General features: G+C 32.3%; 13 protein-coding genes across 21 annotated transcripts; 9 read left to right on the plus strand and 4 right to left on the minus strand.

The window, feature by feature from the left end:
* Positions 1 to 1,163: 1,163 nt before the first annotated feature.
* On the minus strand, positions 1,164 to 3,467 carry LOC129899003 (uncharacterized). Its single transcript, XM_055973737.1, has one exon. It carries the CDS (start codon positions 3,267 to 3,269, stop codon positions 1,329 to 1,331), a length of 1,941 nt encoding a protein of 646 aa, XP_055829712.1. The 5' UTR covers positions 3,270 to 3,467; the 3' UTR covers positions 1,164 to 1,328.
* A 3,764-nt stretch (positions 3,468 to 7,231) lies between these two features.
* On the plus strand, positions 7,232 to 20,256 carry LOC129899141 (uncharacterized protein At3g49140). The gene is made up of 12 exons (XM_055973963.1): positions 7,232 to 7,402; positions 8,890 to 9,013; positions 9,821 to 10,052; positions 10,188 to 10,290; positions 10,387 to 10,451; positions 12,107 to 12,226; positions 12,324 to 12,422; positions 14,835 to 14,991; positions 18,054 to 18,163; positions 18,657 to 18,806; positions 19,233 to 19,328; positions 19,868 to 20,256. Exons 1-12 carry the CDS (start codon positions 7,366 to 7,368, stop codon positions 19,976 to 19,978), a joined length of 1,404 nt encoding a protein of 467 aa, XP_055829938.1. The 5' UTR covers positions 7,232 to 7,365; the 3' UTR covers positions 19,979 to 20,256.
* A 477-nt stretch (positions 20,257 to 20,733) lies between these two features.
* On the plus strand, positions 20,734 to 24,716 carry LOC129898787 (origin of replication complex subunit 2). The gene is made up of 6 exons (XM_055973465.1): positions 20,734 to 21,169; positions 22,149 to 22,255; positions 22,389 to 22,521; positions 23,182 to 23,476; positions 23,807 to 24,034; positions 24,149 to 24,716. The coding sequence occupies exons 1-6, from the start codon at positions 21,038 to 21,040 to the stop codon at positions 24,343 to 24,345; spliced, it is 1,092 nt and encodes a 363-aa protein (XP_055829440.1). The 5' UTR covers positions 20,734 to 21,037; the 3' UTR covers positions 24,346 to 24,716.
* A 402-nt stretch (positions 24,717 to 25,118) lies between these two features.
* On the minus strand, positions 25,119 to 33,046 carry LOC129898786 (uncharacterized). The gene is made up of 11 exons (XM_055973464.1): positions 32,801 to 33,046; positions 30,846 to 30,940; positions 29,937 to 29,994; positions 29,142 to 29,336; positions 28,782 to 28,858; positions 28,194 to 28,276; positions 27,964 to 28,015; positions 27,008 to 27,076; positions 26,634 to 26,720; positions 26,456 to 26,517; positions 25,119 to 25,497 (listed from the first exon to the last, which is right to left on the minus strand). The coding sequence occupies exons 1-11, from the start codon at positions 32,916 to 32,918 to the stop codon at positions 25,278 to 25,280; spliced, it is 1,116 nt and encodes a 371-aa protein (XP_055829439.1). The 5' UTR covers positions 32,919 to 33,046; the 3' UTR covers positions 25,119 to 25,277.
* Positions 33,047 to 41,537: 8,491 nt separating this feature from the next.
* LOC129898597 (protein argonaute 4-like) lies at positions 41,538 to 50,391 on the plus strand. 6 transcript variants are annotated; one of them, XM_055973189.1, is made up of 23 exons: positions 41,538 to 41,681; positions 43,416 to 43,655; positions 43,753 to 43,958; positions 44,045 to 44,272; positions 44,373 to 44,509; positions 44,588 to 44,685; positions 44,763 to 44,860; positions 44,990 to 45,158; positions 45,242 to 45,358; positions 45,436 to 45,543; positions 45,629 to 45,691; positions 45,878 to 45,991; positions 46,072 to 46,237; positions 46,323 to 46,435; positions 46,541 to 46,678; positions 46,758 to 46,888; positions 47,471 to 47,536; positions 48,032 to 48,095; positions 48,195 to 48,306; positions 48,383 to 48,456; positions 49,531 to 49,625; positions 49,723 to 49,754; positions 49,884 to 50,391. In XM_055973189.1, the coding sequence occupies exons 2-23, from the start codon at positions 43,428 to 43,430 to the stop codon at positions 50,057 to 50,059; spliced, it is 2,733 nt and encodes a 910-aa protein (XP_055829164.1). In that variant the 5' UTR covers positions 41,538 to 41,681; positions 43,416 to 43,427; the 3' UTR covers positions 50,060 to 50,391. The 6 variants fall into 6 exon arrangements, with proteins under 6 accessions (XP_055829164.1, XP_055829165.1, XP_055829162.1 ...); XM_055973190.1 differs by having other exon boundaries at positions 43,419 to 43,655; XM_055973187.1 differs by lacking the exon at positions 41,538 to 41,681 and adding an exon at positions 41,717 to 41,773.
* Positions 50,392 to 52,837: 2,446 nt separating this feature from the next.
* LOC129901737 (la-related protein 1A) lies at positions 52,838 to 64,889 on the plus strand. The gene is made up of 14 exons (XM_055976995.1): positions 52,838 to 53,290; positions 54,032 to 54,572; positions 54,871 to 55,039; positions 55,422 to 55,512; positions 55,767 to 55,838; positions 56,376 to 56,809; positions 57,684 to 57,753; positions 60,815 to 60,919; positions 60,996 to 61,336; positions 61,520 to 61,663; positions 61,836 to 61,899; positions 62,688 to 62,833; positions 63,064 to 63,168; positions 64,426 to 64,889. The coding sequence occupies exons 1-14, from the start codon at positions 53,033 to 53,035 to the stop codon at positions 64,580 to 64,582; spliced, it is 2,697 nt and encodes an 898-aa protein (XP_055832970.1). The 5' UTR covers positions 52,838 to 53,032; the 3' UTR covers positions 64,583 to 64,889.
* Positions 64,890 to 65,591: 702 nt separating this feature from the next.
* Positions 65,592 to 70,674, minus strand: LOC129901607 (2-methylacyl-CoA dehydrogenase, mitochondrial). Of its 4 annotated transcripts, none has more exons than XM_055976851.1 (15): positions 70,475 to 70,674; positions 70,236 to 70,319; positions 70,074 to 70,131; positions 68,221 to 68,345; positions 68,016 to 68,060; positions 67,812 to 67,860; positions 67,467 to 67,567; positions 67,163 to 67,239; positions 66,910 to 66,960; positions 66,699 to 66,763; positions 66,428 to 66,582; positions 66,309 to 66,349; positions 66,173 to 66,227; positions 66,002 to 66,058; positions 65,592 to 65,911 (listed from the first exon to the last, which is right to left on the minus strand). In XM_055976851.1, the coding sequence occupies exons 1-15, from the start codon at positions 70,592 to 70,594 to the stop codon at positions 65,765 to 65,767; spliced, it is 1,230 nt and encodes a 409-aa protein (XP_055832826.1). In that variant the 5' UTR covers positions 70,595 to 70,674; the 3' UTR covers positions 65,592 to 65,764. The 4 variants fall into 4 exon arrangements, with proteins under 4 accessions (XP_055832826.1, XP_055832825.1, XP_055832824.1 ...); XM_055976850.1 differs by having other exon boundaries at positions 67,467 to 67,576; XM_055976849.1 differs by having other exon boundaries at positions 67,812 to 67,893.
* Positions 70,675 to 79,208: 8,534 nt separating this feature from the next.
* LOC129900491 (nicotine N-demethylase CYP82E4-like) lies at positions 79,209 to 82,569 on the minus strand. Its single transcript, XM_055975477.1, has 3 exons — positions 81,885 to 82,569; positions 80,773 to 81,117; positions 79,209 to 79,861 (listed from the first exon to the last, which is right to left on the minus strand). The coding sequence occupies exons 1-3, from the start codon at positions 82,554 to 82,556 to the stop codon at positions 79,238 to 79,240; spliced, it is 1,641 nt and encodes a 546-aa protein (XP_055831452.1). The 5' UTR covers positions 82,557 to 82,569; the 3' UTR covers positions 79,209 to 79,237.
* A 4,385-nt stretch (positions 82,570 to 86,954) lies between these two features.
* LOC129899366 (hyoscyamine 6-dioxygenase-like) lies at positions 86,955 to 89,483 on the plus strand. Its single transcript, XM_055974311.1, has 4 exons — positions 86,955 to 87,196; positions 87,840 to 88,135; positions 88,499 to 88,820; positions 89,038 to 89,483. The coding sequence occupies exons 1-4, from the start codon at positions 87,002 to 87,004 to the stop codon at positions 89,284 to 89,286; spliced, it is 1,062 nt and encodes a 353-aa protein (XP_055830286.1). The 5' UTR covers positions 86,955 to 87,001; the 3' UTR covers positions 89,287 to 89,483.
* A 2,516-nt stretch (positions 89,484 to 91,999) lies between these two features.
* Positions 92,000 to 93,534, plus strand: LOC129900722 (protein HIGH ARSENIC CONTENT 1, mitochondrial-like). Its single transcript, XM_055975743.1, has 6 exons — positions 92,000 to 92,065; positions 92,294 to 92,371; positions 92,517 to 92,590; positions 92,695 to 92,765; positions 93,056 to 93,109; positions 93,261 to 93,534. Exons 1-6 carry the CDS (start codon positions 92,049 to 92,051, stop codon positions 93,375 to 93,377), a joined length of 411 nt encoding a protein of 136 aa, XP_055831718.1. The 5' UTR covers positions 92,000 to 92,048; the 3' UTR covers positions 93,378 to 93,534.
* A 2,232-nt stretch (positions 93,535 to 95,766) lies between these two features.
* On the plus strand, positions 95,767 to 98,528 carry LOC129900439 (nodulin-26-like). The gene is made up of 6 exons (XM_055975411.1): positions 95,767 to 96,037; positions 96,328 to 96,552; positions 96,665 to 96,862; positions 96,972 to 97,033; positions 97,823 to 97,981; positions 98,238 to 98,528. Exons 1-6 carry the CDS (start codon positions 95,900 to 95,902, stop codon positions 98,488 to 98,490), a joined length of 1,035 nt encoding a protein of 344 aa, XP_055831386.1. The 5' UTR covers positions 95,767 to 95,899; the 3' UTR covers positions 98,491 to 98,528.
* Positions 98,529 to 103,243: 4,715 nt separating this feature from the next.
* On the plus strand, positions 103,244 to 104,497 carry LOC129898989 (multicystatin-like). Its single transcript, XM_055973723.1, has 3 exons — positions 103,244 to 103,406; positions 103,607 to 103,900; positions 104,099 to 104,497. Exons 1-3 carry the CDS (start codon positions 103,296 to 103,298, stop codon positions 104,285 to 104,287), a joined length of 594 nt encoding a protein of 197 aa, XP_055829698.1. The 5' UTR covers positions 103,244 to 103,295; the 3' UTR covers positions 104,288 to 104,497.
* A 14,433-nt stretch (positions 104,498 to 118,930) lies between these two features.
* On the plus strand, positions 118,931 to 133,769 carry LOC129898986 (multicystatin-like). The gene is made up of 6 exons (XM_055973720.1): positions 118,931 to 119,090; positions 119,291 to 119,575; positions 119,770 to 120,051; positions 132,398 to 132,682; positions 132,885 to 133,169; positions 133,372 to 133,769. The coding sequence occupies exons 1-6, from the start codon at positions 118,980 to 118,982 to the stop codon at positions 133,558 to 133,560; spliced, it is 1,437 nt and encodes a 478-aa protein (XP_055829695.1). The 5' UTR covers positions 118,931 to 118,979; the 3' UTR covers positions 133,561 to 133,769.
* The last annotated feature ends 9,581 nt before the right edge of the window (positions 133,770 to 143,350 follow it).

Genomic DNA, 143,350 nt, shown 5'->3' on the forward strand with positions numbered 1-143,350 from the left:
AAGTCTTAACCATTTAGAGAGTGATCGAGAGAAATTTTTAATTGGGAGCCATTCTTTTGCAGCTAGAACGAACCGCACTCTTTCGTATACGTCAGGAGTCCATTGATGAGAAGGGGCTGGGGAAAGCTTGAACCCAATTCCTACGGTAATGAATATGAGCGCAATTGAAATTCCTGGGGAGTTATACATTTGTGTATTGATAAGACCGTTTAACTGACCGAACTCGCCAAAAAAATCACAATAGAAAAAGTTCTTGCTGAGGGATTTTTTTTCTCAGTTTCTCTCAGGGATTTTGGTTTTTAGTGTCGGGGGATCACTTCCTCTTCCGGGCCCTTCCAACCCATCAAACTCCTTCTCGGAAGATTCGTTTGAGCTCCAGGTTCTCTTGGAACCTTTTTTTGAAAAAGAAGGAGAATCGCCAAGTTGTTTCATCCTACTACTTTGGTTCTTGTCTGAGTTCTCATTCAGCACCCTTCATAACTGAACAAGGACAGCAGGGATCTACCTCAGTTCACAAAGTTTTCCAAGAAACTTAGCACGCTAGCCTTGTGCAATTTTTTTGGATCCTAATACCCTTAACAGAGGCCTTACCTTGAAAAATTGGTCGTAATATTCCATAGAGATTTTAAAACCTTTTAAATGGATACAAAAGAATTACTTTGTAAAAAGATATTAAACTTGCTCAAGTATTAGTAATAGATACACAGCAAATGGAATTTAGAACAAGAAAAAAGGAACTAACAAGTAACATCAACTAATGATGTCAAATTTCAGAACTTATATTAGATACAAGTTGCTGCGAAAAAAATTATACTCCCTCCGTCTCAATTTATGTGGCACGTTTCGAATTTCAAGATTCAAAAAAGTCTATCTCTGACCGTAAATTTTTCACATATCATTTAAATATTTTGAATTGTCTATTATTGTAACTGATAGTATTTTTTACGTAGTTTACAAATACATAAATTTTATTTCAAAAAATTTGAAGATTACATGCACAAATTTACGGTCAAACTTAAATTGTTTGACTCTAGAAAAAAGAAAAGTGCCGCATAAATTGGAATAGAGGGAGTACAAATTTGTTAAAAATTAATCGCTTAGTAAAAGTTGTTAGGCTAGCTGTTGATAGAAATATGAAAGTACTATAATCAACACCTTGAAAATCATCCAAACTCCAATCACATCTTATTGGAATTTCTTGCCATAACATGTGGTACAGACAAAACCCAGGTATCATAAATTGCACAACCTCTTCACTAAAATCTATTTGAATGAAAGATCTAGAGCTCAATTATTAACTAATGTACTTAAGCAAGGAACTGAACACTTTATGAGATACTTATCTTCTTAAATCTGTACACAAGAGACTCTATTGACTTTTGTATCCTGGAGTTTTCTGTTTGTTTCACTGCCTTAGAAGCTTGATGCAAACTTTGGATTCCACGACCCAAACAGGCAATTGAAGGAGCTGCTGGAAGAGATTCAGCAGCACATTCTATTCCATCTCCATACACAAGCAAACTCGCACAAGTAGCTACACTGCACCCAAAGGTAGCCCATGGCAGAAAGCCAACGGGTCGTACTCGGTGCTTCCTCATAATTTCATAGAATGCCGTTCTCATGGCTGAGATGCTAGTTTTCTCTGCAGAGGCTATAACGCCGTGCGCCACGGCACGGATTTTCTCTGCAGAAGCAGTTGCCTTAAGGACAGATGATTTGACACCAGAACTCGCCATTGCAGGGCCTACTACGTTTGACTTTCCAAATGCAAGAGCAAGGGCCTTTTGGGTTTGAGTCATCATGATTTTTAGAGAAGCAGGGACTTTGAAGGTAACAACCTTCAATATTGTAGATGCAGGAACAACTTTAGAAAACGAAGAAGCTCCTAAAACTGCTGTTGCACCAGCCCCAACAGCTACCACTGGCTTAACAGCTAGTAACCCTTTTTTGTCACTTTGGCTCGAATTGTCCCCATCGTTTTCAGAGTCAGTGACCAGCTGCTCAACAATTTCCTTGACTTCCTCAGGTACATTAATACTCCAGTGCTTCCTTAGTCCAGCTAAACCACTGGCATCTACTACTGCAACTATTGATTTGAACTTCTCGGTCTGGCTTCGGAGGGCCTGTGCAAGAAGGGCATGGGACTTGTCCTCAATAGAAAGCTCAGAAAATTTAGTTGTATGACACCCCATTTTGCTAAGTGGGAGTCGACCAGCATTGTTCAAAGCTATTCTCAACCCTTCAACTGCAATCTTGAAGGCATAAACCTCAGAAAGGAGATTTGTATTTACAGCATCTCCATTACAAACATCATGAAACAACTTTTGAGCACAAGCTAGAGATCTTCCTATAGAGGGAATATCAACAAAAATATTACATAGATCCACGAGCAATGGATAAACTGTCTGTGCAAACTGTGGTACTTGATAATTCAACTGTTGCTGAATATCCTCGGATCCAATATTCTGTAAGGAACCTGAATTGACCAAATGCGATGACAGCAGCCTTACCATCTGAGACTGAACATCATTTGTAACACGAAATCCACGTGAATTTGCCGACACCATTAACCCCGTTCTTAGAGGAACCAAACTATTACTAGCCTCTAAGCCAAACACTCCAAACCTATTCTCATAACCCTCCTCCAAACCAAACACTCCAAAATTATTGTTGAACCCCTCATCCCCCACATCGGAACACTCACTAGATGTGCTGCATTTAACAAACGGTGACTCGAGCAACAAGAAAGCCGAACCAATCTCTTCAGCTGCTTTCTTGGCAGCAGGCAAATGCCCATCAAACCCAACCCCAAATATCTCTCTCAAAACAACTCGTCCCGCCACATTCTCATACTTCTCCTTATTAGTTTTATGCACAAAACACCTCTTCAACACCTCAATGGACGAAGTTGGTACCGACTCCTCCGACTCCTTGAAATCACCACTATCACTCAACCCAAATTCCTCTTTTTGATGACTATCTACTGAATTACCCACTTGGACAACTACAGCCTCAGGCTTAACTTCCCTAATTAGACACTGGGCATCTACAGCAGATCGCTCAGATAAATTCTGCACACACAATACGTATATAACAGCCTTCGATTTAGGTTCTTGAATTGCGTAAACGAACTGTTTGGTACTTTCGGGTATTGCTAATTTCCTCACAAACCCATCTGAAATTCTCAAATCATCGGGGTTTAATACAGAAAAAGGCCACAGATTTTGCAAATAGCTTAAACCCCACATGACCATTAATAGCTCATGCATCAAGAATCGATTAAACCCACTATTAACATCAAGAAATTAACAGGAAATTTAGCTTTAATGGACTTAATACTGGTTAATCATATACAGAAAAAATGGCTAAAAAGGGTGTAATTATGGAAGAACAGAGAGAGAACCAGAAGGGTTACCTGGCGTTGATGAAGAAAGTGGCAAATTTTTTTTGTGTGTTGAAAGGATGAAAGTATCTAATTATTAACTGAAGAAATAAAATACTCCAGAATTTTCTTTTGCTCTATTTTATTTTTTAATTTAATACAACTTTTTACTAATTAGGTCTAACTACAAAAAAAAATGGACAGAACTTGGTCATGGCCTTGTGATTAAAAAAAAAAATTGATCAAATAAATAATTAAATCATGTCAACTATAGATGTGAAATTTTAAGCTCTATCCGACGAACCAAATATAAGATTAAAAAAAAAAAGTATATACTACTTTGGACTACTCTAAATTTTAATCTCTTATGATTAACTTTGATCTCGATTTATGATTAACTTTGATCTCGATTTAAATTTTATTTAATATAAAAAATAACATGATCAATAATTCATTTTTGAATTTATTCATTTCTCGTGTTAAATATTGGAGAAAAGGAAAAAAATCTTTAAGAAATTAAATATAAAAGTAATATGAATACAATTTTAACATGTTTCAAGATAATTGATTTTATTTTTTTATTTTTATTTTATTTATTTTTTTGAGGAGGGGGGGGGGGGGGGGGGGGATTCTTTCATTCCCAAAAAACTCTATCCTCCTCTCCCATTATTCCCTTATGATCACCATGCTTTTTCTTGATATACAATAAAAAAAATTATCCTTTTTAAGGAAGACTTATAAGCTATATTTTAAATTGGAACAATTTATTTATTATAATTTGAACAATGTTAGTATGCATTGTGTAGTTTGCAAATTATTACATAAGAGCATGAATTTTACCTTATGCGCATTCAAAAAATAGCGGTTGCGAAAAAAATAAATAATGATTTATAATATTTTTGATTTCTTAATTATTTATATATAAATTATAACTTTAAACTTTCAAATATCTGATTAAGTATATTCATCTTTAATTAGTTGGAATGTGCAATTTTGATTAGTTTGCAATTGAATAGTAATAAGTTTACCATATATAGATATCAAACATTTCAAAACAATCTAAAATATAACGTTCCTACCTAAAAATAACTACAATACACATTTTAATTAATTGAATATTAAATACACTTCATAAGATATTACAATAATTAAAATATGAATTTAGTGATAGTCAAAGAATAAAAAGTGTAATTATCCTAATTCGTTGAGTTGTCAAATATCATCATAGTAACCAACACGAGTTGTCAAATATCATAATGGTAACCAATCCCTCCCCTCCCCCGCGCCCAAAACAAAAAAGTTCTAATGCTACAAAAGAAATAAGAGTCCGTTTGGATTTGCTTATAAGTTATTTTTAGTTTTTTGAGTGTTTGGTTGATCAATTTAAAGTAATTGGTGCTTAAAATAAGTCCCAAAAAATAATTGAGTTTGTTTGACTTAGCTTATCTAAAACAGCTTATAAGCTGCTTAAAAAAACTTATCCAAACAAGCTCTAAATCAGTGCATCCAGGACATGAGATTAGACTTTACCACACAAATTAAGCTTAATCAACGAGATTTAGATTCCGTTTGAATTGGCTTATAAGTGGTTGAAAACAGCTTTAACAACTTTTTTTAGTGTTTGACTGATCAACTTAAAGTCATTTTGTGCTAAAAATAAGCCCAAAAAATAATTAGATCCATTTGGCTTAACTTATATAAAACAGCTTATAAGCCAAAAAAAATTGGGCTACCCAACTTATTCTTTTTTGTCTTATAAGCTACTTTCAGCTTATAAACTATTTTAGATAAGTTAATCCAAACAGGCTTTTAGACTTTTCCACACAAATTGCATCAAAATTTGAGTCATCATTAATGTTGATGGCTGACGATAATAATAAAAATAAAATGTCTTTTACACTCTGTTTGGGTGATTGTTATATATTATTTCATAATGTATTATATTGTATTATACTATATTATTTTAATAAATATAATATTTGGATGGATTGTATCATTCTCTATCTTTAAATAATGTCAAACATCAAAAATTTGAATGATAAACCTGCAAGAAAAGTAGGGTATGAGGTAGAACAAGTATAAGAAGGTACACTAAACAATAAAATAAGATTATTAAAAATAAGTAAAGATAAAAGAAAAAATTACGCGACTAAGCAAATATATACTACTTAATTATTTACCATAGCTGTAGTTGTAAATAATTACTGCTCGCCACTAACCTTTCATTCGATTTACATGTGACCACTTTCGAATTTGTATACCCATCATATATTATCATATTTTCCATTTTCTCCATCTATATAAAGTAGTCTTTCTCTCGCTTGCTGATTCCTTTACTAATTTTTCTCCTTAGTTCACTCAAGCACAATTAGATTTTAAATTTTCAAAAGTTCAATGTCTCCCTTTTAGATCGTGCTCCCACAATTTCAGGCAACTTCTTGCGATTTTATTTATTTATTATTTCTCTTTTGATTGGTTTATTTTTTTGTTTTTTGATTTGTGTTTGTATATTACACTGATTTCTTTTAGTTTTTCAGTTATCTCTTTAAATTCATACAAAATCATATATGAACAAATTCATTTCAAGATAATTACTCAAGGTATACAAATGCATGCACAAAAATTGGAGGATTTCTCATCTTTTTCTTTGGATCTATCTCAAGAATTTTAAGATATTGTAGGATCTCTTGCTAAATATCGAGTTAATCAACAAGAAATTAGAATAAAGTATCGGAATAACCCTGCGAAGATGCAACAAATAAAAACAAAAAATGAGAGGAATAAAAAGAAGACAATTCAAACGAGAATTTGATTTAAAAAAACAAGTGTAAGGTAAAAGAAATTGCATGTACAAGTAATGAATCAAATCATCTGAAGAAAAAAATGTCCAATCCGAGTCAATGGACTAACAAGATAGAGAAAATCGTGAAGTATTTGTATATGTTTATGTTTGATTTGTATATGTATCACTAAATTTGATGATTTTTTTGTATATAAACATATAATTTGTATTCCGCCTGATTTGTATATATTACATAATTTTTAATCCATCTACGAATTTTATGATTATGATTTAGATATACTAGCAATTATACAATATAGCTATTATACTCATACAATTTCATTATTTGTATATGTTTATCCTTGATTGTATATCTCAAACAAGTGTAGACACATACAAATAGCATTATAGCAACTCATATTTTGTATAACTCGTTTTTGTAGTTCACATTTGTATATTATCAAGACGCATACATTATCGCTTCTAGTTGTATAATTTCAACATTTTGCGAATGTTTTTGTATACACTCTATATGTGAATGATTTTGTATACATTTGATTTGTATATCTATCTATTTTTTAATCCATACGTGAAAGTGGTAGTTCCTCTATGCATATTTTCAGCAAGTATACATTTAGCTCTTATTTGTATAATTTTAGGATTTGCATAAATCAATCTGATTTCTACATAATTTTAAATAAAGACAAAAAATTAATTGGTATAAATATTTGGCTATGTTTGCATTATTATATTTCAAATCTTTACTATTTTTGATAAAAAATGCCTTCTCTTGATTAAGATTATATGCGATATAAATTTAAATTAATTAAGTTTCAATACGAAAAATAAAATCATATGGGACAACAACTGGATCGAGTCCAACTTTGTCTCACAAAAAGCAACTAGTAAAACTAAAACCTAAACCTACTTTTTTTTATGAATTAAATGATGTTTTGCTAAACAAGTTACGAGGAAACAAGTAAGCCGCCAGCCAACAGCCACACTGAAGTCACGTGCCTATTTTGCCTCACACGTGTCTCCCTATAGAAAATGACACCTCTGTTCTCCTGAGTTTCACTGTTGAGTTTTCTGGGGGCAACAGCGACATAAAGATCTTTGATACAATTAGCATTTTCCGCAGTTTGATTTCATTAATACTACTACTTTACTCTTATTCTTCGACTGGGTCTCCTGTTTCTTGATGTTCATCTACGCGCCTTCTTCATCAATCTCCATCGGTAATACTTTTTGATCCAAAAGACAGAGGACCCAAAAAGTTCTCTTTTTTCTTTTCTTTTCCAAGAACCCTTTTTTTTGTGCCTTATTAATTTTATTCAGTTCAATTTTTTGTGGGGTTGACTTTTATTTGAATGATTAGCAGCCATTAGCAATAAGTTTGATTCTTTTGGGTGGGGATCGTGTTATTTTCTCTCTTGTGTTGTCATGGAGGTATTATCTTTTGATGTATGTGGAAAAGGAGGTATCCTGTCACTTTAGCTCATTTCACGCCCATTAAGAAAAATATTAGGTATAGTTTACTAAGAATTGAGCACTATTAACGAGAAGCAGTTCTTTAATACAAGGGTATAGTTTCATAAACATACTATTTTTTGTCTTGAATTCATAAGGTGACAATTTTTTTTGTTGCCAAAGTGACACTTATTTTGGGATAGAGGGAATAAATTTTATTGTAATGGTGGTTGTTTGTCTTAACTATATTGACTTAGAGGTACTTATTACAGTGTAAAAGTATGGATTTTAGTTATATACTATTTTCCTATGGTCATTCATCATTAACTTCAAGGAAATTCACCATTAGTCAATTTGAACCCTGTAATGGATCCTCCAAAAATGCACTACTTTTGGAGGATCGTACATACACTTGTCAGTGTATTTGAAGAATCTGAGCAACATATGTTTTAACAACCTACTGATTAGCTATTTAAGAAGTATTTTTTTTTCCCTGAGCTTTAACTGCACTCTGGTTGCTACCCTGGAGGATTTTCTGGTTATAAGCCTGTGCATAGAGTTTTAGTTGTTAGAATGTCAGTTCCACCAAATGATAAGTTTTGCTTTCTAAATCTAGAGGGCTAAGAAGAATTTGTGAGAACAAAAAATTCTGTGTTTCTTCCTTCTACATATATCTACAAATGAATAATTTTGTATATCATTTGTTTTTTTTCATTGCTTGAAACCCAGAAAAGAGAAGGACGCTCTTTGTTATTAGTTGTTTCAAGTGTCAAGGTTAACTGAATACCAAATACCTTGCAAGCGCACTACTGCATATGGTGTAGCTACTAATGTACCATATTTTTGATCTCTTTATTTGGTGTTTAATGATGCGTACAGAGAGTATTAACATTCTTGATTGGCAAGGGTAGGTTTGGTAGGTGGTACCGTTGTGTCTCTTCTGGACCTTCTGAAAGAAAAAAACAGAAGAGCTTGGAAGAAAAGACATTTATTGAGTTGCGGAGTTAGGTTCACGTGATGAGTGCTCTGTTCAAATTGTTTGGAGTCATTCAGCCTAAGTTACTGTTCCTGATTTTACATTTAGACATATTTGATCTGATTACCTAAGTAAAATTTAGATGAAAGAAGCTTACTTGTTCACATGATCTTAACGAGGAGATGTGTCTTCATTAGATGTTATCATTTCTTTTACTTTTTGGGTTTTATGTGGTCCTTAGTTTGTCTTTTTCTCTAAAGATATTGGCAACTGTTCTAGGTCCTTCGCAATGTTTCATATGTCATGCTGATAGAGGTAGTTGCTCAGCATCATTTGGAGCTACAAGCAATTGGATCAAACCATCAACTGAGGTTCAGAGATTCTCTGACCATTCAGGTATAAGGTACATAACTTGAGAATCTATTTCCCATAAGGATTTAGGGTACTCGACTTGACTAATATTTCTGAGCCCCTGTGTTTCTGCTGCTTCTTGATCTACTTACCTTCCATAGTTATTGGTGTTTGTCGTGTCAAATTCTTTTTTTTTTCCGGAACTCCCAAGCCAAGACATCTCGTTGGAACAAATATGACTTTGCTCTTGGAGACTGGTAAGAAGTAAGAACAAGATCAGATGATCTTAATCTTCTTGCCCTAGTTAGGAGCAATCTTGATTTATCCCGTTCCAATCCTCAATGTTTTTTTGTTTGCTAAATTATGAGTCAATCTTGGTATTACAAAATCCTAGTTCAGCAAGTCTACCCATATTCCATACTTCTGTGGCTATAGAATATTTGACATTTTTCTTGGCAAATGGATATATAGAAGGCTGTACAGATGAAAGTGATTCAAATGACTAGTTAGACAGAGTAGCTCCTTGATCTCCGTGGAGTTGGTATTTCCAATCCAAGTCATCAACCTACCACCATTTTCGACCCGCAGGCTATCACCAACCATTACCCCTATTATTTACCATAGTTTTCAAAAAAAGAAAAAAGAAACCTCTGAACTTTTCACCTTGTTTACTGAAGGAAAAACGGGGACATTGGAATTTGGGTTTGGGGTGGGGGGTCCTTGCTGGGGAGCTTGCAGAGGTTGTCTTTGAGGGGCTCATTGGACTTCCCATGCAATTATTTTACTTTTGCAATTCTGGTTCTACCATAGTTTGACTTTTTTCAGATTGTGTTCTTATATATGTGCTCCTCCTGTATAGTTTCAGGACTGAGAACCCTTTCTTCGGAGCTGCACAATCACACTGGCTTCCTGTAGGACATGAGATTAGCCTTTCAAGACTTTCAGTTGCAGCAGATTACCCAGATTCTGTTCCTGATTCCCCTAACTATGTCGGCAACAGTGGCTATCACCCTCTTGAAGGAATGCGGAACCAGAGAAGAGTTCGGGATACTGAACTCTCAGCTGCTGAAACAGCAAGGACAACTGTTGAGGTTTGCGCTAATATATGCTATATAAATTAGATCTTATTCATTCAACATGCAAGTGGAGAAAAGTTTGAACGGTAGAAGTATGATTATATATCTTTTGGATGGTTCAGATGGGGTGTTTTTTATTTCTAATTGCAGGCTAATAGCAATGCTTTGTTGATATTCCCTGGCACGGTTCACTGTGAACCTCACGAACAAGTGTCATGGGCAGAATTTCAGTATGTGATTGATGAATATGGAGGTTTGGCTGCTTCTGTTGTAGTGTGCCTCACAATGTTGTAATTTGATCCTTTCCCTTATTATGTTCATAGTTGATGGTTTGCCTTCATGTGTTCAGACATATTCTTTGAAATTTATGATGACAAGAATATCTTGCGAGATCGTGATGCAAGTAATCCCGTGGTACAGATTTCTACTTTTATGGATATTTTGTCTTTCGTGGTTAATATCAAGATCATGGTTGAGCTTTCTGTGTTCTCGTTAGACATTGTGATTAGTATTTTCATGTACCTATTAAAAAATTGTGATAAGTATCTTCATAAGCATGTCCTCTGAATTCACCTAGTTCTTAGTTATGCAGTGCAGTTATAATCTCTTGGCGTCTTATTTGGCTTTGTGTCATATCTCTATTAGTTATTGTCTTAAGGATCATACATGAACCGATGAGATCGCTAACAACCAACACTTTTATACCTTGGGTTGCTTAAATTAATTGTCAATTCATCATTTCTAAGGTTACTCTTAACAATTAGTGATCAATTCTTTCTGGAAAATTCTCTATTAACTGTAGATATTCATCACCTAAATTTTACTGTTGATGAATGCCAAGCTATATTCTTGATTCTAACCAGTCTCGTTAATCCATGGTTAAAAAGAATTCAATTTCCCAAGTTCTGAGTTAAAAATTACCACTGAAGTAGTCCGAACTCAAAAACCTCGAATAGCCCTTTGGGTCACCTTCTAGAGTGATGTGAATGGAGAAATAATTCTCTTCCAAATTCCCAAACCCCACTTCCTTAGAACCAAAACTTGAGTTTCTATGCGATTTTGGGGGTGGAGTGAGTCCTAGAACCCTCCTATGGATGTTTCCAAGCAGTAAGAATGAAATAAGAAATAACCCATGGGCGCCGTGTCTTTCCCTTTAGAAAGATTTCAGCAACTGACTTAAGCATGACTGCATTTGATCTCAGGTCATATGATACATCTTTTGTGTATCCCTCATTCCTCTCTTATCTCTTGTGTTGCGATTACACCTCACGTGAATCAGATTTCCATTTCCGTTGCACCAGAGATATTCAAGTGTTCTCTTTTTCTACTCACGACCTAGTCCGACCAACTTGAAACAAATCCGAATCATGTTTAACAGGTTCCAAACATTTTAACATCCAGTAACATACACAAATATTGTTACAACAACAACAACAACAATAACATACCCAGTGTAGTCCTACAAGTGGGGCATACACAAATATTGTTACAACACATAACTTTACTTTATGCACACAATAACATGTGACACATACAATGTGCACCAAACCAGTTGGGTATCATGACTTTTAACGCCTTTAATCATTATAATGTTGAACCTGAAAATTGATGCATTTGGAAGTCCGTGTAAGAAATGACTAAACTATGTCGATGATATCTCACTTTTCCTCTTTGTACTTTTTCTTTCCGAAGGGATGTGATTGGATCAAATAGCTTTACGCTAGTTGTCAACCTACCGCAACTCCTGTATATCCAGACTAGGGATCGACTTAAGAATACGAAGCTCACACAGTCGGACTTAATGGCTTCAATATGTTTTTCTTCCCTTTAAATATTATTTCCTCCTATCAATATATTAATGAAAGTTCTTCCTCAGGCTTTATATGAGCTGGCTAGTGTCTTGTTTTGACATTGAAAAATTGAATTAAACTTGTCTTGAGGTTGATAAACAGCTGTTAAAGAATGTAGCTATGTGGAATTTGAGTCGTAAGTGTAGATCAGTAGTGAAATATGAGTCTGTAGGTCAGTGCTGAAATCTCTACTGTCCCTATTTTACTGGATTATTTCAGAATGCATTGATTGGAATGGATTTCTCCCAATACGAGAAGAGGAGGGCAGAATCACCTGACGACATCAATTTAGCTGGTGATTCTATTGATGATACTAATTTCTTTGACAATTACTTCGAGGTGAGTAAACAACCACTGCAGTTTCACTATATAATTCGGCCGATTAGTCTTAGCTTATTCTTATGCTTACTTGTTTCCTTGTATTTGTTTTTTGCAGGTCGATAGTTCTGAGATGTACGACTATCAAGTTGATTGGGGAATGCCAGATAGTTCTAGCGTGCTTCACCCAATTTATTTTGCTAAGTGCTTGACTAAGGTGGTTTTCAATTCTTTTAGCAACTCTCCTCCTTTTGTTAATAAACTATTACTTGTTCCAAGCTCTATTCTAGTTCTATTCTGTAAATGACATTTATAAGCCTATGTTTTAATTTCTCAAATCTTGTTCTTTGCACAATTATGAAAGAAAATAATCAAAGGAGCATATACATAAGAAAAATCCAGATGACATCACTACAACATCTTATTTCTTTTAATGAGTACATCTCAATCCAAACTAGTTGGGGTTGGTTTATTCAAAATATAATAAACACACTTTTTTATGCTCTAAAGCAGAATATGTAAAGTCTCGATTTTTGATCCCCAACCTTCTTCTGTATTAATGAGTTTGGGTTTCATGTATTTTTCTGGGAAAATATTGAAGAAATCAACACAAATTTTAAAACAGGAGGCGTAGCTGTTTTTAAATATTATATAAGAAAAACATTCATGCATAAAATTGGAGGAACTTTTTGTATGAGCAACTAAATCACATTTTTACCGAATTAACAACGTTTTTAGAGGAGTACGCCATGCTAATGTGCCTTGGATGATCCACATCTCAGGGGTGGGATCCTTCATTCACATTTTTTTCCACCAAGAACATCATGAGCTGCCCCTTAATAAAACCAGTTGTTGCTGATACCTTCTTCTCGGTTCCTTCTTCCATAAACAGAGCTCAGAGAAGGAAGAGCTAAGAGGGCCCTATGGAGAGTGGGCACGATAACTGGTACACCAGAGGTGCGTCCTTCCTCCTTCCTGGTCCTCTCGTACTCCGTCGAGATTACTGCCTTAGCCCTGTCCTATCATCTGTGTAATGGAGTTCGTAAGGTGCTGCTTTTCGCAAATCCCAGCATACCCCAGAACCTCTTAACATTACACCATTGAATCCCCAATCCTTTGCTTGCTGTGCAGTGACAGTACCAATCTCGATCGAGAAGACAAAACACCAGATACTTTTTTTTTTACATATGCATTTTTAGAAATCTTCTCAAAGTAATTATCCAATTGATGAGATCACTAGTTTTGCTTATTTTAGTTGACCGTATAATGGAAGTTTGGAAGTTGGAACACAGAAGAATATATTTCTTTTTCCTTTTTTTTCTTCTTTTTTTTAAGGTGGAAGTTGGAATATGAAGTACGTACCTAGGAGGGGACAGACAATGCTTGTTTTAAGGATGTAGCTCAAAGTGAAGCTCTCAATAACACTGTGTGATGAATATAAATATTAAGATAGCCTTCACAAGAGGAAGACTAAATTACCTTGTTGCAAAGAGATTGGTGGTTTCTTGGGGCCACAATCTAACCTGAACAAGATCGGTCCTATAGGCTCATAACAGTGTAACCTTGATTTCTAAGGAGACAGGAACCAAGTCTGGTGGAGGAAATATGGCCATTAGACTAGAGAATGATTAAACCATAATCTCCAAGTCATGGAGCTGCAGAGATTCACTCTCAACCCCAATCTTGGTGTGCTGGAGTGGTCTAATTTTTTTTTGATAAACCCGGTGTCCGGGCCAGCTTGCGTATACCTCAACTAATTCCACGGGATACCTGCCACTTCGCACCAACAAGAGGTACCAGATAACTCTGTCCACCAAGGCTATAACATATTGAAAGAAATCACCTAGTGTTTTTGTCTCTAATAGGATTTGAACCCGAGACCTTATGGTACACAGAGTTACCTGGTATCTGTTGCTGGTGGGAGGTGGGAGGTGGGAGGTGGTAGATATTTCGTGGAATTAGTCGAGGTGCACGAAAGCTGGCCCGGACACCACAGTTATAAAAAAGAAAGACATTGAGGTGCAAAGGTTCCAATCAAGTAAAATGCAACATGCAATAGAAAGTACAATAAAAATCTTCTAGCGAACTACACTAAAGTTCTTGGTACGTCTTTTTGTATATTATATTATTCCTTCTCTCTTTGGATAATGATCTTTCCCATTAGGAGCTAGTTTTTGGGACCCATCTTAATTCTTGGTTTACCTGATATTGGGCTTTCATATTATGTTGTCCAAACTCTAGTTAATAGGCCTAGGCGTGCAACGGGGGAGTGTTTAGTTTGTCTCTCATTGGTTGTGGGATGGGATTTGGTCTCCTTGTATGGTTTTGGGTAATCCCCTCACCTCATGAGCTAACTTTTCATGTTGAGTCAAGTTCAGGCTAGATTTTGATCCCCCATACGTGAGATACTGTGTGAAGTATGGCTTTACAGAAATAATGTTTGCCCAACTTTTGGATCATACATTGGTACATTAAACTTAAGCTTCTTTAATGAATTTTGCATTATATGGAATATGCTCAAACGTTACGCTACATTTTCATTGTATTCCGTTCTAAAGTTGATTTTTCTGAATAGACATTGTCCAATTTGGTTCCTGTTAAGCCACAACCTATTTTGTGTATTTCATAGGCTGTTCACATGAAACATGCTAAGATGATGGATCATCCATCAAATGGCATTTCAATTTGGGGATGCCTCAAGCCTGCCTTCTTGGAAGAAGAATATTACGTGCGAAGGCTCTTCAGTGGCGATGAAGTAAGTGATGGATCCACCTCGGATTGGAAAGGTAAAGTTAAAAATTAAATCGCTTCACACCCAGAGGGATGCAGGGAATTTTCAAAATTCAAGGCTAGAAAATGTTATCTACGTTGTTTGGGTATCATAGTTTGTTATCTTGGGTATTTAAGTGGAGAAGGGTAGAAGGGATGACGCTCAAACCGTGAGTGGCGCATGGGGAATTCTCGTTTATTAAAAAAAATTGTTTTACTAAGAAGTGGAAAAAGTTTCTTCTGTCAATACCTTCATCTCAGGGATGATTGCTCGTAAGCATTATGCATGTCTATACCTTTAAATTGATATATGGCTTTAAGATGCAGAAGCTTTTAATTGCAATACAAAAATGATGATTTTGCAGTAGGGATTGAAGTAGAGACGCTATAATGGAGTCACTTAAAATGTACTTATAGAATAGGCTAACTTCGATGAAGCTGAAAGGGGATGTTCTGGTAACAAATTATGAAATTTAGTAAGTTCTCGAGGGCTGTTTAGACTACGGATTTTGGTATTTTTTCAGGTTTAGTTTCAGGTTTTTGGAGAGCATAACCAAAAGGGATCAGAGTAGAAAAAGAGCAGGAATGATCTGAAAGAAAAGAGAGGAGATAGAGGAGGAAGGATCAAAAGATATTTCTCAAATATTTCTTTGTGCAAGCTGTCCTGGCTCCTGAAACTTGGAACTCGGAAGTATGCAAGGTACTTCTTTAGGAGATATTGGTGGAAAATAACAGAGCTACATGTGAGTCTTGAACTTGAGTTCAAGCAAAGACATGAATTTGAAGCATCATATCTTGACTTTCTTTGACCCCCTTCCTCCTATTAGGTCTTTTAAGTTAAAATTCCCTTCACTTAAACCCACCTTTGGGAGAGTTTCTCTACAATTCCTTTAACAAAAATGCGCCTTATCCATTTAGCTACTTTGAGAAGAATATTACTAATCCTTAAAGTTAGAACTTTATAGAAAAAGTTACAAAGCTTTACTTTAAATATCCCATAAACGAAGGTATATTTTTTTTTATGACAAATAAATAAAGGTATATTTGAATTTATATTTAGGCTTAACAGCACCTTTAGCAAAGATATCAATTGCCCTGAGGCCCTTGACTAAGTCATTTTAAAACAATGGTGTACCTCCACGAGGTAGGGGTATGGCCTGGGTACACCCTATCCTTCCATGACCCCACCTGTGGGATTACATTGGGTATGTTGTTGTTGTTGTTACTCCAACAGTGATAATATATAAGATGTGTGAATCAGAACATTGAAGGTTATGGGAGTCACTGCCCCAAATCAAGAGTGGTTATGTGCAGTATGTACCCTTATTTTTCTACATGCCATGGTGTCCCGGGGCTGCCTTGGAAAGAATATCGATCCAAACCTTCGCATCTTCCCTCTCATACAGTTTTCGACATCTTCTAGGTTGATGTAGTCAAAAGTTTTTGTTTTTGTTTTTAATCTCACAAGTTTTGAGTTTCTGATGCTGAACCTTGTCGTTCAAGCTTTGTGTGATAGGCTTCTAGCTTATTTTAAGATTGTTTTAGTACTACTACATTAAAAAAGACTAGTAGAGCTTGGGTACGGAGCCTACAGAAGAAACTAGCGAAAGTAACCAAGATACTGCAGAAACAATGGAGCAAGGCAATGGATAGAGTTATAAACAACCTAATCGAAACGAGTTAAGTGTGCCTTTTAAATAACAGTTTGAACATGAGAATTCTTATTCGCCTTGTATCTTCCATACATCTCAAATTAACTAGACGTAATACATTAGACCTTTCTGATACTGTCAATATTGTGCTGAAGAAGAGAGTAGGTATATAGGAAGTTATCATATGGTGAGGGTGCTGGAGGCTCCATACTTGCAATCTGTGATGACAATAGATGGAGCCTTTTTTTGTGTGTGTGTGAAGGGGGGGGGGGATGTGGTCAAGTTTTATTGATGAAGTACCAAGATAGTACAGGATTCAACACCATTCCATACATCAGACTATAAATGCAGCTTATGGAAAGCGATTGCATGGTGTAGCTTTATTTTTGGCATTCTTGCTATTCAAATAGGAAAAGTCTCTCTTCTTTTGGCAATGTATGTTGTGGGATTCCCACGGCTTTCTAGCATTGCGAATTATAAAGGTGCTCTGCTTATAATCTGCAGTTTCTAGGGGTTCAGTTTGGGAAATCGAAACTACTTTGGAATTTATTGAACTCCTTTACATTTTTGAGCTAGGGGGCTTGGTGTTGATCTCATTAATGGATAAGCTGTAAGTCATAACTTAATTAGTGATACAATCAATATATCCCATAGATATTTCTCAAAGTTATGATGGATGTCGTCGCACACAATGTGTTCAAATAAGCCCCCTCCCCCACCCTTCCAATATAAGAGTGTTTTTTTTTCCTACTTTGTTTTCATTCAAGTGTGCTGCCTGAGATGCTGTCCTTACCGGCGATAACCTCAAAATTGATGTTTTGGCTAAAGATGTTCATATTTTGACAGTAAACATGAAAGTGATTGGGTGAAGATGTGAACCAGATTCTGCAACAATTTGGGCTTTCTTAGTTCTCTGTGTGGCTATTCTGAGTGATCTCTTCTAGTAAAATAAAGTTTCTATTGGACGTTTAGATATTAGGAGGTCATTCTACATGTCTAGATGCTGGAATTGGCATTTCCCTTTGGCCGATTGTGAATGAAAAACAACAGTTTCCTGTTCTGTTTTATTTTTATTTTGTTTTATCTTTGGTTTACAGCAATATATCCTCTCCTGCCGAGGAAGTTGGAGTAGTTTCTTCATTTATAGTCTGTAACAACTGTAACTGCACGGTGCTTTTGCTTTTCATCATTTAATTCGCCTGCAAAAACTGTATCAGTCTGCGCTGTTAGCTATATGTCTGTTGATCATACTGCTTGCTATATGTCTGTTGATCATAGTTTAGAATGATCTCTTACTCTAGATCTCAGATCAATGTGTGACAGTGGCAGAGCTCTTGCCACAAAGAATCATGTACCTTTTCGAATTAAAGGTTTTTATTATGTTATCTGATTATCTATCTATTGATTCACTCCTTTTCTTTTCACAGATGGAGAAACTTTGAGCTTTAGTTCAAGATATGACAAGAGCTGCAGTTTGTCTTCTATCTACAGATTGGAAATCTTCAGAATCGAGCTATTTTCTGTATATGGTTCTCAGGTATGTATACTTTAAACTCATTTTGTGTTTGTAACAGGTCTCCAGCCAACGAAAATCAGATTCAGGTGAAGTTTGTTGATGCAACTTCTTTTTGTTCTTTCTTTTTTTAGATTATGACACGTATATTTGGTGTTTTATGCACAATCCATTTTAAGTGGCCATACACAGAAGATGGGGGTAGTAAGCTCGTCTATGGAAAGATGGAAGTGTGTAATAAGTCACTAAGTAATTTAGGTGTGTAAGGGGGAAATCTTGACGATTGAGGGAGTAAAGTATGTATTAAGGCTTTCTCTTTTGTCACATCTGACTCTTGCTATAATAGAGTAGTGCATATATAGGTTATCTAGTTTTAGGATTTCCTATCTGAAAGAACAGAAATATGGTAGAAGCATACAATGAGCGCATAAATGAGAAGATTATGTTCTTTGAAGTATTCTAGGACTGTGATAGGTAATAATGTCCCGCTCAACGTTCATCCTTCTTTTTGGTGCAGTTAGCAGTAAATTTGCATGACTTCCAGGATGCTGAGCCTGACAGTCTTGTACACTCAGTTCCAGCAATTGTAGAGTGGTTTAGGCAGCAAGGAATAAGGTGCAAATATGCGCTTAAAGCTCTTTGCAGAAAGAAAGGACTCCATGTTGAGGTACTGGTCAATTGATGCTGATGCTCAACTTTGATATGCATAGAAGTTCCAAAGAATTAGGTTGATCTAGTGTTGTTTCTATTGTTCTGAATGATGGTTCTTTTGTAACACTAGTTTGGACCATCAAATTTACTCTTATTCGCAAAACTCCATTTAGAAATTGAAATCTAGTATTTATGATGTAAATGTTGGCAGTTATCTCCATGTCCTTTTTTCCCACTTCTTTAACTTTTTCATTTTAATAAATGTTTGATTGATCATGTCGTGATATCTAATAGCTTATGTCTTATATTAGAAAAAATCAATTAAAAGTGAAATCATAGCTAAAATCCAACATTTTGCTCACGTAATAGCCCATTTGGAATTTTTCATATTTTGCGTATCAATCTTTGCAAACATCTAATATAACATCCACTCTTTTTGCAGAGAGCAAATTTGATTGGAGTTGACAGTCTTGGCATGGATGTCAGAGTTCTCTCTGGAACACAAGTATGGACTCATCGTTTCCCCTTCAAAGTTAGGGTAAGCAGTATAAAATACTAGACTTTAAATGCTCGGTGATGTGTAGTTTGTAAAATAATATGAAGTGAGTGGTCGGATGTTGTTTACGTGGTAGGGAGATGTATGTCAGTATAACTTAAGTAGAATTGTTTAATTTATTTATGCAAATATTGCTTCGGTGTTCTGGTAGTGGGCAAAGTAGAACTTGCATATCTAAAACAGGTTGAGAGACTACTTGCTAATGTGAAGTGTGTTACTTGGAATACCCGGTCCATGGCACACGTGATAGGAGCGCCTTTTTAGTGAAAACATCTAAAACAATAGACATAATCTGAGTCATGGGATTCACCAACTTGAGAATCTGTATCCATGCAAGCCGTTACATTGGCCATGATCATTCCTCCTCCATCTATATATCAAGATAAATGAATAGTGACCTTTTTATTTTTGGAGATTTTGTTGGTGAAAAACGTCCCTTTATGTTACATTTCTCTCTATACGACTAAGTTTATGCGAACACAAAAACATGATTTTGATTTTTTACTGTGGCTTCTCTGCAGGCACATTCAGAGATTGCTGCTGAGAAACAGATCCGGCAGCTTCTGTTTCCCAGGTCCCGTCGCAAGAAGTTTAGGAGTGCTGAAAGAGCTGGAGATTTGGACTCACTTTAAATTTGATCTTACTGTTTAGAAGCAGAGATGTTATGAATACACATATTATCTATATGTCACTAAATTCTTGTATGCAGTTAGTTCTCAGTCTTGATTTCTATAATGTTTTTCTATTAATGGGTTAGTGATGGATTTAAATTCTAATGATCAAGTTCCCTTTGATAAGATAAAAAGATGAAAGGTGAATAGATATGATTCTTGCATATGGAGATTTCTAGTTCAAATTGGGCATTACGTCTAAGTGGGCTTAAATATTTGTGAGACGTTTATTTCATATATTCATTTACACTTGGTTAACCACAAATAATCATTTATATTTGTCTAACCACGTTGAAGTGGGATGTGTATTTCAAATATTCAATCATGTTGAAGTGGGACGCTTATCTTAAATATTTAACAATCAGTTAGCACACTCGATCTAATTAACACTTTGTGTTTGGATGGTTGTTACCTATTGTTTCATAATATATCGTGTTGTATTGTTTTAATGAATACATTATTTGGATAGATTGTATCGTTTTCCGTCGTTATATACTGTCACACATTCATGATTCGAATAATAAAACTTACAAGAAAAGTAGGGTACAAGATAGAATTGTACAAGAATATGAGAAGAAAATATTAAGATAACGACGCAAACACATCAAATCAGTCATTACATAAAAAAAAACATTATAGTTAACTAACAATACAATTCAATATAAAGGGTAATAACCATCCAAACAAGGTGTAAAGGTTAAATATGTTGGGTCGGATGAAAATTACAATTTTCCCGCCACTTTTTAACTCCTAAATTTAGTGAGCAAACAAAACCCTAGCAGCCGTAGTTGCCATAGTTCCTACGCCTTCTCAAGGTCTCTCCAGTTTGCCTTTTGTCGGAGTCGTCGGAGAGAGAAACGGACGTTGAGAGTAGTTTGAAATAGGCCATGACTTGAGTATCACTCCCAGAAAGTTTTGCTAGAACTTTGCAATTCAAAAAAAAAAACAAATATAATTTTTGGAGTTTAGCACTTTCTGTCAACTTGTGCTTGTTAATTGAACAGAGACAGATTTTCTGAAATGGATGCAGACGAGATTGAGGAAGATGAGTTTGGATTTTCGAGAAACTATTTCCTTGCGAAAGAATTGGGTTCTTCTTCAAGGAAAAAATCTGCTCGGAAGCTCTCAGAAATCGATCTCGTTAACGAAGAGGTTTGTTTTTTGACTCCTATTAGTGTTCAAATATATATATACAGCTTCAGCTGATTGCACCAACTGTTCAAACACTACATTCATGCCCTGATGAAGTCGTTGGTATTAGTGACTTGAACGTGTATGTATTGGCTATTGTGCTATGGCTTTTTTTGATAGATGCCATCTGATTGTTTCTTCTGTCATCTATTGTCGTTCACTGAACTTGGCAATTGTCGGTTTGGTTCTTTGATAGACTGCCTTTTGATTATTTTTTTCTGTTATCTGACATCAAGCTATCTAATGTTGGCCAATCATTATGTTATAAAAACTCTTCTTTTATAGTATGTAGCATAGTCTGCTTCCTGGAAAAACTAGGAGAAAAGGAGAAAAAGAGTATCCTTTCTGAGAATACCTTTGCTAGACCCAAATAGATTGGATGACTCATTTAAGTAATTTTTATCACTTGATGTAATTTGAGAACATGCCCCATTTGTCCTATCTGCTGTATTTCAATCAATTCTATCGTTTGTAGAAATACAATCGTAGTGACATTTTCTTCTTCTTTTTCAGCATGACACATAATATTTCAGATAAGCTTAACTTAACAGCTCTAAATGCACACAAGTATTAGCTGTGAACGATGAACAGCCCTTTTATGTTAATGAGTGTGCTAAGAGGTTAGACAAAATTTGTGATTATTGTAATTAAGAAGAAAATAAGGGCCTATTCGTCATTTGATACCTTCAAAGAAGTGCATGAAGGTACATTTATAGAAGAGATGGACTACCTCAAAATGCGAGCTGTGATCATTTACGTGATAAACTATTGGCCATACTTGACCATTGAGCTAAGGCAATAAAGATACTATTGATGAAAAAGGCCACTGTACAATACCCGCAAAGTTGAGGGTTTATGCACAATCTCCAAATTATACTTCTTGTACAGGGTTGTGGTCAAACATGAGAAAGAAGTCCATAACAGTTATTGTTGCACACAGGAATTAAGAGAGGTGGCAGCTAATATTGAGCCCAAACATGAGAAAGAAGTTAATGATTTGATCAGTAGCTACAAAAGTTTGTATTCAAAATGGCTTTTCGTGCTAAGGTCAGAGTCCTGATGTATAGGTTTACTCTATGCTATGCTTTCGGATAAGCTTTTTAATTTGCCTTTTTTTTCATTAGCAAATTTAAACCAGGAAGGTATTCCTTCTTAAATTTTTACTAATTTCATCTGATAGGTGTGGCTTTGCACTTTTGATGTATGGCTTCGGATCAAAGAAAGCTTTGATTGAAGATTTTGCCACAAAATCTTTAACCGAGTACTCCGTCGTTGTCGTCAATGGGTATCTCCAGTCTATAAATCTTAAGCAGGTAATTATCTATTGTTTTTTTCCTTGTTCAAAAATGGTGCTTTCTTGGTACCTATGTTTTAAAAATATTGAGTAGAAAGTCTCAAACTCCACTTTGCAAATTTTCTGAAAAATGATGTTATAGGCACGTATATCAGGTCTAGACAGGTTACTGCAAGAGCACTCATCATGGTAGGAACATGCTTATTGAGCTGTGTTGGATTTGGTTGCAAGATTCATACTTTAGTGCGTTACAGGCTCACTGACATGGATTTTTAAGTTAGCACTGACAATATTTTGAAGATTATTGTTATCTGGTATTGTAATGCTAATGGCTTTAATGAGAGGGCTATAACTGAAGATTTCACATTGGCTTGCCCAATAAGATGGTTATGCCCAGACTTTACAACCCTAAAACAATTGAAATAGAATACCAGTGTTTCTCTTGGTCTGATGGAGGCTGCCAATACTTGAAACATATATATATATGGCAATAGTAATTTCCTTTTTCTTAAGTTTCTATACTTGTTCAAAATATCAACAACCATTGCAGCTTCGAGCACTCCCTCTATTATGATATCATATTCCAATATCTCTATGAGCAGCACATTACCCGTGTTGTTGGCACACAATGTTTCTGAGTAATACTAAGAGATCTGCTATTATTGATGTACAATTTCAGGTGGTGATAACACTGGCTGAGCTCCTCTGGGATCAGTTAAAATTGCGACGGAAGACTACCTCAGGAAGTCTGTGTAAAAGCCAACAACCATTTAATACCAGATCCATGTCTGACCTTCTTACTTTTCTAGACAGCCCAGACCTAGAAGTTGAGGAGTGTTTTGTTTGCATTCTTGTTCATAACATTGATGGTCCTGGATTACGTGATTCTGACAGCCAACAATGTCTTGCTAGCATTGCTGCCTGTTCTCATGTTCGTATGGTTGCTTCCATTGACCATGTCAATGCTCCTCTTTGTAAGGGCTCTCTGAACACATGTGTGCGCATTTATATAATTGGATATGGGAGTGTTTGTGGAAGTGTTTTCTCCATGTGTTGCATGTACTAGTGCAATTTGCTAATTTACGTGTTTAAATTTGTTAGGTGTAGTGCCTTTTGCTAAATGCTGCTTGAATATATATATATGTGTCACTTTAACTATACCATCTGATGCTGAAATGTCAAATTCTAGTTATTTCCCTTAATTATGTAAAACCTAATGGATGGTATTCAAACTCTGTTTATTATTTGCATGTCATATTGAAAAAGGTCTGACATTTGCTATATTGGCTTGTCATATATGCCAGTGTGGGACAAGAAGATGGTTCATACACAGTTTGACTGGTACTGGTGCCATGTTCCTACTTTTGCTCCATACAAGGTTGAATCAATGTTTTTTCCTTTCATCCTCGCCCATGGGGGCAGTGCACAAAGTGTGAAGACAGCTTCAATTGTCTTACAGAGTTTGACACCGAATGCTCAAAATGTTTTTAAAGTTCTTGCGGAACATCAATTGTCCCATCCTGATGAAGAAGGCAAGTTCTTTCATAAACTTTGGTTTCCCTTTTCTATCTCCATTTCCATGTATGTTGATGCATAGGTCTATGTGCTTTTAGTCATGCCTTAAAGTTGGACATGGTTCTTGTCAGGTATGCCAATCAACAATTTGTACAGTACGTGCCGGGAGCGGTTCTTGGTGAGCAGTCAAGTTACTTTGAATTCACATTTGACAGAATTTAAGGACCATGAGTTGATCAAAACCAAAAGAAACTCTGATGGTCAAGATTGCTTGTGTATTCCTCTTACAAATGAAGCTCTTCAGAAACTTATAGCAGAGATCATTTAATAGAGCTTCTAATACAAGAAGAGAAATTACTCAACAGCAAGTTTGATGCAGAGACAAGTTTAATGCATGGCAAACTTCATGTATAAAAAAGTGCACATCTCACTTGTGCGTAAGAGTTGACCTGGTCCTCAGCTGGCTTTTACTCAACATGTTAGGATATCTGTTGAATATGGAAAACCTATCAAGCATCTCACAGAGGGAGCAATAGCTTGGAATGTATTAAGTTTGTGGGTTTGTTAGATCGTCATGTAATGTCGCTATTTCTGTTGACCATCTTCTTATCTGGAGATTCAGCTATGTAAAAAGACTAATCTGCTTGGAATGTATTCTATTTCTGAGCATATTTTAAGAAGATTACACAATTCAACTAATTAGTGGTTACCACCTTTCAGCTGTAACCCCCAGACAATAGAGCCATAATATTATTATGCAGAATCAATTTTAAAGTAGTCATACATAGGAGGTATTAGGTTGAATGTGGGTGAATTCTGGCAAGCGGGGGAGAAAAGTATATATTAAGCAATTGAAAATGCTTTTGAATTTTACAGCTCACTGATATGTAGTAATAAAATAATATCCAGTGAGTGGATGTTAAAGTTTGTGAGGGAAGGGACAGTTTCCTCTGTAGAACTCAAATACTCTCTCCATCATTTGGCAACAATGGCAAGGACAGCTTCTTAGTTTAGTGGAAATCTTTTGGATACACCAAAAGAAAAGCTTTCTTAAAAAATTGTTATTAATTTCCTCATACACAAGCTGTGTTAAAAGGAAAATGAAGAATGAGATCTTTTATTAAGTAAAATGACGAAGAAACTCTTTGGCAGTTACATTGCATCAATGCAAGTTCACTAGCCTGAAAATTAACCTAGCAAAATGGAATAAGACTTCCCTACAGGGTATAGAGGGAGAAATAAAAAAGAAGTGTCTTAACACTACAATAAACTTTTGTTTGCTTCTGTTTGTTTTCTGGGCACTGTTTGAGTGTCACTACCCTCTGTAGTGCTACTAGATGCAAAATTTTGCCTATTATCTTCAGTTTTTGAGCTCTCAATGGCATCTTTTCGTGCAGGATTATCTAGGCCAGTTTCCTCGTCGAATCGCTTGCTTCTTACAATGCCTTCATCAGCTACGTTCTGATCCACCTTATCCCGCCTGAAATGGAATCAAATATGTAAATTTGATCTGCCAGCACTATAAAAGCATTTGACTAGTCTTACCAAATAGTTTAATTATCGAGATTGACCAACAATTTACAATACTAGTGATTTGCTTTCTCACAGATGAACACAGAACAAACATTTCAAGTACTGCACCAGCACCTTGACTGTCGAGTCATTAATGAACATGAAACAAACTCTTTAATCTTCTGCATTGTGATAACTAAACTAAATTGATAATCAACAGAAACCATCCTAATCCAAGTTGAGATTAAGTGCAAAACAGGCATGTTGGAGGAGAGTTATCACAGATAAGTACGAAGTTCAGGTTTTGGGTGGATGACAAAAAATCTCTCATTGGGTAGCCTTATGGAGAAGTATTGTGGAAGGAGTTCTACCAAAATGTTACATTTAGAGATGAAGATGGCACCATAATCAGCTTGTGGAAGCAAAAGGGGAATCCCCCATGGTGAAGCATTCTCGGCCATTTTCATCATATGCAACCAGCAGACAGCGATGATGGCCCAGCTTTGCAAAGAACAGAAAGGAATAGTTTTTTGGGACCTGAGCTATTGGAGAAACTTCAAAAATTGCCAGATTGGAGAGATCAACAGTTTACTTGAAAGTAAACTCTTATATTAGCAGGTCTCATCTATGGAAAAGGATACATGGAGATATGAAGGGCAGAGAGATCATATGCCTACAGCGAAATCTTTTGTAACAAGATATTAAAAAGAGAAAGCAGAAAGTGTTCCCTTGTTGCCCGATTTGGGTGCCTAGGGTGCCAATGGAAGTAACTTTCTTCACCTTTTTAATATCAGTTGCATATGGGGGATTTTCCCACCATATCAATAGACATATTATCCTCTTAGTTCTATGAAAACATGGACAAAAATAAATCTAATATACAAGAAAAAAGACAAACCTCATTTAGGAACCAAATTGTTACTTACCCAGAATAAACAAGAAGCCCCACAGCAACAGCAGCAAAAGCTACAAAATATATCCAGTCAACCTGAAGAACATGATACTGATTTCAGAACAACACTAGTGAATCACAGCAAAAGGAGTAGTTCCATGTATAAATAGATTTTAATGTCAAAATGAAAAGAAGCTGATTGCTCTGCAAACCTTCTGATGGTATACAAAGATACGAATTACAACAGCCCACATATCAGAGGTAAGCAATGCTAAGTTTAACATTGTGGCACCACTCCTCTGCATCCAAAAGATGGCATTTCAGAATGATAAAAGAAGAAAAAACTAGCTCCAAACCTGATGAGCAGCAATAGAAAATAATTTTCAAGAACCAGGAATGTGATGATATCTACAACAAGACATAATTTTTCTTAACAGGTCAACACAGTGTAGATTGCATCACAACTAGATTTAGATTGGAACATAGTTGATTGATCAATTGATTTACTTTTTTTATACATATAGATATACACATGTAAATGAACCAATAGAAAGATAGATGGAGCGATTGAGAGAGGGGGCAATACCTTCAGCAAAATGGGAACAAATGAGTAGAATAGAAACATCGCCAATGCAAATCCAACAAAGGGAAGTGCCTGAAATTCCCCATGGTAATAAATGTTTGAACAACTTGATGTGAGGATAAACAAAAAGATTACCAGCAAATGGATAATGAAACAAAGTACATAAACACAAAATATGAGAAGTAATGGCGAGCTAATTCCCCTCTTAAAGAACCTCACAACCCACATTATTAGACTTACTTTTGGAATGGCAAGTTATGCTCCTTGAGATAAAAGAAACCGAGATATCTCATATTTCTATATTGTTTCAGTTAACAGAATCCAGCGACTTAGCCTAACTGCCCCTTTTCTGAGCCCTCCCACCATAGCCCACCACCTTTATCCCACTTCCCTAAAATAACAGCCCTCTATTTCTTTCCGTTCCAGTTTTAGAATTAGAATTAAGATGGGAAAACTTACATTTTTGTAGCCTGTACAATTTGCAAGGAGAAGTGGGTAGTTGAACATAAAAGAGGAGTCATAATGTTTTGAAAGTGGAGGGAGAGAATCTGAAAGGTTGGATACTGTTTTATAATGGCGTATGAGGTACAATGTTGCTTTCTCAATCACATCAGATTTCATTCCTTTTTCAGTATTGTTTTCCTTTTCATTATTGGGAGGGCAGATGACTGTATAGGACATCAGGAAAATGTGGACCTCATTTTCTTAGAACTATGCAGGTTGTGTATTGTTAAGCTCACCTTTTATAATTACAGCTTCATGTTTGGGTTCCATTGATAATTGTGGGAAAAAAGAAGTGTTCAAATAGGTCATATATCCAACATCAATGAACTTGCTCAGAAATTAAAGATAATAATGCTACACAAGTTTGCTCTTCGAAAGGCAGCATTAATTTCTTTCTTCATTTTCTGTATCTGTGTTCATTTGCAAGGAAATAAAACAAGGCATAAGAGACTTACTGCTCCAGCTGACCAGTGAATGGACTTCAACTCATTGCGCTCAAGTATGCTTCTGTAGCATGGTTAAAGAAATCACGTACAGAACATAAGCAGCAGTTAAAGAATATGCATTTATCAAGAAAGAAGGTTAACCCCAATAAGCTTTTATAACAACTAAACCAAGTATCGTCCAACTGTGTGAATTGTGTGTTGAACATTAAAGAGAAGTGTTTTCAAGCAAATTAGGATACATTTGGCAACCACTAACAATGGCACCAAAAAGGCCCAGAAATGCCATGAGTTCAATCATATCAGCACTTTTGACAAAAAACTCCTGCATAGAACATGAAACAAAAGCATTAACAATGTGAAACAGGATAGCCAACTTGAGAAACAAGACCAAAAGAGAAACAGTTCATAGTAAAAAGGGTACTGTACTGCAAGGAATCAACACTACCTGAGAGAAATATAATATATATGAGAACAAAACTCCCAGTCTATTCTTGCCTTCACAGTTTGTGGAATGACTTGTATCCTTCACCATAAGGTGAATCACTAACAACAACATACCCTGTGTAATCCCAGAAGTGAGGTTTGGGGAGGGTGCGGTGTATGCAACCCTACCTTGAGAAGGTGGAGAGGTTGTCTCCAATAGACCCTCAAGTTATGAGGTTGTTTCCAACAGTTTAGGGATCGGTCAAAGGGAACACAAGCAAATACTTTCAACTGGAACGACCTTGCTATGTCTCACAGGGAAAAAAAAACTTTTCTAACTATGCATAGATATCATTTTTGGTTCAAAAAAAGCTAGTGAATATGCACAGCTATCAATTGCTTACCTCACTGACATTACTCACGGCATACAGCGTGGCTCCAGCAATTACAAGTATATCCCCTTTGATAGGATTGCTACCACCTACAGCAGTGAGAAATTCAAATATTATTCTTCAGATAATAGGCATGCTGAATTTAAGTCAAATAGAGCCGGCAAATGACTAAAGTGAAAAATCTCTAAAATGAGAAGCAGCTGGATTAGATTCGCAAAGAATCATATGATTACTCCCTTTCTAAGTATCAGAAGATATATGATCATACATAGAAAGCAACTTAAGCAATGCGAAAGAGCATGCAGTGAAGCCACGTGAATAATTAACATCAAAGGGAACAAGTAGGATGACTACTGGTTGTAACACTATTACTTGATCGATCTGCAGCATGTACATCTGAAAAGATCACCAGGACAAGACCAGCAATACAGATGGCAACACCAACTAATTTTCTGGGTCTGTATTTTGTCTTCAAGAAAAACCACGTAAAAAGCAGAACACACGGAATTGCCCAGCAATCCAGCAACATCACGCTTGTTAGGGATGTGTACTGGTAAGCCTTCACAACTGCAAAGCAAAGGCAACAGAAAATGAACTGAGAGTTTTCTTAATTACAAAATGTGGAGTTCTATTTCGTGCAAACATGCATTGCCAATCCTCAGAATCTCAATCCAGAGGAGGAGATTATAGTCTGTAGAAGTACAGAGGAAACTACGTATTTTGAGAGACTGATGCAATGCTAAGGAACAATTTTCATAACATTCATATGGTTTTGTGGTCAATCCTAGCAAGAAAAAATCTAAGATAAAACACTAGAACGTTGAGGAAGAACTATGGTACTAGTTTTCTGTGTTCCGTTGTGCAACATCATAATGTTCCTATAATGCATAATAATCACATAGTTCAGATGACATGCACGGAATTGACTTTAATAATCAGATAGTTCAGCTGACATGCATGGAATTGACTTTCCAAATAGAAGTAACATGGCATGTATATCGCTTAGCAAAAAGCAAGTCATCAAGGTTTGATCAGTGAATATTCATCAAGTAGAACATATTCATTTCTCGAAGATACAAGATGGGGTAGGTGAAAGAGATGGAGAAAGATGAGGGAAAACAGTTCAGTTGACACCTATCCACGAGAGAAGGTCAATGAGGCAATTACCCAGAAAATTGGCCTCCACATCAACTATTCCAAGGAGGATGTAATAATACCATTTTGCCTGATCAAACAGAAAACAGAAAAGAAGGTAAACAAAGCATCAAATCTACATACAACAGCTTGCTTAATTAAACAAGCATCAGCAAATAAAGTCGTTTAAAACAAAGAAAAAGAAACAATTCTTAGAAAAAAAATTGAGTTATAAATCTCCAATATGATAAGGCAATTAAAAGGAGTTTTTTACATGTCTTGGGAATTGGATACTCTACCCATGTCAAGGTTTCAAGTCGAATACTCGTCCATATGGTATGAGAGCCAACCTTTGATCTTAAGAGTATTTGATAAGGTATATAAAAGTTTTGAGCTACTCCACCCGTCACCGTAGGGATTTAAGTTGGATGTTCAAATTGTACAATAAATAGCAACAAATCAGAGCTTGTTCAAGCAATGTGCTACAAAATGAGTCAGGCTAGTTTTGGTTCTCAAATTAAAGATTCGTCTAAGCTCTTAAACTTAAACCTAAAAGCTTTTACTCTATATGCCCTAAACACAATTTTAATAACTACTTAGGTGAGAAGTGAAAATAGTTGTACAAAGTGGGAGAATATGCAAGGCCAATAAAAAAGAAAATGTTATATGGACTATGGAGAAGAATCAAGTTGGGCCTAATAACTCTTGCAGGAATTTCATAGATCTTGGACATATTTTGATATACTATATTTTTTCCTGAGCCTAGGATATTCAACATGCCTCTGAACACCAATAACTAACTCCAGCCACAAGATCTTCACCTTCATATACTTGTCAAAAAGTATTGTCATTCTTCATATTGTCAAATAATTAAATTGCAGAAAGCACATTAGAAAATCATATGGAGAACAATGATGAAAAATCAAACTTCCCGAAGCAAACCTTGATCCCCTCTTGCCTGTAAACCATAAAACCTCCATAAAATAATGCCAAGAGCACGTAATTTAGAAAAGACTGGGATGTCGGTGCATTGATTCCTATGACAAGGAAACAAATTACTTATCAAAAAAGAGACATGGATAAAGGACACTAAATTAAATTACATTTGTCTTTTGAAGGAGGGGATGGGAGGCCAAAGACAGAATATTGGGTGGCAATATCTTCTATATCACCCCCAAATTATTGCTATCTTTGTATGAATTTTCTGAACGTCAGTTTTTAGAATTTAGAAATTAGGTTAGCCGTCACAAGAACTAAAAATAACAGTACTTAGACCCAGGAATATCATTGCTACCCTCCCCTTACATTTTGCCATCCATTAATACTAACTAAAAGAGACAGCTATATTCACAGAGTAAGTTAGCCGTCTCAAGAACTCAATTTGCTAGCTAGTACTGGTTCCACTCCATACGGATGATGACCATAGACTAGATACTACGAAAAATTCCGAGGAAAAAGGATTGTCTGGATAACAAAACTATAAAGCGAAGTATGTTTTTCAACTTTCTACATCCAAAATTGAGTGTCCAATTTCATGTATAAGCCCAAAATCAATATTTTACTACATTCATCATCTTCAACAGCATGTCAATCTTACCCTTTTTATCAATTCAAACAATGTTCATTTTTCCCGAAAGTAAAAATTACACTATCACCTTTTATTTTATCCAGAGATTTTCATTATTAGAATTTCCATTACATATTATATGGTTCCCCTGTGGACCACCACAGTTACTCTCTTCTATTCATTCAGCAGAACCTATATGTTTCTCAAAAAATTACACAGCACGTAAATTATATCGTGGAACCTGAAGATCCAGTAGGACAGTGGGGATTTCATTTATTTATTTACCCCCTCCCATGGAGCTCCCACCCTTTTTGCTCCCTTGGTAACTCGAACTCTCAACCTTTGAAAGTGAGGGGTGCTTACCATCAGAGCAACTTCCTGACAGTGGGAATTATTAAGCCCGCTTGGTCATAGAATTTTCCTTCCTTTTTTACAAAAACTATTTTCAAAACAATGTTTGTTTATACATCAGAATGGTATTTTGGTTAGTTTTTGAACATGAGTTTTTCAAATTTGAAAAACATGTTTTGACCAGTGTTTTAATCTAATCTATCTTCTACTCACAGAACTTCAATATTTTCAAGTAAAATACACGTCCAAACAGAACTTCAACTTTCAAATACCTTTTCCAACTTCAACTGCAAATACTATTATTTTTTTCAAATATCACTCAATTCATGTCCAAACGCAAACTTAAACCAAGTAAAAGATTATGCTGGCATGCCTTCCTTTCTTTTCCCGAGAAAAAAGGAGAAAGAATAAGAATATTCAAGGAAAAGTAAATTGTAGCTCCTACATACTACTGTTCATTAAACAATAATAATGGAATCATGTTTTTACCTGAGAAAGAATGATCAAAGGCGGATGTAGCCTTTTCGTACCAGGTTCATATGAACCTAGTATACTTTCAACATGGAACATAAATTTACATGTAAAAATTCGCTAAAATTGCAGCATATATATTATTTTCTTTTATAATCATCCACTACAACTAATTCCACGCTTGTACAAGCTAACTTTATTTATTAAGGCTAGAACAGATGAAAAGAATCAACTAGTGTTTTTGTTTTACCTAATACCTCGTGGCTCTCAACCAGTTGATTGACCACTGGGGCACACATTGGATGCTTGCAATATATATATATTGAATCCATAATTTTAAAAACATAACGTGTTCAATGCTAAGATGAATCGATACCTCTTAAGTTCGTATAACACACTCAAAGAGCCAACCTACTCGAGCTTCAGATAATATAACAATCGAATTTTGCATCAAATTCAAACCCAATCACAAAAACTAAAATTAAGCAAAATAAACAGAAAATTTTACCTTTTCTAGCGAGTTCGGACGATAAAAACCCTGTGGAAGTGATGAGAAGGGACAGAAATTGGCCCAATAGAAGATTAATCAATGTCTGCTTCGTCCAAATTTCCTTCAGGTTAACCATACTGGGAAAACCCAATAAATAACTTGGAAGAATTTTCACAGAGAATGCAGAAAACTGCACTCTCTTCTTGTTCTTCAAAATAATTATAATAATTCCTTCCTATAAATGGAAGGATTATATAGAGATTTAAAATAACTTTTATGATGATGAAATTGATTAGTATTAGAATTAACTTTAAACCGAATCTTTAGAAGAACCAAAAAAAAAAAAAATTAACGGCCGTAAAGAGTTCCAAAATTCCTCGACGCTGTCGCCCATTATCGTGAGAAATTGACCAAAAATTTATTTGTCTTGTTTTTTTAATTATAATATTAAAAAATATTAATATTTTACGTATATTTATTTTAAAATTATAAAATCTAATTATTTTTGTTAATTTATTAAAATTTATATCAAATTAAGATCGCATTGACCAACAAATAATTACTTTTTTCTGATTATTTTTTTCTTATAGCAATCCAATTATAAATTATTTGTGTTGTTTTAGCGGGAGAGATTAGTCAATGTTGTAACCATATAGTGGGTCCACTGAAAATGTCTACTGGAAGATTATAACATATGCGTGGACTTCACTTCATTAATAAAGGAGTAATTATTATGATTGGAAAAGAAATAGTGAGAAATAATTTTTTAATCTAATTTAATTTTAAAAATTGACTTATGAGATAAAAATCGATTAAAAATTATTTGAGGAGATAAATTTACTCATAATGCATCAACGTACAAATTATTAGATTTCAATATTAATTTGTGTAGTGCATTTTGTTGTAACGAGCCACATAATACTTATTAGTGTTAGGCTTAAAGTGGTCTTTTATTTTTCTTATGAATTCCATTATATTACTAAATCGTATTTTAACTATTATTATTTGAACTCAATGTATTATCTTGTTGTAAAATAGATGTCTACGTAATATATTTTGTGCCCAAAATAATAGGCTCCATAATATACTTTGTGCTCAAATATATACATGTATGTATATATCCCTCTCCTTGTAACAATAAGATGCAAGAACAAGTCAAAAAAAATAGGGAAAAGACATAAATATTTTTTTGAAGTAGTATCGAAAAGTCAGTTACGCACTTAAACTATCATGGTGATTTATTACACACCTAAACTATCTAAAAGTGAAACTATTACTCCCCTACAACTGACGTGGCAAAAAAAAAGGGAGCGGTACGTAAGATTTTGTAAAAAAAAATAAAATTACCCCACCCTCACATCATTTCTTCTTCACACACGTCTCCATTTACTCCCATTTTGAATCTTGATTTTTTTCTTTCAAAACCCATTAAAGTAAAAAAAAAAATAAAAAAAATCACCCACCCCCCACATCCTTTCTTCTTCACACCCACCTGCCCTCTTTTTCTTTACACTCATCTCTATTTATTCCTCATTTTGAATCTTGATTTTTCTTTCTTTCAAAATTCATTAAGAAGAAGAAGAAGAATTCTTCTCCCCATTTTGGTGGAGAAGACGATTGGGGTTTGGGAGGAGGGTCGGATGGGTGGTCAATAATTAATTAGGAGTTAATATAGTTAATAAAAGAAAAGTTAATTAATAACGAAAATAAAAGAAAAAAATATAAAAAATTGGATGGGTAGTTAATAATTAATTAGGTTTTAATTAGTATAAAATATCGTTAATAAAAAGAAAATTTAATTAATAAAGAAAAGAAAAGAAATATAAAAAATCGGATGGGTAGTTAATAATTAATTAAGAGCTAATTAGTATAAAATATAGTTAATGGATAGTTAATAATTAATAATTGAATGGACAGTTAATAATTAATTAGGAGTTAATTAGTATAAAATATAGTTAATAAAAGAAAAGTTAATTAATAAAAAAAAAATATATATATATATATATATAATTTCTGACGTGGCGCCACATTGCAGCAAGTGTAATACACCACATACAATGAGAGTGGTGTTATGCATTCAGGTATGTAATAGTTTCACTTTTAGGTAATTTAGGTGTGTAATAGGTTGGTAGTTTAAGTGTGTGCCTTTTCCCCAAAAAGAATACTACACTTGCTCTCATAACATATCCCATATTATTCCTATTAATTATAAAAAAGAATTCCTCACATATAAATAGTGGTGTTTTTTTATTATATTGAGTATACAAAAATATAGAATGCATAAAAGTTAATAAAAAAATTATTAGTTGAAGGGATGTATTCTTTTTGTGGAGCTTTGGACTCAATTCTTGTCTAGAGTTTGTTGAGTTGTAATTTGTGATTGGATTGTTGTATCCTAGAAGAGACATGTCGAGAAGATTGTTGTGGGACCGATGAAACGATACGTTGCAATAGGCTTGAATATCTTTAAATAGAGCAAGATATTCGCATCTAAGCCTGAACATATTTCATTTTCTTCCCAATTTCACATTCAGTAAAAATTTATGATACATATATAAGATTTACCCAATACAACAAGAACTCAACAACAAAAAAATGTTAAATTATATTCTAATATGAAATTAGATTATTTATCATGATTATTAACTAGATAAAATGATTACCACTCTTACTAAATCATTACCGTGATCCAAAAAAGTGGTCATTATTCTTTGCAATCACTTACTCATGTCCTCTCATATTCTCATAACTTATTATTCCTACTAATTTTAATTTATTCTAAGAAATAATTCCAACACCTATAATGCTAATAATGTTTACCTTGTGACTATTGATTTTTTTTTAATCAAAATGCGTGAATTAGAAAATGGAAAAGAACAAAATGGAGAGAAATAAAATTTGAACAAAGTTTATTTATTTCTCTTTGGATAGAAAGAGGAGAATGTTTGTACTTATTTTTAGAAAGCATTTTTTTCCTAATTTTTAAAGAGTTGGAAAATAGAAACTCTCATCCAACGCTCGATTCGATTTTAAATTTAAATTTGATTGATATACTATTTTATCAAATTTATTTTCTACTTTCGTTATTTACTTTTTTTAGTTTCTAATACTTCTCACGTAAAATTTTAATTGAAAATTGCAGAGTTTTTAAAATTCTTAACTTGTAATTTCAAACACACAATGTCGCATTCCCACACATATTGATATCTAAACTCTTGGCTATAAATTCTGAAGCTTTGCCTCAATGTTTGCATCGCCAAAAAAATTGTAAATAGTTTCCCCTCTCTTTTGCATTCTATGCATATTTTTCAAAAGTAAAAATGTAAGTGTTTGGTAGGATTTTGCTCTGTTATTTGAGTTTGTTAGAATTTTGTAGTTTGCATTGACTCTATCATAAAAATATTTTTCCGTTCTATTTTAATAGGAAATAACTAAAAAACTTAGCAACAATGTGTAGATTATAATTCCTTAAGGACATAATAGCAACTTGTGGGCTTGAAGTAATTTTATGCTTCTTCCACATTTTTGTTTCGGTATATTTTTTTGTTTCCTAATTATAATTAAAATAAAAATTAATTTGTTAAAGAACTATTAGGAACACAAATAGCAACAATTATGTGATGTAAAAAATATTGTAGAATGCATGAGAAAAGTGTTAATTGATGTAATGAAAAGATAGTTCTATTTGTTGAATGGATATGTTTTTTGGATAGAGGTTTAGACACAATAACTTTTTAGAGTTATACGACATTATCGAGCTATTTTATTCTTAAAAAAAAAAATTAGAATATTATTGCTAGATCGATAAAAATTCTACTGCATTGAGCTTGATTTTTTTAAAGAGGACAATATATATGTGTCTCAATCTAAGTATAATTTTTTGGTTCTATTTTTCAGTTGTAATTGTATTTTAACAACAATATAGAAATACATTAAATAGTAATAACATATTTATTTTAAATTTCATATATCAGCACATCTTGATTAAAATTATGTGTAATATGATCTAACAATTACGTCTAATTTTGTACTTATCAATTGTAATTTATCTCACATATAGAGCAATTTTAAGAGCAAGACAAAATGAGCTGTTGGATAATATTACATTTTAACATTAAAATAATACGATTAATTTATATTATTTGTCATATTAAGTGAAGAACGTGATCGTTTTTTAATTTAATTGTGATCCGTTTATTTTATACTTTATACTTTTAATAACAATGACGTCCATTTATGTTAGTATATATAATTCTAAGAGATAATTAAAATCATACAATTCGTTGAATTTTAGTTTGTCCTTTACTACTAATTTAGAAAAAAAACTAATTTAGCGTGTTGTGAATAATGATTTGCATTATACTTACATCAAAGACAAATCTTAAAGATGCATTCGAAATTTTTGAAAAGAAAATAGTTGAACGGATAAATGGCCTTTTCTAATATTTGCAAGTTGTTGAAATTCATAATAATATAAACACATAAAATATGTGAATCTTGCGAGTTATACTTCAAAGGTCTAATAACAAGTCATATATTAAATTAATTCAGTGTAGTTTTATAAGTGGATTTGAAAAGGTAAAAATATTGTTTTCTATAAATGTTGGGTTCAAGTAAAACATATCGAAATTAAGTATCAAAGAAAAAAATATTGTTGCGAAGCAGACATGCTAAAAATAAAAAGAGAAGAAAATAATAAAAATAATAAACAATAATAAAATCGAAGAATTAAGACTTTGGAAAATGCATTCTACTTCATCATTAGACTCTACATTGCTAATATTTCAAATTTAATCATTAAAAAGGGCACAATTTTGGAAACTGTAAATAAATGTCAACTAGCAATAATTTTTTTCCCTTTCTTTTTCATGTGTGTAATGTCAACTAGCAATAATTTTTTTCCCTTTCTTTTTCATGTGTGTAATGTCAACTAGGAAGAGTGTTATGTTACACTAAGCTAAGCTCAATTCACATTATAAATTATATGTTTCTAAAAGTCGTATGACCTAATGAATCAATATTCTACAATGGTTATTTGGTTCATTGTTTTAACCCCAACAAATTATTTTGCATAAATAATGTCAGGTTCGTTTGGTTGGTAGGATGAGATCATATGTTGGAATATCTCATGATGAGATTATTTTATCCCACCTTATATATAGGGTAACTTATCTCATTATTGCTACTAAAATTGTTTGATAAAATAAACTTCGACTAAATAATATTCATTACGTAACGCAAGATGAAAAAAAAATTCATGAGTTATTCTGTGATTATTATCCATTTTCCTGATTTTTTTTTCCTTCTGATTACTAGTAATAAAGTGTTAAAAGGCAGGAGCTTTTGGAATTAGAAGTGTAAACAGATGGTCTAAATTTTGGCAAATAAGGTATACTTCTAATTCAAGCAGCCTAAAGAAAAGGTGGAATGGAAGGAATCAATTCCCTTTTTAGTAAGAATATGTTGTCATTTCAGAAAATTAAAATGGATTTTACTTTTTGTGAACAAAACCTTTTTTCATTCTTTATTCAGACTGAAACCAAATACAACCAGAAAAGAAACAAGCAACAAGTGGGATTTTCTTTTTGGGGAAAATTGTAGGAGATGACAAATATTATTAATTTATTATTTTATATGGTATGATTTCATTTTATTATTATTCGTGAATATATTTTGGTGAGATTTTCCATAATTCATTTCTATATTTCACTATACAATTCGTGTACTGCGTTTGTATAATTCGCTATATAATAACGTTTGTATAATTTGTTATACAATTCGCAGTTTTTGTATAACGTTTGTATAATTCGCTATACAATTCTCAGTTTTTGTATAACGTTTGTATATTTTGATATACAATTCGTGTATAATATTTGTATAATTCGCTATATAATTTGTTGTGTTTGTATGTTTCGGTATACAAATAATTTGTGGGTATAACGTTTGTATAATTCGCTACAATTTTTGTATAACTAATTAGAAAAACTGTACCATATGAAGTTATTATATCTAAAAAGTTTGCCATATATAAAATTTTCCCTTACTTTTTATCATTTGTTGTTAAGCTGATTAATTTTCCTTTATTTATTCCAAATCCATGCACCACTCATTTTTATTTTATACGAAGGAATTATATATAATTGTTGTGCGTTGTCATCATCAATTACATTAGAGATTTCTTACAAAATCATTTTTAGTCTTATATTTTCTCCATAACAATTATACTTTTTACTCAAAAAATTTCACTCTCAAATCTTGGTGTGTTGAGAAGGACTTAAGTTACTTTTTTCAGATTAACTTTATAACTTTATTTCACACACAACTTTTCTTTCCTTTAACTTCCACTTTAATTTGAGAGTATGAAGTAAGTGACAAAGTTACAACTTACTTCAGGAATGAATAAGTTTAATTTATGGGAAGACTTAGTGGTGGAGTTACAACTTATAGAATGAAGTTACAAAATCTATCTCCAGTGTTGTATTTTTGATCTAAATGTAAATTTTTAGTCGTAGACATTGAAATTTTGTAGGACTTTACGAGTCAAGTTTCAAACCTCCAGTTAAGATTTTTTAGATGCTACTTTATTCTAAATTCTAATTGATGCATATATAGATGATACTATATTCTCTTGAAAAGAGATCTTAGAAATTTCACATACTCTAGGGATATTCATAAAGAGATCAAAATATTTTAGACTCCCATATACTCTATGAATATTCATAAAGAGATCAAGATATATCAAACTCTTGTTGATACGCCATTAACGATCCTCGAATCAAGGAAAAATCTTAAGAAAGAAGAATTAAATGATAGATAAATTTGTACCCACAATATTTATTAATAAAACTATATTTTTCATATTTAGTGATTGTAATTTATTTTTTATCACTTTAAAATTTGTTAGAAATATTAGTATAAAAAATCAATTAATAAAGTGAAGTCTACTGTGTCCCAAAGGCTAAAGTCAAATTTAAGGGGTAGCTAGAAAAGAATAGCATTAGTGGGGCAATGGTTTTTTTATTAAGTTAATTATGAAATGAGGAAAGGAGTGGATACTGACAGACATTCACTTTTTTTTTTTTTTTTTTGTGTGTGTGTGTGGGTGGTGGGTGGGTGGATGGGTGGGGAGTTGTTTATATAATAGCAGAGTTTGTGTTAACACGGATTCAATATATATTATTTTTTTTATTTGAATTTATGTAATATAGACAAAATTTAATTATAATTTTTAAAATTAATCAAGTTGTTAATTATTATAATTTATAATATTTTTGACGTAATTTATAAATATATAAATTATTTAAAATGTCTTTACTTCATCTATTTCAATTTATGTGACACACATAAAATTTTGAGAGTCAATAAAAAAATTCTACATTTTCAATAGTTTGTATAATTGCAAATTGCGTTTAAAAAAATATAAATCATAATAATTAATAACTTATAATAATGGAAAAATAAAAAATTACTCTTTTTGTCTCAATTTATGTAGTACGGGTAAAACATGAAGAGTCATATCAATTTTCTATTTGACCATATTTTTTTATGTAATTTAAAAATATTTTAAGTTGTTAATTATTGTGTTTTATAATATTTTTACCTAATTTTTAAATATATAAATTATTAAAATTTATTTAAAAATTTAATATTTGAATGATCAAAATGACCTTTAATGTAATTTAAATTCCACAAAGCATACCTGTCGACCATGACATGTGTGCTTGTAGACTCTTCTACGTATGGGCTCAAAACGTATTACTTCTTGTCTCAATTTACGTGACATGGATGAAATTTGGAAAGTTTATCAAAATTTTATTATTTTTGTAAATATGTTGAGTTATTGATTATTATAATTTATAGTATCTTTTTATGCAATATGCACATAATTTATACTACCTATGTCCCAATTTATGTTTGCACAAATAAAATCTCGAGAGTCAACTAAATTCTTTATATGTTTTTAAATATTTTAAATTGTTAATATTATGATTTATCATACTTTTATTTCAAATATAATTTAATTATTTTTTAATTATTAAAACTGTGATAAAGATCAGTATAATTTATTTTCATTAGTTATAAAAATGTTTAATTAATTTTGATTATAAATTACAATAAGATATCCAGCTTAATTAAACTTTTTTAAAGCTATTATTCCTCGTTTATCATAGAAATTTGATTAACTATAACTCTTTACCGTGAAGTTTCAATATGAAAAAGTAATTTGAAAAAAGTGGATCCTTATCAATGTTGGCATCAATGTTTTTCTATTTATTTAATAAATATTTTAACTACTAAATAAAGCACTTAAAAAACTATGTACTATTGCTATGTGGGTAATAATATTTTGGCATGTAAAAGTTTCATGGACCCCAATTTAAAAAATAACAAAATTAAAATAAATGAAATAGTAATAGATAGTATTAGAGTCTAGAAATAATTTTGTTGAGAGGGACAATTCAAAATATCCTGCCTCTAATATATATTAAATAGCTTAAATTTAATTAGTACGACACCAAATAGTAGGCCAAACCCCCCAAAAAATAAATAGTAATAATAGGGAAAATTGAAGAATTAAGATACCTTTTGTATCCAATGGTGACATAAATTATATTGAATTAAATCTTGTCTTGGAGGTATAAATAAATCAGAAAGTGACCGCTAAACAAGTTCGAAAAGACCATTGTACCCTTGTATTGGATTCTTCTCTTATCCACAAAAAACAGTTTCAAGAGAACATAGATTACAACGAAGGGAACACGTGGAGGTCAAAGAGAGTGTTTAGTTACATTTGTTTTGTGTTTTTAGGATGTCACTCTCTACTTCAACTACAACCTCACTCTTTCTGTCTCTTTTGTCGTACATTAGGGTTTCTTCATCCGCCCCTTTTGAGCTTTAGGTATGGTAGTTTTGACTAACTTTGATGTTTTCTTCAAGTATGACATGTGGGTATTTTGTTAACAGTGCAATGTGGATGAAATGATATCTGGGGTTTGTTTTTTACCTCTCTTTTTTGTGGTTATAGTGAAAAGTTCCGGGCTTTATGGTGTTTTAGGCTTTAAAATTGACATATTTTCCAAACACCGGAAGCTGAAGAGGACTTATTTTGAGCTCAGTTTGGTGTTTTCTTGAAGTATGGCATGTGGGTATTTTGTTATCTGTGTAGTTCTTTGAATGTGGTTGAAATGCTATCTGGGTTTTGTTTTTTACCTCTCTTTTTTGTGTTTATAGTGAAAAGTTCTGGTCTTTGTGCTGTTTGAAGGCTTTTTAACTTGACAAATGTTTCAAAACCTGTAAGCTGAAGAAGACTTATTTTGAGCTAAGTTTGGTGCTTTCTTGAAGTATAGCATGTGGGTATTTCTGTGCTTGAAATGCTATCTGGGGTTTGTTATTCCCCCTTTTTTGTGCTTCTAGTGAAAGTCGTGGGCTTTGTGGTGTTGAAGGCTATTCAATTTGACATGTTTTTTTTTCTTTTCGAAACCAGTTAGCTGAAGAAGACTTATTTTGTGCTAAGTTTAGTGTTTTCTTGTAGTATAGCATGTGAGTGTTTTGTTATATGCGCCTGAAATGCTATCTGGGGTTCGTTTTCCCCCCCTTTTGTTGTGCTTCTAGTGAAAGTTCTGGGTTTTGTAATGGTCAAGGCTGTTTAACTTGACATGTTTTTTCACAACCAGTAAGCTGAAGAAGATTTATTTTGGTGCTAATTTTGGTGTTTTCTTGAAGTATAGCATGTGGGTATTTTGACATTTTGTTACCAGTGCAGTGTAGTTCTTTTAATGTAGTTGAAATACTATCTGGGGTTTGTTTTTACCCCCCACTTTTTTTGGCTTCTAGTGAAAAGTTCTGGGCTTTGTGGTGGTGCAGTCTGCTTATCTTGACATGTCTTTTTCAAAACCAGTAAGCTGAAGAAGACATAATCTGTGCTTAAATTTTCCGAAAGTTGTTTTCTATGTACTTTTGTTTGTAGTCATTTCCTCTTGCACGTGTGAGTGAGTTATGACTTGTTTGGTGTTTGGTTTATGGCCCTTTGGTAGTAATACTTGTGCTATTTCTTCTAGGATTCCCTGCTTTTGCCTCTACACGAGGTATTTTTATTTTGCAGTTTTATTACGTTTTCTGTGGTGATATGCTCTAAATTTTCCGTTAAGAAGGAAAATGTTTTCCTTGGGAAATTTCCTAATGTATATTATTTTCCTGTGTCTGGATCTTGATAGTAACTGGAAAGCTGTACTTTCAGTTGCACATTTACCTTATAGATTTTTGTGCAACTTTATAGCAATTCTATTTGCGATCTACATGGCTTAGCACTCACCATTTGTAAAGGAAGTTACTTGCTTAGTTTATGACCTCATTGTTGGCTGCTGTGTTGGCTGCTGCATTTTGAATCTTCTCATTCCTAGATGTTTGTAGTGTTAATTCACTTGCATTCATTATGCATTATTACCTTTTGAATTGTCATCTCATGCGTTAGTACTTGGATAAACCTAGATTGAAGACTGGAAATGATTAGTAGTTGTCTGCATTTAGTTTCTTTTATTGACTGCCCCTAAGTGCATCTTTTTGCCTAGAAAAGATCTTTGCATACATTTTTCCAGTTTTGCTGAGGATCTTCTGAAACTTGTTATTTTTATAGAAGATTGTGGTAATGGCTGAAGAAGAGAATGGTGGATCTACAGAGGCTCTGCCGCCTCCTCCCCCTGTTCCACTTGATTTCGCTCCAGCAAAAGCTGAACCAGAGCCGGTGAAGAAAAAGGTTTTACGTGTTCCCATGGCTAGGCGTGGCCTTGGAAGCAAGGGACAAAAGATTCCGATCCTTACCAATCACTTTAAAGTGAATGTGTCTAATGTTGACGGACACTTCTTTCATTACAGTGTATGTTTTCACACACCTCTCCTTGACATGCTCCTATCTTTTCTCTTCTCAATACAATCATGTAACTCCATGCCATTGTTAACTCTGTCTGATACAGGTTGCCCTATTTTATGAGGATGGTCGACCTGTCGAGGGAAAAGGAATTGGCAGAAAAGTTCTGGATAGAGTGCATGAAACATATGATACAGAATTGTCCGGGAAGGATTTTGCATATGATGGGGAGAAAAGTTTGTTCACCATCGGTTCGCTACCTAGAAATAAATTAGAGTTCACGGTTGTACTAGATGACATAACATCTAATCGGTTGGTTCTCAGAGTGGCTTAGTTTGATAAGTTCTCATGTCTTTTTTTTTTTTTAGAGAAAACTCTTTTCACCACCTTATATACAGGAACAATGGCAACTCGAGCCCTGGCAGACATGGAAGCCCTCCTAATGAAACTGATAGGAAAAGATTAAGGCGTCCGTACCAATCAAAAACTTATAAGGTGGAGATTAGCTTCGCTGCCAAAATTCCGATGCAGGCAATTGCAAATGCTTTGCGAGGTCAAGAGTCTGAGAACTCTCAAGAAGCCTTGCGAGTTTTGGATATAATTTTAAGGCAGCATGCTGCAAAACAGTAAGTTATATGTCTTATTTAATTTCTCTTGATGAGTTGATTGCCACACAAGTATTTTCTTCCTCTCTTGATTGGTACATAATGACTATTCTTATATTAGGGGTTGTTTACTTGTTCGTCAATCCTTTTTCCATAATGATCCAAAGAATTTTGCTGATGTTGGAGGTGGTGTTCTTGGCTGCCGAGGGTTCCATTCAAGTTTTCGAACCACCCAGTCTGGATTGTCTTTAAACATTGGTAAATATTCTAGGTTTCATGTTTCATACTTATCTTAAATAAAATGAGATCCATATCTTGTGGTTTCTTTGATCTCAGACGTGTCTACCACAATGATAATCCAGCCCGGGCCTGTGGTTGACTTTTTGATAGCGAACCAAAATGCAAAAGATCCCTTTTCACTTGATTGGGCGAAGGTGTGCTGTTATATATTTGATTATTCATCTTCTTGTACAATCATGTTCTAAGTAAAGGATTCTCTACACTTGATCAGGCAAAACGCGTATTGAAGAATCTGAGGGTGAAGACTGCCCCTGCTAACCAAGAATTCAAAATAACTGGATTGAGCGAAAAGCCTTGTCGTGAGCAAACGTATGTTAGCAATGATCTAGTTATTTCTTGTTATCTTCAACCTTGGCTCAACTAAGATGCACATGTGCAGGATGGTCGACATTGATTTGCTATAATGTAAAAACTCATTTTTCTTTTTGACATTTTTAGGTTTACTCTAAAGCAGAGGAGCAAAGATGAGGATGGTGAAGTGCAAACTTCAGAAGTGACAGTTTATGATTACTTTGTTAATCATCGTAACATAGACTTGCGATATTCCGCTGATTTGCCGTGCCTCAATGTTGGAAAGCCCAAACGTCCCACCTATTTCCCCATTGAGGTGAAAGCACTGGGTTGAAGTCTACAGCTTTTATGTACTGTCTTTTGTTCATGCAATTTTGAAATTTTCGTTGAATGTTACAGCTCTGCACTTTGGTCTCATTGCAAAGGTACACAAAAGCCTTGTCCACCTTTCAGAGGGCTTCCTTGGTGGAGAAGTCTAGGCAAAAGCCTCAGGAGAGAATGCAAATTTTGAGCAATGTAGGTCTCTTCTACCCTAACATGATCTTTTGCTGGCTCTAGTTATACTTAACTAATTTCCTACTGGATTGTGGAAGGCTCTCAAAATCAACAATTATGATGCTGAGCCTCTGCTCCGTTCTTGTGGTGTCTCGATCAATAGCAACTTCACCCAGGTTGAAGGGCGTGTGCTGCCTGCCCCTAAGGTATGCAATCTATTATAACTTCTTTTAGCGATGTTTGTGAGTCTTCAAGTAGTGAGTTTGAGGTAATATATTTGTTATGTGGCAGTTGAAGGCAGGAAATGGAGATGACCTTTTCACACGAAATGGCAGGTGGAACTTTAATAATAAGGTATAGTTGAACTCTTCTTCACATATGATTTTTTCACTGGATCTATGGGGTTCATCTCTTAATCTCATTTAAGATAATGTTGGCTCTGAAATCGTATGCTGACTACATACTAGCTTGGTATTGCAGTGGTTGTCAAATATGCTTTGAGCTTCTTTTTTTTTCTTCATTTTTTATCTATTATGGCAGAGATTCTTTGATCCAGCAAAGGTAGAGCGTTGGGCTGTTGTGAACTTTTCTGCACGCTGTGACGTCCGTGGCCTAGTCAGAGATTTGACAAGACTTGGAGAGATGAAAGGAATTGTATGTTTTATATCAACTTCCAATGCTTAAAAACTGTGTAAAAAAAGCTGAATTTCATTGTTCCTGTTTTAATGTTTCAGAGTGTGGAAGCTCCATTTGAAGTGTTTGAAGAGTCTCCGCAGCTTAGAAGGGCTCCACCTGTTGTCAGAGTTGACAAAATGTTTGAAGAGATCCAGTCAAAACTTCCTGGGGCCCCGAAATTTCTTCTCTGTCTTCTTCCTGATCGGAAAAATTGTGACATATATGGTTGGTTGGATTTACTTGTTCTCTTGACCACTAAGCAGATCTCTATTTTCTTATTACTAACATAATCGACTGATGAAACTTGAAGGACCATGGAAGCGGAAAAATCTGGCTGATCATGGTATAGTAACCCAGTGCTTGGCTCCTGGAAGAGTCAACGATCAGTATCTCACAAACCTTCTCCTTAAGATCAATGCAAAGGTGAGAGTTCTCTGAGCATCTGGTTCAGTGCTATCATCCTGGCACCTTCCTTTCTTCCATCATTTCCTGGATCAGTCTTTAACATCCCACAATTTCTGTTGGCAGCTCGGTGGTTTAAATTCTATGTTAGCTGTTGAGGTTTCTCCTTCCATACCCATGGTATCTAAGGTCCCCACCATAATTCTTGGAATGGATGTATCACATGGCTCTCCCGGCCAGTCCGATGTCCCATCAATTGCTGCAGTAGGTTCTTTCACAGACTTTGATTACCTTTTATTCCCAATTGTTTAAAGAATTTCATTTTATACTATTGCTTTATCAGGTTGTGAGTTCAAGGCAGTGGCCGTCAATATCTCGTTATCGAGCTTCCGTGCGCACTCAATCTCCGAAAGTGGAGATGATTGATAACCTATTTAAAAAGGTTTCAGACACTGAGGATGATGGGATTATGAGGTGAGTTCGGTTTTGTAGGTTTAGCTTTCTCTTGGAATGTTTTCTTTTGGACCGTGGGGAGAATTAACTGGGCTGTTCGGAACTAAAACTTATACGAGAGAGTACTACTATGCTTTCTAACATATACAATGCGATCTTTGAGTCTGGTTCAGCTGCACTAGAGATGATTTATTTTTGGGGTTAAATAAGGGAGCATGATAGTTTGCATTTTGTATTTGACTCTCGAGGGAGTTGCTTCACCAGAATTGTGATGCTTTATGAAAAAAGAGAAATGCATAATACTTTGTTATTTATGATCGAGTTTTCTTCGCGCAAATGAGCTCCTCAGTCAAATACCAATGGTTCTGTGATGTTCCGTCTAATCATTTTCTGGAACACTCAGCGGTATTGCACATCTTTCTAATCAGTATTTTATGCATTTCAAGGCTTGATTTCACTTTCTAATTGTTTGCTGCTTTTCTTTCTTATGGTGTAAAACTAATTGCCTAATGGTTTGCGGGTTTCTTTTAAACTTCTGTTGGTGGCACCCTTTTGGTTTCCTAGAATTAACTTCCTGATAACAATTAAATTTCAAAATTGCAGGGAACTTTTGCTAGATTTTTATGGGAGTTCTGGGAAAAGGAAGCCTGAGCATATAATAGTATTCAGGTGATCTAATCCAGCATGTTCTCTATTTTGCTTGCAGCAAATTATATGCATTCTAAGTGCTATTGCTCTATTATTGACACTTCGCATATGATGAATGTCTAAATGCTTCAGAAATTTGTATTGAACATGACATTGGTGAGTTTTTATGGTTCTACTTCATTTGCCTTCATTTTTGTCCTGTTAATCTCTTGTTTGAGAGGATTTATGTAGCTAATCCAACTATTGGGAATGCGGAGTAGCTGATTGACATTTTCTTGTTCTATTTTTTTCATTCTTACTATGTGTTCCACCTGCCTAACTGTGTCACATTGCAGTGAACTTTGTACACTTCTTTGATCATCCAACTCTTGGGAATGCGGAGTAGCTGATTGGCATTTTCTTGTTCTATTGTTTTTCATTCTTACTGTGTGTTCCACCTGCCTAACTGTGTCACATAGCAGTGAACTTTGTACACTTCTTTGAAAGTTTTGCTAATGGTCTTTTTGAAAATGTCAGGGATGGTGTCAGTGAATCTCAATTTAATCAAGTTCTAAACATTGAGCTGGACCAGCTCATTGAGGTTCTGCACTCTGATAAATGTTGTCTTAATATATAATTGAACTTGAACTTGAACTTGAACTTGGAAAATACGAGAGACTCATCTGCTCTATGCATGTAGGCCTGCAAGTTTCTAGATGAAAAGTGGTCGCCCAAGTTTGTTATCATTGTTGCTCAGAAAAATCATCATACAAAGTTTTTCCAGGCTGGATCTCCTGATAATGTTCCACCAGGTAATAATAGAAGTCTCAGCAAATTTTAGTTGTAATGGAACTACTGGATCAATTCATTTACACTGATTTTTTGCAGGGACAATTATAGATAACAAAGTTTGTCATCCAAGGAACAATGATTTCTATCTGTGTGCCCATGCGGGAATGATTGTGAGTTTTTTTGTTCTGTTTTGTTAAATGGTTGAAACAGTAGTTGTATTTTTACCTGTTGAACTTTCCATTATAAAAAAAGTACGTGTTGTGATGACTGTTTGATATCTCTTACTGTTAGTTTGTGCTTCATTTTTTTTTTTCAAGTTCAGTCCTTTTCTGTTTTAAGGCGTTCTTTCCTCTACAATCAATTAATCCAGTATCTCATTCTTCCCCAATGATACATAAAATGTTGAACATCATATAAGATATGCTTGAGAAAAGCTTCACTGGATATCCTTGTGTTAATTCATTTGAATAATATTTAACCACGTAAAACATTCCCAATGCGATGGTTTCATGGTTGAGGTACAGGAGTTCCATTATATCAGCTACAACACATGATTTGAGCCGATTGGCCGGGCCTTGGTTGGCTGGGCTATCTTGACAACCTGTTAGTGGGCAGAAGCTCGATGAATTATTCGAAGTGCACCAGCAGGGCCTGGTAGCTCCCAAAAAGAATAATGGGTTACTGGATTAGTTGATTGTACATACTCTTGCAAATTGTAATCAGCTGGCCCCATGTGCTTTATCTTGTAGTGGGAAACTTCAAGTGGCTAAATTTGAGTCTCCCTTTATTTGGTATCTACTACCAGCACCTGTGAATGAAAAAAGTCATACCAGGCTAGGGAATTATTTTTGAACTGAGCTATCTGAGGCCTTTTTAGGTAATTTAAGTTGCCAGGCACTGAAATAGCTAAACCTGTACTCTTTCAGCTATATATGTATTTTTATTTTCCTTTTATGGAAGCTAAACCATGAAGCCTATTCTCCTACCTTGTCCATTCGTATCCCGCATTTGTTTACATTGACAGAAAGGCTAGAATGGTATGAGACACTGATGCCAATTTGCACTATTAAATCCTAAAATGTGGGAGCAGCTTATGAAATGGACCAGTTGAAATTAATTGCTTCATGTAACAAATGGCTTTTGTTGGGCACTAATGGTTTTTATCAAAGGTTATTTTGTGCCATTTTATTGCAAGGTTGGTGGAATATTTGTATCATATGATGTTTACTTGGATATTATTGTAGGGTACCACTCGACCTACACATTACCATGTGTTGTTGGATGAAGTTGGTTTCTCACCTGATGAACTTCAAGACCTTGTTCATAATTTGTCCTATGTGTGAGTATTGAAAAAATTGGATTCTTTGTAGCTCAACTGAATTTTAACTTTTAATTAATAGCAGTCAGTCATTCTAATTATTATGCAATTCTTGCAGGTACCAGAGAAGCACTACTGCTATATCCATTGGTAAATATTAGCATATTCAGAAAACGCTATATAATCCTCATCATATGCGAAAACATGCTTTCTATAATGTCCCTTTTGTTTGCTTCCACGTCTTGTTTGTGCCCTCACTTTCTTTTCCGTTCTATGCAGTGGCTCCGATAAGTTATGCCCATTTGGCCGCCACACAGGTTGGACAATGGATGAAATTTGAGGATGCATCAGAGACATCATCAAGCCAGGGTGGTTTGACAAATGCTGGGCCAGTTACTGTTCCTCAGTTGCCCCGTCTTCAAGAGAATGTTGCTAGCTCCATGTTCTTCTGTTGAGGCGTGTGTGCCTCCTGTTTTACCTTGTGCGGTTAATGAATGCTTAGACAAATGGTTTCTGTAAATAACTCTAGTTTAACAGTACATGGAGTCTGAACCTTGTGCAACAGTGCAAGTGATCTCCCAAAACTCCTCCTTAGGTAAATTATTCGGTACAATATTAGGTTTGTTGCCCTATTCAGGTACCCCATGCACTTTTTTTCGCGGTCTTGTTCTTTTGAACAATTTTGCTATGTACCTGTCAAATGCATGGGGATTATCCTGGTGGTGGTTACAATGTGCTTTTTTATGTAAATGGTAATGCTGGAATCTTGGTAGGCTTCTAAAAGTTATATGCTGTCATTTGGTGGATGCTTTTACAAAAAAGTTTCTAAGCTACTCTAGTTTAACATGTGTGGTTTATTTTGAACATTAAAAAGAAAAAGGTTGAATATACTCCTAACTTGGGGTAAAATAATCAAATAAATCTTGACTTGTCTATACCCTTAAATTTAATAAGAATTAAATTTGACATGAATGCTTACTAGATTGTAAACGCAACTAAACATTGAATTCATTTTAATTATATTATACCAAAAAATCCTATGACATAATGTGTTTATTTATAGAGTTAAAAATATCTTTAATTTTTCAAATACTCTGCTTGGTGGGAGGAAAAATAAGGGGATTCTCACTTATTTTTCTTGTATTCAGTATGTGAATAAAAACAATATTTTTGAAAACATTTATATATAATTTAGATAAATAATATGGATTGGGGGGGGGGTGTGATGGTGGGGAAGAGGCTACGAGTAGTGGGGCGAAAACGAACTTTGTTGGAGGGTGTCGAGGACATAGTTAATATTTGATGTCATTTGTAGAATTTATTTTTTCTACTGCAATTAAGGAAGTGATTTTTCTCAATTTTAAGATACTTATTTTTTTATTAAAAATATTTGTTTGAAAACCTAATCAACCGTTCATAAAAAAATCATTTTTTTTACTTTCTATTTGAATTAAATTTCTAGTCTCTCTCCCAAAATAATAAAAGAAAAGTAACCTCAATATATTGTGAATTTTGCGTGTATTATAGTATTTCCATATTACAAGGAGTTAAATGTTTAGTTTAAATCACACTAAGCAAATTTAAACAAAAATAAATAAATATTACTACTACTATATAATTTTCCAAATAATAATTAGTCCTACAAAATACTGCTATCAAGATACTCAACTTTCACTTTATTTCACTAAATTCATTAAATTATATTTTTTAGATTGAAAAAAATCACTCAACTCATTTTATTTTAAGAATAAAAGAATTAAGACTTGAACCGATAGTCATTCTCTATTGAATTCTCAATTACTTATTTGTCAATATCTTTTATCTTTTTCAACTTATCTAAGTATCACGAAAGTTACTAAATTATTTTTTATTCTCATAATTGAAAAATCATTTAGCTTTGCTTAAGTATCACATAAATTTGTTAGGAGACATTAAAAGTTATTTCATAATTAAAAAAAAGTTGAATTTAACCTCTTTATTATAAAAGAAGTTTAGTGATTTTTTAAAGGAGATTTAATTTTATAAGTTATTTATGTTTTGTTTTTTGTTTTTCAATCTTTTTACGAGCGATATTTACTCTGCGAAATTGTTGTTAAAAAATAGTATTTATGCGAAGTCAAGTGACTTTTCATTATACTTTTTAACAAATTAATTTTAATGTGAAAACATGAAAGTTGGATAATGATCCGTAAATTTCCCCCCAATAATAGTGAAAATATCTTTGAATTAGATTTCATAGTCTGAATAGTCCAATCTTATCTCCTTTGGAATCGGGAATACTTTTTTTAATAAAAAATATCAAAATAATTATGGCTTTAACTCATTTTAATTCATTAAAAAAATTATAAGTTATAATTTTATTAAGTTATCTCTATTTGTTAGTATTTTTTGAGAATTGAACAATATTAAGAAGATGAAGTAATTCTTTTATATAAAGTGTATAGTTAGAAATAATATTTTAATCTTAAATTTTTAAAGCGATACTCATTTGTTTTATTGAAGCAATAATTATTTTGAGACGAATGGAATAATGTACCTATTACTCCATTTGTACATTTTTATTTATTGACTATATTAAAATTAGCATCCATTTTTACTATGCAATTATTATTTTCCATTTAGTTTATAATTTAGCATTGTTATTAACTAAAGTTAGTGTCCAATGCATAAAATCGTAACTCTATTTTTTGCTCCGTAAGGGTTCGCTTGGTTATAAACAAGTTATTATGTGATTAATTATTATCTCACTCTTAACGTGAGATAAAAAATTATTATAATTTTGAGAAAAAATATCATACGGTTTTATTCTAATCAAGAAGAATAAAAGAAAAAATTGTCTAAATATATATATTATTTTATCATAATCTATAAAATTTCCTATTATATAATTTTTTTTAAAAATCTCCTCTCGGATACATTTCTCCCTTCTATGATACACAAATATATCCCTCATTTATATATTTGTATGTCATATCCCCTCTCTAATACATCCCTTCTCTATCGGACTCCCTTATGTATTCGTATGTCTGTTGATGTATTCGAAAGTCCAATAATGTATCTGAAATTCATAAATTTTAAGAAATTTGATAATTTAGAAAAATATAGTACTTATCACTATGAGATTTATACATAAAAGAATAGACGTAGCGAGACCTAGTTTATAATGTGGACAAATAAAAATAGACGGAGGTAATATTTTCTAGTTTTATACATGTAGAAAATTTTGAAGTATTTATAGAGCATTGAGTGAAGCAGTCACTGTTTGACAACATTCAATATTTTGTCTCATTGTCTGAAAACACTCCTCAACCCTAGTCTCTCTTTCAGCCACCACACACCGCTGTAAAGCTCCGCCCTATTTAGCCCCACAAAATCGTAATCGCTCTTAATTTATATATATACATAAAGAGTAGTTGAAGTTGCTGACTATGGTGGAAAATGAGAGTACTGGAGATGATCAGAAGGAGGTGATCGACCCTCCAAAGTCGCCGTGGAAGACTCCGGTGACGGCGACGGCGGCTGATAAGCCTTCTCCGCCGACAGGGGATGCCGATTCTGATTCCTGGCCGGCACTTTCTGATGCTCAGCAGATGCTTAAGACTAGTGATTCTAGTTCTGGCGTCAAGTCGCCGTCACTTCCGCTGCAACCGCCGGAGACTGGAAGCCGCAATGTTGCATCTGACAAGGTTAGTTTGATTTTTTAAAATTACACTAGGGATAAAAGTAGTCATTTTTAATTTGTTTTCTTCATTTTCCATTCGTTATCTGTATTGATTTGAGAATGTACTGTAATTTTATTCTCTTTTGTGGGTGAAAAAGTTTTGTGGGTATATGTGATGATTTGTTATTTACTCTAGCAATGACAATTTGTAGTTAATTTTTTTAACTATCAAGACCCCATTTGTACGTGTATCTTTGATTGCATATATCATGAAGAAGGAAAAAGAAAAATAGAGCATTGTTCCATGAAGACCATTGAGATATGGAATGAAGATATTCTTACTATATCAATGTTTGGGACAGAACTAGTAAATATTTTACATACTTAAATTATTTGATGGAATAGAAAATATTTCAATTTACAATATTCCTAGTGTATGAGTTCCGAAAGATACAATATTCTGGATGATTTTCTCGACATTTTGAAGGCGCCCTCCAATTTCAAGGCGGCAAAGATATCCATCGTTTTCAGCTTAAAATGTCAAAACTGATTAGTCATTGTTGTGCTAGTCTGTTGACTGTGTGTCATAGTAATCCTTTGTCTGATAAATTTGCAAGATACTGCACCATATCTGGTAAGATTCAAATAGGTTCATCATGTTGCAACTTTGTCCGGTCATTACACCTATGTGGATGGATTTATTCCCTACTACCATGAATACAGATGTATTACAATGAAATATATTTGATGATCTGTTGTCTTGTAGGTCCGAGGTGAGCAGCTAAAGTTCCATGGATCTTCTAGTGCCAAGTCATCAAATAAGTCATCATCCGCAGTTCATCAAAGACCAGGTCCTAGGCACAACCAAAATGGTGTGCCATCATTTCCTGTGCCCCTGGCTTACCACCAATCAGGATTCCCTCCTTTTTATCAAAGTATGGTACCTATGCCACATATGCCTCTTCCAGGGTATGCATACCAGCACCCTCGAGGGTCTTTCCCAGGAGCTGAAGGTCACGTGGCTAGGCCCGATGGTGATTCTGCGTCTCAAGCTTTTGTACCCCCTATAAATGGTGGGTTTCGCCCCCCATCACGAGGGGATCCAAATGACCATGATGCCAAATTCTACAGAGGAAGACCTAATACACAGGAACGTGGTGGCCAGTTTAGTTCAGCCTTGTCTAATCAGCGGTCTGTAGGTTCTAAAGATGACATTCAGTTACAACAAAGTATGGGGCTAAGGCCTTTCCTAAGGCCTCCATATTTTGGTCCAGCTCCGGGCTACATTGATGGTGCAAATTTTCCTGGTAATTTATGCATACCTAATTTTATGAATAAGTGACCTCATTATTGGTAAAAATACAAAATTGGCATATGGTATTTACCATTAAATGTAGCTTGATGTCCCTGCTTTTTTTACCATTAAAGGCTTACTGCGCTTATTTCTCCCTCCCTTATACTGGTGCTTTGGTGATGGCGCTAATATTGTCCTTATCAACTGTTGACCTTTCTCCTTAACAGCTTCATCTCTATCAGTGTAATTAATTGTTAGTTTTCACTCTTTGATTTGTTTTTAAAAGTGAATGACAGCTTACTATTCTACAGGTCATCCAGGAGCTATATATTTTCTTCCTTCTCCCCCTCCTGTCTCTGTAAGAGTGCCTTACCCACCTTTCTTTGTCCCACATCCTGTTAGCTCTGGAGCCTCTACGCCACCATCACCTACATTAGCTTTGAGGGAGAGCATATTGAAGCAAATTGAATACTATTTCAGGTGACTACATCAAGAAAAGGTTCTATTTGTGTTGGTTATCTCAATGTTTTCTTGAATAGATGTAATTATTCCCTGATTGTGGTATTGGTTGCATCTTCATTCATATCGAATAGTTACAGTTGTAATCTTGTAGGGAAGGAATAATAGTAGGTGACCTTTTCATGGACGCTCCTTAAAATAACATTTTGAAGTTCATAATGAGGATGATCCACTCTTTAGTGGATTTACATTTCAAGAAGTATTGTTGCATAGACCAATCAAAAAAGAAGTACTGTTGCACAGATACAGCTCTTGTGGGTTAATTACTTTGCCAGCAATATGTCCTAGAAATTTTTGACTACTGTAGATTGATATCAAGAATATGTACCTTTTGCCTTGGCAGTGATCAGAATTTGCAGAATGACCACTACTTGCTTTCCTTAATGGACGATCAAGGTTGGGTTCCAATCTCTATTATTGCCGACTTCAAAAGGGTACAATCTCAAAACTTCTCAGAAACACTCACATTTGTGCTAGAGTGACTGATAGGTTGCAGTGCTTAGTTTTTATATTGAAGTCCTTCTAAATTCGTTTAAATTTTGTTCTCATGTGTTAAACTTGTAGTTGAACTTGGATTTGGTCCATCATATTCTCTTCGTTTACTTTGTCTGACACATTTAAGCATTTATCCTTTCTGTGAAATGAAAAAGCTCTGATTGCAGATATTCTTTTTCCATTTCTGCTACAGGTTAAAAAAATGAGTACAGATATTGCATTCATCATTGATGCATTGCAGGCTTCAAGCACTGTTGAAGTAAAGGTAAAATGCTTTCCCTTTTGCTTGAAAAATAGTAAATTTTCCAACTAGTTTTTACATATATGCTCCAATTTTTCTCTTACTAAGTTGTTTGTATTGCATCCTAAACATTTTTAATTGCTTCCAAAATGGTCCCTTGGTGTACTGTTGGGCAGACTAAGACCTCCACTTAAGGGAAAAGTGAAGTAAAGATACTCAGAACATCATAAATAGAAGAAGAAAATAACCGAAAAAGTAAAGCAAAGGTGAAACAAAAGAAACAGAAAGGTATAGTTCAACTTGTAGGTTTCCCTCCTTGGTTTTCCTTCTTATTTGCTGCTCCAATCCCCCTTTCCCGGTCTTTCCTTTGCTACTGACTTCACGCCATCATTACAAATTTGCAACTTGGGTAAATGTATTGAGAATAATTTGGCAATTTGCTAGTACAGAGAGTTTTGGAGTTAGCCTATCAGTACATTTATGTTTTTCTTTGCCTTTTACATTAATATTCCTTTGCCTTTGTCCTTAATTGTTAATGTGTAGTTTGCTTAATCTCTGCAGGGAGACAAGTTGAGAAGACGTGATGAATGGTCAAAGTGGGTTTCAGCTAGTGTTGATCAGAAATCATCCCCTTTGACTCCGGTGGAACACTCAGTGGGGAAGGTTATAAAGAATGATGAGGTCAATGAAAATAAAGAGGATGGAATTCAAGTCACAGTTTCCCAAGAAAATTGTGTAGGTGAGCTTGCATCATTAGAGAAACATGCTAAAAAAGTGTCAGTGTTTAGTAAAGCAGAACCCAGTAGGAAGAAATCTGGTTTCCATGGTTCAACTCACAGAGTTGACAAAGGAAGTGGTGATGCAAGAACGGTTATGGCATCAGATGTTGTAGAGCAGAATGTAGACGACTTATCTAATGATTTCTCGAGCACATTCATGCTTGATGAGGAGATGGAGCTTGAACATAAAAAGGACCAGTCCTCTTTGAGTGGAAGGTACAGACGATTTCTGTAACTTGGTTTTGCTTATTTTCTTATCTGAATTTGTTAGAATTTCTATTGGTTTGCTTCATAGCTGTCTTGTTCGACACAAGGATATGCTGATGACTGGCACTGCTGTTTACTTATGTTGCTGTTCAGCTTATCTAATGCAATTTGGTCATATTATGCTTCATTTACTTGTACATGGTGCAAATCTTATCATCTCTTTCCTCCCAGAATCTAACCAAATTGGTTAATATTGCAGGTGTCTTCGTGTTTGTTAGTGAGGGCAAGGTGAAAAGCCTGTTTTATGTGCATTTTTAACATTTGCCCCCTCCAAAAAAATCATATAGCAATACTTATATACTTGATTTGCTTCCGTAAATTGGGAATTGGTGTATATCCGAAGGAGACTGGTTATGCCTGTGGGCATATTTAAAAAATATATAGCTGTTGTATCTTGATCTTCTTATTATAGCAGGTAGGAAGTCATCTGCTTGCCTGAAATAGGTTAAAAATGTTAAACTAGTGATCTTATAGTTATGAGCCTCCGCGATGAGTCTAAGGAGGAAAAATAATTTATGGTCCCTCTTAGAATTCATAGAATCTTTTGTGTAGATAGCCGGGTTCGACTCTTCTATTTTGTTGCTTCTTTCGGATGTAACTACTGCTCTTTCTTATTGCTAGATTTGATATCAATAATACTACCTTTTTTCAAAAAGAAAAGCATTTATGGTAATTGCTATCACTGTTACTTGATTTATCTGTTAACTCCACATGGAACAACCAAATCATACTGTGAGGACAGACTGTTTATGAGCAAATATCTCTTACTGGTTCAATATTGCTGTCTATATTGTTAACATGTTGGTGTTGTTGCTCCATGAAGAGTTGATGAGGAAGATGATGAGATGGACGTTAATGATGAGGCTATTGAGAAACTTGTCATTGTAACTCGGGTAAGAAAATTGCTTTCCATGCCTTTTATTTGGGTGATTGCAGTTTGTAAAGATCACTTTTTTTTTGAATTTATTGTCATGTGTTTCAACTTCACTTGGTTCTATGTCAAACTTACTCCTAAGAGTTTTCCTACATGCATTAACAACTGAAAGATAGACTCCTATTTTATGTTACAGGTACAATCAGATCTTGTATAATCCTGGTGATATTAATTTCTGGATGCAAAAAATGGGAGATGTAATATTTGATTCATTTGTCCATTACGATGAATTGACATAGAATTTACATTGTAATACATACTTTCATGACATGTCACAAATCCCATAGTCTTTATTTCTTGGTTTATAGTTCAAGTAATAAGTACTTCAATTTTGGGGAAGAATTTACAAACATGTGGGCGTTCTTATTGGTAGTCTTTCCCTTTGGGTCCAACTGATATTCTGAGTATGCAATTACATGAGGGTCCTATTCAATATTTTGTGCCAATCTAGTTGTGAAAGAACTAATGGGATTTGAACTACATAGCTGAACCCTTTTTTCATTTCCTAATTAATGCCTATGCCTTGTTTTGTACTTTGATAATGTGAGGCCTCAGGTACTCTCCTAATTAATGTGTATGCCTCATTTTGTACTTTACAACCCAGGCCTCAGGTACTTGACCACATCTATAGCAATTGATGTTATGCCTATCACGGACCAACATTCAATAAATGCTTTGCTTTAAATGGAATCTTTGCGTTCCAAATAAATGAGGAAGTTTTTAAAAGGATGTGAATGGACAACCTCAGGTTCCCGCCTTTGCAGAAGTTTGTTTCTATATATGAACCACAAACAACTATAAGCAAAATAAACCAAATTGCACATTTTTTTTGTCTTCATTGTTAGTTATTACACAGTGTAAGCTCCAAGGGGGTGGGCAAGCGGTCAAAGAGTTGGGTAACAACCTTGAGAGCCAATGTACAATTGCAGTTGAGGCTATGCTATATGGTTCTTAGGTATTGGTGTGGGTAAAGTTACCCAATACTTGTGTGGGTGGGAGCTAGAAGGTACTTGGTAGGTTAGTTGAGGGGCGTGCAACCTAACTTAAACGACACCATTATAAAAAAAGAAGTTACTAAATTGTGTAAGTAATTACAAGCAGTGTTGGCTTGATGCTGCGTATATGGCTGACAGTTCTTTTCCCATTCTTTCTTCTTCGCTGCGCAGCGTAGTCAATGGCGCGCTTTAAGCGCGCTTAGGCCCTGAAGCGAGGCTCAAAACGTGTTGAGCGCTTCGCCTCGCTTTATGTGCGCTTCAGTGTCGTCATCAAGGTTCTAAGGCAAACTTTTCCTTTTCAATGAGCCTCTTCTTAAGATGTGACACTAAAACAATTGATATTTCACTTTATCATAATTTGTTTTCAATTACTTTGGTCATATATTTGTCATTCATGTTTATAATTATTAGTCTTGGACTTAACATATATATTTGTATTTTTTTCTCCCTTTGCGCCTTTTTTCATTAAAGTCCACGTTTTATTTGCGCTTTGTGCTTAAAGCCCCAACGCACCTTAGAGCTTTTTTGCGCTTGTTGCCTGTGATAACACTGTCGCTGCGTAGTGCGTATAATTCCCCCTTTTTGTCTTCTTTTCTTTTTTCTTTTTCAGCTTTTATTTCTTTCTTTTTTTAATTTTTTTCAGTTTATTAATTCTATAATTGAATTTGCCATTTTCAGTTTACTAATTCTATTGAATTTGCCATTAATTTATTTCTTTATTTTAGGCACTAGGCAGTAGCTAATTAGCTATTCCATTTTCTCAGTAGCTAATTAGTTAATTTCTCTTAGGCACCAAGCAGTAGCTAATTATTTATTCCATTTTCACTAGCTAATTAGTTAAATTTTTTTAGGCGCGAGACAGTTACTAATTTCTTGTCCTATGGGGAAATATTTTTGCCATCTACCTTTTGGTTTTTTTGATAGAAACATGTGCTTACATATATTTGTTTTAGTGCACATTTATTTTGGCCTTCTCTTATATTTGCAGTTCACTTCAATGAAGCGAGCTCTTCGCTTCACACTTCACTTGAATTGGAAGTGGGGCCCTGTAGCTGTTTTGGCTTCACACTATCAAAACCACTGATCACAAGAGGAGCTTCGCGTCTTAGTTTATTCAACAAAACTTATCTACTCTAAAAATACTTCTGAAAATTAATTGTTGGAGTGTTAACATTACTCTGTTAGGAATTAAGATAAGGGTATCTATTGCTATTGCTACAACTACTCATACTTTCCTCTTCCTCCTTCCAAGTTATCAATGATATGGGGAGACAGATGGTAAGACCACATCTATGTGGTGCAGTTCATATATAGATATGAATTATTGGGGTGTTTGGTCGTGTAATGTGATTACGACTTAGAAACGGCTATATTCCTAGTGTATGGATGAATTGCCACCATCTCAACTTCTCTCAGTAAGTGAGACATGACCTTATTAATAGGAGCTGAATTCAAAGTTGTCTTTTTTCTAAACTGGAGTTTCTTTGATGAGCCCTTCTTTTTCGAGTGTACATTTGGAATGGTGTTTAGGATTCTTATGCGTCCAAAGCTGGACTCCTGTAGTCAATATAACCGGCGATTTTATTGGGATTTCGCTAGATGCGTCAACTTTATATATATATTTTTTAGAAAGGTAATTGTATTTTCCAGCCTCGTTAGTGACAACTGGGGTTGGAGTGTAAAAGCTGAAGCTTTCCTTAGATTCTCTCTGTGTGTTCCTTACAAGTCTTTGATTTGCCCAGCCTTTAATTTGCATAACTAGGATAGTTTGTACCATCAAGATTCAACGAGTTTCAATATTAGTTGCTCTATTGACAAAAGTTTTGGCCAAATTCATGGAAAAGCTTAGAAACTGCAACTGATGCAGCTTAGGAGAAGCGTGTGGAAAAAATGAGCTGCTGCGTTTAAACAGTGGATTTTTTTCCTATCCAAAATGAACATGCCTTTCTTTTATTTCTTCTACACTACTGGGCTGGAGTATTGTGTAATTTGGCTAATTACCTCATCTGTGTGGATTACCTACAGAACACTCGGGCATCTCAGGTATCTGGAACTGTTGGAACAGAATCAAAACCAATATCTACTGAGCTTGCTTCTGCAATAAATGATGGTCTCTACTTCTACGAGCAGGTTGGTAGTTGCTTTAATTAGGTCATTCTTTCCCTGTTCAACTTAGGCAATATTATATTGTTTTCTCATCTTTCAGGAGCTTAAAGCTACACGATCCAGTCGTAGATCTAACAACTCCAGTAATGATCCTAGAGATGACATTACTAGGTCTTCTGGTGCTGGTGCTGCTTTATCAAAATCAAAGTATGCCGACCATTCTTCTGGAGGAAAAAACAATGAAGGCCCTGGAAGTTCTAATTCTCGGAGAAAGCAAAACAAAGGATTTGCTAAACCGCATCCAATACATAAGCAGCGGCTGTTTTCTGGAAATTACCGGAATCATGTGGTTTCTCGGAACAGTGTAGGAACAATAGTTGAAAGTCCACCTTGCGATTCAGTTGGGTTTTTCTTTGGTTCTACACCTCCCGACAGTCATGTGTATGTTCTGGATCCCTGGTCGTGTTCTAATGGAATTTGTGTATTGTAATATGTTTTGAGATTGTGTAATTATTTTGTCAAAGAGCAGAATGCAGGTCTATGAGGTTTATGATTATTAGGACATTGTGAAAACAGTTCTGGGTTGCTACGCAGTAACTTTGTAACCTGAACTTATGTTTGCAGGTCAAGGCCTTCAAAGTTGAGTGCCTCTCCGCACAGCAATCTCGCTAGTAGTAGTCCGCCTGTGGGTTCCATGCCGAAACCATTTCCACCCTTCCAGCATCCAAGTCACAAGCTGCTACAAGAAAATGGTTTTACACAACAGCTGTGAGTAGATTTACTTTCATAAGGAGCTGGTGTTCTGTGCATTTTGCCGTTTTGTATTCATGTGCATGCATCTGTTCATGCACGGCTCTACGTGTGCACTGACTTATACATATATTCCTTGTGTATTTTCTTTTCCCTCCTGAATGTTGGTTTTGGGTTTTCTATCTTTTAGGTACAAGAAGTATCATAAGCGCTGTCTGAATGATCGAAAGAAACTTGGAATTGGTTGCAGTGAGGTGCCTTCTTAATTTTTGTTCTGCGTTGGCTATGTTTGATTTACTAGTTCATAATAGCGTCACCCTCTCCTTGCGGATGACAAAAAGGAAACAAAGAGGAATTATATAAAATTTAATAACAGTGAATTGCTGCTTATAGAAGGGTTTAAAATTCGAGGAATATCATTTCAATTCTGCAAGTTCATTTGAGGGGTGGGATTTGAAAATAAAGATGACTTGTCTATGTATGCATAATGTGAAATTTGTTTCATGATTTCATTGACTTTGTTCCTTGAGGTTTTTGTTTTGACCAGTCAAAACTCATCCTATTATTGTTTTCATCAAGATAGTAAAATAATTACAAGAATGTTCTAACATTAGGTCTCCGATAAATCTATCCAACTATTTACGCAAAAAGAAAATTTCCAGCGTTTTCATGATGAAAGGCAAATTTTCCAGTACCTAGAAGGTACTCTTTGTTTATAACCCACTTATGAAACAAATCTTCACAAGTAGTACTGTTCTTTACCTAAAAGGTGCCGTTTGCTGATAAATCCAATTTTAAAATAAATCTGTACAAAAATTCTCTTGAATTTGCAAACCTGATATTGGTTGAAAGGAATCACATGAATGCTTACAAACTTTACAAATGAGCAATATTCTTACTGAGCAATCGGCTGAATTCATAGTGAGAGGTTTCTGACTCATCTCTCTCTATGCATATACACATGTATGATTGTCCATCTACTTGCGTGCCTAAATTGCATAAATTAATTTTCTCTATAGGTTCTTATCTTTTTGGCATGCAGGAAATGAATACATTGTACAGGTTTTGGTCGTATTTTCTGCGGAACATGTTTATACGTTCTATGTACAATGAGTTCCAAAGGATGGCTCAAGAAGATGCGGCTGCTAATTATAACTATGGGATGGAGTGCCTATTTAGATTTTATAGGTAGTGTTTACATGCCATTGCAACTTATCTGGGAAAAAAGGAAGAAATACATACCATTTTTAATGACATGTTTTGTTTGCCCTTTTACATTTGAACTCTTACAACTGTACTTTTCTAGATCCACCTCCATGTGATGCAACTTCAATAGTTACTATTCTTTTCTGCAGTCAGTTGTCCTTTCCTTCTGACATACTTATTTAGCTACTCATTATACTGTATTTTTGTTTCAGTTATGGTTTGGAAAAGGAATTTAGAGAGGACCTTTATGACGACTTTGAGAGATTGACGCTCGACACTTACAATAAGGGAAACCTTTACGGCCTTGAGAAGTACTGGTAATATACCTTACTTACTTTGAAAATTCTCATTTCAGTGTCCTTTCCTCCCGCTTTTTTTTGGGGGGGGGGGGGGGGGGCGACATCCATGAGACTCTGGCTGACATCGGAGGATCAAAGCACTGGGAATTAAGGTATCCATGTAGATAGAATGCTTTTTGATAGTAATTAGTTAAGCACCAAGTGAGAACCTATGTTTTCTGAATCATTTTAAACCTCTGATTACATGCCTTTCAAAATTTTAGATTCACTTCATTCAGTGATCCATGTTCAGTGTTTCTTTAAACTCTTAATTTTAGAGAGGCAATATTGCTCCCTTAAAAATGGTTTCGGAATAACAGCATTATTTATAGTGACTGTAACACAGAAATAGTACTCTGAATCCTTTCTTCCATCCTTCTTTCCTGACTTCCTTGATTTTGTTTGCTCTCCCCCCCCCCCCCCCCCCCCCAGTTTCTTCCTTTTGCATTTTGATTTTCTTTTTCTTCTCTCGTTCTCCTCACCTGGGACCCCCTACAGTTTTGGAATTCTTTCAAAGTCCATCTGCCTAAGCACGTCAGCAGAAGCATCATGGTAACATGCCATGATCAATTTTTGCTGCCTTCTTTAGAGGACTTCCTGGTTTTGAAGATCTTATTGATCTATCACACAGGAAATTACACCAATGACCTTGGAAATTAATGATCTTGAACTTATGAACCCTGCTTGCTCCATGGGAAAAACTTCACAGTATCACCCTCTTTCACAGAAATAAGGGGACCTCCGTCTAAATGGATGACATGATCTCTCATCCACTTATCATTGTTAGACCAGCATAGCTTTTGTAGGTTTGCAGATTTAGAAATTTATGGAGATCATCTGTAACTGCTACTGATCAAATCCCTCAATAATGAACGTGAAACCTATTGAGCCATGAACACTTCCAGACCAAGTAAAACAAACTCTATTCCTTATAGTTGACCTGACTTCTGAGTGAGTGATTATTGAACAAAAAGTGGGGGAGGATTCCCCATATATATGAAGGGGGTATATTGTAGACCACGAAAAGTTCTCATGCATCTGACTACACTTTTCCCTTTGTAAAGGAAAAGCTCGGTGTGTGGGGGAAGGTGTTGTGGAAGGGCTGATTTAGAGTGAGTTTTAGGAGAATGTACACATTTAACATTGCTTTTATTGATATCTAGATTTTGTAGAACTTACAATTGGAGGTATTTATTTGCTCTTACTAACATGATCCTATTGCAATCATTCTTGAAGGGCCTTTCACCATTTTCGTCAGCAACGAGGTCAGAGAGCGCCTTTAAAGAAGCGTCCAGAACTAGATAGACTACTCAGAGAAGAGTTCCGAAATTTGGATGACTTCAAACATGCCAGAGGAGGCGCCAGTGCAGGCACAAAGGAGGACGGTCACTAACCAATGTGTGATTCTCAGCTTCATTGACCATCTGTCAGCGAATTTTGATGCCTTACAGTCCATACAATGAGCTCAAGTTGCCGAATTACCCTTCTGAGATGATCAAGGCAAAATTTTGTATATAGAGCTTCTGTGAGGTTAATTTTTGCCTCCGAGGTTGAGCTAAAATTTTAGCATGAGAGGATACGTTGTACCTTTTTCTTGTACTTTCATCTTAGGATTGTAAGGTGTACATATAGGAAGAATTTGGAACCAAAATAAAAATAAAAAAAATAAAAAATATAAACTAAAAAAAATGACTAGATTTAGAACTTGGAGATAATAGAGATTTTTTAAAACTTCTGTTTTATAGTCCTTTATTTTTCGTAGACTTTCAATTACTTGCTTGCTTGGTTGGCGTCCGTACAATGCTATTATGTGCTGCAATGGCTAATCAAGGTAAATATAAATTAAGGTATAATTGTTAGTTTGTTACTCTTAAGTAACAAATTGTATGGGGATTGAAGAGAGGTGAATGAGCACATCGAATGATTAATTTCGGTTTCTGGAAATTGAAAGATGAATATCTTACCTATGGAATTTTGGCTGGTAAATGGGTAGTATCTACAATCCTGAGTTGCTCTCACAAAGAGTCCTATTAAGTCCCATGTATTTTTATTTTTCCCTTTGTATTTTTTCCTCTGGAAAGAGAAATGTAAGTTTTGTTTTTGTTTTTTTATAAATTTTAATTCAGGATTCCAAACAACTACATATTCAGTGTAATCGCACAAGTAGGGTCTGAGAAGGGTAGAATATATGCATCTTATTCTTATCTTTATGAGGTGTAGAAGTTATTTCCAATAGACCATTGGATCAAGAAAGAACATTCTACCATAACATATAAATTCCTGGAAACAAATGGAAATAACAAATTATCACTCTCAACATGGAGTGATTATACTGGCTTTGATCGTGTGTTGGTTGAAAATAGTACTTTGCTTAATATTAAAAGCATTGGACTCTCAACATCTTATTGTGAAAATGATTTGAGTACAACATCTTATAATATACCAAAATGAATGGAATTTACTACATAAAGCAATATGTTGCATATGGACGTGAATACATAATTTTTTTTATTTTATGGATTGAAGAAGAAAATAAATCATGTAGGATCCGTAAGTAATTCTAATTTGTGATTAATTATTGATGTTTAAAGAGCTCACGACCAATTACAAGTCTTCTGATTTCACTAGTTCCTGCTGCAATCTCATACATTTTGGCATCTCGTAGTAAACGTCCTGTTGGGTACTCATTAATATATCCATTTCCACCTAGACATTGAATTGCCTGCAATTTAATTTCGACGTAATGTATTAGACACAAATTTAAGTTATATATACTGATAGTAGTACGTTAAGGAAGTGTTTTTTTGTTCACCTGAAGTGCAACTTGAGTGGCTCTTTCAGCTGCAAGAAGTATGGTCCCAGAACAATCCTAAAAATTCAAATGATTTAGGAATTTAGAAAGAAGCTATAAAAACTTCTAATTTTATAAATGACAAAATACAAACAAGAAAATAAATAAAAAATATAGGAAATAGTCAAGAACCTTTGGATCAATCTTTCCATTGTCGCAATCCTTTGCAACAGCATAGACATATGATCTGAAAAATCCAAGGAAAAAAAAAGAATAAATTGACTTTGATTCATTTTACTATAATCAATAATCCTTGCAAAATTCTAACCTTGAAGATTGTAAAGCAGTGTACATGTCAGCAAGTTTTCCCTATACGGGAAAAAATTGGATGAGTTTCATTCAACGAACTGGGGCGTCTCAATAAAATTAATGGGTTAATAGTTGTACCTGCATAAGTTGATATTCGCCAATTGGTCTTCCAAATTGTTCCCTTTGTCGAACGTAAGGTATAACAACATCCATACATGCCTGCATTATTCCAATGGGTCCTGCTGCTAAAACAAGTCGTTCCAAATCTAGCCCTGACATTAGAACATATACTCCTATACGTATAAAAAATTTGAGTAAACGAACGTGATCATGAGATAAATGATACGTATAAAATTGTATTTGTTTGAATACAGAATTATTAGTAGAGACTATCGAAATTTTTTGATACCTTTTCCTTCCTGGCCTAGGACATTTTCTTTAGGAACAAAGCAATTCTCGAATACAAGTTCACACCTGAAAATTTTCAGTTAGGGTACGATAGATCATATGAGATCCTCTGCAATATCCTCAATTTTTATCGGGTGAATTGTAAGTTTCTGCTAAAGATATTGTTTTAGCAGAACTTTTAATTCGCCCGATATTTATTAATTCAAACTTACGTATCACTTCCTCGCATCCCAAGTTTGTCTAATTTCTGCGCAGTTGAGAATCTGAATTTTCAGCAAATTAGGAAATTATTAATAATGTTAGTATTTAAAGAAGGTAATTTCATTTAAGATATTTATGGTAGGAATTCGATTCAACTCAACGTTTGTGCAATTTCATGTAATGGGGAAATTGTCTTTCCCTCGTGATTCACTAATACTGGCAGATTCAAAATTTGAACTTTATAAGTGAAAGGTACGTACGTACCCTGACATTCCTTTCTCGATGATAAATGTTGTAATTCCTTTTGAACCAGCAGTTGTATCCGTTTTTGCATAAACAATCTGATTAATAAGTTAAACACAAAATATTGTACCATGAAATTATAGTATAGAGTTAATTCATGGATATAAAAAAAGAAATAGTAGATCGATTTATGTCAAAACACCAAGTTTGAAAAGTCTGCTAATAATGTTAATATGTACAAGTAGTTACTACATCAAAGCATTTTGTGTACTATATTAAAAATAGATGCACGGAAAAATAATACTAATTAAAACGATATATATACCAAAGTATTAGCGACAGGACCATTGGTGCACCACATTTTGTTTCCATTTAAAACATAGCCACCATCCACACGATCGGCTCGACATTTCATGCTAACAACATCTGACCCAGCTAAGCCATATGGAAAAAAATAATAATAGAGTGTTATTAAGCGCTTAATTACTTTCTAACCACATGGGTTAATGTGCAAAGCTTGAAACTCATAGGGACGATAATTTGCATTATGAGTTTAATTTCTCTATACACTGACGGTATAATACATATTTACTCAATATCAAATTATGTGTTAGGTAATTATAAGTAAAAACAAATTGGTAATGAAAGTAAATTAATTAGAATAAATTACCATTTGGTTCACTCATGGCTAGAGCCCCAATGTGATCCCCGCTTATAAGCTTCACAAAATCAAATTCGTAAATAGAGTTAGACTGCATACAATAGATTGTCCTTTTTCAAACTCTGTACATATCGAAAGCTTAGTGCATCAAATTGTTTTTTTATAATTTTATGCATTCCAAAAAAAAATTAAAAGAAATGGAATCAGTAGAACCTTTGGCAAATATTTTTGTTTCTGCTCTGGGTTTCCATTTCTCACCTACAAATTAAAATGTCATAAAAAATTTATTCATCGTGTCAGCGTATACAGTACAACTATTTGAACATGTTGAACTGTACCTATAAAGCATAGATATTAAGTTTGATTGAATGAAATGAAAATTCTGTTTGACAATTATATAATAAATATAAGTAGTTACCAATTGGTTAATACAAACGTTGGATTGGACACCATAGGAAACAGCAACAGCACCAGATGCACGACTAATTTCTTCCAGGGCAATGCAATGATATAAATACCCCAGATTCAGACCACCATATTCCTCTACATCATATACAAAAAAGGAATAAATCTTTTAAATTCTCGATCATGTTACAGGTTTAACAGAACTCAAAACGCTACCTAAATAACTTTTGTATTAAAATTTGTGTTGACAAATAAATTTAATGTGTAAAAATAAAAAAGATCTTATTAATTATGTAAATCTGAATATGAATACTAGTTCTTTATGTAATTATTTAATTTAAGAACAATATTTGAAAAAATAATAAATTTTTCTTGATTTGTTAATATGAAACGGAGGGAATTAATATATTATAGAAAATGATGTTCTTTTTTCTTGGAAAATGTTGTTCACTTGGTCCAAATATAATTGTCCACTTGCTTTCGTGACGTTATTTTGTGGAAATAATTGACCATATAATAATGTTATTATTAAAATAAAATGGTATAGGAATGTATCGAAAAGATACCCACACCATATTGCAACTTGCGCAGATGTTGTTCTTATTTTCTGCGCTGTTACGTATATTATATCCTTTATTTAGTCAAAGATATTAATTAATCGTAAAATTATTTATTCCATCATTTATAATATGAATAAGTTATTTCATATATATGGTGGACAACTGATTTCATGAAATATCTCTATCTATGAGATAAACAAAGTTCCCATACCTAACAACCCTAATCAAATAATGTAAGAGCAAAATTGACTCATTCGAATACTTTTAAAATTTGAGATCCGACTCCAATCTGAGCCTGATTTGGGACTCAAAATTTGAGATCCAACTCTGACCTGAGACTTGACCCGAAACCAACTCAAGACTTGAGATATGAGCCCCGACCCGAGATCCCACTTAGGAACCAAGACCCGAGACCTGACCTTGAGATTCGAGCCTGACACAATTCATAACCCGAGACCCAAAACTCGATCCAAAATTCAAACCTGACTCGAAATCTAACTTTGACCCAAGATCCAAAATTTGAGTCTTGACCCCGATCCGAGACCCACTCTAGATATTGACTTGGGATCCAAGACTCGACCCGATTTGGAATCCGAAATCTGATCATACTGGATGGATGAAAAATATTTGAACAAAATTTGTGATTTAGCAAATATAGAAAACAAGTTGAAATTGAGATTTAAATTAGGCTAAGCTGACAATAATTTAAAATAAACAATGTTTGAATAAGCTAAAATTTATTTAATTATAAATAATTTTGAACTCAATTTATAAAAATCTGAACGAATTAAGCGAGTCATTTGATTTTGAGCTCGACTTGACACCCCCTGACTTCTTGTATTCCATGTACATTTAACTACTCACTGGTCTTTTGGTTTGAAAAGGACATTATTTTACTATGGGACCCCTTTTACCATCCACTTTATTTTCGATCGAATTCAACTAGCACTACATAAGACAATATAATATATAAAATACTCCTATAAAACTAATTATTCTTTCAATTGGATAGGCGTTATCCAATATCTTTTGATCCTACCATCAATATTGGGCAGTTAAAATTAAATATTGGCAGTCGATATTTATTAAGAAATTAATTATGTATGCATATAAACGTATTGCATATAAATTATTGTAACTTAATCATGATTAAATAATATCTACTTTTATTTTAATTTGTGATCTTAAGATTATATTACTTGATTTGATGAAAAAAATACTGAATGCATGTAGTTATCCTTATATATCAATAACCGTCTAAGTTATATACATTATTCCTTTTTTTATATTATCATGTCATTTTTACCTGGTGCTGTAATTCCATGCAAATTAAAGTCCCCCATCAATTTCCATAAGTTAACCTCCTGAAGACAAATCATGAAATAGACAAATAATTAATCTTCATAACCATATTTTGATTAGAATCTTTTAACTTTAATCACATAATATTAATGAATTTAATTTTAACCTTTGGGAAACTGTTTGTTCTGTCTATCTTTTCAGCAAAAGGGGCAATATTCTCTTGAGCAAACTTTGCTACACTTTCTTTAAACTGTAAAATTATGCAAACAATAATTAAACATGTAGAAAAAGGAAAAGGAAAACAAATAAATCTTGTAAAATAGTAAAACTAACCCCCTCTTTACTTACAAAATTGGTCCTCCAATTTCAATTTCAATGAAAAATTGGGATACATAATTTATTTACCTGTTTCTGAGTATCATCCAATAGTAAGGAAGTAGAAAAAGCAGCTTTTTGATGTTGTTGATATTTGAAGTTTTTGGCTATGGCAGAAATTAAGGACCTCACTGCAAATAATTTATGCATCTTTCTTTCTTTTGCTCTTTGGGTACTAGAGAGAAAGAAGAAGAAGAATTATATTTAATTTTAAATGAGGTTGAGAGAGATATTATGTCTAATCAAAGAAGCAATCCTGCCACAATGCCCATATATTTATATTAAAATTTTAAAAAGAAAAAAAAATTATATCTCATGATTTTAATATATTATAACAAGTTAATTTAAAAACTATTTTTTTTTAATCAAAAATAACTTTTTAGAAAAGTATTTTTGGAGATAAACTAATTGTGAAAGATACGAGAGGGATTGTTCGAATAATAAACACTCTACTTTCAGTCCTAAGATTGTAAGTTCAAGTTAGTAAGAGAGCAAAAGAGGGATAGAAAAAAAATCATTTGAAAATAACTTTTTTAAATTTGATAAGATGTGTTTGGTCAATTATTTTTTAATTCTTTTTTGGATTGTCAAATTGTCGAAAAAAACAACAACATTTATCTCGACATATTTTATGCTATGAATTTAAGCAGAGAAATAACGAGAGATCCAAATTTAGGCTAGCTTTAAGGAGGTCCAAAACCAAAATAAAGGACAAGAATAAGTCAAAATTAACCTAACTAATAGTTAAAATAATGTTGAGCCACCCAGTTTGAATTCAACCAAACAAGTATTGATTCCAACCTCCAAAATATAAAAAGAAAACAGCATAGTGCACTAAATTCTTGTTATGTGCAAAATTTGAAAAAGATTTGTATTACAAGAGGCTATTATACAAATTTTATTTTGCATTTTTGTAGGAAAATATATTTTTACCGTTTAAATTCGTAACCTTTTAATTACGTGACAACAATTCAACCAATTAAAACAAGATTCCCCTTCCCAAAAATATAAGAAGCAAAAATGGACAATTTAAGAAATCACACTCATTTATTATCATTATGTTATAAAGTAAACTATAACGACCCATTAGGTCATTTTGAGAACTAGAACTTTTTATTTCATAAAGGACTCACTCCGTAAACTTTTAATGGATATTTGGACTATTTGATAACCATAGTTATTTAGTTGAGGGGTAACTTTAGATAATTGATTTAATTGGTGGGCTAAAGTGATAATTTATTAAATACCCTATATCACTTTATTTATTAAAATAAGTTAATAGGAATTAATATTTTTTTTTTCATACCATAAATTACTGCTACCCTAAGACGGATAGATCAACGACGACGGCAGCATTCAGGTAGAAATCTTATCTTGAGCACTAATGTTGGATGAATATTTTTAAAGAAGGAATTGTCTTTGTATGTGTAAATTGATGCTAGAGTACATAATATGTATATTATATTGTTGGGTGGCAGATTAAGGCTCATGATTGAGGGCTAATGATTAGTCAATAATTATATAATGTTGGGAAAAGAATTGAGAGGGTTACATATGATGAAATTGTTAGAATATAATAACAAAGGTTTAAAACAGTCGGTGATAGTTATTGTCTTTTTCATGAATTTAATGGTTGAAATAATTATCTATTAGAAAAATTTATTATTAACATAATTAACTGTAGGTAGTATTTTCGAAAACTTTTGAATTGCAAATATTAAAGCTAAAACTACTCCTACAGATGAGTTGCTCTATTTCAAATTTCTGGACTTTAATTTACTTTACTTTTGATATATTTTATTCCTTTAATTATCATACTATGATTCAAGTTTTGATATATTGAGATAAGTAAATAAATAATAAGGTATGATATTATAAAAAATGTTATTAGAGTTATGTTATTTGGAGGAATTGAGACTTAACCCTAGACTTGAATTTAGGAATATGAGACTTGAGATATTAGTTGGTATCAAAACTTAGGAATTTGATTATAAATTTGGATGAGTTGTTGGGTCTAGGTTAAACATATAAATAATATTGGTGTCTACGGACTAGTTTACTTATAAATAATATATATATTTGATAGATTGAAAACGGTCTGAGGCATTGAAGAAAGGAAAGACATTGGTGGATTAGCTTGCTTTACTTTGGATCTTCGATTTAGGTAGGTTATGGTTTTATTCTATATCATAGATAGACTCTTAATAGTGATTGATATTCATTGAGTAATATGTGTGAAGTTTACTATGCATTTAATTATTGTGGTTTGGATGGTTGATATTTTGTTGTGATTGGTCTAAAATCCCGAGGCCATGAAATCCATAATCTTGAACTTGTCCTATCAAAAATGCTGCCTTGAATAAAGAAGGCTTGATGAAATATTGTTAATGAAGTGGAATGTAATCATAAGGAATGATAAATTAATTATATTTGGATTGGGTGTCACGTTCCGACACGGTATATTTGGATTGGGTGTCACGTTTCGACACAGTATATTTGGATCGAGTGTCACGTTCCGACACGGTAATATTAAAGAAAAATAAATTAAAATTATTTAATACTACCCAATCTCCAAAAACTCATATTTCAAAAAAGTGTGATGTGGAGGCTTGAGTCCTTATGTGTGATCTTGATATTGTTGACTGGTTATGTAATTGTTCATTGGTTGCCACCTGTTAAGTGTTTTTGATTTTCTACTATTATTTTATGTATATTAATTTCTATTTTGAGTCGGCCGATGATACCTACTTAGTACATGTTGTCCTGTACTGACCCCTACTTGTATGTTTTCTTGTTTTATTTTGTGGAGTGCAGCGAGTGTTCCACAGACTTCGACTCGACCTCAGCTCTAGTCCGTCTCAAGTTCATCGAATTTAAGGGTGAGTTATCCTTCTAGCTCGTGATGGATTCTCTTAGTCATGACATGATGTCCTTAGTGTTCGGACACGAACTATGTCACTTATTTTATTTTAGTGTTTGACATTCTAGACTTAGTATTTAGAATTATATGTCCTTGATGTGATGACTTTCAGATTTTGGGGAACGTTATATAGTAAACTCTTGTGGATTGTTATTTCTTACTTTATAAGTTTGAGCTTCCGCGTTATTATTATACTTTATAAGTTGGGGATCATATCGTTGGTTCTCCCACCTAGGAGATTAAGTGTGGGTGCCACTCATGGCCCATTTTAGATCGTGACACTAACTTAAAAATAAAGTGAGAATAAGAGAAAGAGAGAGGAGCAGAAGAATTGAGAAAGCCGTGTCTGTATCTGTGCATTTCTATGTTGCCAAAACTTAGTAATTTACAGCAAAGAAAAGGGAGTAAGTTGGACAACTTGGTAATTTCATGAACACTTGTTGGCATTATGTGTACAAGTACTGCTGCATGCAAAATAACATGCCCCCACATCGAAAGAGGAAGTTTTGTCCCATTAGCAATGGTCTAGCTATCAATTGGAGGCGTTTAATCAATGATTCTGCTAGACCATTTTGAGTATGGACATAAGTGATCGGATGCTCAACTTTTATTTCAACCGACATACAATAATCATTAATGGATTGAGATGTAAATTCACCAGTATTATCAAGACGAGTTATCTTTATTGCATAATCTGGAAATTATGCTTTTAACCTTATAATTTGAGCTAACAATCTCGCAAAAGCCATGTTGCGAGTTAATGAGAAGCACACATGTGACCATCTTGTCGATGCATCTATTAAGACCATATAATATTTAAATATTCCACATGAAAGGTGAATTTGCCCACATATATCACTATGTATACATTCCAGAAATGTTACCTTAGTTGCTAATGGTTTAATAATCAGTTTTCCTTGAAACACAAGCAACACAAGAGAATTCCTTAGATTGAAGAATTTTCTGATTATTCAAAGTGTGTCCATGTGAATTCTCAATAATTCTGCGCATCATATTATAATCGGGATGACCAACCAAGTTATGCCAAATGATAAAATCATTAGAATATTTGTATGGTACAATCCAAAAGAAAGTGTAGCTGTTCTCCGTATTTATTGTAGTAATATAAATGTATTCAACCTTTTCTTCATTCGCAGTCTCAATATGATAGTCATTTTGATGAATAACCTTGAAATTTAACAAGTTTCTTTGAGATTTACTACAATACAATGCATTATCAATTACCAATATCGTTCCTCCAAGTAGTAATAAGGCCACTCTTTCAGCCTTCAATCAATTTTGTACTACCGAATATTGTATTGACATAGGTCTTTTTCACAATAAAATGACAGATTTTTTTTTTAATATCATATGAGTTATGGCACTATCAAAAGGCATGTCTCCATTACTCATGTTGGATCCAATTAAAGACTGAGAAATTTATTTATCTTCATAAAATAAATATACATTATAAGAGATAAAATAAGTAACAATATTGCTAGCAAAACATAAGTCCTTTTTTCTTCTATTCTTTTAAATAGATAAACGTAAAAACATGATCATCAAAAGTACATAAAAACGACAAAATATTGTGAATCATATAATGAAATTAAACATCAATTATAATCCCTAAAAAAGTGTTCAACCTCCAAATGAGTAATATCATTGAGGTCATTAAAATCGTCATCCTTCAAAGCCAGATTTGATTCAATATTATCATTATGCGAAGGTCTTGCCTCAACATTATTTTCAAATGCCAAGTGTGACTCTATCCGAGCATTAAAAGAAGAGGCACCACCTCTATTTGCCTTTCTTTTGAAGGAATTTTGATAAAGCCTTACAAAATGTTTAAGCGTCTGTTATTCATTTTTCCAGTGACCTTTCATGCCACACTTTGAGAACTCATATTGTTCTTCCTTTTATGTTGACCATCACTACGATGATTATTATATCGTCTTCTGCCATAGCCATGTCCACGCATATTATTGTGGCCTTGATTTTTATTTTGTCTAAATTCAGACTAGCCATATGCTTTTACCACATTTGCTTCCGCTAACAGAGTAGTTCCAGTTAAATGAGCTTCATGATTTTTCATTAAAAGAGCATTATGTTGCTCATCCACCAGAAGACATGAGATCAATTCAGAGTATTTTTGAAAACTTTTTTCACGGTATTGCTGCTGTAATATTACATTAGAGGCATAGAAAGTAGTTAGTATATTTTCCAACATGTCCTCATTATTTATAGTTCCCCACATAATTTTAATTGAAAAGTTATTCTAAATACAACAAAATTATACTCAATTACAGTTTTAAAATCTTAAAACCATAAGTGCATCCACTCATAACAAGTGATTGGCAATACCGTTGCCCTAAGGTGGTCATACCTCCCTTTTAAATCTTTCCACAATTCAAGTAGATCTTTCATTGTCAAGTTTTCAACCTTTAGGCTTTCATCAGAAAGTTGAATTTTGTATTTTGCAACTGAAAATCCACATTTGATTTTTCAATAGAAAGGTAAGAAAAAGGTTGATGCTAGAGTATTACATAAGAAAAAAAATGGGTTCTAAGGAAAAGAACTTGACCAGCCCTGCCTTTCGATCGATACACAGTTGAGGAGGCCGATCACAAACGCTACAAGTGACCAAACTTTCCTGTTAAAAAGAAGATCTCTCTTCTTCTTCATTCTAAAGAGGAATGCATCAACAAAACTGGCTCAAGGCCATCTCTTCCAACATTTTCTTACTTCTATCCCTTTGAATAGCAAAGTTGTGCACTTTCCCAGACTTACAGTCTAATAAAGTATGATAAAGGTACGTAGTAACTCGCCCTAATGAATAAGCTGGAGAGGAGCGAAATCTCATGACTCGACCTGTAGACGGTGATATCGCCACCTTTGGCGACGTGATCCTTTCTTATTCACTTGTGCTGGTGAAGCTCCTCCTGCCATACCCCGAGGTGGATTCGAACCACCAAATAAGCTATTTAGAGTTGGTATTTCTAACTAAGTCGGAAGGAGGAAATTGCACACACATATATATTATATGGCTTAAAAAAAGAAAAATCAAAATTTTTGATATCCTTGTTGAAGATCTAGTGGTGCTACCCAAAAACTTAAATGAATAGAAAGAAAATTAGACTCCAAAGAGCCCTTCTTTACTTTACTACTTTAGGGAGTGGGGGTGAGGGGGGAACCCGTAGGAAGGGGGGACGATCTGCCGAGGATATTCAAAAAAAAGAAAACGGGAATGCCAAATTTGCGACCAATAGCCTTCAAGCCCATTCCCTGAGACAGGACTCTTTCCCCGGTTCCGTTGCTACCACGAGTTTTTTTTTTCAAGTCACGATCCGAAAGGTTGTGTAAAATCAAAATACCCTTACTCGCTGTCTTACTCCCTTACTCGCTGTCTTACTCCCTTACTACCTGAGAAATAAGCTGACAGACGAAGGAAAATCATAGACTTCTCTTTATTCTGACTTGATGTTTTATTTTCTTCGATTATAGCATCACCAAGACCCTTAGCGGTAAGGTGGATTTCACCATCAAGTACCCATAACAAATAAATTTTGCTAGAAATATTAAGTGCCACAAACTCCAATTTTGACATGATGAAAATTAATTTAAAAATAACAAAGACAACTAAATTAAATTTCTTCAGTAGATATACCTGATATAAAAATTAATTTTCTGAATTTTTTTTAGAGTTTCATGCTGATAACGTGTTATAAAGTAAATTAACTTAGCAAAATAAGGTGAGAATAAGAGAAAGAGAGAGAGGAGCCGAAGAATTGAGAAAGTCGTGTCTGTATCTGTGTATTTCTATGTTGCCAAAACTTGGCAATTTATAGCAAAAAAGGGAGCAAGTTGGACAACTTGCCTAGTGGGCCCCACTTCATCTACTAAAATGACATCCACTTCTCCACTAAAATGACATCCACTTCTCTATAACACATTCAACCACGTAAAAATATTTCCTCTACTTATTTGACCATATCTGAGCATTTTCATCAATTTATAAAGCGGAAAAGGGCCAAAATTATCCCTGAACTTTGAAAAATAGTTTATTTATACCCTTCGTTATACTTTAGTGTCAATTATACCCTTACCGTTTTACTTTGGGCCAAATATGCCCTTGAGTATAATGAAGTGCCACGTGTCGGTCTTTCAGTGGCATACTTATTTCCGTTTTTAAATCTTTTTTTTTATCTGTTTTTAAAATCTTTTTTTAATTTTTTTTTTAATCTTTTTTTTTTAAATCTGTTTTTTTTAAAAAAATTATATGTTTTTAAATCTATTTTTTTAATCTTTTTTTAAAATTAAAGATTAAAAAAATAGATTTTAAAAACATATAATATTTTTTTTAAAAAAAACAGATTTTAAAAAAAAGATTTTAAAAAAGATTTTTAAAGATTAAAAAAATAGATTTAAAAAGCATATAATTTTTTTAAAAGAAAAACATATTTTAAAAAATATTTTTAAAGATTAAAAAAAATAGATTTAAAAACATATACTTTTTTTTTAAAAAAAATAAATTTAAAAAAAAAAAATTAAATTTTTTTTTTTTAAAAAGATTTTAAAAACAGATAAAAAAAAAGATTTAAAAACGGAAATAAGTTGGCCACTGAAAGACCGACACGTGGCACTCCATTATACTCAAGGGCATATTTGGCCCAAAGTAAAACGGTAAGGCTATAATTGAACCTAAAGTATAACGAATGGCATAAATAAATTATTTTTTAAAGTTCAGGGGTAATTTTGATCCTTTTCCATTTATAAAATTACTCTTATAGAACAATACACTAGAGATGGGGTCCATATATAACTAGAGGAGTTATAGGCATTTTAGAGTTTTTTTTTTCATTGAGTGTTCGGAGTCCATGAGTTCTACTTAAATTCGAATCGCACACTATAGGCCCATTTGAGAGTGACGCTCCTAATAGAATTTTTTCAGAATTAAATTAAAAAAAAACAAGAATGAACGGGATGGACCTTGAATATATAAAAAATTCTATTAAAAAATGACTTTTCTTTAAATGAATTTACGCCGCAAATTAAATATTTGATGCATTATCTTCTTATAATTTAATAACGCATTTATTTACCTATATAATATAATTTCTTTTAAAGTAGATGACATTGTAACATTAAATTCGCACCTAAAAAAATTAAAGACACAAAAATACCAACAACTTGTTATTATGTGTTTCAAACCGTTCTTTAAAGAAAGCAGTTTCTGTTTTATACTCGAAAAACATAATAAATAGTGAAACAGAAATGTAGAAGAAGCAAAAGAAATAAAAAAAAATCGAGCTGCCTACAAGTTATTTGTGTGTCCTTAAGTAATTATAATCTCTTCATTGTTGTCAATGATTTGGATTACTTAATCCCAAAATTGAACAAAAAAAAAGATATTTTTTTGTTGTAATAGCGGCAATGCAAATTACAGAACTCAAACAAATTCAAAAAGCAGAACAAATCACACGAGACTTAAGTTTTTGTTTGAATATGATGCACAAAAGAGAAGAAGCTTTTCAAATTTTCAGCATGTAAAGTGAGGCAAAATCTCTGAAAAATTATAGTCAATAGTTGGACATGAATGACGTGTCTATTTGGTCGTGAATTTTGAATTTAATTTTACTCAAAAATAATATCAAAAATTGGAAAAATAAATAATGAAAATTTAAAATATAATTGTCGAGCAGAGTGATCAACAATAACAACGTGAGGAAAGACTCTCTTCTCAATTTGTTAATTTTTTATATTTTTTTTAACGCAACATACAAATGATAAATCACTAAATCTTATCGATCAAACAATATATTATTGATGATAAAACAACAAAGATACTAAATTAAGGTATTTAACATTATTAATTAAACCCCATAATACATAGGAAGCATACGAGGTTTCACCACAACTTCCAACGGAGTTTTTTTAACCGCGGTAAAACCCGGACCTTCGGTCATATCCACCGGTTCATTATTCGGCGTCTCAAAATCAAATGCTTGAACCAAACGTGCAATTGAAAGATAAGTCACTTGCATCGCCATAGTAATTCCAGGACACGATCGTCTACCAGAACCAAACGGGATAAACTCTAAATCTTTACCATAGACATCAACTTTTGCCTTAGTGGTTAAAAACCTCTCGGGTAAAAACTTCTCCGGTTCTGGCCAAAATTTCGGGTCTTTTTGAAGTTTCCACACATTTACGAATAATCGTGTGCCTTTAGGAATATGATAACCGAGTACTTGACAATCTGCCAAGGCTTCGTGAACTAACATAGGTGATGGTGGATATAAACGTAATACTTCTTTAATTGTTGCTTGAAAGTACGCTAAGTTTTTGATGTCTGAATCTTCAACCCAACGATCTTTGCCAACTTTTGCGTCGATTTCTTCTTGGACTTTTTCCAGTACATGCTTATTGTTTAGTAAGCAGGCAATTATCCATATCAAGTGAACAGCTGTGGTATGTGTAGCATCTGAAACTATAGTCTGCGTCCAAAAACAATAACATACTAATTAGTTATACTAAATTGATCGAGATTGTCCGTGTAATAATTTAAATTAAATATGTATAAGCAAAAATTATGTTTAACCATCAAACCATATCATCGCGGGGCCCACAAATGACAAAAAGTAATTACAAAATAATAATTGTGTCTTGATTTTTCAATTATTGGTAAATTCTTGTTTTGGTCCGTGTAATATTTGGTTAAAAATATTTTACCTTTATTTTACTAAATTGTGTGTTTTTGATCCCTTTTAAAGGGAGTATGTGATATTTAGAGTATTTTTAGAACTATATCACCTTGAATAATGGAGTAGAAATACAAAATTGAATGATTTAGCACTTATATAATTTGTTAAATTTATGTAAATTCGCAATTTGAAGGATTAAAATGCACAAATCAATTAATTGAAAGTTTGATCATGTGGTCAACCAGAAATTGGAAGGACCAAGATTAGAATTTATCAATATTTTAGGAACTAAAAGTGCCAATATCCTAATAAACTATTAATCTCTCTATTTCAGTTTACGTGCAATATTTCCCTTCTTAGTCTATATCAAGAAAATGAAAACTTTCTAAATTGGTAAACAATTTACTCATAAATTTTTCATTTTATCTTATTGACAAATTTTTATACCCGTACAATATTTTGATATGTTTAAGACAACATGTTTTCATTTTTTTTTTTTTAATTCTTAAATTTAGTGTGCAGTCAAATTAACAAAGCAAGATCAACAGTTGAAGCACAAACCAACATAAAATAACAATAACATATTCAGTATAAAAATAACAAATCATACTGAAAACAATAGCAATAATAAATAATACGATAACTAAAGAAAAAATAAATAACAAGAGTAACACTAAAATTGAAGAATAAGACGTCGTACATACCAACATAGTAGCTTTGATAATGGTTTCCCTTGAATAACCATACTGGAAATCATCCTTATTTAACTCTGTTAACATTATATCAATCAAATCTTGATCATCATCATCATCATCAACATTATTCATCTTTCTATTATTAGTATGATCATCTAGCCAACGTTGAAGAATAACATCCATTTCATCAGCTATACGTTTCATCACCTTAATATTCCCTTGTAAATCTAGCCATTGGAGTAATGGAATTGGAAATGCATCCTCTATACCAACTAAAGCTAAATAATACATTGTTTCGTTGAATGCTTTTCTGAAACGTTCCGCTTCTTCCTTCTCCTCTTCTTTATTATTCACCTGGGATTCACAATTTCAACTTTTCAATTTCAAAATCTAACTGCCACATCATTTATTAGGTTCAAAACTTTAATATCAATTATCCTTTTTGGGGACTCTTGTTTAGTGAATGGTCTTTTTATTTTTATTCTAACTTATAATATATATACTTTTTAGACTAATGATTCCTTTTGAAAAAAATTGAAAATGTAGTGTTAGAAGTTAGTCTGGCAAATGGGGGTTGGGGCTCAATTGGGTGAGTCGAAATGGGATAATTAGTTAATAACTGGGCGGATTAAGATTACTTAGATTGAGATGAGTTAGGATTAAAACAGGCTAAAAACGGATCAGGATGCAACCCACTCAATTATTACTAATTAAGTGTTAATTTCCTTGTTTTCTCTTTTATAACTACTTAAGTACTTAATAATATTTTTTAATTATAATTAATAGTGTATGATGTATCAAATTAAAAAAAAATATCTTTTTGAAAATATTTTGATAAGGTTTTTTGGGCGATCAATCCGGACTATGTACATATCAATCCAACTTTTAGATAAACTGAAATGGATTGATTTAATATGAATTGAGCTAATAAATTTATGGATTATTTATACTGATTATATGAATCATATTTTTATGAGCTATTTTACCACCTCTAATTAGGAATAAGTTTCTCAAAACCCATAATTTAAGCATATACCACAAATTATATATGCATGTGAAACACTCTAAAAAGTAGTGTTTTAAATTCATTAATTTTAAATTTTGAATTTATCTCTACATACCTGGCTATATCTCTTTCCACCAATCATCTTCACCGTTATGTTTAACATCATATCATCAAACCAATGGCCAATATCAACTTTAGTAGGTGCATTTTTTGATTTATTAGCAACAAAAAGTGTGTACAACTCCTTGATGCTACTCTCCACTTGTGAAATTCGAACATGCTTTAATCTCTCCAAACTCTTACTCGATAGCAAATTATTGACCACCAATTTTCGAACCATGCGCCAATAAGGGCCATAATTTGCAAATGTAAGATTTGCATGATCATAGCCAAGATACTTGCAGGAACAAGTTGCTACTCTATTAGCTAAGTTCTTGTCTTGTGTCGTAAAACATTCTTTTATTGCTTCATAACTACTCACAATGGCTATTGGGAACATTCCTTGACGGACGGTGAAAACTGGCCCATACTTATCTGCTAGAGCGGCTAGTGTATGGGCCAGAGGAATTTCACCATCCGTGTTGCTCCTATTGCGACCGTCTAACGTGTCACTTAGGATTTGAGGAAGGTGGCCTATAATTGGCCAAGCTCCCGGAAGTTGTGGTGGGGGTGGTCCAAATTTTTTGGTATTTTTCCAAGTTTTTGCTTTTTTTATGAGGAAAAATAGGGAGGCAAAGACTAGAATTCCAACAATGGCTTCAACGTGTGAAAGAATGTGAATTTCCATTGGACAAAAGAGAAAAAAATGATTGAGATGAAAGTACCTATTAGACTAAAATTATTTATATATTGTTTTTTGAAACCTTATGTGACCACCAATTATGAAAATTGATAACATCTACCAAAGAGCAATAATTCAAATCTAACCTCTCGTGAGTTGTGACTATAGATATTATTGAAAAAACAGTGTAAGTAACGCAAAAAAACAACAAACAAAAGGGATATTTAATGATAATAAATTTTTCATTATAATATTTTATTGCCGTAAAAATATTTAACGGTAATTGAGTTAATTTTTCAAAATTGCTAAAGTCTTTAGTGACATTTATATAAAGTGATGATTATAAATACTCATATTTATTATTGTTGCTAATATAATATAGTTATTATATTACCGAAAAATAATTATTTCGCAAATTTGTTTATTTGTTGCAGTGCTATGACATTCATGCACTCTTTTGCTTTGTTTTATTCTTTTCTCTCTGGCCAGTAATGAAAATTGAAGAATAGACAATGGAGTAGGTTGTGTTTTGTTTCTAAATATGCATACATTATTAATTTTAGAGATAAGTGTCAAAAATACACCTAAACTATCATTCTTTTTTGTTTTCATACCTCAACTATTGAGAGTGTGAGTTTCATATCTAAACTATTATTTCTCAGTTTGAGAAACACACCTTATTGTGTGTAATACACTCTCTATTTTTTGAATTTTTTTTGCCCCATGGCTAAAATATTCTATATTAATAAAAATTAAATAAACTATTACTATTAGTTCAAAGTTAAAACTCTCTATTATTTTTTAAAAAAGCAAAATTATTTTTTTTAAAACGAAATTATTTTTTTTAAAAAAAGTTATCTTTTAAAAAAAGTTTAAAATATTTTTCTCACTCGTGTGTATGTATTTAATGCAAAACGAGAAAAAAATTGAAAGCGGAGGATTAGGTGTGGAAGGATAGAATTTTTCAATATATATATATAAATAAATAATATCTCAATTATTATTTGAAGGGGGAGGGGGAAGATGAAGTAAGAATTTTTTTTTAAAACTTTTATAAAAGAAATTTAGAAAATAAAAATAAAATAAAAAAATTTGAGGGGGGGGGGGGGGAGTATGGTGAGAAAAAGTGTTGGTGTTGGGTAATAAAAATATTTTATATATTTTTTGAGGGTGGGATAATAATATTTTAATATTTAATTTTAACTATTTTTAAAAATTTATTTAATTTTTGTCTAGATAAAATATTTTATTTATGTAGAGTGTGATGTGATAAATTTTTTAAAATGAAAGAGAGTGTAGTACACACATCATGATGAAAATAAAATAAAAGAGAGGTATGGTTTTCAAATTAAGAACTAATAAATATGAAACTAAAAAAAAGAAATAATTTAGATGTATGCCGATAATTGTGCAATCATCTGAAACTTTGAATGCTTCCAGTAAATAGTCAGTAATTATTTATTATTGTTTTTCATTCAAACTTTTATTTCCAATCTTCTCATTTTGTCTTTGTCCAAACAATTAATTGTTTATATAAAGTGATAAATGGCATGCATGGACAATAATTTAGTCAAAAAAATATTAGTATTATAAATTAATGTCAGTCCTTAAAAATCTGACTGTTCAATCGTCACCTTGATCACACTAATAATTTTTGTTTTAAAAAAAGAAAATTTGGGCTATGGGATGGAGAAATGGAGAAAGGAATGATAAAAATAAATCGAATCGGAGAATCAAACACTCAACAACAAAATACCAACAAAATAAAAAAATAGATCGTCAACTAGAGAGTTTCTTATAAGATTTTCCTATCACACTAATAATTCCCTACCATATGGTGAAAAAAATCGCATATGATTTGTCCACTATTTTTTTTTGTTTTAATGGAGCAAAATAAATATTTGAAAATGTTGTTACTGTCAATGATAATGTTATCTTTCGAGGGCTACAGAGATAGTTGGTGTAATCATTTGATCTTTTGTGTTTTTCAAGAAGATTTTGCGAATAGGTTCTGACAAAATGATTGATATTTGAAAAATATATATTGGGATACAAACAGAGAGTGCATCGTTTAATTTATCATATTTTCAAATAATAGCTAAAAAACAAACACACCTACCATTATTAAACATCCAAATATGGGTATTGAAATGCTATGCACGTAATACTAATAAATAAATAAATAAATAAATAAAAGACATAGAGCGCCTAAGACAACCGCCTCTTATATGAAAAATTTATATTTTCTTCAATATTATTAATTGTATGTCTAAAATAAAATTACTTATAAACGTATTATTGCTTTTTTTAAAAAAATGAGGTCCCTTAAATTAGAGGACCTAAGAGTACTCCTTTTTTGTAAGCTTGTACAGCTGTCTTTGTTGCATAGAATGTCACGTAGGACGAATATATTTATTTATTTAATTTTATATAAGTGTAAGTGCTTACTTATACACATTCAAAATTACAGAACATAAATATCAATAAAATTAAATTAAATAATATATTTATATATTATGCCTAAATAAAATCATATGCTTCAACCTTGAGCTCAGTTCTTATTATGATCACAATCGGATTCTTAAAATTTTCGTTTACTCGATATTCATTACTACGTCAAGTTGTCCTCACTCCAATTGGTGTCTTGAAAGTGCGAGGGCATTGAGTTTATCATACGTAGATTCGTTCTGAAACAAAAGTTTGATTTTATCTTGAATTATTTTTTATGTATCAACTTGGCAAAAAAAACATTCAAACGATATTGCGGTTTCTATTTTAGAGTCCAAAGTTACATCGATTATTTATTAAACACTGGCTCTTAATTCTTAAAGTACAATTTTCCTTTTAAATATAAAATATGAAAGGAAAAAAAAAGTTATTGAGTACTGCTATTGATTAGATAAACATTATGGATGTACATGGATCGGGTTAGTTCGGATTTTTTACAAACCAAATTAAATCATTTGTGTCGGGTTATTAAATCTATAAACCAAACCAAACCAAATCAATAAAAGTCGAGTTTTTCGATATTAATTTTTTTCGAGTTTTTTCTGGTTTCTCGGGTTTTTCATAGTATCTAATAAAAAGCACAGAACAGTACTTCATAAAAAGAATTCTAGTACAAAATATCAACATATAAGATGGAGGCAGAACACTATTTGAAGTTTTAACTTTATAATATAACTTTATAAGATGAGTTTTTTTTGTATATTATTTAGATGACTTCTCAAATTCAAATCTAAATGTAAGAAAGAAAACAAAAATTATGAAAAATTTTAAAAAAATATTTATAAATTATATTTTAATAAATATTTTTATGTATAACATAATTTAAAAGTAGTATATCTATAATCGGGTCGGTTTGGATTCGGTTTGACTCTTTTTAGTTAAAACCAAACAAACTCTATAATGGTCGAGTTTTTTTTTCAAACACCAAATCAAGTTAAACCAAATCACTAGTCGGATTTTTTTTCGATTTGATTCAATTTATCAATTTGGTGTGGTTTATCGATTTATCCTGTACAACCCTAATAAACATGGAGGCTGGAGCTCCTTGGAAGATAGTAGTTTTTTTCAGTGGCGGAACCATAAAATGACACCTTGTTGTTGGTAAATTACACTGCTTAATTAGTTCAGAATTTTAGTTTTATACTATATATTGGCTCCCCTATTTTTACGTGTGTCGATTCTTTTTATATTATGATACTTTTAAATAAAATTTCTGACGCCACTGCTAATTTTTATAATGTTTGTGATAAAATAATTCCATTTGTCGTCTTCATAAAATCAAGATCTTATTTTTTAATACTATATCTTCTTTTTTTCCATTCAATGTCACCGTATTGGGACCCAATTATAATTAGATTCAAGAATTGCAGGGCTGTGTTTCCAATTAAATTTTCTCTATTATCAAGTATTTAAATTCAAAACCTCGAATTAAAATTGAAGGTATATATTCTACTACAACTCATTAAAATTGTTTTGTTGGATACTGCGTTTTGTAACAAAAATCTCCAAGCGAATTCATAAAAGACATGTTACAAAATTAATAAGAACCTGGTGGAAATCTCTTTAAACGTACAAATATACTATTAGAGTAATATCAACATTAATTATTGATAAATTAATTAATATTTGATTGAGTGAGACTGCTATAGATAGATAATTCTTTTATGACACTCTAATTCTTTCAACATCGGCAAAAACACAGGAGATCATGTTGGATATATAAGTAAGCAGATTTTGCATCCTAGTAACGTGTTTTAAAGCTATTTTAGAGTGAACAATATCACTAATGGACTGAGCCGTTACATTTACAAAGAGTGCGCCAGTATGACAGTGAATATTTACCTTAACATTTAAATATTTGGCAAGGACCACTATAAAACCAGGCATGAAGAATGGTGCATTCTTAATTCTCTACATCACTTATACTTTGAGAAAACTAAAAAATGGCATCTCTGGTCTCTAGCTGGGCTTCACAAGTGAACTCTGTGCCTGAAAGGTATGTGGTGCCGTTAGAGAAAAGATTGAATGTAAATGTCCCTATTGGTAAAGATATTCCAGTAATTGATTTGTCAGATCCTAATTCTGCTCATATAGCTCAACAAATCATCAAAGCTTCTCAAGAGTATGGAGTTTTTCAGGTAATATTTATACTATCATGTCATATAAAATGTAGTTGCATGATACGTATATATGTTGCTGGAGGTAGTAGGTACTCCATGTAATTAGATTAGTCAAGGTGCACGCAAATTGGCCTAAACATCATGATTATATATAATAAAAAAAAGTAATTGAAAGTAGTTTTACTTAAATATCCACTTGTTATCTACGATACAGTCAAACATCTCTATAGCAACGTCGTAATTTGTTCTGATATGTTTTGATTGTTATAGAAAACATATAATATAATATAGCATGAAATATCAGTTCCACAGAAAACATGATTTGTTATAACAAAATATTGTTATAGAGGAGGAATGTTATATACAAACTATATATCATAAGTAACTTGTTATAACAAATTAAATTAAACTGATAATAGTGTACTAGTTACACTGTCGATGTATAAATTAAATCGATAATATATAGTTGTGATGAATTTGTTAGTGTTCCACATCGGCTAAAGGATGGAAACTTGGACTCCTTAATTATATGGACAATCCTCTCCTCGAAAACTATTTTTTGCGATTGAGTTGGGGCACAAGATTCATTTCTTGACAGAATTCTCTCTCCGCTAATTATATTGTGTATGTAATGTTAGTTGTTGTTTTATGATCTCATCAGGTGATTAACCACGGAGTGTCACAAGAGTTGATTGGTGATGTCCTTAAAGTTTGTGGGGAATTTTACAAGTTGCCAATTGAGGAATTGGAAAAGTACACTGAAGAAGAAGAGTTGAGTGAATTTGAGCCAAATCTTGACCAGAAACCAAAGCTTTATATTGAAAAGGAATACAAGCCTAAGAAGAATGGTAAAAATGACAAGGAAGTCATTTTCTGGAAAGACACTTTTGCTCATTGTACCCATCCTACCAAACAAGATCGTATTAATTCTTGGCCTGAAAAGCCAGCAAAATATAGGTAAGCATTAATATAATATCCCCTCTATTTAATATTGTTTGGGATCTATCCCCTCAATACCTTTCGAGTTGAATCTATCGCATAGGGTTTGCCTAGTGTGGTTTTCAGACTATTACACAGTAAAAAGTTTATTGGTGTACACAAATGAGCTCACCATAGAGTGTTCACCCAAAGGCCAAAGACTCCGATGCACTTCTGATAATGCACACTTTATATCCCCAATAAATCATAATGTGCACATTTGATCCCTAACATATCAACTAGCTAGACCACAGTTTCAAAAGTATATTGTTTTTTTATTATTTTCCACTTATGTTTGATATTCGCTTTGAGATTCGACTATTATATCATATATGTTAACAGGGAAGTGATTGGAAAATACGGGGAGGGAGTGAGAAAGGCAAACTTGAGAATCATGGAACTAATGTGTGAAGGATTGGGACTTGAAAAGGATCACTTTGCAAATGAACTGAGCCATATTCAGTATATAGCCATCAACCTTTACCCAAAATGCCCCGACCCGACTGTAACAGCTGGAGCCGTGGAACACAATGACGGCGGAGTCCTCAACTTGCTTCTACAAGAATTAGGCGGCTTACACGTGCGCCGTCAGAAGGATGGACAGTGGTTTGCTGTTGAGCCCATTCCTGGTGCATTGGTTTGCATCAATGGCATGGTTTTGAAGGTACCTATTTGAGTTACCGAGTTAGAAATTTATTTTTATTTTTTTAAAAAAGGTAATACGTTCAAAATCAATTTTATTATCTTTTTATTCTCAAAAAAAACTAAATAAGAGTATATTGATCGATCCTTCTAATAAAATTTAGAGTATATTTAATCATTCTCATATGTTATTTTTTAAAAAAACAGTTATTTGATTCAACGACTAATTTTGAATTCAGGTGATAAGCAATGGGAAGTTAGAAAGTGGAATACATAGAGTGGCTACCAATTCAGTGAGAGATAGAATATCTGTTGGATGCTTAACTAGCCCTGCTTGTGGTGGAGAATGCATAATTGAGCCTGCTAAAGCACTTTTAAGTGAAACTAATCCTCCTAAATACAAGCCATTCTCATACACTGAGTACTTGAAGATTTTCTTCACTGACTCTTCTGAATTTGAAGCTGCACTCAATCCATACAAAATTTAAGGGATAAATTGATGTGTTTCTTGATGTTGGGATGCCAACATTAATCCTTGAGGAAGTAATTGTCATGTGTGTGTTTTATGTTATGTTTTGAATTTTTCAATAATTCCATGTTACTTATAAGTATGTATTGTACTTCCTTTGTATCGCTATCGAGTTTGTGATATGAATAAAAAATTTCAATGATTAAAGATGTGTTTTGAGTAAATTATAAGTTGAATTAAACATCTATTTTTTACTTTTCTTTGCCTCTCATTTATCGTGTTTTGCTCCTGAAAGTTGCACAATAACTTTGAAAAAGGGCGATCGATCTTGACCTTTTAAGGTTCAAAGTCAAAAAAGTGTCTATGAGACAAAGTTTGTTTAATCTTAAAGCTTAAAACAAGCGGGGTCAAAAGTTCAAGACAATATCTCTAAAGTTATTTCATATATTATTTAAGTGATTGAAGTAGCAAAACTTTATTACAAACCTAATTTTTCGACAAGAAATAATTTTTTTCCTTTTTTAGAAACAATCTAATATGATTGACATTGCTTCAAAAGATTCCATTTTTCTCACAAATAAATTATACAAATTAAAGTAAGATAGTACTGTCTTTTTCGTCAATAATTGATTATATATTCCAGAACATACAAATTGAAATTAAGTATATAGTTTCTACTTTTCTTACTAATAGAAAAATGGCAAATGCTTTGTAAATAAAGTAAAAGTCAACGGATTTGTGTTATTGGCGTGATTTGTTGGCATGTTCAATTAAAGAAGAAATACCATATTTTGGATGAACTTGTTTTAAGTAATTTATAAGTTGAAAACTATTTATAAATTTTAAAAAAAATTATGAAGAAAAATACCTTTTTAATAAATAATTATTGATTTTAGCGATATTTTTTATTTATTACCATCTACAGCAATACATAGTAATATTATAATATATCTGTCATGTATTAAAAGTGAATTATGCATGCAATATAAATGTATTATAAGTGTTTTAAAATATATTATGCTTGGTTGATAAGAAATTGATACAATGTATTATAAGTGTATTAAAGTGTGTGATAAATATATTATCCATGAATAAAACTTGTATTATATGAGTTTTATAAATTATTCTCGCTAATATGTATTAAACTTGTATTAAAACTGTATTATAAATATATTATAAGTGTCTAGTGGAAAAAAATATTATTGCTATAAATGATAAATAATAATAATAATCATTATTATTATTATTATTATTATTATTATCATTATTATTATTATTATTATAATTATCATTATTATTATTATTATTATTATTATCATTATTATTATTATTATTATTATTATTATTATTATCATCATTATTATCATTATTATTATCATCATTATTATCATTATTATTATCATTATTATTATCATTATTATTATTATTATTATTATTATTATCATCATTATTATCATTATTATCATTATTATTATCATTATTATCATTATTATCTGTAACGACCCATTAGATCGTTTTGAGAATTGAAGCTTTTTATTTCATAAAAGACTCATCCCGTAAAGTTTTAATGGGTATTTTGGACTAATTGATAACCATAGTTATTTAGGTGGGGGGTAAATTTAAATAACCAATTAATTAATGGGCTAAAGTGGTAATTTATTTAATGTCCTATACCACTTGTTCAATACATATAAAAATATATTAATGGAATTTAGCTTTTATTTATTTATTAATTCATGATTAGTTGCCCTAAGTAATTAGAAAAGAGAAAAGAAGAGAAGGTGATTACTGCTACGGCGTGGAACCCAAATTGCTTCAGGTAAGCATTCCATAATACAATTGAAAATTTTGTCTCTTTCTATTAAAAGATTTCAACTAGTGAGGGAGATGATGCAATATCACATGATATGGTTAATGTTCATTGGGCCAAAAAGAAAAAAAAAAAAATGGAAAGAAGACAAAGTGTTACTTCCTGTTGAATAATTGTATATAAGAAGCCTTAATTTCTGTAAAGGTGTAAATGGGTAGAGGACATTATATTATAATATTAAATTTAAATTGTAAAAAGAACTTGGAAGTTAGCATGGGTACTGTTGGAAATTTTCTACAAGATTTTGGTCAATTGAATAATGATTATAGGCTAATATTCAGGGTGAGCTATCCTTCTAGCTGATGATGAATTCTCTTAGTCACGACATGATATCCTTAGTGTTCGGACACGAACTATGTCACTTATTTTATTTTAGTGTTTGACATTCTAGACTTAGTATTTTAGAAGTTAGATGTCCTTAATGTGATGACTTTCAGGTTTTGGGGAAAATGTATTTATTTGAGCTTCTGCATTATTGTTATATTTATTAGTTGGGATTTGTATCGTTGGTTCTCCCACCTAGGAGGTTAAGTGTGGGTGCCACTCATGGCCCATTTTGGGTCGTGACATTATCATTATTATTATCATATTATCATTATTATCATTATTATTATTATTATTATTATTATTATTATTATTATTATCATTATTATTATTATTATTATTATTATTATTATTATTATTATTATCATCATCATTATTATTATTATTATATTATTATTATTATTATTATTATTATTATATTATTATTATCATTATTATTATTATTATTATTATTATTATTATTATTATTATTATTATTATTATTATTATAAGAAGAAGAAGAAAGTCAACGGCCAAACATAGAATGAGCTTCTATAAAACCAAGAAAATTAAGTTGGAAAAGATGTACTTCAATATATAAGCATAAAATGGATTCAATAAAGAGGTAATTAACACAAATTCTAATGCTTAATTCTCTTGTTAATTAATCCATCGTTATACTAATTCGTTTCTCATCGATCTTATAATTATTTTTTATTCTTTTCATCTTAATTTATATTTTCATCTCTTTGCTATTTCAGTAGGTGAATCATATTAGTCATTTTACTAATTAATTACATTACTCAAATAATTTCTAAAAAATAGAAGTTTCTTTTGTTTTTTTTCTGGGCAGCAATGAGGATGTTTCAAATGTTGATGTGATTAGTGCAAAGGATCTGCTCTCTTCAGGTCATACTTACTTAGATGTGAGGTGAGTAATTAATTGAAAAGTCTTTAAAAAAATCTAGTAAAAGTAAACTAATTTGCATTATATATATTTTAGTAAATTTTAGTGATTTTATTTCATTATTTTGATAAAGGCTTGTTTTTTTTTTAATTTCTTCTTGGATTTACAGGACAGTTGAAGAGTATAACAGAGGACATATTGATAAAGCCATAAATATTCCATACATGTTCCTCAATGAACAAGGTGTTTTTTTTTTTTTTCACTTTCATTATTTTTCTGTTTTTTTTAAACTTATAAACTGTTTTCTAGTGTGAGCCATTTTTTTTTCCACTTGTGAATGCTATTAGGAAGGGTAAAAAATCCAGATTTTCTTCACCAGGTCTCTTCAGTGTGCCAAAAGGAAGATCATCTGATTGTGGTAAATAAACTTATAAAAACCTTTGAACTTTCTTCTTAATGATTTTAGTTAGGTTAATACTTGTAGCGATAAAAGTTTTTTACACCATCAGTATACATTAACATGTTAAAGTAGTTTACTTGTCATTTATAATCACCTTTAAGTATCTTGATTTGTGTAAATATTATTTATGCATACAAGTTAAACTCTTATTTTGAACAACTCTCACAGTTAATGCCAAATCCATGAATCTATAAACTTAAAACATAATGATTGAGTACACTAACAAGACATTGTGATCTGTTTTGAAGGGGTGCAACAGTGGAGGAAGAGGACTTCGAGCATGTGTCGATCTCCTTAATGCGGTTAGTGAGCCTTTTAATATTCCATTCATACCCTCAAAAAGGACAGTTTGGTGCATAAAGCTTATACGAGCTGCACATTAACTAAAAAGTATGATGTAGACAGCCTATCAGTGGCTGAAAGTTAATTTATTTTTTTTCGATTTGAGTGTAGGGGTACAAGGATGTAAGAAATTTGGAAGGAGGCTACTCAGCATGGGTGGATAATGAGTTTAAAGGAGATGATCAAACTGCTCAACAGTTCAAAACTGCCTGCAAATTTCGTCCATGAGCCAACAATTGAATACTCACAAGAATTATATAATTTCTAAGCTTCAAGTTATTTGTATTGATTTGTAATAAAGAAAAATGGCAAATTTCAAATAAACATATGTAAAATTTCTGTTACATTTTGATTCAAGTTGTTGTGTGCAGAGGATTTGTCAATGTTGTCTATTTGATCACTCCTATAATTTATGTGTGCAATGCTATTCTTAGCAAATTTTATATGGTAGTCTTAATTACCTCTCTCACTAACATAAATATCGGATAACTCTGTCCACTAATATTTGAACAAATAAAATAAAAATCATTGTAGACCTAGTATGTTTATCTCTGCTGGATTTTAATCCTGAAACCTTGTTGTTTTCATGAATCCACCTAATTGATTACTTTTTGACATCTTTGAATAGGCTTAGGAATGAGGTAAAATGCACAACTTAATATCCATTTTTGCAGCTCGTATAACCGAAAAATAACCACTATATTTGAAATTTGAAACTATATATATATATATATCAATGAATATTTTCCATAAATATGATCGAAAAGTGACCAATATATAAACTCTATTTTCACAAATATTGTTCATTCGACAAAATTCGTATTAGACGACACCCAAGCAGGCTTACAGTGGCCAAGGTTTCTTCTATCAAAGTCCATGCTTAAAATTTAATTAATTAGCATTAACATTATACAATTCGAGTTTTTGATGTCTTTAATGGAATAGTAATTGATGGACAAACTTAACACTTAATTGGAATTTCAATGTTTTTAATGGACAAGTTGTTATTAATTAATCTGTATTACTAAAATACTAAGAATAGAAAATTTGGAAGATTTGGTAAGAAATTATAAGGTATAAAGAGTATTTTCAAAATCGGAAAACTCAAAATCAGTAAAAAAAAAAGAATGTAAAAATATTTTTCTCATGAAAGAAAATTAAGCCCACTGAATGCACAGTGTTTCCTAAAAGAAATTATTTTTCTCAAGCACCCGAGGTTAATGGAATATATCCTCCCATGATAGAACGATCTTACTCCCCGGTGTATTGATATCTAAATCGCGGTGCCAGCGAACTACTCAACCCCTCTATTTATACATAATAAAGGGTAGTATGAACATGTGTTTATTGTGCCTTATCAGAAAGGTCATAACCCTTTGAAAAAGTCACAATCTTTCGAAAAAGTTACAACCTTTCAAAAAGACACAACTCTTTAGAAAAGTCACAACCTTTCAAAAAAATCACAATTCTTTATTTTCCATTCACATTTTTTAAAACCCAACGCAATGTTGCTTAGACACCCAATTAATTCACCATTGATTTACTCATTTCATTGGGGAAAAAAATAAAAACCAGTATAATGAATAAAACTAGGCGTGGATTTAATTTAGTTTAACTCATATCACGTGTAGTTGACTCGGTGGCAGCTACGCTTGTATCAATTGATATATGTAAATCCTAACTTTTTCTTTGGGTTCTAAATTTTACAAAAGATAGTTTCTTGGATTTTAAACAAATTATCCACATATATTAAGTAGATTTTTTAAATATAAATTTAAAAGATAAAATTAAAACTATTGAATTTTGATGAATTCATAAATGTGTGCTTGTAGCTTCGTCTCTCCTTCCGATTCAATTATTTTGTATGTTGATTGACTTTGAGCTTTTATCATACGTGTGTTTGACGTTTACATGTGAATTGTTTACATGTAGTGGCTAAGAAATTCAATCATATATTATTTGCTTGAATGTTGGTGTTAAAAAAAGAAAAACAAAAAACTACCATTTGTTCAATTAATTATAAACGGCAAGAAAGTCAAAAAGAGAGGTGCACATGCACCTTCTAAGAAGAAAATGCATATTTTATGTGTTTCAAAAGTTGTTGCCTCCTTTAGCAATTTTTGACAAAAAAATGCGTATTTTACATAAAAACACATATTTTACGCGTTTCCAATTTTCTATTAATAGAGGGTCTCTTGCCCTCATTTAGATCATCCCACAAAAATACAATTCAAAAGAGTAAGAACACAAAGAGAGTTATACACCAAAATAAATATTGTAGTCTTAAGTGTCATTTTTTGTGAGTTATTCATTTTACAAGAGAGAAGTGTTTATTGTTGTTTTCTCCTTGTATTTGAGAATAGTGTACTCTCATATTATCATAATAAAATTATTTTACCCCGTAATTTTTCCCTTCTAATCCTTTTGTCCAATTTTTTCCTTTTAGTAGTGCTGTTTCCTTAAACTACTTACGACTTAGTTTAATTAATTATTTGAGAACATGTCAGAAGACGTGCGTCATAAGTCGACCATATTTAATTAGAAAAACATATTTAAACAACTTAATGCCTATTTATTATAATCACCATAATCCATCCAGTACCATTCCATAGTTTTTTAAAAAAAGTTTCGTCAACTTCAATTATTCAAGAACCTGAAAAAAAGTCAACTAGGGACTCAAAAAAGATTGGAACATGCTTAATTAGATTTAATTTCTTGGAGCCAATAATTAATCAAGCACAAGTAGTACTATGGAGGAAATACCAGTAGTTGATGGAATTCGAGCAACTTCGTTGAGGATCAATGATTGTCCGTCACCATTACCATCCGCTATTACTACTACAACTACTCCTCAAAAATACTTTATAAGCGTACATTTCGTGCAAAAGGTATTTAAATTTTCTTTCCCATATTCTGTATCCAAATTCCTTCACAAAATTGATGTTATGCTCTTGCTAATTAACTTGATTGAACACAAGATTTGAATCCGTGTGTGAGATGAGCGGGTTGAATCAAATTTTGGGTTAGTGATAGAGTATTAACCTTCCAAGCTTGCTCGAATCAAAATGGATCGAGTTATTCAAGATTTTGGATTCATGAACCACTGTCTGATCGTCTATCATGTTGAATTGTGTGATTATATCATCTAAACGCAAAAAAAATATTGTTATTATTGCAGTTGATAGCAGAGCTCGTGGGAACATACATGTTGATATTTGCTGGTTGTGCTGCTATTGTTTTGAATATAAACAAGGACAACGTTGTCACACTACCTGGAATTGCCTCTGTTTGGGGACTTGTTGTCATGGTTTTAATTTACTCTGTTGGTCACGTCTCCGGTGCACATTTTAACCCTGCTGTAACCATTGCATTTGCCACAAGCAAAATGTTTCCATGGAATCAGGTAAAACAGAACGAACGTATTAATATCATCATAGCGTTTATTATTATTATTATTGTTATTGTTACTACTATTGTTGTTGTTGTTGTTAATACTGAATTATATTATTGTGTAGGTTCCGGCCTATATTTTGGTACAAGTCGTGGGATCCATTCTTGCGAGTGGATCCCTTCGATTAATATTTAATGGCAAAGAAGACCAATTTGTAGGAACAGTTCCAGCAGGAACAAATTTGCAAGCTTTGATACTTGAGTTTATAGCCACATTTTATCTCATGTTTGTCATTGCTGGTGTTGCTACTGATGATCGAGCTGTTAGTTTCATTTCACTAGTTTATTTCTCAAAATATTTTTACACTATCAATAGAATTTAACGAATAACGCGTTAAATTAAGTATATCTTATAATTTTGAATTGATGCAGATGAAACATTTATCTGGGGTTGCAATTGGAGCCACTGTTTCACTTGATATATTGTTCTCCGGGTACTTCTTTTTCCATTTCAAGTTCATGTTTTCATTTGTTGTTATTGTTTTGACAAAAATATATGTCTATTTTCAATTAATACAAGAAATTTTTTGTTAATAACACTTGGTCCGGGGTCCCTAAATTATTGGTGAATTCTATTCTTGGTTCTTGTGATTAATTATTTAAAATGTATGTTTTATGACCCTTCGTGTAGAAACTATGATGTATTTAACCAGAAGCGGATTCAAAATTTTGAATCTCTGGGTGCCACATTATTTTGAATAATAACATGTGGCAGAAAACCCAACATAGAGTAAGAAATTACTTAATATTTATTAGCAAATTTTCATACAAAATTTAGACTTGTTATGTTGGTTTAGTTAAAATCTTACTTACAAGAGTTTTAGGGTTCTAATCTATTTATTCACAATTCTTTTTATAATAAATTTGCTAACGATGTCTTGCATGGTTAAAAAAAGTTTAAGAAAATATACCCCACAACAAGGCTCAAACTTAAACCTAAGTTTTAACCACTAACACCACAAGACACATTATTTCTAAGAGTGTCATGTTTAATATTTACATTTTCCTTATAGATATATATATATACAAATATACATATATGGAGTAACAATATAATATAACAAAATACATGAGTAATTAAGTACTGAAATTGGAACATTTAACGCTTATGATAAATTTGTGAATATTCAAAAGCAATGGAATCAAAACCGCACACAATTTAGTTGATTGAAGTTTTTATGTGCTTAGTCAGATATCTGAAGGATGATTTTGTTGAAACACAGACCACTAACAGGGGCATCATTGAACCCAGCAAGGAGTTTGGGACCAGCAATTGTTACAGGCCACTACAAAGGGTTATGGATTTACATTATTGGGCCAACTTTGGGGGCCATTTTTGGTGCTTGGACTTATAATCTTATGAGAATCACAAATAAGTCTTGGTATGAATTTATTAAATCTTCATATATTGTTCAAAATATTAGATTCTGAATCCGTAATTCAAAACGTATTGCGAATTTAGTGCTAAAAATTTTAAAGATCTAACTCATCAAGTTCAAATTCTGGATCGACGAACTCATATGATATGTTAAATTCTAACAAAACCTTTAACTATATGACTTTGATTGTTTATCTTATATGTGTTTGAGGGGTTAACTTCACGTATGCTCACTCAACTTTTGATTTTCTCTTATGAAGGGGTGAAGCTGTGAAAGATAGTTCACATTCACAAAAAGCTATAGAAGTGTCCTCCAAAGACAATGTTATATGCAATTGTGGTGAAGGGTGGTCATGTATTGTCTCCAAGACTGAAGAAGCAGAAGTAGGCAACGTCTTCTTTGAATGTGCTGAAGGTTGCCTTTGTATTGTTGATGAAACAAATACTCTAAATAAGCATGTATATGTATATGAAAAGACTAAAAGAAGAAAGAGTTACAAAATGTATATTTAATTACGAGGTCTTCAAATCATCATTGTAATATTGGCTTATGAAAAAACGTGATTGTATTTGACTATTTTCATTATATCTGTATTTCAGAATGCACTTTTAAACTTTAGTAATTAAGTTTTAAATATGAAGCAGCAAATAGTTGTTGGGGCCATGTACTATATAACATATACTTTATATGACAGGGTTTAGGGTTTAGAAGGGGGGTGGGGTATGGACCAATTGTGTACCTAGTCTTAACACAGAGAGATAACTAATGTACCAACTCTCCTAATTTTCAATAATCATATCCAATACTTATATTAAATGGAAAAATATTCCCAACCAAGTGATTGCTTTCACATGGCCTAGATCTAAAATTACTTTTTAAAAGGCGAAATTAATCGGTGACCCCCTATAGTTGGCACCAACTTTCACTTAGACACCTCAACTAGGCTTTGTTCATTTTAGACACTTCAAGTAAGGCTCCGATGTGTTATTTTGACATTTTTTTGACAATCACCAAAATATATTAAGTGTGTGTAATGCACTCGTCTGACGTGTCAAAAACAACAAATTAAATAAAGACACGTGACATATATATATAAAATAATTATAAAATAATGACTTTTGAATAGAAAAAAATGACCAATAATTTGATGACACGTGACATTTTTTTTATCCAACTAATAATTTTCTTAAAAAATAAAAATTAACAACTATTAACCCCACCCATCACGTCGTCATCTTCTCCAACCCTACCCACCCCAACCCCAACTGCTCCCCTACCCCGCCGTTATCTTCTCCAACCCCACCCACTCTAACCCCTCCCCACCCCACCAAATCTTCTTCTCCTCCAACACCCACCCAACACTATCCATATCATCTAAAGAGGAAAAAATGGAGCTATAATGGCAAACAAAGATATAAATCAAATCGGATCAAAAAATCTAACGAACCTCCATTTTTTTGGCAAGATTAATACAAATCTAAAATTATTTTTTTTGAAATTGTTAAAGAATTCAAACATTAAAGAACCCACAACAAAATTCGAAGTCCAATTAAAAAATAAATGGGTTATTCTCCAATTTCTCAGATTTCTAAGAACAACTTCAACAATACAAGTAGTAATCTTTGAACCCAATCATCAAGTTCTTGGTTTTTTGATGAATCAAGAGGCTTAGTGAATATGTGAACTAGTCTATCAACGATTCTTGAATCGTCTGGAGAGATTGGGGGAGGGAAATTTATGGGTTTTGGGCAAATGGGTGTTGAAAATAATGAAGAAAGATTGTGTTTTGTAAAAGGGATTTGTAAAATAAAACACGCAATGAAGAAGAAGAAGAAATGAAGAAGAAAAAGAAGAAGAAAAAGAAGAAAAAAAAAATTAAGAAAAAAATGTTTTTCACGCGCTTAAAATGGGTGCAGCACACGCAATGTGTCAAGGTAGCACAAAGTGTCAAAATAATACATCGGAGCCTTACTTGAGGTGTCTAAAATGAACAAAACCTAGTTGAGGTGTCTAAGTGAAAGTTGGTGTCAACTTTAGGGGATCACCGATGGATTTCGCCTTTTTAAAATTACGGAAGGAATCACATACATAATTCAAGGTTGGAGCTAGCTAGTGTTTAAGATATACATGCAGTCGAACTTAATAATTTTGATTTAAATTTTAAACTTATTTTTTAAAAATTCATTTAATAATATATATTATTAATTTAGAATGTAATAAATCTGTTTGACAATTAAATTTCAAGTGAAATCCAAATTTTTAGAAAGTTATTTTTATTTTTTTCAGTCCAAATTACTCACAAAAATTTAAAAATTACTCTAATTTTTATATATCATTTTTCACTTTGAAAATAAGAACTACTACTTTTTTCAAATATTTACATTTTTAGCTTAAGTCATCGATGACCACTTAAAATTGTCCGTATATTTCACTTAAACACCTCAATTAGAACTATTACCTATTGAACACCTAAATTGTTCAAAACGAATACCTATTAAACACAAAATGCTGATTTAGCAAAAAAAGTGTTCTTCACTTTCCTAGGACACGTGAAGCAACAAAAAAACTTACACTTTTTCTTCTTCCATCGAAACTTGGCATTATAAATAACTTAAATTTTTTCTAATATTTTTTAAAATAATAATTCTTAATAAAAAAAAGAAAAAGAACCCACACCCACCCTTTCAGTCATCTTCTTCACCTCATTTAGTTTTCATAGATAATTGCATTTTGTCTCCATTTTTTTATGTTTTTTCTTAATTCTATTTCTTTTCAATCTTTATTTTTAAAAAAACTGAATGAATAAATGGAATTTGCAGAAAGAAAGAAGGAAGAAGAAAGAAATTTTTGGACATCGAAATGAAAAAAGTTATCCATGCTCACTCATCTCCATTTCAGCCACCTCCGAACAAATATAAATCATCATTATAATCATCGCAGTCATATTCACTATTTCTTTTAAAATCAGTCAGAAAAAGAAAGTAATAAGAAATTCTTTAAAATTTCTTCATCGATGTAGTAAATGGGTTTTGAATCTTGAATTGAAGAAGTTATTGTTGATATTACCATCATTTTTTCTCATTGTTTATAAATTTTTCTCTTCCGTTTCAAAAGTATCATCTATTGATGGAGGAAGTATTGCATTATCAATCCTTTCTCAAAGTCAAAATCACTTTTCCTATTAAGCAATAATAGATAGAAAATATATTTGAATTATTTATTTATTTTTTAAAACATAAAATTCAGCATTTTAATAATTTTGGAGCCAAGTGGCATATGTCATATTTTAATTGTCATTTTGCCATGTCACTTCAAGTGTATCACACGCTGTTTACCTTTTTTTTTTGCTGGTTATTGAAAAAGGTCTAATAGAAACAAGTTTTAAATTGTTAAAAGTGTTCAATAGATAAAAAGTGTCTAAGTAAAATATGCGGATAATTTTAAGGAGTTGTCGATAACTTAAGCCTACATGTTTTATGGCCAAACACCGTTTTACTAAGTTTAAAAGAAGAAAACAATAATTGCAATGTCCTATTAGTCATCACCACATTTTTCATCCCTCTTTAAATTTAATGGGGGTGGATATATAATAATGTACCGATTATTACGGCTCAAATTTCTAAATATGGTCCCTTAATATTCATATCTAGTAGTACTTATGTGTGTGAGGCCGGCGTTTAGGTTTGATTAAAATTTAAAAGTGAATCCTATACAGTTTAATTAAATCGCTTTCAAAAGATAGAAAGAGGATTCCTCATTTTTATAGGAACTTTTATTAGAAGAAATGATATCTCCAATTATAGCTCATTTGAAATAATGCACACAAGCTAATTCATCCCATTGATGGAAAGAAATCCAATTATAGCTCATTTGAAATAATGCACACAAGCTAATTCATCCCATTGATGGAAAGAAATCCAAATATAGCTCATTTGAAATAATGCACACAAGCTAATTCATCCCATTGATGGAAAATAATATAATATTCATTTACATTATATAACACAAATAGTAAAAGATAACTTTCATCTCGTTTTAAATTTTGTAATAAATATAATAAGCTTATAAATATTTAAAAATATTAAAATAGTGTGTTCAGATAATAAATAAGCTTACAAATGTCTTGGATGGTTGTTATTTTATCATAACCCATTGACATATCTAATGATACTAAATTTATGAAAATATTAACATAATACTAAATATGGAGTAATATAATAAAACTTAAATATTATTTACAAGCAGTTTAATATAATCATTATTAATTGTATTTGGAATTTCCATTATGATAGACTAGTGTTCAGATATATAATAGAAGATAACCTACAAAATATGATTTGAAAATAGGAATTTTGTTTTTTCAAAAGATATATGATAGAGATATTGCAGAAAGCTTTGAGAATCTTTAATCTTATCTAAAGGTCAAGTATTTTTTGTCAATTATTTTTTCCAATTATGTAATGCCCTTTACATATAGTAAAAAATGTAAATGATAATTATAACAAACCATACAGATACATTTTTTATAAGTTAAATTTCGCCATTTCATATGAAAGCTATAGCGGTACTCGATATCTATTAAACAATATCAAGAACAAAGTCATATCATGCCCTCAAGAGAAAATAGTGACGATTGTCATGAATGCTACCATTGAAGACATGTACAAGAAGGCCTTTGCCGTTATCTAATATTTTTTGCATAATTTTAAAAGTATTGTGAGTTTTAGTGCTAAAAACTTTAAAAATTGGATCCATTAATTCAAATTCTAAATCCACCTCCATAAAAGACTAATATGAATACATTAATTATCTGGTTTATTTGCTCAAACATAGGTGCAAGCTAGAAAAATAACACTAAGTTTCTATTTATGAAAAAGATTTTTGAATTGCTAATTTTGTTTTTCTTCTTATCAATTAGTACCACGTTTTCCACCCGTCTTTTGGATGGATATGGGGAAGGTATGGATAAGGGCGGAGCTAGAAGCTCATGTACAATTGAATTCATTAATTTTTGCTTAAATAGGATATTTATATTAAATTTTTTATTAAATATATATAAATATTAAGTTTAGAATTCAGTTAAAATGATCATTATAAAATTCAAAAACACATATATACTAGCTATAGTATAGCTACTATTCAAAACTTATAAAGTTGAAATTCTGGCTCATCTATCATCTAGTCTTTTTAGGCTTTTCGTCATTGATAACGTGGTACAATGATTATGATCTCTTCTCGTTATCTTTATCCCTATAAATAGCCGTGCAGAGTTTGCCATTTTTCTCGTCACAGAAATATTCCTTCTTCTTACAGCATAATGGCAAAGCAATTGGGAGGTATTACCAATGTTCCATGCCCAAACAGCCTCGAGTTTGAAGATCTTGCTTGTTTTGCTATCCAAGATTATAATCACAAACATCCTGACAGTGTAACAAATTTTACTTTGATTTAACAACCATATTGACACCTATTTAGCTTGTTATTAAAAGTTAATTACATGTATAATTATACGTACGATAGATCAATATCTATACATCGTCAGTGCACGAAATTTAAAATGCATTATTATATGTATATATTAACCAGATGTGTTTTTGAAGAATAATCAATTTTGAATTTGTATTTCAGAATGGTCTTTTGGAGTTTGGAAAAGTATTGAATGTGAAGGAACAAATAGTTGATGGAATAATGTACTATATAACACTTGAAGCTACTGAAAATGGAAAGAAGAAAGAATATGAAGCCAAGATTTGGGTGAAGAAATGGGAGGACTTCAAAAAGGTTGTAGAATTTAATCTTGTTGGTGATGATGGCCCAAAGCCTGTGGGAGGCATTATCGACATTTCATGCCAAAACAGCCTTGAATTTCAAGATCTTGCTCGTTTTGCTGTCGATGATTATAATCACAAACATCGTAACAGTGTAACGAATTTTACTTTGATTTAACAACCATATTGACACCTATTTAGCTTGTTATTAAAAGTTATTCCTAGTTATATGTGTTTGTATGTAGATCGTTAGTGTAACTTAAACTCTCTATCGATCACATCACGCGTTTGCTATTAAAATAAGGCTAACTCTTTTTATTACTAAATATTCATGACTTATTAATTGTTTCAGAATTCTGCGTTGGAGTTTGTGAACGTTTTGGGCGTGAAGGAACAAATAGTTGCTGGAATAATGTACTATATTACACTTGAAGCAACTGATGGTGGAAAGAAGAAAAAATATGAAGCCAAGATTTGGGTGAAGGAATGGGAGAAATTCAAGGAAGTTCAACAATTCAAGCAGCTTATTGGTGATGAATGAATCTACTCTTATGTTGGTGAGAAATGAAGTTACTATTATGTTGGTGAGAAATAAATCTAGTTTATTTATCTGGATTGTATTATTTGAATGTTGTGTGGCATGAAGTTAGTATTATGTTTGTGAGAAATAATGACAGATTTATTAATCTGGATGTATTTGTATGTTGTGTTGTAAGCGTATATCAATAAATTTAAAGTTTTTGCGTTTGACGTATATATTTCGTTTTTAATTATGTGTGTGAACTCTCCATCGATCATGATTCCAAGTTCCAACTCATGGCGTGTATTAGTCACATGTCTCATGTTGTACGCATAAATCTGTGTTTTTAACCAGTTTTTAAACGGATTTAAATCTCAAATAAAATTCTCGAACATCTTAGTTGAACCTATATAATCCCAATTAAAACAGTCTTATTCTCCACTTTTTAACCCATTTGTCCTTGCGGAGTCGGTTTAATTCACAATAATAAATGCACGAATATGATGAACACAATAAATTTCATTAACTAAGAATAATAAGAATAAAGCATTACGCTTATAGTAATATTTTACTATATATGTGTCTACATTCGAAATGTTAATGTAGATATAACTAAAATACTATGGTTTATTTTCGTCTAAACATATAAGATATCTAAATTTAACATTTAAATAGGGGAAGGTGTAGTTTATATCACTGTGTTATATGCTAAGTATACCTCCCTAGCTGGCTGACAAGAAAAGCGGGCACCTCCCCCCTACCCAAAACAATTAATTACTGGAAATTGTTTGAAATATCAAGTGGGGCTCATATTTTAAATTTGGGATTGTTTAGATAAGACTTGAATTGATCGGAATTGAAGAAAAAATCAGCTTGTGAGGAAGATGAACTGCTACAATGTATAGAGATTGTATAATTAGTGTATGTAGATGTATATAAACCTCTGGGACATAGTTATACATCATATATACATGCAACTATTTTTGTTGAATTATTTTTGGGTCATTTGTACGATTATGTAAGTAGCGCAATATTATTCATGACTTACTAGTTCCCATGCTTCAAATGCATTGTTACTAAGTGGATTAGTTGATTAATTATTCATGACTTACTAGTTCTTTTATTTGAACAATATATACTTTGTGTATTTCATAATGCTCTTTTGGAGTTTGTAGAGATTTTGAGTGTGAAGGAACAAGTAGTTGGTGGAATAATATACTAGTATATAACACTTAAGCAATTGACTATGGAAAGAAGAAAATATATGAGACCACGATTTGGGTGAATGAATGGGAGGACTTCAATGAAGTTCAAGAATTTAAGCTTGTTGGTGATGATTACTCTAACTGTATAATCTTATTGAGCATTAAATCTTTTGGCTATTAAGAAAGGGATCGTCTTTAGTGTGGCATGATAACTGAACGGGAATGGGGAATTTGTACATCATAACAGGAGAAGACAATGAATGTGAAGACAATTACAAATTAAAAGAGTTGATGAATTAGTAAAAAGGGGAAAATGGGACATAGAATTTTTGAATGATATACTGTCACAGGAGCTAGTAGAGTATATCAGTAATAATATTCAACATCCTCGACAAATGATTGAGTCAGATAAGCCAGTATGGATGATGAACAATAAATGAACCTTTTCTGTGAAATCAGCTTAGCAGTATATAAGGCATAAAGAAGGAGAAAACAAAATTTACAAGTGGATCTCGACAAAAGACATCCCTTTTAAAGTGGCATTTACAATGTGGAAGTTATGAAAATTCAAACTACTTGTAGATGACAGATTGAGAAGAAGGGAACTGGAAGGTCCATCTAAGTGTTGGTGTTGTGAAAAACCTACTCAGGAGACATTTGCTCATGTGTTCTTGAGATCTTTTTTAGCTAACAGGATTTGGTCTTATTTTTTTTCTTTTGCAGGTTTTAACATTGAAGGACTGCACTTGAGGGAAGTGATAATGCTATGGTGGGAGACAGATGTTAAAAAAGGAATGAGATCATACTATAGAGCTATCCCTAGCTTTATAATATGGGAACTTTGGAGAAGGAGAAATAGAATGAAGCATGAGGGAAAGAAGACATCAATTCAGAGAGTTATTCATAATATTACTAGCAACATCTTCATGATAATACAAATGAGGAAGCCTAATATGAAATGTCCTAGTCATTGTCCATATATGATTAAAGAATTGGAAGATTACAATCCCCAGATAAAGGTAATAAGAGTATTGAGGGATTTTCCACCAGTAAGCTGGCTAAAATACAATACAAATGGGGCTTCGAGGCAAAATTCAGGTATAAGCTCCTATTCCTTTTTTTGAGGAATGAAAGAAGGGATTTACTGTATGCAGAGGGATCTACTATTGAAAACACCACTAACAGTGTAGCAGAGATGAAGGCGATTCTAGAAGCATGTAAACTGTAACACCTCGGAATTGTTTTTCGCCAAAACTTGATCCATTCATATGCGTGTAGGATCGAACTCGGTGACTCCAAGCCAAGTCTAAAGAGTTTCTATCGATTAAGTTTGCGAATGAGTTTGAATAAGGGTCAACTTAAAACAACCAAAACTTTTGGTATACTAAGATTTATGTGTCTCTTGACCTATCATATTAAAGGTCTGTGAGTCTTTTTTTCAACTCCACCAAGATTGCATTTTGTGAAGTTCTGAGTCAAAAGTTATGATCATTTGACTACAGACTATCACTGCAAGAATTTCAGGCCTGAGGCTCCAGTGGCGCCCGGCGCCACTATAGCGCCCGAAATTGGTCTCTGAAGTTTGGTCCTTGGCGCGATGCGACACTATTGCACTAGCAAGTTTTTGGACTCATTTTGCATATTTGTTTGAAGAAAGAGGCATTATGGACCTTTCTCACCCATTTTATATCTAAAATATCACCCTAACTATCACCATTTCTGCCCCTCACATCAATTTCTAAGGGTTTTCTCTCCAAAAATACCTAAGAATGGTGAGAACAAGATTTGAGAGAAGAAGAACAAGAGCTAGGTGTCAAGCCATTCCTTCAAGTCTTGATTTCCTTCGATTTCCAGGTATGTAAGGCTCCTCATAACATGGATTGAGTTCATCCATGTGCCATACATCTTCTTTAAGTTGAATGTTCATAGGAATTGAAGTTTCTTGATAGATTTACATCTTAATGAGTTTTTACATCTACCAACACGATTTTGTCATGTTGATGTTGGTGAGTTGAGAACTTGATAATTATTTCATGTCTTCATCCCCATGAAACCGAATTGATTTCTATATTATGATATATTTATACTATGATTGGGTCTAAGAGTTAATTGGTATGAGTTATTATACATATTCTTGTTATAAACGTAAATATTTTAAGTATCCTTAATTATTGATTTGGAGTTTTGATGAGTAATGATTTAGCCCCAAAAGATTGGTGGAATGAATGAAGAAATGATTGGATATGATTAAATGTTATCATAAATTGTCTTGAGGTTGAAATTATTGGTTTTTATGTATAATAAAAATAATACTGCTTTCAAAGTAAAATGAGGTATTCTTTTTATATGAGTTTAATGAAATTGTATGTTGAGTTATATGAGAATTCGGTGCAAGATGTTTGATGATGATGTGAATGATGAGGTTTGATGATGATGTTGATGATGATGTTTGATATGAAATGTATTGGAGTGTAATGTGACTACATCATATGTGATTTGCATAATTTGATTTGATTGGAGTCATATGAGTATAAATGATTGTTTGAGAAGAAGTTTTAAATAAATGATTTGTGAACATTATTGCATAAATTATTTATACACTATTTTGAGTTTAAAGAATGATTATTTTCATCTTTGATTTAAAAAGAGTTTAAGCACAAGTTGAGTTTGAGAAGTCTCTAAATTATCATTTTTTAACATGAGTATTTTGAGTATAAAAGAGTTGAGCATTTTTACATAAAAATATCTATTTTGAGTTTGAGTTGAGGAGTTGAAATTATGTTTTAAACACATCTAATATTTTTTTGCATTCATTGAGTTGAGATGGTATCAAATTCAAAAAAAAGAGTTTGATGATTGAAATAAGTTGAATGTGAATGAAGGTCCAATGAGACCAGATTGATTGAGTTTTGAAAAGAGTCCAATGAGACTAAATGAGTTGATTTGAAACTAAGTCCTAAGAGACTAAATGAGTATTTTGAGTATCTTACTCACTTGATAGATATGAGCATATTGAGTCTTGGAAGGAGTATCGAGCACCGAATTGGGTAAGAGTATAGTCCATACTCGAACCAATAACTACATCGCCAAACGTATAAGAGAATTGGACCGTTAAAGTTGGATATTTCCTAAATTACTGTCCTGACATGATAGGACTTGATTGGTTATGGATCCATGATTGTTGATTCGTTCTTACCCTGGCAAGGTATGAATAGACATGACAACAATGCCATCTTGTTGTACTATCACTTGCTCATATGGTGATAGTTGTCGGTTAGAGAAACTCCCAATTGAGTAGATTGTGCTTGATATGATTGGTTTGATTGAGACTGTATCTGATTGAGTTGAATTGTAAAACATTGTTAAATTCTAATTTGTATATCTATTGAATTGAGTCCTTTGACTTTATTATTGAGTTGATTGTACATAATTGGATTGGATTGGATTGGATGTTATGTGATTGGATTATACATGATTGGATTGAATTATATGTGATTGGATTGTAAACGATTGGATAGGATTAAATTGGATTGTACAAGATTGGATTAGATGGTATGTGATCGAATTGTAAATGATTGGATTAAATTAGATTTTACATGATTAGATCGGACTGTATGTGATTGGATTGGATCAGATTGTATATAACTGGATTGGATCGGATTGTATATGATTGGATTGGATTGGATTGGATCGTATACGATTGGATTGGATCGGATTGTATATGGTTAGATTAGATCGGATTATATATGATTAGATTGGATCGCATTGTATGTGATTGAATGAGATTATTAATGATTGGTCTCTGTCTAAACTGTGTTCTTACTTTAGACCTATGACACCTTAATTGAGTATCTGTTATCTTTATGACTTGAGATATTTGAACCGTATTATTTTATTCTGCCATATTATATACTCGTACATTCCATGTACTGACGTCCATTTGGACCTGCATCGTTTTATGATGCAAAGACAGGTTTAAGATATCATTAATCGGTGAACCGTTGAGGATCTGTTCACACTCAGCTTATTGGTGAGTCCTCCCCTACATTCGAAGAATACCACTTAAGTTATTCTTGTGTCGAGTTAGTCTTTTCATTCTGATTTGAGGTAGCCATGAACCTGTCATTAGCACCAATTAGATAGTAGTGATAGAGGCTTCATAGACTAGATAGTGATTGGTCGATTGAGTATTTTAATTCCTTGAATTATTCTTGTCAAACTATTTAACGACATAGATTGGAGTTTGATTTGTTGGCCCATGGCCTTTATTCTTTGAGTTAGATTGTTGATTGAGATTTGCCCACTTAATTACCTCTTTATTTTAAGTCTTCCGTTGATTGATTGAATGAACAAATGTGTGATCAAGTTAAGTGGTTCGTTTGGGAGCAAGAAATGGTTTCTGAGTGCCGACCACGCCTAGGGTACCCTTCTGGGGCGTGATATAAACTTAGCAGGCAGGAACAACAGAATAACATAATCATTCAAATAGAATTTATGCTATTGTACAAGATTCTAGAAGAAAAATCGCATGTCCCTAGAGAATCACAAAGATGGTGACAGAAATCAAAACATCCTTAGAGGACAAACAACATACATTCCAACACATTCATAGTGAAGGAAATCAAGTAGCAGACTACTTGGCAAATACCAAGGTTTCAGCAGTTTGAAAGTAGCAGTAAAAAAGATAATTAACAGTGATAAATTAAAATATCCATATTTGAGAGTAACTACATCAAAGGGATAGATGGAACTGGGAGTTTCAAAGTGTTAGGTATTTTGTTTTTGATTGTTTGTTTATTTCTTTCCTACTCGACTGGCCATGTAGTGGAATGGATTTTGCTAAAGGTGGCCTGAGGCGGTGTAAGGTGGTGTTTATACTTATTACTTCATCAATAAAATACCTAAATTTAACCAAAAAACACTCTAAGTGAATAATTTTTTTTTGATTTTTCATCTGGTGTTCGGAGCCCGTGGAGCCCCGACTAAATCCGAATCGCGCACTGCAGGGCTCATTTGGGTTGACGCTCCCAACGAGATTTTTTCCATACCCGAGGCTCGAACCCATAACCCATGTTGGTAGTTCTAAGTGTATATCACTACTACTATAAAGTTTTTAATTAAGATAAATAAGGGATAGTTACAAAAATATACAATTAACCAACTTATATTGTAAAAATTTAGTCTAAAACTTACATTATAAATATTTAGCCAAAGTCATAATTCGGTATACAACACTATATATCCGGTATTTAATAATATACAAATTTTCATATTTTACTTTTTACAATAATATTTTAAAACTTGACATACACGATTAAACACCCAATATATAATATATATTATATAAAATTATTACAGATATTTATGCACCACATACAATAATATATAATATTATACATTAGTATATAAAAAATGGTCTTCGTCTTGTTCCTTTATCCAATCATCAAATTCATCCAAAAATACTTCAAAAACTACACCAAATCATCCAGATTTCCTATTTAGGCTCCTCGTTATATAATCAATTTTTTGCAAAAATACTCACTCAAAACGAAACTTATTTATAAAAATTTAATTTTAAAATTTTAAAGCTTCGAACTTCAACAATAGATGCATATGACTCCAACAATATCAATAGTACTTCATGATAATTCCAATAACAGGGATAAAATAATGACTTAATATATAAATTTCTTCAAGAGTGAAAGAGAAAATTACTTTTAAACATACCGAAAATAAGAAGAAAAGAGAAAACAGAAGAGGAAAATGAATGAAAAAAGGAATTGAAATAAAAGGTAAAATAATTTTTTTTTAAAACGAAATGGAGTAATAGGCCACTAGCTGAAAAGTAACATTTCTTTTCTTTGCTATTGGGCCAAATTGGCACTGCACTTCCATTTGACAAATGCATTTTCATTCCTTTATTTGTTTGCGGGCTATGAATGTTCTTTAGTATCTTATTATTTGAAGTAACATGATGAGATGCACCCGAATTAACTATCCATTCGCATTTTTCTAACTGAGACATTAAACAAGTCACAATACATGTCATATGGGCCTGATATTCTTCAGAATCAGTGTCATGATGCTTGTACTGATTTTCTGAATCATGGTGAGTATTCCTGTCATGACCTCTTCTGTCGCCATCAACATATTGACCCCTATTGTCAGCCTTACATGCATGTTTCTCTTGAGCAAAATTTGCATTGTTAGCCACTGGAGCATGTACTTCCTTTCTCCATCCTTCATTGTTATTCCTCTTGTGCCCTTCTCTGCATATGTCTTTCCTCCATCCATCACAATAGTTATTGTCCTTCCTGTAACCATCATAAGCTTCTTCCACCTTTCTGTTAGCTTTGTTGTCCTTTTCTAAGGGATATCCAACTAGTTTGTAGTAATCCTTCTTTGTATGATTTCGCATGTGACAATTCTCACAGTATATTGAACTGCCTCCCTTATAGTTATCATTTCTCTTTACTTGCATTGTTATAGGAACAGATTTCTCAATATTCACCTGTTGACTTTCATCCTGCACTATCAGGACATAAGCCTGATTTATAGATAGTGCATTAGACTTCATCAGAATCTGTCTCTTAGCTTGAACATAAGACTCGTTCAAACCAATCAAAAATTGCATTAATCTCTGCTCTTGCAGATATTCAATATAGTCCTTAGACTTTGGAAAACCATAATTCGGAGAAGGAACTATCAAATCAAATTCACTCCACAGCTCTTTCAATCTTGAGAAGTACATTGACACTGGGTTGGTTCCCTGCTTAAGATTTGCAATGAGGAAAAGGTCTGGAATGGCCTATTTTCATGTCTAAATCGGGAGTTTACGGGCTCTGGAAAATTCGTACTTAATTCACCTTATCAAAGCTTTCTTTCAGATCCTCCCAAACTAAATATGAATCTGACGCATACACAATGCCACTCAATAGGTTCTCTGACACTGTATTCATGATCCACGAGAGTATGATCGCATTCACTATCTTCCATTATTCGTGAAGCGATTCGTCGAATGATTCCTTCGTGTATGTTTAAGTTATGAACCCGGGCTTTCTCTTAGCCAGAAGTGAGATCCTCATAGCTCAACTCTATACTCCATAGTTCTCAGATCCGGTGAGTTTCACCGGTGCTAGAACACATCCCGATGTGTCTGATGGGTGCACATACAAGGGATGACCATATTCTATGACTATTCTTTCATTTTGTGAAAGAGCTCTCATTTTTCTGCAATTTCTTCTCCGATGTTCTTCCGTTTTGAGCTCCTATGGCTTCTTCGATGAACCTTGACTTCTTTGACGAGCTTCAGTTCTTCAATCAGCGACCTACTCTGATAGCATGTTCAAATGGAACTGAAGAAGAAGATGAAGAAGATGAAGGAGACGATTGAGATTAATTTGGGGCTCTCACTGTATTCCCAAAAGAGTAAAGTGAAGTTCAGTATCAAAAATATCCTATTTACCTCGTTCGGAAGGATCCCATTATTCAATTATCTTACTTATACTAATCAGCTGAGTTAACTTAATTAGTGTGGGGTCTACTATACTAACAACCACTAATAACCAACTAATAACCAATTAACTAATTACACTAACATGTGCACATCTAATTGCACCATGTGCCAATACATGAAAATCAAATCCACTCATTGAATTAAAGATTCCTCAAGAAATTTTTTGACTCTTTCCAAATATGTATTCTTTGCTAAGGCAAATTAAATAATCATGATCACCACTCCCTTCTTGTAATAACCCCTAAAACGTTGTATGTCGGTATTTTAATTCTCGATGAAAATAATACAGTCTTTATATTTTGGGCATAACTTTTCATAAGTTGGTCCAAATTAGGTGATTCAAATTTCTGGGTAACCGCAACATCATTATCTACAACTTTCATGATAACATATCTTAAGATTCGGAGTATAAGTAGATCAAATAAATTAATCTTTACAATATATAGTGTTGTGACAAAATTGAGTGTTTATAGAAGAAAATTCATATCTCATTGTAATTTGCTCCAAATTAGTTGATTCTTAAACGACATGAAACTAGACTTCTATACCTACAATTCTTATGAAGATACCAAATCCTAATAAAGAGTTTATCTTATTCAAACGCAGCTCCAAAAAAGAGTATTCTGTCAAAGATAACTCATTTCACCTACCATGGAAAGATCTAGATATATTTGACATCACTCATGACATCAATATTCTTCCATTTTACATCACCCATGACATCAATATATTTCATTAAATTTTAAGATTTTTCTTTATAATTATTTTATTTATTTATAGGTCCCTCTTTCCCACTTATAAATACCCACCTTATTTCCTCATTTTATTCATCAAGCCTTCTTAAGCAACTCTTCTCTCTATATACTTCTTCTCAAAAATAGTTTTAGTTTTAGTAGTATAAAAATACTACTCCGGTGATTCTTATACTTCGGGTAGTACACAAAACGCTCCGGCGAAAAGAAAAGGCTAGGGGTCCAAGAGTGTTCCAATTCGGAGTAAAGCTTCGGATTTAAGGTATGTAAGGCTTTCATAGCATTGGATTGAGTTCGTCCATGCGCCCAATATTTAAATTCATTATAATTGAGTTATAGTTGAGTTTTGTCCAAATCTTGAATTCTAAATGAATTAATTCTTCTTCTATTGAGTTTGATATATTTATGCATTAATATTATTATTATTGTTATCTCTCATATTATTGGAACTATTGTTCATGGCTACTTTCCCATGAATCCTAATTGATTTGATGTTCATGAATATTTTTACACATGTGTTTGAGTAAAGATGTTGGCTTTTTATTATTTTCATTGATAAAAAGAAAGTTATATGAATTAATACTATATATGTATTTTATTGAGTTTTGAAAGAGCAAAAGAGTTGAGTTTGAATGAATTTGAGCAAATTATATTTTGAGCAAGATGTTTTGATGAGATGTAAATGATGTTTTTGAAAGTATAATGATTGATGAACATGAAATGAGATGCGTTTGATGATTTAAAGTCCAATGAGACTAGATGATGAGTTTAATATGAGCACATATTTTGGGAGTAGTATTGAGCACCGAGTTGGGTAAGAGTTTAATTTACTCAAACCCTAGAACTACGTAGCCAGCGTAGGACGGAGGCTATGCCTCTTAAGTCCCAAAAAGACGACTTTGATGAGTGGATCCAAAATGGTGATGTTCTTTACCCTGGCAAAGTATTGGATGGATATGGCAATGACATCGATTCGTTGTATCATTGCAAGCTCATAAGTGATGGTTGTCGGTTAGAGAAACTCTCAACTGAGTAAGCATTTCTTATTATTATTTTAAATTTGCATTACATATAAATGTTGAGATGATGTTGAGTTCTAAGTTGAGTTTTCCTGAGAGAAATTTCGTGATATATGTCCTGACCTTTCTGCCATTTTACATACTCGTACATTCCACGTACTAACGTCATTCGACCTGCATCGTTTTATGATGCAGATACAGGTGTTAGAGATCCTTAACAGGCGCATTGTTGAAAATCATTTCTTTTCGGCTATTTGGTGAGTCATTCTTGTATTCGGAGAAACTCCTTACCCTTTTATTATTGTTAAGTGTGATGTTTCTTTTGAGGTAGCCATGGACATGTCATTGGCACCATCTGATAGTGTTAGAGGCTTCATAGACAGAGTTTAATGATGAAATTAGAGTAGTTCTTCTTTGAAACTACTTCTTCTAAAAATTTTCTTCTTTCATTTGATACTGTTGATGGAGAGCCCACATAAGTATTCTTATTAAGTCTTACGCTGATTAACGAATAACTGATGAGACCAAGTGGTTCTCTCAGAGGCTAGAGCTGGTTTTTGAGTTTCGGCCACGCCTAGGGTACCCTCTTGGGGCGTGACACTTCTTTCCTGCATGGATAGCATAAAACATCCAAAATAATGTGATAGAAATAATTTCACTTGAGTCGATCTGGTGATCTCAATAGATAGTTTCATTATCGGGACTAAATTTTATTTTCTTTACCTTCTTATTTGACACATCAGACTCTATATTATTCATATTATCATCGAAGATGTGTAAACGTGGTTTCCCTCGAGTTATGAATTTTTCATCATTTACCAGAATATAACGACAAATTTAACCAAGATCACAAAATTTCTTGAACCCAAAAAATAAACAAATAAAGAAATAAACATTATCCATTACCCATTACCTTAAGATTACCTGTTACCTGAAATTCCATGTTCCTACTTCCTTGCTTAATAGTTGTAGTCTTTCCTTTTCATATTATCAAAATACATCTCTTTAATTTTTAATGAAAAAGCAGAAAATTGAAAAAGAGTGGAAAATTTGAAGTATAATTACTCGGTAGGATATTAGAGGTACAAAATATAAATTGCAATTAAAAGTTCAAAAAGTGGCAGTACAATTGGTTGTTTCTGCTTTTGTTGTGATAATACAATTACAACTGCTGCAGATATGATATTGAACGTGATTTTTAATTTTATTTTTATTAAATAACTGTCAAAACACAATAAAAATCTTTAGACAAATTTAAATTTCTTTTATATAGAGATAGATGTATACATGGGCAATGGGGGTAGAACATGCAACTCTGCAAGTAGTTATTTTGGTGTCTATTTTAGCTTTTGTCTTTTTCACTATTTATGTTTTGTTTTGTTTTTTCTTTAAAAAATAAAATACTAATGAAATATTAACTAACTATAAAATACAGAAAATTTAAAAGCTAGATCAAAATAAAAATATAATTAGAAAAAAATAAAATTATTGGTTTATTCATTAAAACATAAACATAAAAGAAAACACATTGTTGTTTTCCATTTTTTCGTTTCCTAATAATTATGTAGAAGAAAATATGTAAATCATGATTTTTGCTATTTCAGGGAAATTGATTCCAAAAGTAACTGTACGTTTTTGCTTGTTTTGTTAATAAATAAAATTAAAATTGAAAAATAAGAGTTATATTAACTGTAGGTAACTTCCCAACTTACAATAAAAAATATATTTATTTGAGTTTTTAAAATTCATGTTAAAAATTACTAACTAATTATTAACTAAGTAATTAATTTTTGTTCTAAAACTAATACATGTCTTGATCCTATACCGCGACTTGACAGGATCTTAAGTTAGACTATCTTTCTTTTACTTATATATAGTTGCTAATTAATAAATTGGTCCTGCCAAAAATCTTAGCTTTTCTTTGATTGTTTGTCTGTATTTTGATGGCATGTGATCCATATGTAAGTTATACAAAATGTGTCGAATCAAAGTGAGTTTCGATGATATTGTAAATATAACGTAGGAAAAGGTAAACTACAAACACCAAATATTTATGAGTGGCCTAGCTTGTTACTGTACAGCTGGAGGATAAATTTCCCCATCAACATTTAATTTCATTTCCAGCCTATGGACCATTATTGTGAAGTGACTTCAACCCCCTTTCATGCACTCCAAGGCAAAAATCAACACATAACAAGACATAATTGGTGGTTTGGTCGTGTAAAATCAGTGTATACTACAAGATTAGGTTGCCTTTTTTTTTTTAGCAATGACACATATCGTAAGAAAACAAGAATGGGGAAATAATTGTAACCAGAAACTTATAGGTCATTTCGACTTTACTATTATAATAATTTACTCGACATGTGGACAACTTTAAGAGGTTGTCGATGACTTTAAATCTACATATTTTATGGCCAAACACCCTTTTACTATGTTTAAAAGAAGAAAACAATAATTGCAATTTCTTATTAGTCATCACCACATTTTTCATCCCTCTTTAATTTTAGGGGCGGGTGGATAGATAATAATGTACCGATTATTACGGCTCAAATTTCTAAATACGGTCCCTTAATATTCATACCTAGTAGTACTTATGTGTGTGAGGCCGGCGTTTAGGTTTGATTAAAATTTAAAAATGAATCCTATACATTTTAATTAAATCACTTTCAAAAGATAGAGAGAGAATTCCTCATTTTTATAGGAACTTTTATTAGAATAAATGATATCTCCAAATATAGCTCATTTGAAATAATGCACACAAGCTAACTCATCCCATTGATGGAAAATAATATAATATTCATTTACATTATATAACACAAATAGTAAAAGATAACTTTCATCTCGTTTTAAATTTTGTAATAAATATAATAAGCTTATAAATATTTAAAAATATTAAAATAGTGTGTTCAGATAATAAATAAGCTTACAAATGTCTTGGATGGTTGTTATTTTATCATAACCCATTGACATATCTAATGATACTAAATTTATGAAAATATTAAAATAATACTAAATATGGAGTAATATAATAAAACTTAAATATTATTTACAAGCAGTTTAATATAATCATTATTAATTGTATTTGGAATTTCCATTATGATAGACTAGTGTTCAGATATATAATAGAAGATAACCTACAAAATATGATTTGAAAATAGGAATTTTGTTTTTTCAAAAGATATATGATAGAGATATTACAGAAAGCTTTGAGAATCTTTAATCTTATCTAAAGTTCAATTATTTTTTGTCAATTTTTTTTTCCAACTATGTAATGCCCTTTACATATAGTAAAAAATGTAAATGATAATTATAACAAATCATACAGATACAGTTTTTATAAGTTAAATTTCTCCACTTCATATGAAAGCTATAGCAGTACTCGACATCTATTAAACAATATCAAGAACAAAGTCATATCATGCCCTCAGGAGAAAATAGTGATGATTGTCATGAATGCTACCATTGAGGACATGTACAAGAATGCCTTTGCCGTTATCTAATATTTTTTGCATAATTTCAAAAGTATTGTGAGTTTTAGTGCTAAACACTTTTAATATTGGATCCATTAAATTCAAATTCTAAATCCACCTCCATAAAAGACTAATATGAATACATTAATTATCTCGTTTATTTGCTCAAACATAGGTGCAAGCTAGAAAAATAACACTAAGTTTCTATTTATGAAAAAGATTTTTGAATTGCTAATTTTGTTTTACTTCTTATCAATTACTACCACGTTTATCACCCGTCTTTTGGATGGATAAGGGGAAGGTATGGACAAAGATTTTTGAATTGCTAATTTTGTTTTACTTCTTATCAATTAGCACCACGTTTTTCTCCCGTCTTTTGGATGGATACGGGGAAGGTATGAACAAGGGCGGAGCTAGAAGCTCGGTTGAATTCATTAATTTTTGCTTAAATAATATATTTATATTAAATTTTTTATTAAATATGTATAAATATTAAGTATAAAATCCAGTTAAAATGATTATTATAAAATTCAAAAACACATATATACTAGCTATAGTATAGCTACTATTCAAAACTTATAAAGTTAAAATTCTGGCTCGATCTATCATCTAGTCTTTTTAGGCTTTTTGTCATTGATAACGTGGTACAATGAATATGATCTCTTCTCGTTATCTTTATCCCTATAAATAGCAGTGCAGAGTTTGCCATTTTTCTCATCACAGAAATATTGCTTCTTCTTACAGCATAATGGCAAAGCAACCGGGAGGCATTATCGATGTTCCATGCCCAAACAGCCTTGAATTCCAAGATCTTGCTCGTTTTGCTGTCGATGATTATAATCACAAACATCCTGACAGTGTAACGAATTTTACTTTGATTTAACAACCATATTGACACCTATTTAGCTTGTTATTAAAAGTTAATTACATGTATAATTATACGTATGATAGATCAATATCTATACATCGTCAGTGTACGAAATTTAAAATGCATTATTATATGTATATATTAACCAGATGTGTTTTTGAAGAATAATCAGTTTTGAATTTGTATTTCAGAATGGTCTTTTGGAGTTTGGAAAAGTATTGAATGTGCAGCAACAAGTAGTTGACGGGTACATGTACTATATAACACTTGAAGCTACTAAAAATGGAAAGAAGAAAGAATATGAAGCCAAGATTTGGGTGAAGAAATGGGAGGACTTCAAAAAGGTTGTAGAATTTAATCTTGTTGGTGATGATGGCCCAAAGCCTGCGGGAGGCATTATTGACCTTTCATGCGAAAATAACCTCGAATTCCAAGATCTTGCTCGTTTTGCTGTTCATGAATATAATAAAAACAAGGTTATAATGACTTACTTCTTTCTCTCTATAACGTTTTTTCGTTAATTTCACATTAATTTCAAGTTATATGTGTTTGTATGTAGATCGTTAGTGCACATAACTTAAACTCTCTATCGATCACATCACGCGTTTGCTATTAAAATAAGGTTAACTCTTTTTATTACTAAATATTCATGACTTATTAATTGTTTCAGAATTCAGCATTGGAGTTTGTGAACGTTTTGGGCGTGAAGGAACAAATAGTTGCTGGAATAATGTACTATATAACACTTGAAGCAACTGATGGTGGAAAGAAGAAAAAATATGAAGCCAAGATTTGGGTGAAGAAATGGGAGGACTTCAAAAAAGTTGTAGAATTTAATCTTGCTGGTGATGATGGCCCAAAGCCCGGAGGCATTATCGACGTTCCATGCCCAAATAACCTCGAATTCCAAGATCTTGCTCGTTTTGCTGTCAATGATTATAATAAAAAAAAGGTTATAATGACTTACTTCTTTCTCTCTATAACGTTTTTTTCGTTAATTTCATATTAATTCCAAGTTATATGTGTTTGTATGTAGATCATTAGTGCACAGAATTTAAACTCTCTATCGATCACATCACGAGTTTCCTACTAAAATAAGGCTAACTCTTTTTATTACTAAATATTCACGACTTATTAATTGTTTCAGAATTCTGCATTGGAGTTTGTGAATGTTTTGGGCGTGAAGGAACAAATAGTTGCTGGAATAATGTACTATATAACACTTGAAGCAACTGATGGTGGAAAGAAGAAAACATATGAAGCCAAGATTTTGGTGAAGGAATGGGAGAAATTCAAGGAAGTTCAACAATTCAAGCAGCTTCTTGGTGATGAATGAATCTACTCTTATGTTGGTGAGAAATGAAGTTACTATTATGTTGGTGAGAAATAAATCTAGTTTATTTATCTGGATTGTATTATTTGAATGTTGTGTGGCATGAAGTTAGTATTATGTTTGTGAGAAATAATGACAGATTTATTAATCTGGATGTATTTGTATGTTGTGTTGTAAGCGTTTATCAATAAATTTAAAGTTTTTACGTTTGACGTATATATTTCATATTTAATTATGTGTGTGAACTCTCCATCGATCATGATTCCAAGTTCCAACTCATGGCGTGTATTAGTCACATGTCTCATGTTGTACGCATAAATCTGTGTTTTTAACCAGTTTTTAAACGGATTTAAATCTCAAATAAAACTCTCGAACATCTTAGTTGAACCTATATAATCCCAATTGAAATAGTCTTATTCTCCACTTTTTAGCCCATATATCTTTGCGGAGTCAGCTTAATTCACAACAATAAATGCACTAATATGATGAACAGAATAAATTTCATTAACCAAGAATAATAAGAATAAAGCATTACGCTTATAGTAATATTTTACTATATATGTGTCTACATTAGAAATGTTAATGTAGATATAACTAAAATGCTATGGTTTATTTTCGTATAAGCATATAAGATATCTAAATTTAACATTTAAATGGGGGAAGGTGTAGTTTATATCACTGTGTTATATGCTAAGTGTACCTCCCTAGCTGGCTGACAAGAAAAGTGGGCACCTCCCCCTACCCAAAACAATTAATTACTGGAAATTGTTTGAAATGTCTGTTTTAAGCTCATTAATAACATTTGCAGTACTGCTATTTTGTTTTATTGTATTAGTCAAGAAAATAGTTCTCTATCTATTGAATGGTTAGCTCAAATTTTAAATTTCGACCCGATTGTAGATATGAATTATTTTGAGTGAATAATATATCAAAAAATTCGAAATATTAAGTGGAGCTCATATTTTAAATTTGGGATTGTTTAAATAAGACTTGAATAGGTCGGGATTGAAGAAAAAAACAGCTTGTGAGGAAGATGAGCTACTACAAAATGTATAGATATTGTATAATTAGTGTATATAAATGTATATAAACCTCTAGGACATAGTTATACATCATATATACATGCAGCTATTTTTGTTGAATTTTTTTTTTGGGTGATTTGTACGATTATGTAAGAAGCGCAATATTATTCATGACTTACTAGTTCCCATGCTTCAAATGCATTGTTACTAAGTGGATTAGTTGATTAATTATTCATGACTTACTAGTTCTTTTATTTGAACAATATATACTCTGTGTATTTCATAATGCTCTTTTGGAGTTTGTAGAGATTTTGAATGTGAAGGAACAAGTAGTTGGTGGAATAATATACTAGTATATAACACTTAGCAATTGATGATGGAAAGAAGAAAATATATGAGACCAAGATTTGGGTGAATGAATGGGAGGACTTCAATGAAGTTCAAGAATTCAAGCTTGTTGGTGATGATTACTCTAAGTATATAATCTTATTGAGCATCAAATCTTTTGGCTACTAAAAAAGGGATCGGCATTAGTAATTGGTCATATATGATTAAAGAATTAGAAGGTTACAGTCCCAAGATGAAGGTAACAAGAGTATTAAGGGATTTCCCACCAGTAAGCTAACTAAAATACAATACAAATGGGGCTTCGAGGGAAACTTCAGGTATAAGCTCCTATGCCTTCTTTTGAGGAATGAAAGAGGGGATTTACTTAGTGCAAGGGGAGCTACTATTGAAAACACCACTAACATTGTAGCAGAGACGAAGACGATTCTAGAAGCATGTAAACATAGCAGATAGTAACAACAGAATAACATAATCATTCAAATAGACTTTATGCTATTGTACAAAATTCTAGAAGGAAAATCGCATGTCCCTAGAGAATCACAAAGATGGTGACAGAAATCAAAACATCCTTATAGGACAAACAACATACATTCCAGCATATTCATAGTGAAGGAAATCAAATAGCAGACTACTTGACAAATATTGCAATCGATAAAGGAGGGTGCAATCACCGAGATTTCAGCAGTTTGGAAGTAGCAGTAAGAAATATCATTAACACTGATAAATTGAAATATCCTTATTTGAGAGTAACTCCAACAAAGGGATAGATGGGACTGAGAGGTTCAAAGTGTTAGGTGTTTTGTTTTTGATTATTTGTTTATTTATTTCCTACTCGACTGGCCATGTAGGGAATAAGTTTTGCTCGAGGTGGCCCGAGGTGGTGTAATGTGGTATTTATACTCATTACTTTATCAATAAAATACCTAAATTTAACAAAAAAAAACTCTAAGTGTATAATTTTTTTTGATTTTCCATCCGGTGTTCGGAGCCCGTGGAGCCTTGACTAAATTCGAATCGCGCACTGCAAGGCTCATTCGGAAGTGGCGCTCCCAACAGAATTTTTTCCATACCCGAGGCTCAAACCCATAACCCATGGTGGTAGTTCTAAGTGTATATCACTACTACTATAAAGTTTTTAATTAAGATAAATAAGGGATAGTTACAAAAATATACAATTAGCCAACTTATATTGTAAACATTTAGTCCGAAACTTACATTATAAATATTTAGCCAAAGTCATAATTCGGTATACAACATTATATATCCGGTATTTAATAATATACAAATTTTTCATATTTTACTTTTTACAAAAATATTTTAAAACTTGATATACACTATTAAACACCAAGTGAAAGTGAAAATTACTTCTAAACATACCTAGAATAAGAAGAAAAGAGAAAACAGAAGAGGAAGATGAATGAAAAAAGGAATTGAAATAAAAGGTAAAATATTTTTAAAAAAAAAAACTAAATGGAGTAATGGGCCACTAGCTGAAAAGTAACATTTCTTTCCTTTGCTATTGGGCCAAATTGGTAGAAACTTAAAAGGGAAACTTACGTAAATATACAATATTAAGAAAATATTTATCATTTATAGCAATAAAAAAATAATTTTACTGAACACTTATAATACATTTATAATACAGTTTTAATACATATTGCAGAGAACTATTTATAAAACATATATAATACAAGTTTTATAGATGGATAATACATTTATTACATATTTTAATAGACTTATAATACATTATGTTAGTTTCTTACTACACATACATAATATATATTTTAAAACACTTATAATACATTTATATTGTATGCATAATTCACTTTTAATACAAGTGTAGATTTATCATAATATTGCTATATATTGCTATAAATGGTAATAAATAAAAAATATCGCTAAAATCAGTAATTAATTTTTAAAAAGCACTCAATCAAGTAATTTTCCCAACTTAAAACATGGGCTAAATTTATTAGCATTAGACAGAAAATCAAGATACATAAGAGTGTAATTTTCTCTAAATAAATGGGAAAATTTCATTAAAATACAAACTAAACTTACATTGAATAGCCCAAATTTAACATTATAATTTTTTAGCCCAAAACATAATTTGGTATACAATAATATATATTTGCTATATATAAAACTTTCATATATTTTTTATAAAATATTTAAGAACTTGATATACAATATTATACTTCTAATATACAATACAACAACAATAACCCAGTGAAATCCCACAACGTGGGGTCTAGAGAGGGTAAAGTGTACGCAGACCTTACTCCTACAATATCATACAAAATTACAAGAGATATTTATACACCATATACAACAATATACAATTTTATACTCTAATATACAAATCACATTTTGTCAAACTTCGTCGACTGATTCTCTCAAACGACAAGATGGTATCTTTTGAAAATTTGCGGAGAGGTAGATCTAGTGACAACATGTTATTCTGAATAGGTGAGATGTCATGAATCACGACAACATTTGATTGAAAAAAACAATTTCAAAATTCTTGGGACTTCGCTCTTGAGATTTTGCTACATTAATCGCATCTTTAATTTGTAATTTTTCAAAGTTGTTGATGAAATTTTGAGACAGTTCTTATTGAGTTGGATTCGTTTCATAAAGATATAATACTTGAATCTGAGTTTGGATTTTTCGAGGTTGAGAGGAGGTTGTAGCCACATAGCAGTTCTCTAGAATTTGTAAGTTCCTCTTTTGAGTCAATTCAGATAAGTATTGATAACTTAGACTAAATTATGTAAAATAACCTTGTGGATTGCATTAAAGTATAATCATCTAGCAAATAAAATGGTACTTAGTTTACCATGTCCCTGTTTATGTATGTGATATTGAGTTGTATAGAATGTGTCTCTTACATTAGACTAGTATAAGTATCCGCACGATGCGCGGATTGTATACATTTATTTATATATAATGAGGTGTAAAACTAAATAATATGTTTTTCATCTTTAACGGTTATTTTTATAGTACTTTTAAAATGAAGAAATATTTGAAAAGCAGCGACTCACGGATTGTATATTGTTATTCATATTTCATGGGGCGTATAATTGAATAAGATGCAACTCAACTTTAACTATTATTGTATACGTACTTTCAAAAAACAGGAAATATTTTTAAAGCAATATTGTTAGTTGACTTGATTTGGATGGAAATTTGATAGCAAAAAATATTTAATCATTTAGACACAAAGTTTGAGTATTATAGGATATTATTGGTAACGATATGTAAACGTATAGTACCTTCATCATTAACATCAGAACATCACTTCCTTTTTTATAAAAAATAATTTCATTTTTGGCCTATAATGTAATAGGGATTATTAAAGTTTTATCGACGTTTGACCATAAAAAATTTCAAATCTTTTTTCGCTTGAACTCCAAAAAATAGGTTTGGCCATAAAATTTCGGAATTTAACTTCAAATTGAATTTCAGAAATTTCATTGATTTGAAAAACAACAAAGATATGTTTTAATTTTTTTATCACTCTAAGCTTACTCACAAAAAGTCAAAAATATTTTTAATTTGTTACTCATGGCTAAACACAATTCATTACTCCTTACTCTGATATTATTATCTGTCCATATTTAGACACCACATATGTAAAAAATATGAACTGTAGCTACCTTCTCAGATAATATATGATAGCTATAGTAATTAATTTAGGTAATAAAAAGCTAGTCAAAACTCATCCATAATCAAGAAGAGTTCCACTAAAATTTATCATGCCGCTTCAAATCTTTGAAATGAAATATCAGTTGGAAATATATTTGCTTTTAAACGGCATTGGCATGTAATGTGATGATAGGAATGAATTTTTTTATTTTTTTTTAATGGAGTTGTTAAAGTCTTAACCATATGATTTATGAATTTATCTTTACCTCTTATTTTTTTCGTAGCTAAAAGCATCAGAAGGCAAGTCTCTAGTTAGCCTACAACTCTTTTTCATTTGTTTCTTGGAAGCACTATTAAGTAGTGTAATAGAAAACATAATTAGTTGCATGAAGACAATATCTTTGAAGTAGCTCCAGATATTATGGATGGATATCCATATTTATATCCGTTGGGTAAGCTATTTTTTATCCATGTTAAAAATGTATGAGTAAGATATTTATTTTATCTATTTTTATTGAACTCATTTTCGATCGATCCATATCTGACTCGACCCACTTATTTGCACCTTATAATTGCTTCAAATTACAACAACTTGTCTTTCAATAAATATTTAGCCTCTGTGAGCTTTATTTGAACTTTTTCCTCCCTCGTAGCCTAAGTCATATGAATAATTTCCTCTCTTTGTCCATTTTTTCCTCAACCGATTGATCTATAATTTATTCGATGATATATGATTGACAAGTTCTTCACACACTTGCTCCAATGCTTCTCTCCCCTTTTCCTCTTTAGAGAGTTATCTGGCAATCTTCTTGTTCATCGATTCAAAATTTTTACGTGTCTTGCGCTTGTTTTCTACCTTGGCCTTCAATACAACGACTTGAGCCGTTTTGAACTTATAATCCATAAAGGTGAGATCCCAAAAGGATGCTGCAATTTTGCATAGTAGAAATAAGGATATTGAGTCGCTGAATATGTTTAAGCATCCATGAGCTTTTCGTGTTGGCTTGAATTTATCCTGATTGCAGAAAGTAACACAGGACATAATGCACAATGAGAAGACATTAAAAGAATTATGATATTCTAGCTACTAAACAAAAAGGTTGGAGAACTGCAACCTCCTACCTTTGGACAACTCTTCTGAATGTGGTGCATTATTTCCACTTGATCAGGAAAGGATTTAGATATACCAATTTTACACAAATAATCAATTAGAATAGAAAAAGAATAGAGACAGAGGATGATTGCTAAATTTTTCTCTTGTAGTACAACTTTGATATTGATAAAAATAAGTAGTTAGTAACATATAAATCTTAGCAAATCTCGACACTTGACAAAGATGTCTTCCCTAACGTTCAATGTTCAAACAAAGAATGATCATTGTTATAGTAGTAGCCAAATTCTTAATTAAGCATTAGAATCAAATAACTTGCAAGTTATCATTAACTTTTACAACAGTTGATTCATTCTTCGATATACTTTTCTTGGCAGAATTATTTGCAGGAGATCATGTCCTACAAAAAGAATACCCGACCAAAAAAATTAAAGATATGAAAATGTTTGGGGGAGGAAGCACCACAACTAAAGTTTGATATGATGAAAATAATGAAAATAAATTGGACACGAGAATTTTACGTGGAAACCCCTCTAAATGATAGAAGGGAAAAACCACGGGGTAGAAGGATCTCACTATTTTAATATGGAGTACACAGCTCTCAAATACAAGGAGAAAACAACAATTAACACTTCTCTCTTGTAAAAGGAACAACTACTAAAGAGGACACTCAAGACTAAAATATTTATCTTGATGTATAACTCTCTCTGTATTCTTACTCTCTCTTTCTGGGATGGGATAAATGAGGGCAAGAGGTCTTCTATTTATAGGAAACTAGAAACGCGTAAAATCCGCGTATTGAACCTCCCCTTTTGACTACGCGTTCAAAACGCATTTTGTTCTTTTTTTTACTACGCGTTCAAAACGCGTTTTGTTCCTTTTCGACTACGCGTTCAAAACGTGTTTTGTTGACTACGCGTTCAAAACGCGTTTTGACTATCTTGCAGAAAATACATAAAAATGTTCAAGAATTCTATTTGTTGATGTTGATACACTAGGTCACCCAAGAACTTCATCTGTCCTACATAAAGAATACGTGATCAAAAAAATTGAAGAAAACAATAGTCATAAAAATCAAATCCACTCACCAAATTAAAGATTCCTCAAGAAATTTTTTGACTCTTTCAAAATATGTTTTCTTTGCTAAGGCAAATTAAATAATCCTGATCACCGCTCCCTTCTTTCCTGCATGGATAGCATAAAACATCCAAAATAATGTGATAGAAATAATTTCACTTGAGTCGATCTGGTGAACTCAATAGATAGTTTCATTATCGGTACTAATTCTTTACCTTCTTATTTGACACATCAGACTCTATATTATTCATATTATCATCGAAGATGTGTAAACATGATTGTCCTCGAGTTGCGGATTTTTTTATCATTTACCAGAATATAACGACAAATTTAACCAAGATCACAAAATTTCTTGAACCCAAAAATAAACAATTAAAGAAATAAACATTATCCATTATCCATTATCCATTACCTTAAGATTACCTGTTACCTGAAATTCCATGTTCCTACTTCCTTGCATAATACTTGTGGTCTTTTCTTTTCATATTATCAAAATACATCTCTTTAATTTTTCAACCATCAATGAAAAAGCAGAAAATTGAAAAAGAGTGGAAAATTTGAAGTATAATTACTCGGTAGGATATTAGAAGTACAAAATATAAATTGCAGTTAAAAATTCAAAAAGTGGCAGTACAATTGGTGGTTTCTGCTTTTGTTGTGATAATACAATTACAACTGCTGCAGATATGATATTAAACGTGATTTTTAATTTTATTTTTATTAAATAACTGTCAAAACACAATAAAAATCTTTAGACAAATTTAAATTTCTTTTATATAGAGATAGATGTATACATGGGCAATGGGGGTAGAACATGCAACTCTGCAAGTAGTTATTTTGGTGTCTATTTTAGCTTTTGTCTTTTTCACTATTTATGTTTTGTTTTGTTTTTTCTTTAAAAAATAAAATACTAATGAAATATTAACTAACTATAAAATACAGAAAAATTAAAAGCTAGATCAAAATAAAAATATAATTAGAAAAAAATAAAATTATTGGTTTATTCATTAAAACATAAACATAAAAGAAAACACATTGTTATTTTCCTTTTTTTTGTTTCCTAATAATTATGTAGAAGAAAATATGTAAATCATGATTTTTGCTATTTCAGGGAAATTGATTCCAAAAGTAACTGTACGTTTTTGCTTATTTTTTTAATAAATAAAATTAAAATTGAAAAATAAGAGTTATATTAACTGTAGGTAACTTCCCAACGTACAATAAAAAATATATTTATTTGAGTTTTTAAAATTCATGTTAAAAATTACTAACTAATTATTAACTAACTAACTAATTTTTGTTCTAAAACTAATACATATACAACCACTTGACAGGATCCTAAGTTAGACTATCTTCCTTTTACTTATATATAGTTGCTAATTAATATATTGGTCCTGCCAAGAATCTTGGCTTTTCTTTGATTGTTTGTCTGCATTTTGATGGTATGTGATCCATATGCAAGTTATCCAAAATGTGTAGAATCAAAGTGAGTTTCGATGATATTGTAAATGTAACGTTGGAAAAGGTAAACTACAAATACCAAATATTTATGAGTGGCCTAGCTGGTTACTTGTACAGCTAGAGGATAAATTTCCCCATCAACATTTAATTTCACGTACTGTAATTTCCAGCCTATTGTCATGACCCGCCAATTGATCATGAAGACGGAAGAAAGATCAAGAGTTTTGGAGAGGTTAATAGAAGGCTCTAGAATGTTCAAGAGAATTCTTGAAGAAGGTAGAAGAACCTAGAGTCTTGGAGAGGTTAGTGGAAGACTCTAGATTTTTGTAGAAGCTTGTGGAGAAGTCTTGAAAGACTTGGAATTCTCTAGAGTGTGTGAAGAGTTTTAGAGTAGGAACTTCTTTATAAATATGGAAGGACTTGTATAGTAAATTTTATTTACACTTAGGCCCCTTAGGAGTAGCATAAATAAAGGGGGCATTCATTTGTAGCAAACCATCAAGCAATCAAGCATTCTTCCAAAGCAATACAAAAGCCTTCTTCGTAAAAGTTCTTCTGTCTTTCTTACAGTCTAGCGGTCCCTTAGCGATCTAGTCTTAAAGACTTACTTGAGCTTGCAAGATCGTGAAAGATTCGTAAGTAAGTTGTCAAGTGCCGCACAGAAGTCTTAATTGAAGTCTAAGTCCGTGACACTATGAACCATTATTGTGAAGTGACTTAAACCCCCTTTCATGCACTCCAAGGAAAAAATCAACACATAACAAGACATAATTGGTGGTTTGGTCATGTAAAATCGGTGTATACTACAAGATTAGGTTGCCTTTTCTTTTAGCAATGGCACATGTCGTAAGAAAAAAAGATTGGGAAAAAATTATAACCAAAAACTTACAGGTCATTTCGACTTTGTTATTATAATAATTCACTCGATATGCAGACAAGTTTAAGAGGTTGTCGATGACTTATGGCCAAACACCCTTTTACTATGTTTAAAAGAAGAAAACAATAATTGCAATTTCTTATTAGTCATCACCGCATTTTTCATCCCTCTTTAATTTTAGGGGATGGATATATAATAATGTACCGATTATTATGGCTCAAATTTCTAAATACGGTCCCTTAATATTCATACCTAGTAATACTTATGTGTGTGAGGCCGACGTTTAGGTTTGATTAAAATTTAAAAGTGAATCCTATAGATAGAGAGAGAATTCCTCATTTTTATAGGAACTTTTATTAGAATAAATGATATCTCCAATTATAGGTCATTTGAAATAATGCACACAATAGTAAAAGATAACTTTCATCTCGTTTTAAATTTTGTAATAAATATAATAAGCTTATAAATATTTTAAAATATTAAAATAGTGTGTTCAGATAATAAATAAGCTTACAAATGTCTTGGATGGTTGTTATTTTATCATAATCCATTGACATATCTAATGATACTAAATTTATGAAAATATTAAAATAATACTAAATATGGAGTAATATAATAAAACTTAAATATTATTTACAAGCAGTTTAATATAATCATTATTAATTGTATTTGGAATTTCCATTATGATAGACTAGTGTTCAGATATATAATAGAAGATAACCTACAAAATATGATTTGAAAATAGGAATTTTGTTTTTTCAAAAGATATATGATAGAGATATTACAGAAAGCTTTGAGAATCTTTAATCTTATCTAAAGTTCAATTTTTTTTTGTCAATTTTTTTTTCCAATTATGTAATGCCCTTTACATATAGTAAAAAATGTAAATGATAATTATAACAAACCATACAGATACAGTTTTTATAAGTTAAATTTCTCCACTTCATATGAAAGCTATAGCAGTACTCGACATCTATTAAACAATATCAAGAACAAAGTCATATCATGCCCTCAGGAGAAAATAGTGATGATTGTCATGAATGCTATCATTGAGGATATGTACAAGAATGCCTTTGCCGTTATCTAATATTTTTTGCATAATTTCAAAAGTATTGTGAGTTTTAGTGCTAAACACTTTTAAAATTGGATCCATTAAATTCAAATTCTAAATCCACCTCCATAAAAGACTAATATGAATACATTAATTATCTCGTTTACTTGCTCAAACATAGGTGCAAGCTAGAAAAATAACACTACATTTCTATTTATGAAAAAGATTTTTGAATTGCTAATTTTGTTTTTGTTCTTATCAATTAGTACCACGTTTTCCACCCGTCTTTTGGATGGATATGGGGAAGGTATGGACAAGGGCGGAGCTAGAAGCTCGGTTGAATTCATTATTTTTTGTTTAAATAGTATATTTGTATTAAAAATTTTATTAAATATATATAAATATTAAGTTTAGATCCATTAAATTCAAATTCTAAATCCACCTCCATAAAAGACTAATATGAATACATTAATTATCTCGTTTATTTGCTCAAACATAGGTGCAAGCTAGAAAAATAACACTAAGTTTCTATTTATGAAAAAGATTTTTGAATTGCTAATTTTGTTTTACTTCTTATCAATTACTACCACGTTTATCACCCGTCTTTTGGATGGATAAGGGGAAGGTATGGACAAAGATTTTTGAATTGCTAATTTTGTTTTACTTCTTATCAATTAGCACCACGTTTTTCTCCCGTCTTTTGGATGGATACGGGGAAGGTATGAACAAGGTACGGTTGAGTTCATTAATTTTTGCTTAAATAATATATTTATATTAAATTTTTTATTAAATATGTATAAATATTAAGTTTAGAATCCAGTTAAAATGATTATTATAAAATTCAAAAAACATATATATAGCTATAGTATAGCTACTATTCAAAACTTATAAAATTGAAATTCTGACTCGATCTATCATCTAGTCTTTTTAGGCTTTTTGTCATTGATAACGTGGTACAATGAATATGATCTCTTCTCGTTATCTTTATCCCTATAAATAGCCGTGCAGAGTTTGCCATTTTTCTCATCACAGAAATATTCCTTCTTCTTACAGCATAATGGCAAAGCAATCGGGAGGCATTATCGATGTTCCATGCCCAAACAGCCTTGAATTTCAAGATCTTGCTCGTTTTGCTGTCGATGATTATAATCACAAACATCCTGACAGTGTAACGAATTTTACTTTGATTTAACAACCATATTGACACCTATTTAGCTTGTTATTAAAAGTTATTCCAAGTTATATGTGTTTGTATGTAGATCGTTAGTGCACATAACTTAAACTCTCTATCGATCACATCACGCGTTTGTTATTAAAATAAGGCTAACTCTTTTTATTACTAAATATTCATGACTTATTAATTGTTTCAGAATTCTGCATTGGAGTTTGTGAACGTTTTGGGCGTGAAGGAACAAATAGTTGATGGAATAATGTACTATATAACACTTGAAGCAACTGATGGTGGAAAGAAGAAAAAATATGAAGCCAAGATTTGGGTGAAGAAATGGGAGGACTTCAAAAAAGTTGTAGAATTTAATCTTGTTGGTGATGATGGCCCAAAGCCGGGAGGCATTATCGACGTTTCATGCGAAAATAACCTGGAATTCCAAGATCTTGCTCGTTTTGCTGTCGATGATTATAATCACAAACATCCTGTAACGAATTTTACTTTGATTTAACAACCATATTGACACCTATTTAGCTTGTTATTAAAAGTTATTCCAAGTTATATGTGCTTGTATGTAGATAGTTAGTGCACAGAACTTAAACTCTCTATTGATCACATCACGCGTTTGCTATTAAAATAAGGCTAACTCTTTTTATTACTAAATATTCATGACTTATTAATTGTTTCAGAATTCTGCATTGGAGTTTGTGAACGTTTTGGGCGTGAAGGAACAAATAGTTGATGGAATAATGTACTATATAACACTTGAAGCAACTGATGGTGGAAAGAAGAAAAAATATGAAGCCAAGATTTGGGTGAAGAAATGGGAGGACTTCAAAAAAGTTGTAGAATTTAATCTTGTTGGTGATGATGGCCCAAAGCCGGGAGGCATTATCGACGTTTCATGCGAAAATAACCTGGAATTCCAAGATCTTGCTCGTTTTGCTGTCGATGATTATAATCACAAACATCCTGTAACGAATTTTACTTTGATTTAACAACCATATTGACACCTATTTAGCTTGTTATTAAAAGTTATTCCAAGTTATATGTGTTTGTATGTAGATAGTTAGTGCACAGAACTTAAACTCTCTATTGATCACATCACGCGTTTGCTATTAAAATAAGGCTAACTCTTTTTATTACTAAATATTCATGACTTATTAATTGTTTCAGAATTCTGTATTGGAGTTTGTGAACGTTTTGGGCGTGAAGGAACAAATAGTTGATGGAATAATGTACTATATAACACTTGAAGCAACTGATGGTGGAAAGAAGAAAAAATATGAAGCCAAGATTTGGGTGAAGGAATGGGAGAAATTCAAGGAAGTTCAACAATTCAAGCAGCTTCTTGGTGATGAATGAATCTACTCTTATGTTGGTGAGAAATGAAGTTACTATTATGTTGGTGAGAAATAAATCTAGTTTATTTATCTGGATTGTATTATTTGAATGTTGTGTGGCATGAAGTTAGTATTATGTTTGTGAGAAATAATGACAGATTTATTAATCTGGATGTATTTGTATGTTGTGTTGTAAGCGTATATCAATAAATTTAAAGTTTTTACGTTTGACGTATATATTTCATATTTAATTATGTGTGTGAACTCTCCATCGATCATGATTCCAAGTTCCAACTCATGGCGTGTATTAGTCACACGTCTCATGTTGTACGCATAAATCTGTGTTTTTAACCAGTTTTTAAACGGATTTAAATCTCAAATCTGGAACATCTTAGTTGAACCTATATAATCTCAATTAAAACAGTCTTATTCTCCACTTTTTAACCCATATGTCCTTGCGGAGTCGGCTTAATTCACAATAATAAATGCACTAATATGATGAACACAATAAATTTCATTAACTAAGAATAATAAGAATAAAGCATTACGCTTATAGTAATATTTTACTATATATGTGTATACATTCGAAATGTTAATGTAGATATAACTAAAATACTATGGTTTATTTTCGTCTAAACATACAAGATATCTAAATTTAACATTTAAATGGGGGAAGGTATAGTTTATATCACTGTGTTATATGCTAAGTATACCTCCCTAGCTGGCTGACAAGAAAAGTGGGCACCTTCCCCCTACCCAAAACAATTAATTACTGGAAATTGTTTGAAATGTCTGTTTTAAACTAATTAATAACATTTGCAGTACTGCTATTTTGTTTTATTGTATTAGTCAAGAAAATAGTTCTCTGTCTATTGAATGCTTAGCTCAAATTTTAAACTTCGACTCTATCGTAGACGTGAATCATTTTGAGTGAATAATATATCAAAAGATTTGAAATATCAAGTGGGGCTCATATTTTAAATTTGGGATTGTTTAGATAAGACTTTGAATTGGTCGAAATTGAAGAAAAAATCAGCTTGTGAGGAAGATGAACTGCTACAATATATAGATATTGTATAATTAGTGTATGTAGATGTATATAAACCTCTGGGACATAGTTATACATCATATATACATGCAGCTATTTTTGTTGAATTTTTTTTGGGTCATTTGTATGATTATGTAAGTAGCGCAATATTATTCATGACTTACTAGTTCCCATGCTTCAAATGCATTGTTACTAAGTGGATTAGTTGATTAATTATTCATGACTTACTAGTTCTTTTATTTGAACAATATATACTTTGTGTATTTCATAATGCTCTTTTGGAGTTTGTAGAGATTTTGAGTGTGAAGGAACAAGTAGTTGGTGGAATAATATACTAGTATATAACACTTAAGCAATTGACGATGGAAAGAAGAAAATATATGAGACCAAGATTTGGGTGAATGAATGGGAGGACTTCAATGAAGTTCAAGAATTTAAGCTTGTTGGTGATGATTACTCTAATTGTATAATCTTATTGAGCATTAAATCTTTTGGTTATTAAGAAAGGGATCATCTTTAGTGTGGCATGATAACTGAACGGGAATGGGGAATTTGTACATCATTATAGGAGAAGACAATGAATGTGAAGACAATTACAAATTAAAAGAGTTGATGAATTAGTAAAGAGGGGAAAATGGGACATAGAATTTTTGAATGATATACTGTCAGAGGAGCTAGTAGAGTACTATATCAGTAATAATATTCAACCTCCTTGACAAATGATTGAGTCAGATAAGCCAGTATGGATGATGAACAATAAAGGAACCTTTTCTGTGAAATCAGCTTAGCAGTATATAAGGCATAAAGAAGGAGAAAACAAAATTTACAAGTGGATCTCGACAAAAGACATCCCTTTTAAAGTGGAATTTACAATATGGAGGTTATGGAAATTCAAACTACTTGTAGATGATAGAGTGAGAAGAAGAGAACTGGAAGGTCCATCTAAGTGCTGGTGTTGTGAAAAACCTACTCAGGAGACACTTGCTCATGTGTTCCTGAGATCTTTTTTAGCTAACAAGATTTGGTCTTATTTTTGTTCTTTTGCAGGTTTTAACATTGAAGTACTGCACTTGAGGGAAGTGATAATGCTATGGTGGGAGACAGATGTTAAAAAAGGAATGAGATCATACTATAGAGTTATCCCTAGCTTTATAATACAGGAACTTTGGAGAAGGAGAAATAGAATGAAGCATGAGGGAAAGAAGACATCAATCAAAAAGTTATTCATAATATTACTAGCAACATCTTCATGATAATACAAATGAGGAAGTCTAATATGAAATGTCTTAGTAATTGGTCATATATGATTAAAGAATTGGAAGGTTACAGTCCCAACATGAAGGTAACAAGAGTATTAAGGGATTTCCCACCAGTAAGCTAACTAAAATACAATACAAATGGGCCTTCGAGGGAAAATTCAGGTATAAGCTCTTATGCCTTCTTTTGAGGAATGAAAAAGGGGATCTACTGTATGCAAGGGGAGATACTATTGAAAACACCACTAACACTGTAGCAGAGACGAAGGCGATTCTACATACATGTAAACATAGCAGATAGCAACAACATAATAGCATAATCATTCAAATAGACTTTATGATATTGTACAAGATTCTAAAAGGAAAATAGTCATGTCCTTAGAGAATCACAGAAATAATGACAGAAATTAAAATATTCTTACAGGACAAACAACATATATTCCAGCACATTCTCAGTGAAGGAAATCAAATAGTAGACTATTTGACAAATACTGCAATCGATCAAAGAAGGTGCAATTATCAAGATTTTAGCAGTTTGGAGTAGTAGTAAGAAAGATCATTAACAGTGATAAATTAAAATGTCTCTATTTGAGAATAACTCTAGCAAAGGGATGGATGGTACTGGGAGGTTCAAAGTATTATGTGTTTTGTTTTTGATTTTTTGTTTATTTCTTTCCTACTCGACTAGCCATGTAGTGGAATGAGTTTTGCTCAAGGTGGTGTGAGGTGGTGTTTATACTCATTACTTCATCAATAAAATACCTAAATTTAACCAAAAAAAACTCAAGTGTATAATTGTTTTTGGTTTTCCATCCGGTGTTTGGAGCCCGTGGAGCCCTGACTAAATTCGAATCGCGCACTGCAGGGCTCATTCGGAGGTGGCGCTCCCAACAAGATTTTTTTCATACGCGAGGCTCGAAACCATAACCCATGTTGGTAGTTCTAAGTGTATATCACTACTACTATAAAGTTTTTAATTAAGATAAATAAGGGATAGTTACAAAAATATACAATTAACCAACTTATATTGTAAAAATTTAGTCCGAAACTTACATTATAAATATTTAGCCAAATTCATAATTCGGTATACAATATTATATATCCGGTATTTAATAATATACAATTTTTTCATAGTTTACTTTTTACAAAATATTTTAAAACTTGATATACACTATTAAACACCCAATATATAATATATTATATAAAATTATTACAGAAATTTATGCACCACATACAATAATATATAATATTATACATTAGTATATAAAAAACGGTCTTCATCTTCTTCCTTTTATCCAATCATCAAATTCATCCAAAAACACTTCAAAAACTGCACCAAATCATCCCAGATTTCATATTTAGGCTCCTCGTTATATAATCGATTTTTTGCAACAATACTCACTCAAAACCAAACTTATTTACAAAAATTTAATTTTAAAATTTTAAAGCTTCGAACTTCAACAATAGATGCATATGACTTCAACAATATCAATAGTACTTCATGATAACTCCAATAACAGGGATAAAATAATGACTTAATATATAAATTTATCCAAGAGTGAAAGAGAAAATTACTTCTAAACATACCTAGAATAAGAAGAAAAGAGAAAACAGAAGAGGAAGATGAATGAAAAAAGGAATTGAAATAAAAGGTAAAATATTTTTTTTAAAAAAACTAAATGGAGTAATGGGCCACTAGCTGAAAAGTAACATTTCTTTTCTTTGCTATTGGGCCAAATTGGTAGAAACTTAAAACATGGGGTCTGAAGAGGGTAAAATGTACGCAGACCTTACTCCTACAATATCATACAAAATTACAAGAGATATTTATACACCCTATACAACAATATACAATTTTATACTCTAATATTCAAATCACATTTTGTCAAACTTCGTCGACTTATTCTCTCAAACGATAAGATGGTATCTTTTGAAAATTTGCGGAGAGGTAGATCTAGTGACAACATGTTATTCTGAATAGGTGAGACGTCATGAATCAAGACAACATTTGATTGAAAAAAATAATTTAAAAATTCTTAGGACTTCGCTCTTGAGATTTTGCTACATTAATCGCATCTTTAATTTGTAATTTTTTAAAGTGATTGATGAAATTTTGAGACAGCTCTTATTGAGTTGGATTCGTTTCATAAAGATTTAGTACTTGAATCTGAGTTTGGATTTTTCGAGGTTGAGAGGAGGTTGTAGCCACATAGCAGTTCTCTAGAATTTGTAAGTTCCTCTTTTGAATCAATTCAGATAAGTATTGATAACTTAGACTAAATTATGTAAAATAACCTTATGGATTGCATTAAAGTATAATCATCTAGCAAATAAAATGGTACTTAGTTTACCATGTCCCTGTTTATGTATGTGATATTGAGTTGTATAGAATGTGTCTCTTACATTAGACTAGTATAAGTATCTGCACGATGCGCGAATTGTATACATTAAATTTAATGAGGTGTAAAACTGAATAATATGTTTTTCATTTTTAACGGTTATTTTTATAGTACTTTTAAAATGAAGAAATATTTGAAAAGCAGCGACTCACGGATTGTATATTGTTATTCATATTTCATGGGGCGTATAATTAAATAAGATGCAATTCAACTTTAACTATTATTGTATATGTACTTTTAAAAAAAAAGGAAATATTTTTAAAGCAATATTGCTAGTTGACTTGATTTGGATGGAAATTTGATAGCAAAAAATATTTAATCATTTAGACACAAAGTTTGAGTATTATAGGATATTATTGGTAACGATATGTAAACGTATAGTACCTTCATCATTAACATCAGAACATCACTTCCTTTTTTTATAAAAAATAATTTCATTTTTGGCCTATAATGGAATAGGGATTATTAAAGTTTTATGGACGTTTGACCATAAAAAATTTCAAATCTTTTTTGGGTTGAACTCCAAAAAATAGTTTTGGCCATAAAATATCGAAATTCAACTTCAAATTGAATTTCAGAAATTTCATTGATTTGAAAAACAACAAAGATATGTTATAATTTTTTTTATCACTCTAAGCTTACTCACAAAAAGTCAAAAATATTTTAATTTTTTACTCATGGCTAAACACAATTCATTACTCCTTACTCTGATATTATTATCTGTCCATATTTAGACACCACATATGTAAAAAATATGAACTGTAGCTACCAACTCAGATAATATATATAGCTATAGTAATTAATTTAGGTAATAAAAAGCTAATCAAAACTCATCCATAATCAAGAAGAGTTCCACTAAAATTTATCATGCCGCTTCAAATCTTTGAAACGAAATATCAGTTGGAAATATATTTGCTTTTAAACGGCATTGGCATGTAATGTGATGATAGGAATGAATTATGAATTTATCTTTACCTCTTATTTTTTTCGTAGCTAAAATCATCAGAAGGCAAGTCTCTAGTTAGCCTACAACTCTTTTTGATTTGTTTCTTGGAAGCACTATTAAGTACAACAACAACAAACCCAGTATAGTCCCACCATGTGGGGTCTGGGAAGGGCAGAGTGTACGCAGACCTAACCCCCACCTTAAAAGGTAGGGCGGTTGTTTCCGAAAGACCCTCGGCTTAAGAGAGAAGAACAAGGGAGGAGAAACAAGGAAAACAAGACATAGGTCAGTAGAGTCAGGCATACAGCAAACAATATAAAAATATGAATAATGAGAGCGATAAAGTCAGGGTAGGAAAGATCGGGGATAAAGGAGCATTAACTACTATAGATAAAATAGGATACCCAAAGTAAACTGGGCCAACTAATATAAGCAGTAATCCCATGCAAAAATCATATGTTAATAAACAAATGAGCGCGACTACGACTACTATGGAGAAAAGATAGGCCACCTAGCCCACTATCTTAGTCTGAGTCCTCCATAGCCTCCTATCTAAGGTCATGTCCTCGGTGAGCTGCAACTGTGTCATATCATATCTAATCACCTCTTCCCAATACTTCTTTGACATCCCTTTGCCCCTCCTGAAACCGTCCATAGCCAACCTCTCGCACCTCCGCACTGGAGCATCTGTGTCTCTCCTCTTCACATGCCCAAACCACCTCAGTCTCGCTTCCCGCATCTTGTCCTCCACCGATGCCACTCCCACCTTGTCTCGGATATCTTCATTCCTTATTCTATCCATCCTAGTGTGCCCACACATCCACCGTAGCATTCGCATTTCCGCGACTTTCATCTTCTGAACATGAAGTTTTTTTATTGGCCAACACTCTACCCCGTACAATAGAGTCGTTCTAACCACCACTTTGTAGAACTTGCCTTTGAGTTTTGGTGGCACTTTCTTGTCACACAGCACTCCGGAGGCGAGCCTCCATTTCATCCACCCTGCATCGATATGGTGTGAAACATCGTCGTCGATATCCCCATCTTCCTGTATAATAGACCCAAGGTACTTGAAACTTCTTTTCTTTTGAATGGCCTGGGTACCAAGCCTAACTTCTTTGTCAGCCTCACGCGGCAGGCCACTGAAACTGCACTATTAAGTGGTGTAATAGAAAACATAATTAGTTGCATGAAGACAATATCTTTGAAGTAGCTCCAGATATTATGGATGGATATCCATATTTATATCCGTTGGGTAAGCTATTTTTTATCCATGTTAAAAATGTATGAGTAAGATATTTATTTTATCTATTTTTATTGAACTCATTTTCGATCGATCCATATCTGACTCGACCCACTTATTTGCACCTTATAATTGCTTCAAATTACAACAACTTGTCTTTCAATAAATATTTAGCCTCTGTGAGCTTTATTTGAACTTTTTCCTCCCTCGTAGCCTAAGTCATATGAATAATTTCCTCTCTTTGTCCATTTTTTCCTCAACCGATTGATCTATAATTTATTCGATGATATATGATTGACAAGTTCTTCACACACTTGCTCCAATGCTTCTCTCCCCTTTTCCTCTTTAGAGAGTTATCTGGCAATCTTCTTGTTCATCGATTCAAAATTTTTACGTGTCTTGCGCTTGTTTTCTACCTTGGCCTTCAATACAACGACTTGAGCCGTTTTGAACTTATAATCCATAAAGGTGAGATCCCAAAAGGATGCTGCAATTTTGCATAGTAGAAATAAGGATATTGAGTCGCTGAATATGTTTAAGCATCCATGAGCTTTTCGTGTTGGCTTGAATTTATCCTGATTGCAGAAAGTAACACAGGACATAATGCACAATGAGAAGACATTAAAAGAATTATGATATTCTAGCTACTAAACAAAAAGGTTGGAGAACTGCAACCTCCTACCTTTGGACAACTCTTCTGAATGTGGTGCATTATTTCCACTTGATCAGGAAAGGATTTAGATATACCAATTTTACACAAATAATCAATTAGAATAGAAAAAGAATAGAGACAGAGGATGATTGCTAAATTTTTCTCTTGTAGTACAACTTTGATATTGATAAAAATAAGTAGTTAGTAACATATAAATCTTAGCAAATCTCGACACTTGACAAAGATGTCTTCCCTAACGTTCAATGTTCAAACAAAGAATGATCATTGTTATAGTAGTAGCCAAATTCTTAATTAAGCATTAGAATCAAATAACTTGCAAGTTATCATTAACTTTTACAACAGTTGATTCATTCTTCGATATACTTTTCTTGGCAGAATTATTTGCAGGAGATCATGTCCTACAAAAAGAATACCCGACCAAAAAAATTAAAGATATGAAAATGTTTGGGGGAGGAAGCACCACAACTAAAGTTTGATATGATGAAAATAATGAAAATAAATTGGACACGAGAATTTTACGTGGAAACCCCTCTAAATGATAGAAGGGAAAAACCACGGGGTAGAAGGATCTCACTATTTTAATATGGAGTACACAGCTCTCAAATACAAGGAGAAAACAACAATTAACACTTCTCTCTTGTAAAAGGAACAACTACTAAAGAGGACACTCAAGACTAAAATATTTATCTTGATGTATAACTCTCTCTGTATTCTTACTCTCTCTTTCTGGGATGGGATAAATGAGGGCAAGAGGTCTTCTATTTATAGGAAACTAGAAACGCGTAAAATCCGCGTATTGAACCTCCCCTTTTGACTACGCGTTCAAAACGCATTTTGTTCTTTTTTTTACTACGCGTTCAAAACGCGTTTTGTTCCTTTTCGACTACGCGTTCAAAACGTGTTTTGTTGACTACGCGTTCAAAACGCGTTTTGACTATCTTGCAGAAAATACATAAAAATGTTCAAGAATTCTATTTGTTGATGTTGATACACTAGGTCACCCAAGAACTTCATCTGTCCTACATAAAGAATACGTGATCAAAAAAATTGAAGAAAACAATAGTCATAAAAATCAAATCCACTCACCAAATTAAAGATTCCTCAAGAAATTTTTTGACTCTTTCAAAATATGTTTTCTTTGCTAAGGCAAATTAAATAATCCTGATCACCGCTCCCTTCTTTCCTGCATGGATAGCATAAAACATCCAAAATAATGTGATAGAAATAATTTCACTTGAGTCGATCTGGTGAACTCAATAGATAGTTTCATTATCGGTACTAATTCTTTACCTTCTTATTTGACACATCAGACTCTATATTATTCATATTATCATCGAAGATGTGTAAACATGATTGTCCTCGAGTTGCGGATTTTTTTATCATTTACCAGAATATAACGACAAATTTAACCAAGATCACAAAATTTCTTGAACCCAAAAATAAACAATTAAAGAAATAAACATTATCCATTATCCATTATCCATTACCTTAAGATTACCTGTTACCTGAAATTCCATGTTCCTACTTCCTTGCATAATACTTGTGGTCTTTTCTTTTCATATTATCAAAATACATCTCTTTAATTTTTCAACCATCAATGAAAAAGCAGAAAATTGAAAAAGAGTGGAAAATTTGAAGTATAATTACTCGGTAGGATATTAGAAGTACAAAATATAAATTGCAGTTAAAAATTCAAAAAGTGGCAGTACAATTGGTGGTTTCTGCTTTTGTTGTGATAATACAATTACAACTGCTGCAGATATGATATTAAACGTGATTTTTAATTTTATTTTTATTAAATAACTGTCAAAACACAATAAAAATCTTTAGACAAATTTAAATTTCTTTTATATAGAGATAGATGTATACATGGGCAATGGGGGTAGAACATGCAACTCTGCAAGTAGTTATTTTGGTGTCTATTTTAGCTTTTGTCTTTTTCACTATTTATGTTTTGTTTTGTTTTTTCTTTAAAAAATAAAATACTAATGAAATATTAACTAACTATAAAATACAGAAAAATTAAAAGCTAGATCAAAATAAAAATATAATTAGAAAAAAATAAAATTATTGGTTTATTCATTAAAACATAAACATAAAAGAAAACACATTGTTATTTTCCTTTTTTTTGTTTCCTAATAATTATGTAGAAGAAAATATGTAAATCATGATTTTTGCTATTTCAGGGAAATTGATTCCAAAAGTAACTGTACGTTTTTGCTTATTTTTTTAATAAATAAAATTAAA

Source organism: Solanum dulcamara, chromosome 8, assembly GCF_947179165.1.
Source record: "Solanum dulcamara chromosome 8, daSolDulc1.2, whole genome shotgun sequence".
Classification (NCBI taxonomy): Eukaryota; Viridiplantae; Streptophyta; class Magnoliopsida; order Solanales; family Solanaceae; genus Solanum; species Solanum dulcamara.

What these genes read in the sequence shown, in the direction of transcription:
- LOC129898597 (XM_055973187.1), top strand. An exon ending in GAATGCAAATTTTGAGCAAT is followed by an intron (nt 45,359 to 45,435) that starts GTAGGTCTCTTC and finishes GGATTGTGGAAG; the next exon opens with GCTCTCAAAATCAACAATTA. An exon ending in ATGTCCCATCAATTGCTGCA is followed by an intron (nt 46,679 to 46,757) that starts GTAGGTTCTTTC and finishes TTGCTTTATCAG; the next exon opens with GTTGTGAGTTCAAGGCAGTG.
- LOC129900491 (XM_055975477.1), bottom strand. Translation starts at nt 82,556, where the DNA reads ATGGAAATTCACATTCTTTCACACGTTGAAGCCATTGTTGGAATTCTA. An exon ending in GTGGAAAGAGATATAGCCAG is followed by an intron (nt 81,118 to 81,884) that starts GTATGTAGAGAT and finishes TGTGAATCCCAG; the next exon opens with GTGAATAATAAAGAAGAGGA. An exon ending in TTATCAAAGCTACTATGTTG is followed by an intron (nt 79,862 to 80,772) that starts GTATGTACGACG and finishes TTTTGGACGCAG; the next exon opens with ACTATAGTTTCAGATGCTAC.
- LOC129898986 (XM_055973720.1), top strand. Translation starts at nt 118,980, where the DNA reads ATGGCAAAGCAACCGGGAGGCATTATCGATGTTCCATGCCCAAACAGC. An exon ending in ATGAATATAATAAAAACAAG is followed by an intron (nt 119,576 to 119,769) that starts GTTATAATGACT and finishes TAATTGTTTCAG; the next exon opens with AATTCAGCATTGGAGTTTGT. An exon ending in ATTATAATCACAAACATCCT is followed by an intron (nt 132,683 to 132,884) that starts GTAACGAATTTT and finishes TAATTGTTTCAG; the next exon opens with AATTCTGCATTGGAGTTTGT.
- LOC129900722 (XM_055975743.1), top strand. An exon ending in CATACTTACTTAGATGTGAG is followed by an intron (nt 92,372 to 92,516) that starts GTGAGTAATTAA and finishes TTGGATTTACAG; the next exon opens with GACAGTTGAAGAGTATAACA. An exon ending in GTGTCGATCTCCTTAATGCG is followed by an intron (nt 93,110 to 93,260) that starts GTTAGTGAGCCT and finishes ATTTGAGTGTAG; the next exon opens with GGGTACAAGGATGTAAGAAA.
- LOC129901607 (XM_055976848.1), bottom strand. Translation starts at nt 70,594, where the DNA reads ATGCATAAATTATTTGCAGTGAGGTCCTTAATTTCTGCCATAGCCAAA. An exon ending in AACAAAAATATTTGCCAAAG is followed by an intron (nt 67,894 to 68,015) that starts GTTCTACTGATT and finishes TATTGTATGCAG; the next exon opens with TCTAACTCTATTTACGAATT. An exon ending in CCACTCAAGTTGCACTTCAG is followed by an intron (nt 65,912 to 66,001) that starts GTGAACAAAAAA and finishes ATTAAATTGCAG; the next exon opens with GCAATTCAATGTCTAGGTGG.
- LOC129898786 (XM_055973464.1), bottom strand. Translation starts at nt 32,918, where the DNA reads ATGGTTAACCTGAAGGAAATTTGGACGAAGCAGACATTGATTAATCTT. An exon ending in ACAGGCAAGAGGGGATCAAG is followed by an intron (nt 29,995 to 30,845) that starts GTTTGCTTCGGG and finishes CTGTTTGATCAG; the next exon opens with GCAAAATGGTATTATTACAT. An exon ending in GGGCTTCTTGTTTATTCTGG is followed by an intron (nt 25,498 to 26,455) that starts GTAAGTAACAAT and finishes ATTCCATTTCAG; the next exon opens with GCGGGATAAGGTGGATCAGA.
- LOC129899141 (XM_055973963.1), top strand. Translation starts at nt 7,366, where the DNA reads ATGTTCATCTACGCGCCTTCTTCATCAATCTCCATCG. An exon ending in TCTGACCATTCAGGTATAAG is followed by an intron (nt 9,014 to 9,820) that starts GTACATAACTTG and finishes CCTCCTGTATAG; the next exon opens with TTTCAGGACTGAGAACCCTT. An exon ending in TTTCTGTATATGGTTCTCAG is followed by an intron (nt 18,164 to 18,656) that starts GTATGTATACTT and finishes TTTTTGGTGCAG; the next exon opens with TTAGCAGTAAATTTGCATGA.
- LOC129901737 (XM_055976995.1), top strand. Translation starts at nt 53,033, where the DNA reads ATGGTGGAAAATGAGAGTACTGGAGATGATCAGAAGGAGGTGATCGAC. An exon ending in ACACCTCCCGACAGTCATGT is followed by an intron (nt 61,337 to 61,519) that starts GTATGTTCTGGA and finishes TTATGTTTGCAG; the next exon opens with GTCAAGGCCTTCAAAGTTGA. An exon ending in TACGGCCTTGAGAAGTACTG is followed by an intron (nt 63,169 to 64,425) that starts GTAATATACCTT and finishes TCATTCTTGAAG; the next exon opens with GGCCTTTCACCATTTTCGTC.
- LOC129899366 (XM_055974311.1), top strand. Translation starts at nt 87,002, where the DNA reads ATGGCATCTCTGGTCTCTAGCTGGGCTTCACAAGTGAACTCTGTGCCT. An exon ending in AAGAGTATGGAGTTTTTCAG is followed by an intron (nt 87,197 to 87,839) that starts GTAATATTTATA and finishes TGATCTCATCAG; the next exon opens with GTGATTAACCACGGAGTGTC. An exon ending in GAAAAGCCAGCAAAATATAG is followed by an intron (nt 88,136 to 88,498) that starts GTAAGCATTAAT and finishes ATATGTTAACAG; the next exon opens with GGAAGTGATTGGAAAATACG.
- LOC129900439 (XM_055975411.1), top strand. Translation starts at nt 95,900, where the DNA reads ATGGAGGAAATACCAGTAGTTGATGGAATTCGAGCAACTTCGTTGAGG. An exon ending in AAATGTTTCCATGGAATCAG is followed by an intron (nt 96,553 to 96,664) that starts GTAAAACAGAAC and finishes ATTATTGTGTAG; the next exon opens with GTTCCGGCCTATATTTTGGT. An exon ending in CTTGATATATTGTTCTCCGG is followed by an intron (nt 97,034 to 97,822) that starts GTACTTCTTTTT and finishes GTTGAAACACAG; the next exon opens with ACCACTAACAGGGGCATCAT.
- LOC129898989 (XM_055973723.1), top strand. Translation starts at nt 103,296, where the DNA reads ATGGCAAAGCAATTGGGAGGTATTACCAATGTTCCATGCCCAAACAGC. An exon ending in ATCACAAACATCCTGACAGT is followed by an intron (nt 103,407 to 103,606) that starts GTAACAAATTTT and finishes TTTGTATTTCAG; the next exon opens with AATGGTCTTTTGGAGTTTGG. An exon ending in ATCACAAACATCGTAACAGT is followed by an intron (nt 103,901 to 104,098) that starts GTAACGAATTTT and finishes TAATTGTTTCAG; the next exon opens with AATTCTGCGTTGGAGTTTGT.
- LOC129898787 (XM_055973465.1), top strand. Translation starts at nt 21,038, where the DNA reads ATGGATGCAGACGAGATTGAGGAAGATGAGTTTGGATTTTCGAGAAAC. An exon ending in TCGATCTCGTTAACGAAGAG is followed by an intron (nt 21,170 to 22,148) that starts GTTTGTTTTTTG and finishes TGTTGCACACAG; the next exon opens with GAATTAAGAGAGGTGGCAGC. An exon ending in AGTCTATAAATCTTAAGCAG is followed by an intron (nt 22,522 to 23,181) that starts GTAATTATCTAT and finishes GTACAATTTCAG; the next exon opens with GTGGTGATAACACTGGCTGA.
- LOC129899003 (XM_055973737.1), bottom strand. Translation starts at nt 3,269, where the DNA reads ATGCATGAGCTATTAATGGTCATGTGGGGTTTAAGCTATTTGCAAAAT.